The 143397-nt window shown below is 48.4% G+C and overlaps 1 protein-coding gene across 3 annotated transcripts; it reads left to right on the top strand.

Annotated features, from left to right (window-relative positions):
• The first annotated feature begins 25807 nt into the window (after nt 1-25807).
• ETS1 (ETS proto-oncogene 1, transcription factor) lies at nt 25808-138681 on the top strand. Of its 3 annotated transcripts, none has more exons than XM_035138940.2 (10): nt 25808-25886; nt 33691-33773; nt 42839-42983; nt 109889-110008; nt 111101-111301; nt 114711-114788; nt 115533-115784; nt 117545-117805; nt 131071-131189; nt 131871-138681. In XM_035138940.2, the coding sequence occupies exons 2-10, from the start codon at nt 33702-33704 to the stop codon at nt 132084-132086; spliced, it is 1464 nt and encodes a 487-aa protein (XP_034994831.1). In that variant the 5' UTR covers nt 25808-25886; nt 33691-33701; the 3' UTR covers nt 132087-138681. The 3 variants fall into 3 exon arrangements, with proteins under 3 accessions (XP_034994831.1, XP_060124386.1, XP_034994833.1); XM_060268403.1 differs by having other exon boundaries at nt 25808-25926; XM_035138942.2 differs by lacking the exons at nt 25808-25886; nt 33691-33773; nt 42839-42983 and adding an exon at nt 72190-72752 and having other exon boundaries at nt 131871-138680.
• Nucleotides 138682-143397: the final 4716 nt, after the last annotated feature.

Raw genomic sequence — 143397 nt, 5'->3', positions numbered from 1 at the left:
ACCACGTCTACGCTGGCTTAGTCATGTGCAGGGGTAGGCAACCTAAGGCCCGTGGGCCGGTTGCGGCCCAATTGCCTTCTCAATCCGGCCCGTGGACGGTCCAGGAATTAGCGTGATTTTACATGAGTAGAATGTGTCCTTTTATTTAAAATGCATCTCTGGGTTATTTGTGGGGCATAGGAATTTCGTTCTTTTTTTCACCAAAATATAGTCCGCCCCCCCCACATGTTCTGTGGGACGGTGGACCGGCCCACGGCTGGAAAAGGTTGTTGACCCCTGGTCATGTCCATGGAATGGAAGATGGCAGGATCCCCAAGGATATGCCCTAAGGGGGAACTGGCATGCAAATGTGACACGAAGGCTGGCAACATCAACCCCGCTGTGTGGGAATCCTTTGCAGATGACTGCCATGCCTGGAAACAGGCAGTTAAGTCATGTTTCCCTAGCAGTGACCAGAAGAGGAATGACTGCTGGGTGGAATGCAGAGCGATTAAACGCCATGGTGCATCTGCAGCAGCAAGACTGGACGCCTTCATCTGCCCCAGCTGCAACAAAGTATGTCCCTCATGTATTGGTCTCTACAGCCATATCAGGTACAGTACTGTAACCTTTCGACAGTCTGAAATGAATTCGACTTCACCCGCAAAGGTGCAGTCCTCCATTGTCTCCCGAGACAAATGGATACCAACCGATCAATTTCCCCTCCTCCTCACCCTGTTAATTCCTCTGGGTAGCAACTGGGGAGCACAAAGGAGGCTGGCAGGGAGGGCGCAGAGGAGGGGAGAAAGCTTGGGTGGGTGGTTTGGGGGGGGCGGGGGCTTACAGCTAGGCTTAAAACAAACACCACCCCCAGACCAGTGTTATTTCAGCTTTGCTGGGTAACTCCAGGGCTGCATCCGCTGGAGAGGGCGGGGGGGGGGGGGCTGGCAGCGAACAGCACCTTCGCTAACAACAATTAATGGCATCTAATTGCTCTTTCCTTTGTCTTTTATTTAGTGAGCAGGCTCTGCCCAGGAAACCTTGGCTTCCAGGCCTCCAGTGTTTTGACTCTGGAACTGTAAACTCTCTGATTTCTTGGACAAACACAGTCCACTCAGGGACCCCCTCCCTGCTCTTGTCTGTGAGCACAATGGATTCTGCTGCTTTTATGTTGGAGAGGCTGCCAGGCGGGTGAGAGAGACCCGCAAGGTCTCGCCCTCCAGATCAGCCTCATGCCACACACTGCAGAACAAGAGACTCAGATGTGGACTTGTGGGCGGCTTCTGATGAGAGGACCTTTCCAAGACAGCTTTCTAAGAGAGTTGCGCAGCTTCACCTAGTCGTTTTATATTTATTGCATGTATATCTCACATTTCTCTCTCTCCGTGGAGCTCCAGGTGGTGTAACATGGCTCTCCCACTTCCCATTTAACCACCACAACAACCCTGTGAGGTAGGTTAGGCTGAGAGTCAGGGCCAGCCCTAGGTCACCCAGTGAGCTTCATGGATGTGTGGAGATTTGGACCTGGTATTCCCCGGATCCTGACAGTCCAACAATCTAGCCCCTATGCAAGCCCAAATTTTGTCGGCGTTGAGATGGCAGCATTGCCACTTTTCAAGGGCCAGCTCTGTTTGAGTGTATCCAAGATTTAAAGACAGAGCGGTGTAGTGGTTAGAGCAGGGGTGTGAAATCTTTTCCAGTCATTCCTTGTTGGGCAAATATCTGAGGGCCACATCCTAGTGCCAGGAAGGGCCAGAGACAAATGTAGGCAGAGCAATAGATGTATTTTTTTTAACCTTTGTAGGCTACATTTTAAACACACCCTTCTCTACCCTCCCTCCAGATATCCATACAGATGAGATGCAGGGTGGTCAAGAGTCCATCTTGGCTGGGGACACCCTCTTCATCCCTCCAGAAGGGGAAGCTTCCGGGGTAATTAACTTAGAAAGCAGCAGCTCAGAGGTGGGGATGGGGAATGAGGAAGCTTGGGGGCAGAGGGGCCTGGAAGGTACGACTCCAGGAGAGGAGCTCCAATATAAAGCTCCCCCCCCCCAAGTCTGGCTGTGGGCTGATAAGGGGCATTCGCAAGCTGCAATGGAGACTCCTCTGCCTGCTTCCTCTTCGGAGATAAAGTTGCTCACATCTTCAGAATGGCCAGGCTGCTAAAAATACAGCTGGGGCTAGGAGAGAGGGGGGTGGGAGGCGGAAAGAGGAATTGATCCCAAACCCATGTTTCCTTGGGCCACTGAATTATGCCTTTGCAGCAGAAACGGGAGAGCAGCTCATTTCAGTCACATTTAAGGACAAACTTCCCCAGTCCATCCTTCCCAAAACAATATGCAAAGCAAAGTACAATAGTCACACTTCTCCAGTCAAGTTCTCCAGTCAAGTAATGTGCACAAGAATGCGTCTGCTCAGGTAAAGGGCGCATGTGAATGCATAGATCAGGGGTCCCCAGACTTACCCGGCTTTGGGCCGGAGGGCGCCCGTGCACTGGTGCGGTGGTGCGCTTCCAGGTCAGAAAAAGTGCTGGAAATTGTTTGTGCGCATGCGTATGGGCCTCCCCCAACCCGGAAGTGCCCATACACATGCGCACAAACGATTTTCAGCGCTTTTTTCTGACCTGGAAGAGTGCCGCTGCGCTGCGCGCCGTAAGAGCAGTGGGCGGCAGGGGTCGTCGCGGGCCGGATTGGGAGGCCAATTGGGCCGCATCTGGCCCGCGGGCTGTAGTCTGGGGTCCCCTGGCATAGATTAATGAAAAGTCCAGAACAAAAGTGCATTGTACTAGGGGGAAATGCTTTGCAAAATGTGGTTACAAGTCAAGTTGTTCTTGCCTTCTGGTGCTCTAATGCAGGCACCCCCAAACTTCGGCCCTCCAGATGTTTTGGACTACAATTCCCATCATCCCTGACCACTGGTCCTGTTAGCTAGGGATCATGGGAGTTGTAGGCCAAAACATCTGGAGGGCTGCAGTTTGGGGATGCCTGCTCTAATGTGTGTGAAGGCAACGGGACAATTGTCAAACGGGAGGCCCTCATGTGGCATTAAATTCAACACACACACACCCCATTTGGAATCCGGGTTAACTCTCTTGCACATATATCAGCTGCTAGAATCTCTTTACCTAGGAGCAAGCCCATTCACAGCCAATGACCTACGGGTGGGGGGGTGTCAATGACCTACGGGGGGGGGGGTCTCATCACACCCCAAAGCATAGCTGCCAAGTTTTCCCTTTTCTCATGAGGAAGCCTATTCAGCATAAGGGAAAATCCCTTAAAAAGGGGGATAACTTGGCAGCTATGCCCCAAAGGTATGACCCAAGGGCGTGACTGCTAGGCCCCGCCAATAGAAGAATCCCAGCAACACACCTGCTGTGGCAACAGGAAATGTCATTCCCTCTTGAAATGACCATACTGTAAGATCTAGACTCCCTCCAGACTGGAGATGTAAATAGGTGAGTAAACCATATACAGTATCTTAAAGCTACAGCAGTCTCCGCTGTGTCTCAATTCTCCAAAGGAGCACAGACCCTGGGTGAGTGACTGGTACCCCTTGGGATCTTGCTCTCACTCTGCACAGTGGGGGAGGCACCCAACTTTTGTAACAATGTATATACCATAAAACCCTCCAGACTTTGGTCAGTGGTGTACAGTATTGCTGATGCTTTCAGTCCTTCAAGACTCTTTTCTCCCCATCACCTCCACTTGTTTGCTATCCACTGCCTCTTTGCCAGGAAAGCCAGGCTGGTGCTTTAGCATATAAACTGGTGGGTCCTGGACTTTGTGGGGTCAGCGGGAATGGGCCAAATGCAACCCGCTTGATGACGAACAGGAAGCGAGATTAAATCAGTCTCCTCCGTCACAAATCCAGAACCTGAATGCCCCTGACAACGGCCCCAGGGGAGCAGGCGGGCGTCCATCCAAGGAGCCATTTTTAGCCCTCTGCTCGGCAGACAACCTTTGATTGTGTTTGCTGGTTTGAAGTCTTCCCAGCCGCACCGTCACGGCATCCTGTGACTTGGCAGGAAACAGCCACAGGGAGGTACTGGGTTCCAAGAAGCCAAAGAGGTGTGACCGCAGCACCGTCCCCGGGAGAGGGCAGAGCCATGCGAAATGAAAGCTGCCCTCCGCCACCGCCGGCACGGGCTGGAGTGGAGGAAAGGGCCCTGCCAAAATCCGAGTGAAGGGCTCGATTGTTTCCCTGCAGATGCTGGCAGGGAGCCTCCAAATTATAATAATCTACGTGGCTCTCGAACGATGGTGCCTGAAATTGAATAGGGGAACGGGGGCCAGATGTGCTCTGGCTGCCCCTGGCGCTGTGCAGATGTGGGTCAGGCCAGCTGGGCTCAAGCCAGCCACAGAGCCTTGCTGACAGTAGGCATTCCAGGGGTGACATGAGTACGCAAGGGACTCGCCACATAGCAGGGTTAAACAGAATAAGTCCCGCCCATAGCAGGCAGTTTTGGCCACCCATGTGGATGGCTTGAAAAGAGGATTGGACCAATTCATGGAAGAGGAGAGGGCTATCAATGGCTACTAGCCATGCTGGCTATATGCAGTGTCCTCCACAGTTGGAGGCAGCAATGCTTTTGAATCCCAGTTGCTGGAAACCACAGGAGAAAGAAGGGTTCTTGTGCTCGAGTCCTGCTTGCAGGTTTCCCACAGACATCTGGTTGGCCACTGTGAGGGCAGGATGCTAAACTAGGAGGGCCACTGGCCTGATCCAGCAGGCTCTTGTTGTTGTTGTTTAGTCGTTTAGTCGTGTCCGACTGTTTGTGACCCCATGGACCAGAGCACGCCAGGCACTCCTGTCTTGCACTGCCTCCCGCAGTTTGGTCAAACTCATGTTCGTAGCTTCGAGAACACTGTCCAACCATCTCGTCCTCTGACGTCCCCTTCTCCTAGTGCCCTCAATCTTTCCCAACATCAGGGTCTTTTCCAAGGATTCTTCTCTTCTCATGAGGTGGCCAAAGTATTGGAGCCTCAGCTTCACGACCTGTCCTTCCAGTGAGCACTCAGGGCTGATTTCCTTCAGAATGGATAGGTTTGATCTTCTTGCAGTCCATGGGACTCTCAAGAGTCTCCTCCAGCACCATAATTCAAAAGCATCAATTCTTCGGCGATCAGCCTTCTTTATGGTCCAGCTCTCACTTCCATACATCACTACTGGGAAAACCATAGCTTTAACTATACGGACCTTTGTCGGCAAGGTGATGTCTCTGCTTTTTAAGATGCTGTCTAGGTTTGTCATTGCTTTTCTCCCAAGAAGCAGGCGTCTTTTAATTTCATGACTGCTGTCACCATCTGCAGTGATCAAGGCTCTTATTATGTTCTTATGAGCTTATCTTGGAACCGCCAGCCTGGCTCCCGCAATGGTTTCATGGCTGTAGCTACACAGGTGAGTTGCGTGTGAGGATCTGCCATCATGGTGGGAACAGGATTTTCACATTGCCCAAAGTGTGACGCTTGTAGGTGGAATATGAAGCCACACTCAGCCATGAGGGATCAAGCGTAACCAAAGGGCCATTTCACACATGAACATCAGAATATATTCCTCTTGCAGGAACGAGTTCCACAGTTCAACTATGCTCTACGCCAAGGACTTTCCTCCCTCTGCCCTGAATCTCGCAACATTCAGCTTCGTTCCCCAAAGTGGACATCTCAGCAGAGGAAATGCCCAGGTGAAGCAGAACTACCTGGACTTGCCTTCACACTCCTCTGTACTCAAGATGATGCCACGTATCTCCTTTGCTATTTCCATTCCTATTGTCCTTCTACTCTCAGAGGAAGGCACATTTATCCTCCCCCTACACTTAAAAAAAAACGGGGCATTGTTTTGCCTCTCTTTGATTTAAGGTCCAAAAACAGTTATAGGAAACTGTTCAGCAGATGTTTTACAGCATGAAATTCGGTGTGCGGAGTGGGGGGGGGGAGGAGAGCGTCTGGATTTTTGTTGGAGCATCTATATTTAGACCAAATGCTTCCTCTGATTGAAGGTTTGTTCTGGCAAAGGAGTGACAGGGGAATTCAACATTCTGATTGTAATATTTGTTTTCTGACACACACACACACACACACACACACACACACCCTTCCTCAGTTGGCCAATACATTAAACAGTCTCTGACTGTGTGAGTTAATAAGGCCAATTCCTGAGGGAGGGATTGGGAATTACCGGGTCGCAAAACATTGTTGCACAATTTTGCAGATGCCAAGTAAAAGGGGAAGGGGAAACAATCCCTTTCCCCATTGTTTTCAAGATGCTGGGCAGAGAGAACATTTGCCCATAGACACAGGACAGCCAATGCATTTAAAATAATAATAATAACAACAACAACCAAAAGAAACATCCACTGTGTCACCATTTTCTATAGCTCACTGGATATAAGAGTACACTGATGCTAAGGAAGTTTGACCTAGGATGGTGCAGGATTTGATGTTTAGGGCTGGGTTTAACCATGGCTCATCTCCATGACAGGCCTTGGGCAACTATCCTGGCAATCTTTCAAATGCCAGGCTGATAATGGAGATGCTTCCTGGTGGAGTTGAGGAGAACCACAGCTGGGGGAAGCATCAGTCACTGAGATATGTGTTTCATGATGCTCTTCCGGTCTCCTCTTAATCACCGGTTCCTGGAAGGGGACCTGCTCAGTGTCTTGAACCTGCCTAGAAGTCTAAGTTTGGAACTGGTATTTCCATGGCCTGCTGGGATTCCCCTCCTGCACACACACTTTTTTTTTTTAAAAAAAAATGGTGCTGCAGATGTAGCCACGCCAGCCATGGAAGAAGTTGTGCACTGGCCCGGAAGGAAGGCCCTGTTAACTTTACCAGGTTGACTTATCATTTCCCCATCAGCTGATCCCAAGGATGTGTGAAGGGTAGCTTTCGAATCACAGAATCCTGGAGTTGGGAAGGGACCCAAAGAGTAATCTAGTTCTGTCCACTGCAACGAAGGAATCACAGCTCAGGAATTCATGACAGATGGCCACCCAACTTCTGCTTAAAAACCTCCAGTGAAGGAGAGTCCACCACTTTCCCAGGTGGTCCATTCCACTGCTGAACAGCTCTTATCATCAGGAAGCTCTTCCTAACCTTTAGTCAGAACCTGCTCCTTTGTTATTTGTCAGGCCCTGCCCTCTGGAGCAGCAGAAAACAAGCTTGGTCCATCTTCCATGGGACAGCCCTTCAGATACTCAAAGATGGCTCTCATGTCACCTCTCAGCAACGCTGGCATAATGGTGAGGCTCAGAGGCGCAGAGAGGCAGCTTCCTCAGGCAGCAGAAATCCCTGAGATGGTGCTCTTGTGGTTGCCCCACCTGCCTCACTGCCTCTGCCACCACCAGAAAAGCAGCACCAGAACTGGCACCGATTTCCATCGAGATCTCATGATCCCTACGTATTTCTCCTCTGATGTCTCATCCCTGTTGATCTCCAGCATCTCAGATAATTTTACTGTAGGCCGCTGTGAGGTCGTCATTTTTGAGGGAGTCAGTAGTTTAGCAACACCCTTATGAATGATGATTTTTAAAATTACATTTCCCTCTTAACCATATTAGGTGCTAACTCAATGAAGACTACATGGATGGTTACTATGATGAATTGCACTTCTGGGCCTCTGTGCATAGTTCATGGGTCCTCTCACTTGTCCATTCCTCTGGGATGCATCCTGATAACTTCCAGGCCTGGTTTACACCCGCAGTCAGTGCCTATGGCATCCTGGGATTACCTGGATGCTGGTGAAGGGGTCACCAGGGGCAGAGATACAGCACAACAGGCTAGTGGTGGAGAATTTCTAGCCTAAGGGCCAAATGCAGCTCCCAGGCCTTTCTTCCTGCCCCCAGGGAGTCTCTGTGCACCCTGAGCCTTGCTTATGCACCAGCTTGATATGTGCACTGAAGCCATTGGCAAAAACTGACATTCCATTTCTTTGTCCAGCAAGGAAAGTCAGGATAATCATAGAATCATAGAACTATAGAGCTGGAAGGGACCCCCGGGTCATCTAGTCCAACCCCTTGCAGACCCTCCATGTCCCTATTTTCCAGGGACAGTCCTGGATTTTCAGATTACTGATTTGATCACAGAATGTCCCACTTTGCCTTAGGGAATCCCTATTTTCATCAGAGAAATGTTGGTGTGTATGGAGTTATCCGACCTCTGAGCCATCTGAAGACAACCCTGCATGGGGAAGTTTTATTATGTTTAATTTTTTATTTTGTTTTCATATATGTTGGAAGCTGCCCAGAGTGGCTAAGGCAACTCAGTGAGTTGGGTGGAGTATAAATAGTAAAATTATTATTATTATTATTATTATTATTATTATTATTATTATTATGGAATAGGATGTACCTATTTCCATCAGAGAAATGTTGGAGGGTATGCCTTTGCAAGCAGGAGTCACAACTAAAGCATCCATGACAGATGGCCATCCAAGCTCTGCTTGAAAACCTTCAGCGAAGCACAACCCACCACCTTCTGAGAGAGTCCATTCCACTGTCAAAGCTAGAAATGTATCACTTTGGCACCATTAGGATAATTATCTGCTCCGGTCCCTCGGTTGCAGTCAAAGCCTCGCCCCCCCCCCTCTTTCCAGGCACCAACAGCTTGCTTATTGTCCAAGGGCCAGGCTGGAGATGACAAGGGAAAAAAAATCCTGAGTTGAGGGACTTGTTTCCTTCCTAAGAGATGATTGTTCTCAAGCAGACAGCTTTTTAAATAGCCAGCTTTAAAGTGACAGTTTTAAAAAGGAGGGGAAACCCCTCGGATTCCATCTGGGATGGCTGCAGAATGAAGCATCTGATTCACAGGCATCTCTGTGACCCCTTTATAGGGGAGTCCTTCATCCCAGTAGTGCAAGGCTTTCCGGGCACAGTGGCTTTGCACGCCATTCCTTCACCCAAGCCTGACCCCGTCTTTGATGGGCTCCTCATCTCCAGCCATTGCCGGACAACCTGTTCATGCAGGATTCCTTCTGACTGCTTTGTGCAAAATTTGCACACGGGTTCTGCAAGGCCTGCTAACAGCTGAGCACTGGCTTCGGTGTATTTGATAGGAGGTTATATAATGTCACTCAAAACAATTGTTACCCCACCCTTTCTCACTCATTTCCCTATCCCTTTTCAGAACACCACATGTCCAGTTTCTCTCTCTCTCTCTCTCTCTGTGTCAACTTGAATTGTGCAACCTGTGGTGGGACTTGAACCTCCCTGAATTGCATGTTGCAGTTTTCCCACCACATCATGTGCATTTAAATGTGAAACTAAGGGGAAAGTGCCCATAAAAATGCATGCATACCCCCAAAAAAAGTGTGCAGGTTGAGAGAAAGGCACCCTAAAAAGTGTGGGGGGGATTGTCAGGAGGGCTGAAAAGAGATTCTCAAATGGATGAGTACGTTATGAGAACTTGATAGAAGATTGGTTAAAAGAGAGGAATTGAAATGAACAGATTCCTGTGCCCTCTATATGAGAGGCTCTAACCTACTACCGTGTTTTTCCAAAAATAAGACACCGTCTTATATTTATTTTTCCTCAAAAAAAAAAAAACGCGGCGGCTTATTTTCGGGGTATGGCTTATTTTTGGAGAAACACAGTAGCTAATGGGCCATTGGTGGAATGATTAAGAAAGTACTTACTGTTTGCTGGGACTGGATCTTAATGTAGTAACTCTCATATGCAACTTCACAGAGTTTCCTGTGAAGAGGCATCGGTGGTTTAGCCACTCTGTGAATTGGAGCCCTGGGAGTGGAAATAGAGGTCTTCTATGTGGGATGTAATCCACTGGAGCAGTCAAGTACAACATTCCTCGTTTGCCTAGAGTGGACACAGACAGGGAGATGTTGATCCAGCCAGTTGAACTTCCTGTTACACCTGGTTTGGAGCATCCTCCCTTTGTATTTGACCAGGTAGGTGGGCGTGACCCTTGCAGACCCCTCAAAAGGTCCAGTCATGCAGCCATTTCCCTTTTCCTTCCTCTTGATGCCATGCTCTCTTGATACTGATGTATTTTGCTGTCTGCTGGCTCTCAGCCAGCAGGACATGGGCTCATTCCCATATGGGATGAACTCAAACCCTTTTCTGTAACTCTAAGCTAAAGCCAGCCTCCAAGGATCCAACTGTGAACTGAATGTGAGTAAACTCCTTACTACTTTTAAAAGAAGCTTCTTGTGTCTTTATTCTTTTTAGGAGGGATAAAAGGGGACTTGCCAGGAACAGAACCCAACCTGAACAAAGGCAGATTGGATTGCTTAAGTAAAGAGAGTCAAACGAATCTACCAACTAGCTTCCTGCTGTATATTGGGGAATGCACTCTGCTGCTGACTCACAAGTGTGAGTTAGGAATGATACAATTTAATCAATATATCCTCTCCTAGTATCTACAACATTCCCACCTTTTAGCCACTCAGCACCGTTAACAAACTACAGCTCCCAGAATTCTTAGGGGAAACCATGGCCGTCAATGTGGTATCATAGCACTTTAAATGTGTGGTGTGAATCTGGGGGGTGGGTGCTGGGATGTGTCATGGTCCGGTCGGCTGAAGCCCTGGCTGAGGACGTCAGGACCAGAGGCAAGATGGTGGTGTAGAAGCAGGAACAGGTGCAGAGCTGAGGGTCCAGCAGCAGGCAGTCGCAGGGTCAAGGAGCAAGGCGGAGGCGAAGGTCTGGGAGTCAAGGAGCAAGGCGTCGGCAAGGCAAGGGTCCAAGGAGCAAGGCGTCGGCAAGGCAAGGGTCTAGGGAGCAAGGCGTCGGCAAGGCAAGGGTCCAAGGAGCAAGGCATCGGCAAGGCAAGGGTCCAAGGAGCAAGGCAAGGGTCCAAGGAGCAAGAGGCCAGATGCAACAAGGCAGGGATAGCGTTGCTGTGGCAAAGAGCTGAAGAGAAATGCTGAGCTTTTATCCCTCCCCGCTCCTGCCACCAGGTGCAGTGAGTTATCAAGTGGCCTCACCTGAGTGGCCACTCCTTGCTTCTCCAGCACAAGCTGAGGCAGGCCCCAGTCCTGCAAAGCACTACAGGCCCCAGAGCCTGACTCCTGCCCATACTCCTGACAGGATGAGGGGTGGGGTGGGGCTTCAATGAGAAAAAGGACTGCCTTCTCCTCTGTCCTACTACACCCGAGGATTCCTTGGTGGCAGGGGCATCTTGGGGAAGGCGGGTGGGGGAGTGGGCAGTATAATATATGTAAGAAAAAATGAGTTAAGGATTGAAAAATTATGATAAAGGATATTGCTTAAAAGGTTATAAATTGAAGATCAGAAAGGGGGAAAAGGGGAAGTCTACAAGATAATGATTTGAAAATTGGATGTTTTAAAGTTTGTTTTTTCTTTTTTTCTTTTTTCTCTCTTTTTCGGTTCTCTTTTTGATTTTTTTTCTATGTATGTGTTTGTTGGTGTATTTGCTTAATTATGTTTTAAAAATCCAACAAAATTAGTACAGTATTAAAAAAAATATAGGTGGTGTGAATCTGGCCCAAGTCCAGCTGTCTTTCACTGAAGGTCTCTCCTGTGAGAGGTCCACCCACACAAAGAACGAACCAAAAGCGCTTATGGCGTTTCCCCGATCCGATGAATTTCCTTGTAACGGATCCCACAGCAAGGAGAGGCAACTGGGGGGTTGTTTATGTGTTCCACCATCTCGCTTTCTCTCACAGTGTTTAGCACCATGAGGAGGCAATTTTCAACAGATCCTCTGTGTCTGAGTGTGCGCATAGCATAGAGTGCCCTTTGCTGAATAATGCATGGTGTTCCGGCGCGCACAGATGAAGCCTAAGTGGCCACAGGGAGAAACCGTCTCCAGGGAGGTGGTGTGATCAATGCCCGCCTGGCTTTAATGCAGACCTTCCCTGGGCAGGACCCTGATGGCTGGATATGCGCACATTCCCCCAGTTGTGATGAGTACCGGCCGCCGTCAGTTCCCCACACTTCATCCCCCACGTCTCCATTTCCCACTCAAGGCTCAGTTCTTCGGATTAATAATGCAAGCCATAATTAAGCCACCTCCCTTATCATCGGCGGGCCTGGCAAGAGACTGGCTTCCCAGCAAAATCCCCACTCCACCCACGGCTTCAAACTGGGTTGCCTGTCACTCTTCATATGGCATCTTCCTGTGGTGGCCTAAGTCGTCCCCCTTTCCCTAATGATACGTGAGTTTGGGTTTCCTCACCTTGGCATCACAACAGACCTGAACAGTAGATGTAGGAAGAGTGCAAGGTTGCAGACAGGTTGAGAAGAGAGCGATTGGCCTTCTGCAGGAAGGTGATTTGCGCAGAAGGAACGAATGGTGGTGGGTGCTTCACTGAGTTTTCGTCCTGATTTCCCCCTCCCACACACAAAGCCTGTGGGGAATCAGCATTTGTTCTGATTTGTGTGTGCAGATTTTATAAGACCTTGCATGGTTACGCTACACTTCCTGATGCATTTTCCCGGCGTTTTCCTTATTGCAAAAAAGTCTGGCTTTGTTGCACCAGAACACCAAACCCATTTCAACTGTGCAATCGGCATTTGCTGGTATGTGATCAAATTGTGCCCCCAAATAGCCCCCAGTCAGACAGCTGATGCAGCAGAGTTATCTGCCCAGAGCAAAAGCTAGAGGCAAGCCCAGAACAGGAACTCTTGCAGAGATGCAGTGAGCTGCCTCCTCCTTTGCGTATGGTGCCTCAGGGGTCACAGGAGTCTTTAATAGTTCAATATACTTCCTTCCACATAGTAGGCTAGCCAGCCTCTCCCTGGCCAGGGCACTCCAGCAAACTGAACGACTCCTTTGCATCTCTGACAAAACTTCAGAGCTCAGTACAGATTGCTTTATTACTGTGAGGGACAGGGGATACCGGGAGGTCCCTCCCATCTTAAGCTCCAGCCCATCCCCAAGCGCTGGGGAAAGCAGGGAGAGTTCCGCCTCAAGCGGAGAATCAGGAAGTGGTGTCCGAGGCTCAGGCTAGGTAGCGGAGCCCCGGCCCAAGGGGGGACAGGAAGGGGGAGCAAAGGGGGAAGGCCGACCCCGCCGACCCCGGAATTGCGCAAGAAACGTCGTGGGAAGAGGTTGGGTCTCCCCAAGCTTCTTTGCTGGAGGAAAACGCGCCAACCTCCATTCGGAGGTACTGACACCTAACTGACAACATGTATATAGATCGCTCTGAGCACTGTAAATAATCAGCACTTAATAAAAGCCTAAAAGGACTATGCTGTGAGGAGTCGTTACTCTAGAGTAGCCGCATCAGCATCTCTGACAGCTACCTCCGAATCTTTCTGGCTACTTTGGAGTTGCCGCGATGAGCGCGCAAGACACGGAGCTTTGGAGGCTGGAGGCCGAAGCAGCGAAGCAGGAGATACGGAACCTGACAGCGCAGGCCCAGCAGCAATTGCTTGCCGCTCAAGAGGAAGCGCGCGGAACGCGGGAGGAGCTGAACAAGCTGGTGGAGCAGGTGAGAACGAAAGATGAGACCGAGAAGCAGCTCAGGGTGATGGTGTTGGAGCTACAGAAAAAATTGGATGAGGAGAAAGCTGCGAGAGGTGGGGGTGCGCCCCAACAGCAGCTGGTCCAAATGAGGAGGGGGCAGACCCTTGTCACCAAATTTAGCGGAGACCCCAGAGAGTACCTAGGATTTGAGACGGAAATAAACTATGCGCTGGAATTGCATGATGCAGAATTCCCAGATGACGCGCACAGAGTCTCCTTTATCGTGGAGCATTTGACCGGTGCCGCACGCGAATGGGTCAGACCGCTAATCGCGCAAAAAATGAGTGCATGAAGAACGTAAAATTATTTCTAGAAGCTTTAAAAGTAATGTACGCAAGCGACAGTGAGATGGAAGCGACCAAAGAGGAGCTTCATCATTTGACACAAGGGAAATTAACGGTCCGAGAATACTGGGCAAAATTCACCATGCTGGTGCACAAACTGGGGTGGGATCTGCACAGTGACCCAGTGAAATCAGCTTTCTATCTGGGCTTGCACGCAGACGTTAAGGATGAGCTCTTGAGAGGTCCGAAACCACGGAATATGGATGAGTTGAGTAAAGCAGCGCTGGCGGTGGGGGTGAGACAGGAATCCAGATGGAACGACAAATAAGCGACGCGCGCAGTCCGACCTTGGTTCCCACGCTCCCAGGACAGACCACATCACCAAACCCCACCCCAGGGCCCGCCCCAAGCCCCGCCCAGACCCGTCCCAGATCCGGAACCGATGGAGATCGGAAGAAAGTGCGCGCGGACGGGCTTTTCAAACCCCGGCGGCGCAGAAACGCAAGGAGGGAAGGGGAGGGAACTGCTTTTTGTGCCACTCCCCCAGCCACCTCGTCAAGAATTGCCCGCATCGCAGGGAATGGCAGGGAAGGGCGGGAACTGTTATGCCCGCCCCCACAGACTCAACGCAGCCGCAGGGAAACGAGACAGCCTGGCTGCAGGAGACAAGGGGCAGCAGCCAGGCGCAATCGACGCAAACCAGCCCCCTCCCACCCGCCCTTCCACAGAGGGGCAGCGCCAGCCCACACCCCCCAGAGCAGGAGTGGTTCTAGAAGTGACTCTGACACTCCCTAATGGGTACCCACTGACGGTTTTAGCGCTAATCGACTCGGGCGCCTATGCCAACTTTTTTTCGAGGGATTTTGCAGAAGCACACCAGATCCAACTTCTGCAGCTGGACTTTCCCCTGCACGTCTCCACCATTGACGGCAGGGAGTTGCTGGGAGGGGCCATCACCCATCAGACCCCCCCCCCCATGAGAATGACGGTGGGACGGCACTCAGAGACACTGGCATTCAACGTCACCACCATCTCAGACCCCCCCCATCGTCTTGGGCATGAGCTGGCTGGCGCGCCATGACCCCTCCATCAGTTGGCACCAGAGATGCATCACGTTTGGGTCTGACTTTTGCCTGGAACATTGCATGCAGCGCCAAACAGGGGAGGGGCCACCGATAGCCACGGTGGCCACCATGCACGTCAAGGGGGGTGAGGCGATTCCCAAACCATATTGGGACCTACAGGAGGTCTTCAGCAAAGCGGAATCCGACCACCTACCCCCCCACAGGTCGTTTGACTGCCAGATCAACCTGGTGCCAGGGGCCACGCTACTCCCAGCCAAGCTGTACTCCATGTCAGATCAGGAACTGGAGGATCTGAGGGCGTTCATTGACAAGAACCTCAAGAGGGGGTTCATCAGAGAAAGCAAGGCAGCAGGGGGCAGCCCGGTCTTCTGGGTGGACAAGAAAGACATGCAACAGCGCCACCTGGTGGTGGACTTTAGACGCCTGAACAGCATGACGGAACCGGTGGCCTTCCCAATGCCCAGAGTGGATGATCTGCTGACAGCGGCACGCAGGGGCAAGATCTTCACCAAGCTCGACCTGAGGGGGGCGTACAACTTGATCAGGATCCGGGAAGGCGATGAGTGGAAAACCACGATGTTCACGCCTCTGGGCTCTTTTGAATATCGGGTGATGCCCTTTGGTTTGCAAGGGGGCTCAGCATGCTTCCAGGCCTTCATGCACCACGTCCTGGGGTCCCTCCTCTTCAAGAACTGTCTGGTCTTTTTAGATGACATCCTTATCTACTCCAATGACCCAGTGCAGCATGTGAAGGATGTCAGGGAGGTTTTGCAGCGCCTGAAGGAGCACCACCTGTATGTGAAGCTGGAGAAGTGCAGGTTCCACGCCAAGGAGGTGGACTTCCTGGGCTACAAGCTGTCAGACAAGGGGCTAGCGATGGACAAGGACAAGGTGCAGGCCATCCTGGATTGGCACAGCCCCTGGACGCGCAAAGATGCCCAACGCCTACTAGGCTTCGCCAACTTCTACAGGAAGTTCATCAAGAATTTCTCTCGTGTTACGGCTCCCATCACTGACTGCCTGAGAGGCAAGCAGAAGTTCAGGTGGACACCAGAGGCGCAAGCAGCGTTCGAAGGCCTCAAGAGGGTGTTCGCCTCAGACCAGAACCTGTTCCACGTGGTACAGCACGCGCCCCTACGCGTCGAGACCGACACTTCAGATCGCGCGGTGGGTGCGGTCTTACTGCAACTGGATGCCAACAGAGAGTGGAGACCCTGTGCCTTTTTCTCCAGGAAGCTGACCCAGCCAGAGCGCAACTACACGGTGTTTGATAAGGAACTTTTGGCGATCCATTCTGCGTTTAAACACTGGAGACACTTCCTGGTGGGCGCCAAGCACCCCATTCAGGTGTGCACGGACCACAAGAACCTGGAGTTCTGGAGAACGGCCAGGGTGCTCAACCAGTGGCAGATACGGTGGGCAGAGTTCTTCTCGCACTTCAACTTCTCCATCCACTACATACCGGGGGAGCAGAATGTCAGGGCGGATGCCCTCTCCCGCAAGCCGGAGTACATGGAGGAGGAGTTGCCACCAGCACCCCGACACGTGTTTCCCCCGTCGGCATGGTCCTGCGGAGCGGCGGTGGTGAGCAAGGCGGAACTCACAGCACTGACGGCAGCAGATGAGTTCGCCTCCTGCATCTTCAGAGATCTGCGAGGGGGAAGGGAGCGAGCCAAAGACTTTGCAGAACGAAGGGGGTTGCTTTTTTACAGGGGAGCCCTGTACCTGCCCACCACCCAGCTCAGAGGTAAGGTCCTCAAGCAGATGCACGACAACCCAACGGCGGGTCATTTTGGAAGGGACAAGACCACTCACTTAGTCATGAGACACTTCTGGTTGCCAGGGGTGAGGGAGGATGTTCGGGACTATGTAAGGGGCTGTGACACCTGCCAGCGAGCAAAGGTAGTCAGAGCAGCACCAGCAGGGTTGCTGGAGCCATTGGACACACCGCACAGGCCATGGGAAGTGGTGTCCATGGACTTCATCACCGACCTGCCTTCTTCCAGGGGCAAAACAGCAGTGTTGGTAGTGGTGGACCTCATGTCCAAAATGTGCCATTTTATCCCATGTGCCAGGGCGGTCTCGGCAGAAGAGACGGCCAAACTGTTTGTTGACCACATATTCAGACTGCATGGATTACCCTTAAGTGTTATTTCGGACCGAGGCCGCCAATTTGTTTCCAGGTTCTGGCGGCGGCTCATGAACCTCCTGCAGGTGGAGGTCAGCTTGTCAACGGCTAGGCACCCGCAGACCAATGGACAGGCGGAGAGGGTCAACGCCATTTTGCAGCAGTACCTGAGATGCTACGTCAGCCAGAGGCAAACGGACTGGGTGGATCGCCTGCCACTGGCAGAATTTGCCTACAACAATGCAGTGCACGTCTCCACAGGGGTGTCGCCCTTTAAGGCCAACTACGGGCGCGACCTCAGATCTTTCCCAGAGAGGGAGTGGGAGGAGGAGGAGGAGGGCCCACAGGCAGAGGATTGGGCAGAGGAACTGGAGACGGTGCACCAGCAGCTCAGAGAGCACTTGGAGAGGGCCAAGGAAGCGTACAAGAAGGGGGCAGATCGCCACAGGCGACCGGGGGAGGTCATCAGGGTGGGGGACAAGGTTTGGTTGTCCTCTGAGGGCCTTCCGACCAGAGAGCGGTGCAAAAAGTTGGCACCCAGAAGGTTGGGACCCTTCACGGTCACGCAACAGGTTAATCCGGTAGCCTTCAGGCTGGAACTGCCGGAAGACATGAGGGTGCACCCAGTGTTCCACAGGTCATTGCTGTCGCCCTATAAGGAAAGCACCAGGTTCCGAGGCAGCGAACAGCCCCCCGAGGGAGGGGGGGAGAGGGGAGGCACCCAGCAACTCAACGTGGCCACTGAGATTCTGGATTCCAGGAGAGGTGTGAGAGGGCTGGAGTATCTCATAGCATGGGAAGACACTCCGCCATCCCACAATGAGTGGGTACCGGCCACGGAAATACAGGAGGAATTCTTAGTGGAAGAATTCCACGCCCTCTTCCCCCACAGGCCAAAGCCCTGGCACATGGAAAGGGATGGAGAGGGGGAGGGGCCTGAGGAAGGGGTCGCAGAGAGCAGCTCTCCATGGAGGTGGGAAGCGGAGTTTGAGGATCCTGAGGAAGAAGTGTAGGTTTCTCCGAGGTCGACTACGTCAGAGGCAGGGGAGGACTGGCAGCATATTTTTACTCCCACCAGCTCTGACGCCACGGACTTTTTGGGCTTTCCGTCTTCTCAGGGGGAAGGAGAACGCTCGCTGGATTGGGGGGAGATTTTCACACCAACGGGCTCCGACAACACGGATTTTTAAGGCTTTCAGTCGTCCCCAGCACCCTCGGAGCCCCTAGGGAGGGGGGGAGGGGGGCCTGGGAGGGGGTGGATGTGAGGGACAGGGGATACCGGGAGGTCCCTCCCATCTTAAGCTCCAGCCCATCCCCAAGCGCTGGGGAAAGCAGGGAGAGTTCCGCCTCAAGCGGAGAATCAGGAAGTGGTGTCCGAGGCTCGGGCAAGGTAGCGGAGCCCCGGCCCAAGGGGGGACAGGAAGGGGGGGAGCAAGGGGGGAAGGCCGACCCCGCCGACCCCGGAATTGCGCAAGAAACGTCGTGGGAAGAGGTTGGGTCTCCCCAAGCTTCTTTGCTGGAGGAAAACGCGCCAACCTCCATTCGGAGGTACTGACACCTGACTGACAACATGTATATAGATCGCTCTGAGCACTGTAAATAATCAGCACTTAATAAAAGCCTAAAAGGACTATGCTGTGAGGAGTCGTTAGTCTAGAGTAGCCACATCAGCATCTCTGACAATTACTGAACAAAAAAAAAACACTTCTTCACACAGCATATGATCAGTGGATGGTCTACTGGCAAAATATGTGACCTAGACCATTTTAAATCGGATTATGAGACACATGTACAGAAGATGATGAGCTCTTTGAACCTTCTGCTCAAGAAGCACTACAAATGGGACCTGCAATGAAATGTTGCTGTAATGGAGTCCTTCTATTCTGGGTGCCAGCCAATTGCCAGCCATGGCCCCTTTCAATATGTATTCCATTCCTTTCCCCTCCTCCCAGTTTTCCATTCTCCCCACCCCACTAAAACAGAGATAGCCTTCCATGTCCACTCAGCATGCCCAGTCCTCCCTGGGTTTGTTTTTTGCAGGGGGTGGCACTCTCCTGCCCAGACACCCCCCAATTTTTTTTCCTGCTTATGTAAACCTGGGTGTTCCCCTGAGCCTGCTGGTGCTTCCCCCACCCCCTTGTGTTTGGATCACGACAAACTGGCAGCCTAAGGATCCCGCTGGAAGATTCAGAACAGAGAAAAGAAAGTCCTCCATCATGCAGCGCATAGTTAAACTATGGAACTCACTGCCACAGGAGTCGGTGACGGCCACCAACTTGGATGGCTTTAAAAGAGGGCTAGACAAATTCAGGGAGGGGAGGGCTATTGATGGCTACCAGCCAAGATGGCTATGCTCTGCCCTCCACAGCTGAAGTCTTCTGAATAATAATAATAATAATAATAATAATAATAATAATAATAATAATTTATTTATACCCCGCCCATCTGGCTGGGTTTCCCCAGCCACTCTGGGCGGTTTCCAACCGAATATTAAAAACAGTACAGCATCAAACATTTCGCCTTCAGTTGTCTTCTGAAAGTAAAATAATTGCTTATTGCTTTGACATCTGCTGGGAGGGCGTTCCACAGGGTGGGTGCCACTACCGAGAAGGCCCTCTGTCTGGTTCCCTGTAACTTCACTTCTCGCAATGAGGGAACCGACAGAAGACCCTCGGTGCTGGATCTCAGTGTCCGGGCAGAAGGATGGGGGTGGAGACGCTCCTTCAGGTATACAGGACCGAGGCCACTTTGAATTGTGCTCGGAAACGTACTGGGAGCCAGTGTAGATCTCTCAGGACCGGTGTTATGTGGTCCCGGCGGCCACTCCCAGTCACTAGTCTAGCTGCTGCATTCTGCATTAATTGCAGTTTCTGGGTCACCTTCAAAGGTAGCCCCACGTAGAGCGCATTGCAGTAATCTAAGCGGGAGATAACCAGAGCATGCACCACTCTGGCAAGACAGTCTGCGGGCAGGTAGGGTCTCAGCCTGCATACCAGATGGAGCTGGTAGACAGCCGCCCTGGACACAGAATTAACCTGTGCCTCCATGGACAGCTGTGAGTCCAAAATGACTCCCAGGCTGCGCACCTGGTCCTTCAGGGGCACAGTTACCCCATTCAGGACCAGGGAGTCCTCCACACCTGCCCGCCTCTTGTCCCCCAGAAATAGTACTTCTGTCTTATCAGGATTAACCTCAATCTGTTAGCCGCCATCCATCCTCCAACCGCCTCCAGGGACTCACACAAGACCTTCACCGCCTTCACTGGTTCTGATTTAAAAGAGAGGTAGAGCTGGGTGTCATCCGCATACTGATGAACACCCAGCCCAAACCCCCTGATGATCTCTCCCCTCGGCTTCATATAGATATTAAAAAGCATGGGGGAGAGAATGGAACCCTGAGGCACCCCACAAGTGAGTGCCCAGGGGTCTGAACACTCATCCCCCAACACCACTTTCTGAACACGGCCCAGGAGGAAGGAACGGAACCACTGTATAACAGTGCCCCCAGCTCCCAGCCCCTCTAGACGGCCCAGAAGGATGTTATAGTCAATGGTGTCAAAGGCCGCTGAGAGATCCAGCAGAACTAGGAAACAGCTCTCACCTTTGTCCCTAGCCCGCCGGAGATCATCGACCAGCGAATACCAGTTTGGAACAGCAGGATGGGAGAGGGCTCTTGTGAACAGATCCTGCTTGTGGGTTTCCCACAGTTTGGCTGCTGTGAGAACAGGATGCTGGAGTAGATGGGCCTGATCCAAGAGACTTTGGGTTCCTATGCCCCCTTGAAGAAGGGAGTTAGCTTTGGGGCTACTGCCGCCTTCCCCAACCTGGGTTCCTCAAATAATCTTTGAACTACAATTCCTATTATCATTGACCATTGGTCCTGTTGGGTTGCTTGGGAGTTGTAGTCTAAAGCATATGGCAGGGAAGACAACAGCAGGGGAAAGCTGTTGCCTTTGTACTCTGCGTCCCAGAAGTGTTCAGTTGGTCACTTTTGGAGGAAAGACTGTGTGGATCTTTGGGCTGATCCAAATGGACTCATCTTCTGTTCTTAGCACGTGACTTCTTTTGACCTGGATGGGTAAGAATCGGCCCCTGGGGGGGAAGGGGGGGGACAACAGCACACCTTCCAGGGAAACAGTCATCATGACAGTTGCTAGAGATTTTTTAAAAAAAACACATATGTTCCAAATGGCTTTTAAACTGGTCTGAAATGTGTGTTTATTTAGCTGGGTTTTGAAATTGCTCTTAAATATGGTTTTTGTTTTTATTTTAAATGGCCTTGTTTTAACTTCCTGATGATTGCCGCTCTGGGCTCCTTTAGGAGGAAGAGTGGGATAGAAATTTAATAAATAAAAAAAGCAAACGCCCTGCTCTTTGATATTTCAGGGCGGGAGGAGGAAGAGAGGGAGGCTTCGCTGCCATCAACTTCCTTGGATCTGCTGGCAAACAGGGATGCAGAAACACCTGCCACCCAGATGTGGAGCCAGGCAGCACAGAGGACGAACATCTGTACCACATGCCAACACAGGATAGGGAGGAGGAGCCATTAACGTCCAGATAAGAGCACAGAAGAACCTGCTGCATTGATGTTTCCCCTGGCACCGACCTCTTTGATTCATTTCAGGGACAGCCCTACGATGAAATGGAACTGAGGGCTGGCTTCAACAGGAAGAACAACCTTCCTTCCTTGAGCCCTTCTGTCGCAGCAGGATTCAAATCTCTGGTGAACTTTGAAGTTCCACTAGCTTTGGGGAAGCGATGGACAACTGTTACTTGTTGCCTGGCCATCTCTCTGACCTCCCCACTTCCATAAGGCTGGATTTGTGTTTAACCAGGAAGAGGCTTTTGGGAGGAAAGTTTGGGGGGAATGTCTCCCACCCGTTAATAGGAGTCAGTGTTTTCATTGTAATAAGCTGTATGTTTTCAAAGAATCAGAGAGGGCCACCACTCCAACGCCCTGCAATGGAGGGATTTTTGGCCAATGTAGGACTCAAACCCATGACCCTGAGATTAAGAGTCTCACGCTCTACTGACTGAGCTATCCCAGAGGACCTGATCAAATAGATAGTTCAATTTATCTTTATATCTTTTAATTCTGTTAAGATTTAATTGTTGTTGTTTTTTAAAAAAATGATTGCTTCTGCCTTCATGTTTTTGGCTGGTTCTGTTTTAACTGTAAACTGCCTTGAGTCCCTGTCAGGGGAAAAGGTGGGATATAAATAGAATCACAGAACTGTAGAGTTGGAAGGGACCCTGAGGATCATCTAGTCCAACCCCCTGCAATGCAGGAATATGCAGCTGTCTCATACAGGGATCGATGCTGCAACCTTGGCGTTAATCAGCACCACACAAAATAAATTTATTTATCAAAATTCAGGGCTCCAGTGTGGAGCCTTGTAGGAGTGTTGAGTCCTTTTAGGCTATGTGTATGTGGAAAAGTTTCTAGGGGACAAAGGGTACCCCTACCCCCCAACAGACTTCCTCTAATAATAACAGCAATACTAATAGCAATAGTAGTAATCAACATTTGTGTAACACATTTCCAGATCATCCTTGGCCAGGTTACCCACACAAGAGGAGCCATCTCATGTAGCCTGATACTCCTCGTGATCCTGATTCAATATCCAGAGTCCCTAGCTCAGAGATGTTCAAATCCTTTTTCATTTCAAGGGCCAAGGCAGAGGCAGAGGCAGAGGCAGAGGCAGAGGCAGAGGCAGAGAGAGAGAGAGAGAGAGAGAGAGAGAGAGAGAGAGAGAGAGAGAGAGAGAGAGAGAGAGAGTGCACGCGCGCACACACACACAGGCTTAAGTGGGTGGAGCCAAAGCCTCATGCCCCACCCCATTGGCTGTGTTCTGGGCTTAATCACAGCCAATCACACACAAAAGACCCCTTCCTTCACAGTTCATTTAACTCTCCCTTTAATGTTAATAGAGTGATTTGCATGAGTAACAGCTGTAGTGCATTGGCATATAAATACGGTTTAAAAATTTTTTTTAAAAAAATGCAGTACTTAATACAAAGGACTTACTGAAAGTAATGAATCTGAATTCTCTGCAGACTCATTAAACGTGGCTCATTACTTCCAGTACAACCCTCGTAACTTGAACAATGCCGCTCATGATCCCACACACATTTCTCCAGAAGGAACCCTGTTCCTTTAATGATGATTGACTCTGGAGTAAACTGGGTGTAGGATTTGGGCTGTAATTTTTTTCAAAAAAAAAAAATCCTGCCCAAAAGGTTGCTAAGTCCTAAAGGCCTCCATCTCATAGAAGCTGCGGCAGGATACCTCAAAGGCATTTTGATCCCAGCTGCTGGCAGGGTTATCTCTCCCTGAAATGGAAAAGGAATGTCCAGATTTTCTACCCAGCATTGGATAAGTTCCATTCTTATGGTGTTCAGATCTGAAATATCCTTTGCATCAAAGGCCAGGCAGAATATAGAACCCTTTGAATAATTTCCTGAGTTAAAATAGCTGTAAGGAACGATGAGCTCTTTATATCCGCAGGGTCAGCTTAGAAGGTGTATGCACCATAGCTGCCAAGTTTTCCCTTTTCTCGCGAGGAAGCCTATTCAGCATAAGGGAAAATCCCTTTAAAAAAGGGATAACTTGGCAGCTATGGTATGCACACCCCCACCTGACGTGGGCATATTTCACCATATATGGGTAAATGTGGAAATCTGGAAGGAAAGGGGTGAGGTTTTGATACAAAATTCTGGAGCTTAATTGCTGCAGCCCTTAAAACTAAAACAAGCATTGAAATTTTAATCCTGCCCCTCTTCCAAGGCAGGTCGACACAGCGCTGGCTGTGGGTTTGAGGGGAGAGTTGTCAGGCTGGATCCTGCAAAGCTTTTTGCATCGACCATGGAGGTTGCTGCCTTTGAAAGGGCACTTGACCCACAGACATCCATCCCAGGTACCAGAGCCCATTACCGTCAGGGCCACCGGTGCTGCCTCTCCACCCGCCCAGTGATGGCAATGGCAGAATGCAAGTGTACCAGTGCAGAAGCCAATGGCGTTTCCCACAATGCAATGCCCCAAGGATAGCACCATTCTAGAATGTAATGGGGAATTAAAATGATTGGCTCCTCCCAGACCTCCCCAGGGCACAAGTTGGGGGCTAAGACTCTGCTTTCCTGCAATGACACACTTTGGGGATACTGAGGGACCTAGATGCCCAGCGCTTACCAGCTCAGAGGGCTGTTAAAGGAGGGCCTGCTAGGATTCTAGTCCCTGACACCTGCCTCAGGATGGCATGTGATGCTTGCAGGTCTGGGTTGATTGATATACAAATAATCATGCTTCACCAATATCTCTAGTCTGTCACTTAGCTTGAAATTGGGGTGGGGAGCATGCTATTCAAAAAAGGGGTGCTTAAGGTCACAATTTATTTACAATTTATTTAGCTGTGATTTCTGCATTGCAGGGGGGTTGGACTAGATGGCCACATGGGACGCTTCCAACTCCATGAATCTATGACAGGCATAGGCAAACTCATCCCTCCAGATGTTTTGGGACTACAACTCCCACCATCCCTGACCACTGGTCCTGTTAGGTAGGGATGATGGGAGTTGTAGTCCCAAAACATAAGGAGGGCTGAGTTTGCCTATGCCTGATCTATGCTTCTATTGTGAAGAAAAAGCAGCTGCGGGGTCCTGATCCAGAAAGTCAGTGGTTTTGTAGTGTGTATATTTTTCTTTATGGTCTGATCCATGTATTTTGCAAATACGTTTGTTTTTTCTTGTTTGATCTCTTTGATGGGCTTTTTTAGAAAATTCAAGCAAAGTATAAATTTTATGGAAAAAAATTAAAATAAAAAAAAGAGGCAACAAAAATGAAGACTTGCTGAGCCAAAATCAGCATGGCATCTGTGAAGGGGAAACACCCCCCCCCCAAAATCAAACTTTTAGAGCTCTTTGTGAGTGTCAACAGGATCATAGCCAAAAGTGATCTGGTAACCTTAACTCCCTGGTTTGTTTGTTTTTGTTTTTAAAGCGCATCTTAAGTACCTTGATAAAACTTAGTAGTGGAAGCAGGCCATAAGAGGACAAGTCATTTTATAAATGGGTAACCAGTTAAGGAACAGGAAGCTGAAGGCAGGGGGACATGAATGAACTATTCTCACAATGAACGGAAGTGAGCAGCAGGGAGGTCTCCCTTTATTCCCAAATAATCTTGGGTCAGGGTGTTTCCTGAGGTAGCCTGGATTATGAATGATACCAAACCGCTCAAGATGCCTGTGCATGGACCCCGCCCCCAAGCCAATTTGTGGCTTCAGTTTGTAAATCTAGATTAGACCCAATCTGGCCTGGCTGGACCAAACCATATCCACATCCACATTGTGATTGGGAAATGACAGATCTCTGTAAATAACACCCTTGGGACTTGAGATTTGGAGACACAGAAGCCTGTAAAAAAACAACCCAAAAAACCGTTCAGCAAAGCAGCAAAGGTTAGAATGAAGGAGGGGCCCTGCATTGCAGGGGGTTGGACTAGATGACCCCTGGGATCCTTTCCAACTCGACAATTCTGTGTTCCCACGACTCTGTCCACCTGGGCAAGGGGAAAGGGACAGGCGAATGAGCTATTTTGTTCTGCCCCCACCCCCCCATCGCCCAATATGGCTTCTATCGGAAAGACAGTTTCATTTGGATGGGCTCCTGGCTTGCCTAATTGCATTTGTCGGTGGCAACGCGCCCGGTTTCCCTAGCTGCGCTGCTGCTGGAGGAGGGCGGGGAGAGAGGAGAGATGGCTTTATCCAGCTGCCCCTTGCCTGCTGCGGCCCTGGCCACACCCCTCTTTCCATTTGAAGAGGCGCCTCTGCTAGGAGCATTGCGGTAGCTCCATCCTCTTTAGCCCCAGCCAAGAGGACTCTGCCAGGTAGTTGGATCAGAGTCCTGAGCCAGGCGTGGAAAGCAAGAAAACCTCCTCCAGCCGCGCGCAGCATTTTTCTCTACTCTCTGCCCAGGCAAGTTGCAAAGGAAGCCAGTAGAAAACTTTACTTCTTGGTAATTTCTTCCTATTTCTTGCTTCCCTACCCTTGGAGGTTGGGAGCACTGATAGCCCACGGTGCTTTGTGACCTATGACTCGCTTTTTCTTCCAGCACTAGTCCGTGGGGAAGGGGTTGCAGGGAAGGGAGGGAACGTTGCAATCTGGAGTCAGGCATCCATTCCAACTCCCGCAGTGGAGAGGTGCTTTGTACAGGTGACAAATAAAGCAGGGAGGGAAGAAGTTTGTTTCTGGGCTCAGCGGCTGAATCTAATTTTTCAAGCTTTGGCATTGCTCGGTAGGTGGATATGCCGCAGGGTGTCCAGAGTTGGGGTGCTAGTTGCTATGGTTTGTGTCCAGTGTTGCCCCTACTCAGAGTAGACCCGTTGAAGTTAATGGATATGATGAATTAGTTTCAATGAGTCTCCCCAGGGATGAACTTTCGATACAACCCTATTTATTAGTAGTAGTGAGATAATAAAAAATATTACCTTTTTAATATTAATTTTTATTAGATCTTTCAAAGGTTTTAACAAATTTACTTCACATGCAATATATCATTCAGTGATATTTTTCTTTTTGACTTCCTGTCCTTCCAGCCCTGGTGTTTTTTATTCTTTTCCTTAATTGCTGCATTATACAATATTAACATTAATCTTATCAATCATCAACATGGGATGGCATGCTTTAGGATTCTTACGCAGATATAGTTGGTGTCTGTTTTGAAGCATCCTCATTCTCTCCATGCCCTCCCCCCCTTACTTCCCATTTCCACTCCTTCTCTTACAATTGACAGGAGTAGTAGCTGGAAAATGGAACTTGAATGAAGAAGAGCAAAGTTGTCGGTCTGAAAATAGTGTATTACGAAGAAGGGTCTCTCAGCATAACCAGTATTTCTGAGAAGCATTGTGGGAATTTTTAAGCTGCAGTTTTCCATTTTGTTTTCTAACCTGGTGCATTGTACGCAACTAGCCCTCCAACTCTTCGAGGCTAAATTCCCAGTTTACTTATGTATTTATTGCATTTATAGCCTGCCTTTCCCCCCAACGAGCTCCTGTAGTGTGCGTGGTTCTCCCCCCTCCCCATTTTGCCTTCCCAACAACCCTGTGGGGTGGGCTAACCTGAGAGCGAGCAACGTATACTTCAGCATGACTGCTTGAAGAATCAAGCTGTCATTTGTTTTTAAAAGTACCTACTGGAGAGTTAATAACAAGAACAGCTTCGTCCTACAATGTGGAAGCATGAGATAATGTGATTCGTCCAAAAAGAGAGAGAGAGAAAATTACACCTAGGCAAATAGTTCTTACCTTTCCCACCACAAGGTTGTGATTGAGACATAATATGTGCGATTCTACCACGCTTTTAAAATACTGTCAAGGGCAGCAATTCCTTGGAGGCTTTGAATATCATGCTGGGATCCTTCTCCCCTTGCTTAATGGCTCTTAGAAGCAATGCTTCTGCAGGCCTGCCACTTTCATCTTATAGGTGTCTGCAGACAGATGACTTGTGCGGGTAATTAAAGGTAGGAAACTGATGAGGATCATAGCCATAACTGGGTCTAACCTTTCCATCGACTCTGCGCCTGGCTGGCCCCTTTGACCTGACTGAAGATATGCATTGCCCCTGGTCTGCAAATGATGTTATATAGACCACAATTATTTTCAATTCAAGAAGTTCAGAAATGAATACCAAAGAATGGAGGCCTTTCGTGGACTATTTTTTTAAACAACAACAACAACAACATTACAGTCAAATGAAATTGCAGGCAGGATTTGAGATAAAAGCAGAGGAAGAGAAATGATAAAATAATTGTAATAGAGAAACATTTTGTAATAGATGAATATATAATGCAGGATTCTGTGATTCTGAGTAAAAACACCGTTGAGGTAAGGGTGGGAAGGCAACGTATGAAACAATGTGTTTGGTTGGAAGGTTATTGTGAAAATGTTTGGGAAAATTAATCTAAAATTTAATAAGTTTTAAATTTAGATATATAAAATTCACCAAAGGTGAAGACTGGAAACAGATATCACGCTGGTCACAGGGGCTGTCATTGAAAACAGCAAGTCATTTTTTTAAAAAAACGCTGCCTTTCCTACTGGGATCTCTCCCCCCCCCTTCCAATTTATCCTCAGAACAACCCTGCAAGGTAGGTTAGGCAGAAAGATGGTGACTGGCTGAAAGTTAGCCCAGGAGCAACAATGTGAATCTGAGTTATGTCCAGCACACCAACTGCACTACCCCACAAAAGCTCTTCTCTTTTCTCTCCCCAGTCATGTCATACAACTGCATAGTAAATGATGTAATCACTAGTAAATGATGTAATCACTAGGGGTGTTTCCTTCCTCGTGGCAGCCAGCTGTGTGGAGGTGGGGAAGGGAAGGGCATCAGGACATCATCATGGGATGTGCTTGCGTGGAAAACTGGAGAGTTTGAGCTGGCATTACCTTTTGGTTGCCCTCCTTCCTTAGCATCATATTTATTTCTGCCTGTAGCCTAACAGGTCTCCCCCTTCCCACTCCAATTAATTGGTAGAATCATCAGCTAAACCCTTAATCAATTAATTGCCGAGGGTTCAAGATGTGCACTTGTCTAATTCTATGAGTCTGTATTTGGTTCTGGTGTGTTACTGTAAGAAGGTGTGGAACACAAAATATTGAAGTTGGACTTCCTTTGCCTAATGATGAGAGGTGGGGTTTTAGAGCAGGCATCCCCCAAACTTCGGCCCTCCAGATGTTTTGGACTACAATTCCCATCTTCCCCGACCACTGGTCCTGTTAGCTAGGGATCATGGGAGTTGTAGGCCAAAACATCTGGAGAGCTGCAGTTTGGGGGTGCCTGTTTTAGACCATATGTTAAAGGTAAAAGTAAAGGGACCCCTGACCATTAGGTCCAGTTGTGACCGACTCTGGGGTCATAGCTGCCAAGTACCCCGTTTTCCCCGGGAAACCCCCGTTTTTACTTACCTTTTCCCGGTGGTCCCCCGTATCACTTCGTCTTTTGTTTTTCTCCGTCATTTTCTCCTGCCGGCGGCCATTTTTTTTTTCGATTTGCCCTTCTATGGGCACAAAAAATGGCCGCCGCCGGCTTCAAAAGTCGCATCTACGCATGTCCGGAAGTGCATAGACGCGACTTCTGGTGGCGGCGGCGGCCATTTTTTGGAAGTTGCGTTGACGCACTTCCTGACATGCGTACAAGCGACTTTCAAAGCCGGCGGCGGCCATTTTTGGTGCCCATAGAAGGGCAAAGCGACACCGGAAGTTACGTTGACGCAACTTCCGGTGTCACACGGCTGCCAGTCCCGGATTCTGCAGTCCGGGACTTGGAAGGTAAGTCTGGGGTTGCGGCGTTCATCTTGCTTTATTGGCCGAGGGAGCTTGCGTACAGCTTCCAGGTCATGTGGCCAGTATGACTAAGCCGCTTCTGGCGAACCAGAGCAGCGCATGGAAATGCCGTTTACCTTCCCGCCAGAGCGGTACCTATTTATCTACTTGCATTTTGACATGCTTTCGAACTGCTAGGTTGGCAGGAGCAGGAACTGAGCAATGGGAGCTCATCCCGTCGTGGGGATTTGAACCGCCGACCTTCTGATCGGCAAGCCCTAGGCTCTGTGGTTTAACCCACAGCACCACCCACGAGGCACCTATCTGAGTGAAATGCATTCACATTTCCTGCATTGTAGGGTGTTGGACTAGATGACCCTGGGTGTCCCTTCCAACTCTACAATTCTGTGATTCATTTCAGCTGAGTTAATTAGTTGGTTAAATGGCAAGCAGTTAACAAACAAAAAGCCAAGAAGGTTTAATTGCTTGAGAGCCCTGCTATCCATTGCACCTTTTCAGCCATCCACATCTTCCTTTAATTATCAACAGCTTGTGCACTCTGGGACTGAGACCTAAAGTGGAGCAGCCCTCTGCGGCTTTAATGGTCACCCACAACCTGCAATCTGTTGGGTTCCTCGCAAGTGCCCTTGCCTTGACCTCCTGCCTTGTCAGTTTTACCAACCGCCTCTTCCTTGCTGTTGATTGTGATGTTTGCCAAAACTAATTACACCTTCATAGCCCCTGCCTCTCATGTTCTCAGAGGCTAATGGTGAACAGAGGAAGGCAGGATATGGGATTTTATAAGCAGAAGTCAGCCCCCCCCCCCACACCCGGATCAAATTGAAGAAAGCCAGAACTCGTTAGTGTGTGTATAGCTCGAGTGGAGTCTGTACCTGTAGTAGCTCCCCAAATTCATTGGCCAGGATGGATGGCTTGCTTGTTGGAGATGCAGAGTGGAAACGGGCCACTGTGGGCTTATATGGAATGATGCCAATTTGGGGTTGTGTATTCCAAAGGGCAGGAGCCTGTCAGCTGAGAGGCTGATGTGATAATTGGGAAGTCCCAGATTCAAATCCTGCAACTTCTAAGGGCTCATTTAAGGCCACCCCAATGAGCTCATGACAAGCCATGTTCCAGCCTGCAACATAGAGTGATATGTGGGGATAATAATATTGAACTACCTTACTTGGAGGTTTAAAAGGTAATGTGCTTGAGAATAGCAGGTTGTAGCCAATGGTAATCCTGCTCAAAGAAGGTCCATTGAAGTTAATGGATCAGACTAACTTAAGTTCATTAGTTTTGAGTAGAACATCATTCTATACTACCTGTTGTTATTAGGATTACTGTATTACTACCACCATATCTGATTAGCTTGTCTAAATCCCAGGGGTGTGGGTGATCGTGCTAGGACATTTATAAAGATTTTGCTTTACATGCTCCACTTCACTTTTTGCACAGTCGCCAGCTCAGCTATCTGTTTGTAACTGTGTTGTTGTTCAGTCATGCCCGACTCTTCGTGACCCCATGGACCATAGCACGCCAGGCACTCCTGTCTTCCACTGCCTCCCACAGTTTGGTCAAACTCATGTTCGTAGCTTCGAGAACACTGTCCAACCATCTCGTCCTCTGTCGTCCCCTTCTCCTTGTGCCCTCCATCTTTCCCAACATCAGGGTCTTTTCCAGGGAGTCTTCTCTTCTCATGAGGTGGCAAAAGTATTGGAGCCTCAGCTTCACGATCTGTCCTTCCAGTGAGCACTCAGGGCTGATTTGCTTCAGAATGGATAGGTTTGATCTTCTTGCAGTCTATGGGAATCTCAAGAGTCTCCTCCAGCACCATAATTCAAAAGCATCAATTCTTCGGCGATCAGCCTTCTTTATGGTCCAGCTCTCACTTCCATACATCACTACTGGGAAAACCATAGCTTTAACTATACGGACCTTTGTCGGCATGGTGATGTCTCTGCTTTTTAAGATAGGTTTGTCATTGCTTTTCTCCCAAGAAGCAGGCTTGTTTTAATTTCGTGACTGCTGTCACCATCTGCAGTGATCATGGAACCCAAGAAAGTAAAATCTCTCACTGCCTCCATTTCTTCCCCTTCTATTTGCCAGGAGGTGATGGGACCAGTGGCCATGCTCTTGGTTTTTTTTGACGTTGAGCTTCAGACCATATTTTGCGCTCTCCTCTTTCACCCTCATTAAAAGGTTCTTTAATTCCTCCTCACTTTCTGCCATCAGTTTGTAACTGTACAGTACAGTATTTGTTTACTTGCACCAAGACACCAAAAGGCCAAAAAGTTTTGACAAAGGTCAGCTGCAGAGCAATCCCCATTCTTTGCTAAAGCTGGCTTGTTGTTCTAGTAGTTCGAATCATAGAATGGTAGAAAGCCTACTAGTTATGGTCAGTGTCAGCAAAAGGTTTAGAGATCAAGAAGGTCTTGGTGGAGTTGCCCACATTTAGCCCACCATGCAAATATGAGAACTCTGCTGGTATACAGGATTCAGTATTAAAGCTTCAGACCATCCAAATGTTTTCTATAAGAATTGCACTCAACAAACTTACTCAGAGTAGACCTATTTAAATTAATAGACTGGAGTTAGTCATGACCATTAATTTCAGGTGGGTCTACCCTGAATAAAAGTTAGTTGAATACAGTCCAGCATCTACAGTTCAGATGTAAATCCAAAAACCTATCTGGGCTGCAATCTCATTGAACTCAACTGTTCCCTGTGTTCCAGGGGTGGGCAAAGATGTTAAATCCGGGATGGAGAACATGTAGCCTTCCAGATGTTGTTGGACTTCAACTCCCATCAGCCCTAGCCCATGTGGCCACTGGTCAGGGATCATGGGAGTTGTAGTCCAGACGCATCACCACTCTCCCTGTCAGCCTATCATAGCCTGGAATTCACTGGAATCCTTCCCTGGTGGTTGGATTGACCTCAGCGCTGGATCTTCCTCCTGCTGGTTCCTCCAAGCAGCCAACTTCAGCCTTCCCTATAACTGAGGAGCTAGTTAAAGTGGCTTTCAATGACCATGGCTTAGCAGTGGGATATTTTGTTTGTGTGTTCTTCTTTTGTAGTTGAAATATTTGTTACTTACATAGATGGTGCACATTTTGCCAGAGCTCTGCATGCTTTCATACTATTGCATGTCTCACTGCTTTCTTTATTGTTTGTATAATCTCAGGAATATCCATCCATCCATCCATCCATCCATCAGTGAGAGGAGTTCAAGATGCTTAAATTGAGATATTTCTAACCCTTCAGAGAAAGAAATGAAACTACCAGTTTCTGCCTTTCTTGCCAGCTGTTTCATGTCACAATCAACCATAAGGATTTGTTTTCTTTTTTTGAATTGCCCCCATCATCCTAATAAATTGAAATCTGCTTTCCCTTTGAGCTTTAATGAACTCCCCAGTTTCCTTCAGAGCTGAGAGTCTCAAATATTGCTGGGGATGGGGCTTTGAAATGATGAAAAATGACCGTGTTTTGTTTGTTCACAAAAATATCAAGTTGACACTGCACTCAAACTTCTGCCATTGAGAGACGGAGGGGAATATACTAGCAGACTCATTCCCTGCATTGTTTAGTATTCTAAGAAACCAGGGAAGTTTTTTAAGGTTCAGTCCGCCATCTTGATTCTTTAGCTTGGGGGCCCCAAACCACTTTCCTTACAAACTTACCTGAACCCTACATGTGTCACCAGAAGCCATTGTCTGTGTGTCTCTGGTGAGGGAGTTATGAAGGGTGGCATTGGCAATGAAAGAAAGAGTCTTTTCAGTGGTAGCTCCCCAATTACAGAACACTCTTTCCAGGGAAACTCACCTGGGGTCAACATCGGCAACATTATCTCCCAGGCCAAAACATTCAGGTGTTTGGATATTCATTTAATCATAATGTAGTATAATCCTGGCCTGGTTTGGAGTTCAGCTCTTGGTAGAATCAGATTCATTTTATTATGGTTGATGTACACTTTAATGTTTTTATATTTTACTCCATGTTATGAATTTTAAATGTTTCAGTTGCTATGCATTTTAATATTTTGTAAGTTGATTTGAGGCGATCTGTAAAAAGCAATTTAATAATAATAATAATAATACCAGCAACCTCATCTTTTTGGAAGCCTGTGTCCAATGAACAGAAGGTTATCTCTAATTTAGTACTAAGTTAAAGTCATGTTCACCTTGTTCTGCTGGTGAAAGGTTTTGCACTAATGGGATGTTGTTGCGCAAGACAATGCATAAACAGGTTGCTGGTAATTTTGTTGCACAACAGACTGATGTGTTAAGTTCCTCTGTTGCACAACATTACAACCCAACCTCCCACTCTACATAAGGTTCTTTGGACCAGCAGACAGAGAACACTGGCTGCAGCCTAAAGGCAACGCAGACAAGATAATCCACCTTCTGCATCATGTCCATCTCTTGGGAATTTGTTTAACAGGCCCTTTCCCATTTCTGCAGGTGCCTCAAAGATGATGAGTTACTATATGGATACGACTATTGGAAGCCCAGCCCCCTATCCTCTGGCCCGCCCTGCTGTGATGGTAAGGAAGGGTCTGCTGGGCACAGTATTTGGGTGGGGAGGCAACACAAGGCAGGGAATGAACCGATCTCAGCCAGGGTTCAAATCAACTGAGTTTAAACATTCAGAATAAACAGCGGATTCAATTCTGTGAGCACTAGCTTGGGTGGTTGGAGCATGGTGCTGATAACGTCAAGGTTGCAGGTTCAATCCCTGCATGGTATAGCTGCATATTCCTGCATTGCAGGGGGTTGGACTAGATGATCCTCAAGATCACATCCAACTCTGCAAGTCTGTGATTCTATGAATAAGTTCCAGACTTCAGAGTAAGGAGACTTCTGCACTTGGCTGGAGATGCGAGAGAAATTTGATTCAGTGTGTATTTGAAGGCAATCCTACATAATCTGTACTTTCCAAATCTGCATTGCAAGGGGTTAGACTGGATGACCCTTTGGATCCCTTTCAACCCTACAATTCTATGAAACAAGATACAAGCTTGAACACAAGCATCCTTTGATAATTCCTTCAGTAGCACCTTAAAGACCAACTAAGTTTTTATTTTGGTATGAGCTTCCGTGTGCATGCACACTTCTTCAGGTATCTGAAGAAGTGTGCATGCACACGAAAGCTCATACCAAAATAAAAACTTAGTTGGTCTTTAAGGTGCTACTGAAGGAATTTTTTTATTTTGCTTTGACTCAGACCAACACGGCTACCTACCTGTAACTAATCCTTTGATAACTCAAACTTCCTGGTTTTCTAAGTGAACTTAAAGAAATGGACTTGGACGTTGGGCTTGGCTCATGCGTGGATTTCACCCCTTGATATCTCAGCACCTGATAGCTCACTTCACACATGCCTTGGTGTGGGGATAGGCATTCAGGGTAACCTCCTCCTTTTTATTGGTGCTCATGCAAGAAGGATCTCGGGGTGTCGGTCTTGAGTCATGTGAAAGGCAAGGGATGCTGTGAGTTTCACATTGCCTTCCATTGCAAGCATAGACCGCTCAGACCGGTGACTCACGTCTGAAGATGTGAGCAGCCTCCGTCAAGGAGCAATTCTGAGGAACATGAGATCTCTGCAGGGTGTGACCCTCACACTGGGAGCTGCCAGTCAACCAGGGTGGGGGGTGGTTTTCTGATTCCTTTGCTTTGGGGGCAGCTGCCAGTAAAGGGAAAGCCTTTCTGCCTCCTCTCAGAAAAGGGTGTCTTCAATGTACAGAGTGCTTTTGTGCTGGGGTCTGTACCCAGACATGTGCAACAACATTGGGCTTCACTTCTAATCTGCCCCCAGCCACTGGGCATCACCTCCAGGCTCTGCCATGTACCCTGAAGATCCACCCCCTGATGTGCCCACAGACCTGGTGTTGGCTATTTCCACAAACCCCATCTTTGCAGTTTCAAGAGTTAGCAATCGAGTGGCCATTGCCAAGGAAGAGGAAATGGGTTATGAAACAAAGAGTGCAAGAGAGGAGACAAATTTGTACAAATGTTGCCTCTGCCAATTTACATGGGGTTGTACCCAAGGCATACTGGTAGGCAAACTCGGCTCTCCAGATGTTTTTTGGCCTACAACTCCCATGATCCCTAGCTAGCAGGACCAGTGGTCAGGGGATGATGCGAATTGTAGTCCCAAAACATCTGGAGGGCCAAGTTTGCCTATGCCTGTTAAAGGCCCTTAGTGGGATCCTCCTTCCCCCGGTGAAATGTCTTGCACCAGTTGTGCAAGAGGATGGACGAGCAGTTTGCTGGTAACCTTGTCGCACGATAGATTGCACAATTTGTAGCACAATTTCATGCTAGCACAATGGTCACATCAGATTTCTACATGGCATAACGTATTAAAACCTCCCTTGCCTGCTGGCTCAACAGCCCCTGAGCAAGTGGACGGAAAACACTAGACACAGCCCTGAGTCTAAATACACACTTCAAAAGAAGGGTCCTGGTAAACTAGTTGGAACCTGGTAGATTTCTGAATGCCCAGGGGGACTTTGCAGAGCCCAGAGCTGAGGACTCCCTGTGGGATGGCACTCAAAGAAAATAAGGTCCTGGTTGTGTTGAGGTGTTTCTCGCGTGAGGCAGAAGAGCCTCAGAAGCCAGGAGAGAATGCAGAACACGTCATTGGCAGAAGGTCTGCTGAGCCCGCTATTATTTTGGGATAACAGGAAAGAGAGTTTCCTTCCCCTGAACTCAGCTGTCCCAAGGTCTGGCCCCATCTAGGCAACTGTGGTGCTCTGGCCTCCCCCATTATCACCCCCCACAAGCTGTTTCCTTGTTACACCTTTTATTTCCATAGATGACAAACAAGAGTTGTAGCCAGGATTTTTGGTTTGGGGGGGGCAGGCCTTTTGTTAGAGGGGGCATAACCTCAGTTTGCTATGTATCTTTAATTTTATTGATTTAGGGGGGCAGCTGTCCCCCACTTGGCTACGCCCATGCGTGCCATATTATTTCTGAAAGACCTGCTTGTTTAAGCCCGATCTTGGTGGCCAGTGGTGACATTGTCCTGCTTGCTCTTGGGGTTAGCAGTGGGGTGGGGTGGGGTGGGGGAAACACATTGTGGTGGTTTTTACAGGCTGTGTTTGATGGTTTTTGCACACACGCCATAGGGTGACTCATTCTCGTTTTCTGACACAATTCACGCGTCGAAACCCAGCCCTCCTTTAAGATTTGCACTTCTCTGAATTATGCAGTGCGTTTCTGTAGCCAGGCAACGGGTACAAACAAACAAACAAACAAACAAACAAACAAACAAACACCTTTCTGCAACATGGGAGTAGACCAGGCATCCCCAAACTGTGGCCCTCCAGATGTTTTGGCCTACAACTCCCATGATCCCTAGCTAACAGGACCAGTGGTCAGGGATGATGGGAATTGTAGTCCAAAACATCTGGAGGGCTGAAGTTTGGGGATGCCTGGAGTAGACCCATGGGTTGGTTGTTGTTGTTTAGTCGTTTAGTCGTGTCCGACTCTTCGTAACCCCATGGACCATAGCACGCCAGGCACTCCTGTCTTGCACTGCCTCCCGCAGTTTGGTCAAACTCATGTTTGTAGCTTCGAGAACACTGTCCAACCATCTTGTCCTCTGTCGTCCCCTTCTCCTTGTGCCCTCAATCTTTCCCAACATCAGGGTCTTTTCCTGGTATCCATCCAATTAAGTTCCTGGTATCCATCCAATTAAGTTGGGTTGGTATCCATCCAATTAAGTCCAATTAAGTTCTACTTAGAGTAGACCCATTGAAATAAATGAACCTAAGTTAGGCATGCCCACTACCTTATTTATTAATTAAATTTATATACTGCCCTTCAACCGAGGATCACAGGTCACTTTACAATATAAAAATACAAAAACACATAGCGTAGTAACAAGCAAAACAATAATCACCCCCCACCCCACCCCAGGGAGTTATCTGTCAGGGATTCTTAAGCAGTGATTCCTGCATTACAAGGCTGTTGGGCTAAATGATGCCCCATATAGCCAATGCTTTTTTAAGGGGGTGCTCAAGGGTACGCAGTACTGGCACCTCTTTTTGTTGTTAAAAAATGTAACAACTTCATGGTGAGTACCGACGCCTGTTTTTCTAGGAGGAAAAAGCATTGCAGCTCATACAGCATCATATAGCTCAGTTGGTTAGAGCTGATAATGCCAAGGTTGCAGGTTCGATCCCCATATGGGGCAGCTGCACTTTCCTGCATTGCAGGAGGTTAAACTACTACAGGGGTCCCCAGACTACGGCCCGGGGGCCGGATGCGGCCCAATTGGCCTGCCAATCCGGCCCGCGAGGACCCCCGCCGCCCGCCGCCCGCTCTTACGGCGCGCGGCGCGGCAGCGCTCTTCCGGATCGGGAAAAAAGCGCCGAAAATCCTTTGTGCGCATGCGTATGGGCCTCTCCCGACCCGGAAGAGGTCATTTCTGGTGCACTTCCGGGTTGGGGGAGGCCCATACGCATGCGCACAACGGATTTTCAGCGCTTTTTCCACCCTGGAAGCGCGCCGCCGCGCCAGTAAGCGCCCGCGCGCATGCGCACAGGCGCACACTCCCCCGCCCGCTGGCCCGCACAGGCGCGCGCTCCCCCGCCCGCTGGCCCGCACAGGCGCGCGCTCCCCCGCCCGCCGGCCCGCACAGGCGCGCGCTCCCCCGCCCTCCGGCCCGCCGCGCGATCGGCGCGGTGGGAACCGGCCCAAACGCCGGTAAGTCTGGGGACCCCTGAACTACTAGAATGATCCTCAGGGTCCCTTCCAGCCCTACACTTCTATGATTCTACTCTGAGTAGGGCGAGTGCTGGAGGCAACTCTGCAGTGCCCATCTCCCTCCCCTCTCAAAGTTGCCTGTTGTGCACTTGGGGCTACTAAGGGCAACTGGGCCAAAGGGTTCCCAGCAACGCACACGTCCGTCAATCTTCCCGGTTTGCTTGCGTTGACCCTTCTGGATCATCTTGACATTTGTGATGACATCCAGTTACCGGTAGCCATGCTCCACGGTGGGATTCTTCCAAGGCCAGCATTGGCAGTTTTGTTGCTTGAGGATTCTGACTCCGTGGTGAGCTGTAGACAGTCAGTGCGATTTCCCCGCCTGGGGAATGTTGTGGTTGCCAGACTTTCGCATGTCGCACTTGCAGGGCTTGATCCTAATAACTTCTGATATCGGTGGAAGCTGAGCCTGCGTGGGAATCCTCTCCTGAAGCATTAGTCAGTTTCTGGATTAATCCTGCTTGGCATTCCGGGCCCCAAAAAGTGCTCAGAGACATGGCTTGAATGCACTCTTTCCTGAAATATATAGCCATGAATATACATATGGAGCCAAAGAAATATCAGAAGATTTTGGAGCAATGGAAATGTGGGAAAGCAATGCATGGCAGTGGGGGAGTGTGGTGGTAGGATTGCACCCCGCCGTCTCTGCCGCAGCCCTGGCTGCCTCCCCGCACTTGATCTAAGATCTACCCCAGGCATAGGCAAACTCCTGCCCTCCAGATGTTTGGGATTACAATTCCCATCATCCCTAGCTAACAGGCCCAGTAGTCAGGGATAAAAACTGACAACTGGGAAACACTGGCGTGCGAGTGCTGTAGTTGGAGAACAGCCTTTACCAAAGGTGTGATGGGCTTTGAAGACACTTGAACTCAGGACGCAAGGGAGAAACGTGCTAAGAGGAAGGCACTCTTGGCAAATCCACACTGTGATCAACTGCCACCCAGAAACCAATGTCCCCACTGTGGAAGGACGTGTGGATCCAGAATTGGCCTCCACAGTCACTTACGGACTCATGGTTAAAACCATGTTTATGGAAGATAATCTTACTTGGCTACGAGTGATCGCCAAAGAAGAAGAAGAGGAGTCAGGGATGATGGGAATTGTAGTCCCAAACATCTGGAGGGCCGGAGTTTGCCTATGCCTGATCTGCCCTGAGGTCAGAAGACAGGGAAGGAGCCAGACTTGGCAGCAGACGACAGCATCCTTGGGCAGCTCCCAAGATCCCAATACCCTGGCAGCCCAGACCACCACGCTGATCATACGTATTATCATTGCATCTATATCCCACCTTGCCTCCATGGAGGTCTCCCTCTCTCCATTTCTTCCCCACAACAGCCCAGTGAGGTAGGCTAGGCTGAGAAACACTGGCTGGCTTCATGGCTGACTGGGGTTTTGAACCCTAGTCTCCAAGGTCCTAGTCCAACACCCTAAACCAGGCATCCCCAAACTGTGGCCCTCCAGATGTTTTGGCCTACAAGTCCCATGATCCCTAGCTAACAGGACCAGTGGTTGGGGAAGATGGGAATTGTAGTCCAAAGCATTTGGAGGGCCAAAGTTTGGGGATGCCTGGTTTAAACCACCAAACCCTCCAACATTTATCTGATAAAAATAGGAACGTCCCATTCCATAAAGATACTTTTACTATTTCAACCCCACACATGTTATTGGGTTGCCCCAGCCACTCTGGGCAGCTTCCAACATATATAAAAACATAATAAAACATTAAACACTTTTTTTAAAAAAAAACCACTTCCCTATACAGGATTGCCTTCAGGCGGCTCGGGGGTCGGATAACTCCAGTGCTTTTTTTCTGGGGGTACGCAGGGGTACGCATACCCCTAAACATTTTGTGAATCTAAGTTTGGCCTCATTGAGGGGCAGTATTTTAATATGAGTAGGAAAATGAGAGTATCCCTAAACATTTATTTAGAAGGGGGGGAAAGCACTGGATAACCCCATACCCTCAAACGTTTCTAATGAAAATAGGAACGGCCTAAGGAAAAGCAGGACATTCCTGGATCAAATCGGGATGGCTTCTCAAAATTAGGGACACCTCTGGAAAATAGGGACACTTGGAGGGTCTGAATCACTACACCACCCTGGCCCTCCTGTAGACATCTATGGCTGTAGACATAGACAAATTGTTCCCTCCACCTCAGTCTTTTCCACACTGACTGGCAGTGGTTTTCCAGGGTTTCAAGCAAATTTCTCTGCCTGCCCTACCTGGAGATACCAGGGATTGAACCTGGAACCTTCTGTATGCAAGGCAAGTTTTCCACCACTGAGCTACGGCCCTACTCATGGTAGGTGCAGCAAATGGCCAATTCTAAGCCGGCTCAAAGGTTTCTCCTTCACCAGTTAAGCCACTCCCCCCCCCCCAAAAAAAGCAGCTTCTCTTTGTGACCTAAGATCTGTTCTAAAGGGTGGTCTTGCGTCTCGTGTGGCAGCAACTTCCAGGGAGTTTTCTTGTGCATTTTCTTTTTTTTTCTTTTACCGTACTTTAAAAAAGAAACAGAGTTCCTGGCGTTGTTTGTCTAAAATTATTCCTGCCTTCCTGTCGCTTCCTATTGCTGAGCCTCCCCCAGCTCCCTGGGGGACAGGGACGTGTGACAGTGCCGCCGCTGTGCTGGTGGAAGGATATGGGTGGGGCAGCAAGGGCTGCAGAAAGCCGCCCTCCGCTTTGAAACAGGCTGCAAGAGTCGGGCCAGAGCATTAACATTGGGTCGCTTCCAGAGTATTGGAAGGCAGAGATGCCCAAACAGAGATGCGCGCAATGGGGCAGTTCCAGATGCTGGATTTAGGGGAAAGGCCATAGCTTTGCATGCAGAAGAGTGCAGGTTCGATCCCTGGTAATGTCTCCCTTGCTGAAAATCCGGGAGCGATGCTGCCGGTCAGTGTAGACAGTAGTGAGCTAGATGGACCAATAGTTTGATAAGGCTATAATAGTTCTTACATGGCCCCATCTTTTCAAGTCAGGGGTGTGGAATATGTGACACTCCAGATGTTGCTGGACTGCACCACCCATTGGTTATACTGGGAGTTCTGCAACATCTGGACATCTGCAGGCACACACACCCCCAAAAAAATCCCTTCTTTATAAAATCATAGCATTGCAAGGGACCCCCAAGTGACAGCTAGTCCAATCCCCTGGAAGGCAAGAATCTCAGCTAAAGCATCCCTGACAAAGGGCCATCCAACCTCTGCTTTAAAACCTCCAAGGAAGGACAATGGTGACAATGGAGTTGTGTCCATTGATTTTGCAGGGTTTATTCTGTGTAGGACTAACATTGAATAAAACCCCATGTGTATCACTTCCCTTTCTTCAACCTGTAGAAAGCCGGACCTCTCCCCACTGTACTTTGGGGGCTCCTCCAGCTCATTCTGCTGCGTGGGCCCCTGGACATCTGCCCTAAAGTCCTGCCCCAATCATACCACTGGAGTCAGAGCATGTTTCTAATGCCTTCTAAAGACATCTCTTTTTGCCCAGGCGTTCTCTGACCCATGAGACTTGACCTTGTTATTACTGAGTATATGTTTTTATCTGCTCATAGAACAACGTTCGACTGTTTTTATGCATTGAATTTATATTCCTCCCTTCCTCCCAAAGGAGCCCCGGACGGCAAACACACACACAATTTCAAAACAAAAGCACGGGAAAGCATTCTATAAAAAAAATTCGTTAAAAACATCTACATACAGTTTCAGTTTTAAAACATTCTAAAAGCAATTCCGATTAAAAATATTCTTCCGTCCAGTGATCTCAAGGTTACCGGGAACGGTCTTTCCTCAGCCACCAAATGTAAACAGGGACATATTCAAATTAATCCTGAAAGCTAATAAGGATGGAGACAGGCGCACCTCAGTGGGGAGGTGATTCTGCAATCAGGGAGCCACCACTGAAAAGGCCCTGTGGCAGCATCACCAACATTTATGTTGAAACTGTTTTCTTTTCAGAATCTAATGATGCACAGCATGTTCAGTCCTTTCTGTCTCTCTTGACTTGTGTGGGAAAGAGGGAGCATCACACAAACACCGCAAAGAGCTGATGGGTGTGTGTTGTCCTTTCTTGGTGTGGAACCTCCTGGGAGCCACATTCAGTAGTGGGTTTTCCCATTGTACAGTCCAGATAGGAGGTTTGTGCACCACCGCTTCTCCCCATCTCCAGATGGAGTATCTTTCCAGTTCAGGGGCCCAGTCCAGCCGGACAAGAGCACTCAAGGGGGACCTGGGGCAGGATTGGCCTGGGGAAGGGATAGCTAAGGGAGAATCACAAAGGCTGGAGGACCACATGTGCCCTATTCAGTCCTGGGGTTCCCCATCCCTGTTCTGCAGTTTGATGCACTGAGTGGAAGGTACCCAACGGTCATCTAGTCCAACCCCAATCACAGCTAAAGCATCCATGACAGATAGCCACCCAACCTCTGCTTAAAAACCTCCTAGGAAGGTGAGTCCACCACCTTTTGAGGGAGTCCGTTCCACTGTCAAACAACCCCGACTGCCAGAAAGTTCTTCCTAATGTCTAGTCAGGATCTCTTTTCCTGCAATTTGAGTCCCTTGGTTCGGATCCTACCTTCTGGAGCAGCAGAAAACAAGCTTGCTCCATGCTCCATGTGGCAGCCCTTCAGATATTTGAAAAGATGGCTCTCTTATCTCCTCTTGGACTCCACTTTTCCAGGCTAAACACCCCCAATTTCCTCAACCGGTCCTCATAAAACTTGGACCCTTGATCATCGTGGTCCTCTGCACACTTTCCAGCTTGCCCACTTTGTGATGACTGCCTTTGGTGTCATTCCTCTGGAAACCTTTGCTCAGCCAGGTGTGCTTCTCTTTCCCACAGAGGCAGGGAGATGTCAACCCTTATGAAGACCCATGGGCAACCTGTGGGTTCCAGTCCACCTGTTACCAGCAGAGGGCATTCTACCCAGTCTGGGACGAAGCGGCCATCCAGGAAGTGCCCACGGGGCTTGAATATCAGAGCACAGGTAGGTCTCCTCTTGGTTCTGGCAAAGGCATTTTCCTATTTCCCCACCGCAGGATCTGTTTTTTCCCCTGCCATTATGTCACACTGTGTAGAGGGAATGTTGATTCTGGAAGCCCGGCTTCGGTTCTTGACCCCGTCACGTGGTCTCTCTCGTTCAGCCTCAGTTATCTACCCTAACTGTCTGCAAAATGGGAATATTCATTTATTCATTTCATGTAATTGACACATTGCTTGTTTGTTTGTTTTTTAAAAAAGAATGGTTTACCAAAAAAAGGTGAAACAGTAAAAATAATCAATAGGGGGAAATTGATAAGACTTTCAAAAAGTTTATAGATTGAACCAGATGAAACACACACACCAACTTTCTAAGCACCGGGGCAGGCTTGGCGAAACAAGAGCGTGTTTTTCGGCAGGTGCCGAAAAGGGTATAGCGAAGGTTCCTGCCTGGTTTCAAGAGGCAGGGAGTTCCAAGGTGCAGGTTGTGCCACTAACGAAATCTTGCAGGTGTTATGTGGCACATGTACTATAATAGTTCCGGTTCCGCCAATGCGGTCAAGTGGGTACATATGGGGAAAGGTGAACTCATGGAGGAGGAGAGGGCTATTGATGGCCAGCGGCAGAGCTTCATGCTCTGCCACCGGGGATGGAGAGCAGGCGCGCTGCCCCCAGTGACGTGATGTGTGTTCTGGGGGTTGGGCGCGGCGTGCGCAGTGACGTGGTGCACGTTTTGGGGGTGGGGCAGTGACGTGGCGCACGTTTTAGGGGCGGAGCATGCCGTGCGCAGTGGCGAGGTGCGCGTTTTGGGGCGGGGCGCGCTGAGCGCAGTGACGTGGCACGCGTTTTGGGGGCGAGGCGGGGTGTGCACAGTGACGTGGCACACATTTTGGGGTGGGGCACGCGTTTTGGGGGTGGGGCGGGCCGTGGCGATGGTGCCCCTGGGATCGCGTCGCTCGGGGTGCACCGCCCCTATCTTCCTCCGCCCCTGTTGATGGCTACTAGCCAGGATGGCTGTGCTCTGCCTCTAAGGTCAGAGGCAGTGGTGATGCTTCTGAATTCCAGCTTCTGGAAACCACAGGAGGGGAGAGGGCTCTTGTGTTCAAATCCTGACTGTGCGTTTCCTATTGGGGCATCTGGTTAGCCACTGCGAGAACAGGATGCTGGACTAAGTGGGCTCCCCTTTGGCCTGATCCAGATTGCTTATCTTATGTTCTTATGACCCAGCAGATGCTCTTCTTCCAAGGCCCTTCTGTTTTTTAAGGTAAAATGTTGTAACAAGTGCAGGGGTTTCTTCCACGGCTTCCTCTGTGCAACGACTGTTGTTGACTGTCAAAAGCCTCCCCTCGTCATCACTGTGCCGCCACCACTTCCTCTGCATCCATCCACACGCCCTTTTCATGCTGCAAAGCTTTTGCAGGTTGCAACTTTTCTTGTTGGGGGTCCGTTTGTTCTTAAATATTTGTTCCTTTCTTTTTGAAAATGCAACTTCAGAAACTCAATGGGATGTACAAACCAATCAAAGGGGGGGGGGACCATGACTGTGACTGAGTGAAGTACAGAGATTGTTTACATCATCTTCTTCAACTTCAGTATTAAAGGTTTAAGAGGATGCTAGTTATATCAAAACATATAGTGCTTTTAATATTCTGTTGGGAGCTACCTGGAGTGGCTGGGGAAACCCAGCCAGATGGGTGGGGTATAAATAATAAATTGTTATTGTTATATTGCTGGGCACAACTGTTTTCTTCTTCAGCCTTATCATGAAGCAGGACAAAGATTTCTCTGGACCAGGAGTAGGGGATCTCAGGGCACCTGTTCCTAGCCCTCAGCAGTCTCTTCAGGTCATGCCTCTCCAAGGCCACACCTCCTCTTCCAGGCCCCACCCCTCACTGCTCTGGCCCCACCCCCTCCTTACATGCTTTCGCCTTGCTGCAGGGTGTCCTTGTATTAGCTACCCCCTCCCAGTTTGGTGTCATCTGAAGATTTGATGAGCACCCCCTCAGGACCTCCATTCAAGTCATCTATAAAGATGTTGAACAACAACGGACCCAGGACAGAACCCTGCGGCACCCCACTTGTCACTTTCCCCCCACGGGGATCTGGTTGGCCACTGTGAGAACAGGATGCTGGACTAGAAGGGCCATTGGCCTGATCCAGCTGGCCTTATGGCTTTATATCCCTGTATCCTGCCATATCTCCGTCCAGAGAGCATGGAAGGGCCCTTTTGCTCCCTATTCGGATTTCCTGTGGTGGGGAATAAAGCAGCCCAAGATAAGTGCAATGCAGGACAAAAATCACTCGGGGGGGGGGAACCTTCCTGAATGAACAAGATGGCTGACTGCACAGTTTAGGGCCCACCTGGAAGCACCTACTGCTCCTCACAGAGTCTAGTTTCAATGGTTTTTTTAATTTAAAAAATGCCATCCTGGAACAAAAATTGAACATATTTGGTGTGGGGAGTAGTTTTACCTTCCTCAGAAGAATTTTGGCCTTTGGTGCCCAAAGCAAGATTATTCACATGCTTGATTCTCTATTTGTGTTCCCCTTTTCCAACAACAGACGTCGAGCTCAAAGCAGCTCTCTGTAAATTAAAAACAGTGCCATTAAAAACACAAGCATTGCAATGTCTATGACATCAAAAGCATAGTAGCGTATACATAAAGCAGACAATAGCAACAAATTCCTTCGGAACCATCAGTGCCATTCAATAAAGTAATAGTCATTCAAAGTATTGGAAACATAGCTGTCAACCCTCCTTTTTTTTGCTGGAAATTCCCTTATTCCAGTGCCCTTTCCCACTACTATCCTGGATTGTTAGATATACAGTAATAGACTGTCCCCAGGACAGGTGAGGCTGCTGCTGATCCCTTATTTTCAAATCCAAAAGTTGACAGCTATGATTGGAAAGAGCTGCTGAGTGCCAGTTCTTCTGTTAGATGAGACCCTCTCTTGGGGAAGAGGCTGCTTCTTTGCTCAGAGAAGCAGGCAGCACAACTCCCAGAAAGGAAAATCTTCCATAGATTTTTTTTTAGATAGATGAGATAAGATTATACGGTGCTATGGAAGGAGGAAAGCATGACTTCGACTGTCGTTGGGCCATAAATCCCAGGCTTCCGGACTTTTGAAAGAGAGATGGTTTTGATGCAAGAATGTTATCACTCTCCTAGAGTTCCAAAGATGTTTCTAGGGAGCTATCATTTCTTTTGCTGCTGATGCTGGGAGAGAATCTTTGGTACAAATGGCATAAGGGGAGCAGGGGATGAGCCACGGTTGCAAAACTTGGAGGAAGAGTCCCATTCCGGAAGCCTTTGGAGCCACAACTGATAGTGGCAGGGCAGTCCATCACCAAATGCTTTGATCCTTTCAGGAGAGGCAAAATTAAGAACAGCTGAGGCTGCCAGGTTGCTACATGCATCTGGTGGAACAAGGCACTACCAAAGGAACCCATATCCCGAATCAACTATGCAAATCAAATGTATTTCCACATTATTTTTCCTTGTTTGCTAATTTTTTTCTAATTTTCATAGGCCTGGGGATTATAAACCCACTTGGTAGTGGCACCCGCCCTGTGGAATGCCCTTCCATCAGATGTCAAGGAAATAAGCAGCTATCCTATTTTTAAAAGACATCTGAAGGCAGCCCTGTTTAGGGAAGTTTTTAATATTTAATGCTGTATTGTTTTAATACTCAATTGGGAGCCGCCCAGAGTGGCTGGGGAGACTCAGCCAGATGGGCAGGGTACAAATATATTGTTGTTGTTGTTGTTATCATTATCTGACACAAGTCCTCCTCTGGCTTCCAGGTTTTTGTGCGGACATGTCCTTTCCTTCATCATAAGGACTAGAAACCTGCATGAAATAAATAAATGGAAGGCAGATGTCACATGAGCCCACTGTAAACTCCCAAGTTTTATGTGAGCCTGGCTTCCTCCTGCCCACCCACTCCCGCCCCACTTTTAGGCAGACTTCCCAATTTTTAAAAATGTTTTAAAGTGCTGCATAAACATTCACACATTGATCGGCCAATTCACTGTATTATTGAAATTTTACTTCAAGAGGAAAGCTGCTGCAATGAATATGGAGGTAGAGAGGTTTCTTAGTAACATTATGGTCACTAGCCAGTCAGTACTGTGTACAGCAGGGGTGGGGAACCTTTGTCAGCTCAAGGGCCACATTACCTTGTATGGAGCCTTCCAAGGGCCACCTGTCAGCAGTCACCTGGATGAAACAAAAAAATGAGTGGGTCCACGACAAAAGCTGGAGCCACTGAAGAGTCTTATGAACTGCCCTGAGATCTTCAGATGAAGGGGGGTATATAAATTTATATGCTGATGGTGCTGATGTTGTTGCTGCAGCTGCTGCTGGTGGTGGTGTAGGGAGAGGTTGGCTTGGGTAGTTCTCATTTCCCCAAAAGCTCTTCTGAACGTGCATTACATTTGTCCCTGGATTTCAGATTGCTAAATGCATTCAGATTTCAGAGACAACCACATGCTTGTCTGCTCTTTCTGCTCCTCAGACTCGACTCTGGGGTGATTCTGCAGTCTGACCCCCTCTGAGTTCGTTTTGCAGAAAGGTAGGCCTCAGGTAGGCTTGCCATATCGTCCTGGTTTTCGGGTGTAAAAAAATGGCATGGGGGAGGATTTGGGTGAATTGGCAAAATGTCAGGGAATACACGGGTGTATGGCAATGCGATGGTAAAAGCAGCAAAAAAACAGCTCCAAAAGCAAATTTGGGGGGAGGTTCCCCCAAAAAAACCTCAACCATTTTGGGGGTATCAAGATTTTTACTTCTTGAAATATGGCAACCCTAGTCTCAGGTTCTCAGCTTGACGGTTTTGTATATGCAGTGCTTAGGAGCATTTTGCCTCTCTGCATGAGGCCTGAAGCAATAAAAAAAGGCTTCCTTTCGATACTCGTGTGCCCTGGAGGCAACAAGGCAGGGAGGGCATGTTGCAAAGCGATCAGCATCTGACAACACACCTCACGTTTTTGCAACCTGAGGCCGAAAGCCACAACTTACCAAAAATAGGTTCTTCTTTCCACATAGTCCTGCTCAGCTGCATTTTTGGTGGGGGTGAGCCCCACTTTGAAGTTGTCAGGAGGTTGTACGTTGGGGAGTTGTTGTCAAATGTCTTCTGAGACTTACAGCTCTTCTGTTTATTGCTCCTCCCTTCTGATTTGTCTGTGGGGAAGTTATATGTCAATGACCTTGCCGTCCCACTTTGCTTGAGGGAGGTTTCTGGGTCTTCCTGCCCATCATTCCTTCATCCTACACTGTTCAGGACATTTCCCCTTCACCTTTCCTAGCTGCAAAATGTTGTTTTCTTTTTGTTGTTGTTGCGTTGGGGCAGCAGAGCATTTTATTCCACTTCATTCACATCCACACCGTGGCATTCAAAGCTTGCTTCCCCAAACCTTTATTCGGCATTACAAATATAGGTAAAGGTAAAGGGACCCCGGACCATTAGGTCCAGTCGCGGACGACTCTGGGGTTGCGGTGCTCATCTCGCTTTATTGGCCGAGGGAGCCGGCGTACAGCTTCCAGGTCATGTGGCCAGCATGACTAAGCCGCTTTTGGCGAACCAGAGCAGCACATGGAAACTCCGTTTACCTTCCCGCCAGAGCAGTACCTATTTTCTACTTGCACTTTGACGTGCTTTTGAACTGCTAGGTTGGCAGGAGCTGGGACTGAACAACAGGAGCTCACTCTGTCGTGGGAATTGAAACCACTGACCTTTGGATCAGCAAGCCCTAGGCTCAGTGGTTTAGACCACAGCGCCACCCACGTCCCTAGGCCATCATAAAACATCCATATATAAAATTTTAAAATATATACAGATAAACAGCCATGTAAAAATATGTAATAACTAAGATTTTCATTGGAGTTTCTTCCCACCAAATACAGTAGTGCCATTCACTACTCTGAGAAATACAATTGATTAAAAACTCAGCCACCCTTGCAGTTACTTCCGGGTTAATGTCAGACAGACAGCATCTGATATTTTCATTGTGCTGCGATGTTAGACTACCCAGAAAAGGGGATAGCATGCATTTGCATAGCTGGTTGTACAATGGACAGTAGAAAAGAATATGTTCTACTGTGTCCGGCACATTCAAAAAACATCTGCAATGTCTATAATTTCTGAAGATGTTTAAATATCTGCCCTTGACAAAAGCTGAGGGGGGAAACATTCAGCCAGGCTAATATAAAGGCCCTGCGTTGGACTGGAATTACTAATTTTGAAATATAAGTGGCCCTGTTATCTGTTGGATTTAAACCATAAAACTTGGGGGAGCAAATATTATTTACAGCTGACTCAATGCTTTGTTTTTCAATGTCCCTTAATCTGAATTGAATATTACAATAAATACCGTATATTGCTCACTTGAATTGTACAAGAGTTCAAGTCAATACCAATAGATCTGACTTTGCTATGTAAGAGTTGGAACCATCTGCATTCAAAGCCACTTCAGCAGCTGTTGATTTCCCCAAGGAATTCTGGGAACTGTAGTTTGTGAAGGGTGATGAGGCCTCCTAACAACTCTCAGCGCCCCTAGCAAGCTGTAGTTCCCAAGGTTCTGTGGGGGAGGCTGCAACTGTTAGTGTGGTATAACAGTGCTTTCATTGTGCCGAAAATACTGACGTGTCTGGATGCAACCATACTGAAATGAGCTTCAGTACTGTACATAGCTGCCAAGTCACCCGTTTTTCATGGGAAAAACCCCTGTATTTTAAACCGTTTTCCGCTGGCAGCCCGGATTGGGAAAATCCCGTAAATCCCCTGGATTTCCTACCTGCCAGGGAGGCTCCATTTTGGGTCCTGGCGCCGCCCGATTTCCAGCGCCCAAACATGGATAGTGCGGCACCGGAAGTCGCTTCTACGCATGTCCGGACAGAGCAGCACCGGAAGTTGCTTCTACGCATGTCCGGACATGTGTAGAAGCGACTTCCGGTGCTGGCGCCGGCCGATTTCCGGTGCCCATACATGGGTAGCGCGGCACCGGAAGTCGCTTCTACGCATGCATAGAAGCGACTTCCGGTGCCACGCCGCTGCTGATCCCACATTTTTCAGCAGGAGACTTGGCAGCTATGGTACTGTACCTGCAAAGCAAACTTTGGATGGGGCGGGTAGCAGACAGAGAAAGGGCAGTCGTTCAGTTGAGGAACAAGCACCCTGCACGCAGAAGGGACATTTGACAGAGCGGGCTGGGAAGGGCCTAGATCAAATGTGGGCAACCTCTGGCCCTTGTGGGTGCCCTGCATGGACCCCTGGGCACCCCTCACCTTGCACCCTGGATTGTCTGATGCCAAGCTTTTGCATTGCCGGCCCAGCAAAAGGTTTGCCTGCCTCGATGTTGCTTCTGCCGCCTTTGCTGCAGCGCGGTGAGCGCCACTTCCTGTTTCCAACCACAGATTGCACCTGGCAGAGCATCTACGCTGCAGGCGAGAGTGGGGTGTTTGTTCCTTTCAGCTGGAGGGCTGCTTTCCTTTCTGTGGCCATGGTGGGCGGGGCCAAAGGCAAGAGTGGGTGGAGCAAGGGTTACCAGTTTTGCCTTTGAGCTTGCAGGCTGCTTCTTGCACACACACTCACATTCGCAAGAGGCATCAAAAGAGCTCCTCCAGGACCCAGGCGAAAGCCCTCCAGGAGGGCCTAAAATTGGGATGGTGAGGGGTGTGTGGTCTGGGGAGAATACCAAGGGCCACATTTGGCCCCCAGATTCCCTACCTTTGTTGTAACCGGACGGATCATTTGCTTGGGCGATAGCATCATAGAATAGGTAAAGGGACCCTTGACCGTAAGGTCCAGTCACGGAGAACTCTGGGGTTGCGCGCTCATCTCGCTCTATAGGCCAAGGGAGCCGGCATTTGTCTGCAAACAGCTTCCAGGTCATGTGGCCAGCATGACTAAGCCGCATCTGGCGAAACCAGAGCAGCACACGGAAATGCCGTTTACCTTCCCGCCAGAGCGGTACCTATTTATCTACTTGCACTTTTGACGTGCTTTTGAACTGCTAGGTGGGCAAGAGCAGGGACCGAGCAATGGGAGCTCACCCTGTTGCGGGGATTCGAACTGCCGACCTTCTGATCGGCAAGCCCTAGGCTCTGTGGTTTAGACCACAGCGCCACCCGCGTCCCATAGAATGGTAGAGTTTATTGCCTCGCTAAAGTTTCACCTCCACCTTAAAAGTCACACAAGGGATTGCAGTATGGAGACACCCTGGGATGAGCACAGAGAAGAATGAGCAGTCCTCCCCTGTCATTACATAGAAGCATAGAATTGGAAGGAACCCTGAGGGTCATCTAGTCCAACCCCCTGCAATGCTGGAACATCAGCTAAAACACCCATGGCAGATGGCCACCCAACCTCTGCTTGAAATCCTCTCATTGTGTGGTTTTCAGAGGCATGCCGCCCCTGGATTATCACAGATGCTTGCCCTCAATAGACCTGTGCTCCATGAAATGGTCTAATCCTTTTTAAGCACACAGAGAGAGAGAGAGAGACACCAAGAATATCATCTGGCAGGGAATGTAGAAGTCATTGACATCTGCTTGCTTCCCCTCAGAGCCAAACCTCTTTTCCCATTGAGAGCTAGAGGAAGGTTGACTAGCTCAGAGGGGCATGGACCGCATTTCAGAGATGCTCTCTTCCACAAGCCTCTCAAGAAATATTGGATACGTAAAATCCAATGGGTTGGACGTCTTTCTGGACGTCTTTCTATTCTTGGTACTCCTTGTGCCTTTGATGGTTTCAGTCATAGGTTTTTGTTTCTGTATATTGTGCAAGTTGTGTGGCCGCACCTACAGTGGTGCCTCGCTAGACGAATGCCCTGTAAGACGAATTTTTCGCTTAACGAAGAGATTTTTTGAGCGGAGGTTGCCTCGCTAGACGAATTTGTTTTGTGAAAAATTCATCTAGCGCATCGCGGTTTCCCATAGGAATGCATTGAAATTCAATTAATGCGTTCCTATGGGCAGAAAAAAACCCCCCCAAAATTTCAATGCATTCCTATGGGATTCGCTAGACGAATTTTTCGCAAAACGAATTGACTCACATAGCGAATTAAATTCATCTTGCGAGGCACCACTGTATTTGATCGTACAGCAGTACTTTCATAAAATCATAACATTGTAGAGTCGGGACTCTTGAGGGTCCTCTAATCCAAGCCCCTGCAATGCAGGAATCCTAGCTAATCACTTTCCTCTTACCTGTCTATATCTCATCGCAAATATCTGGAAAGCCAGCTTTGTCATTTCTCCTTGTGAATGTAACATCCTATGCCAACCTGGGTTTGGTTCTGTTTAGGTTTTCTGTGCATGCCTCGTGAAGTTCTGTTTTGTTATTTGAGCTGTGTAGATACAATTCAATAAAACCACTTTCAGAGAGAGAGAGAGAGAGAGAGAGAGAGAGAGAGAGAGAGATGCTTTCAGCGGTGGGTGGCTTGACTTGAGGGGCAAGAAGACCCTTTTTTTCTCTCTCCCACCCCCCACCCCACCCCGCTCTTTTTTCCCCTGGAATTGGTCTTTAACCCCCCCCCCATTCATGCTTCTTCCTCCCTCGTGGAGTTCCCTGGAGGAAAGTTCTCTTTGTGTGCAGCTTCTGGGCCCAATTCCAGACCCTTTCTGGGAGGGGAATGTTTGTGTATGTGTTGTGCTGTTGTGTGTGTGAAGGCCAAGACAGGGCTAAGCAGCCGATGGCTTCTCCAGCTGCAGCGCATTTTCAGAGCCACGCTTAAAAGAGAAGGCGCTGCATTTTTTTTGGCATTCTTTTATCCTATTTTTAACTGCAGCCTCCCCCCTCCTTTCTCAGCCCCTTCTGACATCCCACTCACACTCCCCCCCCCCAATTCACTGACGTCCTCTTGACTGCCGCCTCCCCCACACTGCCTCTCCGGACGAGGAGGAGGAGGAGGAGATGAATGGGCTCCTTTTCTCAAAGAAGGCACATCTGCTTGAGACGGGCTGGGAGGGAGACCCCAAGAGATTTGGGTAGGGACGGAGGGGGGTGCTGGCAAGGGGTCTGCGGGCACACTGGATGCCCTCTTCCCCCCCAGCCCGATCCACACACACACACACACACCCTGTTATATTTCCACAAAGTTGCGGTAGATGGGGAGACACAGTTGGCAGGGTGATGTAGCAGGACAACAGAGGAAGATAAGAAACATGAGAGAAGAGGGAAAGAAAAGAGGCCAGATTCATAGAATCCTAGAATTGTAGAGTTGGGAGGGGTCCCCGAGGGTCATCTAGTCCAACCCCCCCCAATGCAGGAATCACAGCTCAAGAACTTCAACAAGGCGGCCGTCCAACCTCTGCTGAAAAACCCACAGTGAAGGAAAGCCCATCAACTTCCATGGTGGTTCATTCCGCTATCAAACCTTTAGGGATCCTCCTGATATTGAGGAACCACAATTCCCAACATCTCTGACCACTGGCCCTGCTGGCTGGGGCTGATGGGAGTAAGAGTCCAACAATATCTGGAAGGCCACAAGTTGGCCTGTTTATTTATTCAGAGCGAAGGAAGGGGTTCTTTGTGCTTTGGTGCGTCAATACAGGCCTTTACGATTCAGCCACTATTCAGGTCCATTTCACATTGATGGGCAAACTGGTCTAATTTGCCCTTTCCAAAGCAATAATAAATGAAGCAAAGCACAGCGCCAGCCATGGAAATTTGCATTTCTCTGAATTTTGCAATGCAGTTCTCCCACCGAGTTACATGTACAAAAATGCGCACAAATGCACCATGTTTGGGGAAAGGGCTTTGCAGATATGCGTACGTGAGGAGAGAGTCGCACTAAAAACACTGAGGTGGGCGTTTTGCTTTCTTTTGAATTTGCAAACTGATGTGGGAACGTGGAGAGATGAGCTTAGTGGTTGGAAAAATGAGGGAAATGGAAATAGTCAGAGCCATTAGATAGTGGAACACACTACCTCAGAAGGTGGTGGACTCTCCATCATTTGCGGGGGGGGGGGCATTGAATGGCCACCTGTCAGTGATTTTTGAGCTGTGATTTCTGTGTTGCAGAGGGTTGGACTAGATGGCCCTCGGGGGTCCCTTCCAACTCTACACTTCTAGGATTCTGTGGCAGATTCGCCCATTCCCTATTCAGGACTCTGCTTCTGTGTGAAAGCTCGCCAGTGTTGTGTCTTGCCCCACTTCTGCTGCCTGGATGCAGTCTTGGTGTTGCTTTGCACACACACACAAACATGCCTCCAGGTCTAGAGGCAGTTGGGTGCAGACAACTGGGACCTGCATCTTTTGATGTGCCTTGATTTGAGGCCTGCTGCCTTCCATGAGGTTTGCCTGCTGCTCACAAGATGTAACCTAAGCAGCGACATGCATCATAGAATCGTAGAATTGTAGTGTTGGAAGGGATCTTGAGGGTCATCTAGCCCAACCCCTGCAATGCAGGAATCGCACACAGACCCCTTGATTGAACACAGCTGCCGCCGACTGGGGCATGGGGTGGGGGGGAGCCAGTTGCAGTTGCCCTCAGCCCAATGCTCAGCAGCACACCCCACAGGCAACCCAGGAAAACTCAACTTTGGCTGGAGGTGGGAGCTGCTGCAGGAGGGAAAAGTTCCTCCACCCCCTGCCTTATCCCATCTTTATTTTTCTTTCCCAACAATCGCTTTGTAAGCTGAAGTGACTTCCTCTCTGGGGTTTATCTATGAATGGGAATGGCTGGGAGGGGGGCAGTGCTGTGTGCCAATCCCAGCCAAGAAGAAGAAAAAGGAGGGGAGCGGGTGGGAACAGAGGGGGGTGGGTCTGAGACCCTGAAAATAGCTTGGGCTTTCTCTCCACCCACCCACCCACCCCCCTGTGCTGCTTGGCAGAAGGGAAGCCTTTTCTTGCCAGATGTTCGTTGTGTTTATAGCTGCTGGAGCAGGAGACGAAACTCTCCCATTAATATATATCTCTCTCTTAACCTGGTGCTGGAGATGTCAGAACTCAGAGGCTGCAGCTGGAAAAGGCCTTTGGGGCGGAGGGGGAGGGAGCAAGACTGGGGGGGGCAGGAGGAGGAGAGGTGTCTGTCCTATTCAGCCAGTCTCATCACCACACCCACTCCTGCCCCCCTGGCATGCGAAGACACCCCCTCAATCATGTGCCACATACACAAATGCAAAAATAGGCGGTGGGGGGGGGGAGGACAAGAAAGGAGAAAGAAAAACAGCAGCAGATTTTTTCATTTCAAAAAGTAAACACTGGGGCCACGGGGGTCTGGAGGTTATGGGAAAAGAGGAAGCCATCGGCCTAATCGGGCAGCCACACACTTCCCTTCTTGAAATAAACCAGAAATGTGGCCTTCACAGCCGCCTTCCTCCTCCTCCTCCTCTGTGCTTAACCCTGCGCTTGCCAACAGTGCTGAGCCACGACAAGACTGCGATGCAGCGGAGGAAGTTCTTTGGTTCTTTGTCTACATGCATCCTCTGACTCCCACCCCACACTCATCCCAATGCCACTTTTTATGGATGGGGGCTCTGCACTTTGAGGGTCTTCGTGACAGGCAGAAAGGTGTGGCGATGGGAGATGCTTTAGCAGCTGCTGGTTTTCTGCTGGGATTGCAGAGATTTTGGGGAGGGGTGGGCGTGGGGAGAGAAACTGCCACCTTACAGTCCTTGCCTGTATCCCTAGGGAACGCTGAATCAGTGGCTAATTTATTACCCATTAATTTGCTGCACCTTTCCCACCAAAGAGCTCCAAGTGTTGTACATGGTTCTCCCCATCCATATTTAATCCTCACAACAACCCTGCGAGGTAGGTTAGGTTGAGCAGCAATGATTGGCCCCCAAGGTCACCTGGCCAGCTTCATGACCAAACGGAGATTTGAGCTCTGGTCTCTCCTGGGTCCCAGTCCAAAAGTCTCTAACCACTGGTGGGGAGGGCGGTTGTTGCATTGAGGTCCTGCTTGCGGGCTTCTCAACCTTTGCAACATCTGGTTGGCCATTGTGGAGAGAGGAGGCTGGACCAGATGGGGGCCCTTGGTCCTGATCCAGCAGGCTGTTCTTACGTTCTCTTCTTTGACCAAGGTAGCCAGAGAAGGTCTCTAGAAAGAGGCTGCTCTTTCAGTGGTGGACCTCTGCTTGTGGCGCTTAAAGAGATCAGCAGCAGTATTGCAGACCTCCTTAGATGTCTCAAGACTGCGGCTCAGATCAGCTCTGCTGACCGAAAGATTTTGAAACTTAAATGAGGATTGCATGGTGAGCCGAAGTGCATCAGTGGGCAATTTGGGAACAGTTTGAAGTTGCTTTTTGACTCAGATAGCAGATCAGCCCTTTTATCTGGAACTTATCTGAACTATGTGAATTATTTGTGCCTGTGAAACTAGGCTCGCTATGGTACTAAGAGGAGACAGCTTAAGACCCCAAGCGCGAGATCAGAGCACCACTGATCCTAATGCTTAGCAGCGCTTTTTATTATATTTTAAAATATTTCTATGCCACTTTTCCCGGCAAAGCTTGTCCAAAGCAACTTCCAGCAATTATATACTGTACAGGCAGCCCCCCATTTACGTGGTGGTTATGTTCCAAGGCACTGTGTCTGTTGGTGCAATCACATATAATTGAAACCCATTGGAAAATCCTGCAAACACCTTGCTCCACTCCATCCCACCCATTTCGTAGGGTTGCAATATGTCTGCTAGAAACATTGTCTGGGTGGCAATTGCTGACATTTCCAGGAAAATCTGGATGTATGGCAACCCAAGCTCAACAAATTTGGATAAAACTAAAAAGTTCAACAACTTTGCCAAAGAAAGATCAACAACTTTTGTGTCCGGATTTTCAGTTTTTGAAATATGGCAAATCTACATTTAGTGACATTTCAGTAAAGTCTTTATAACATTTCCAAATCACTTCCAATGCACATATACATGGTTGCACACATATTGAATGCACGTAAACGAGGGTCTTTAAAGCAGGTCCTTAAAGCTTTCCAAACCCTCAGAAGTGTAGTTGCCTACATACATCTAGTGGAAGGGAGTCCCAGAACTGTGGGGCCATCCCAGCAAAGACCCTGCCTTGAATGGCCATCCACCTCACTGCTCTAGGGATCAGGTACACCCAGAGGGCTTCCAATTGAGATTGCGGTATGCAAGCAGGCAGGTCTAGGCAAGTAGTTTGAGCCTAAACCATTTAATATTTTAAAGGTTAAAACCAACAGTTTAAGCTTGGCCTGCAAGTGCTCTTGAAGGCGACACAGCTGAGGGGTGTTATTGAAGCTGATCACTGCTGCAGCATTTTGAATGCTTCCCATACGTTATGTCAATAAGTCTTTATGGCCTATAAGGAAGGCCAGTATTATTATCCACACATTGCAGAGGTTGAGTGATAATGGCTTGCATAAGGCTGCTGTTGCAGTGGCAAGGATCTGAACCCAGGGCTTCCGAACTGTCACCCACAGTGGCTTGTGCATGGACAGCATGCATTAAAGCTGTTGCACACACCCCATTTGTTTTAACGGGGCTCACACAGGAAAAACCTTTAATCCGGGAGAGAGAGAGAGAGATTACCTCCCAGTGCCTCTTCCACGTGGGAACTGTGTTGGCTGCTTTGGTGGCACCCCGGCCACCACACCAGTCCCCACCTTTGTCTCCTACCTGTTTGCCTGCCTGGCAAGGAGGGATGTAAGAAGGCGTCGATTTCTGGTCCAGCCTTTCATTGCTACCTGCAGTGCTGTTGTCGTTCTGCTGCAGTTTAGCTTCTGGCCAAAAGCGATGCCATTCATCTCAGTGTCTGCAGTAGCGGAATTTTGCACAATTAATTAAGTAGTTATCTATGTGGTGATTATGCTATTCCACCCCATTCATTTCCATGTAAAGGAAACACAATGTGAATGGGGAGAGGAATCATAATGTACATTCCATTTGTGGACTGAAAACAAAGGCAGTGAGTACCACTCGTATTCATTGGGTGGATTTCCATTCCAGATGCGGGATGAGTAAGTAAACCCCTGCAATTTCTACTCCTGTATCTGCTGGAATTTTCTGACATCCCTCCTAACAAAAGAGGCACCTTGCTATGAAGGAAAGCAGCAAAAATGTCCAGTCTTAACAGACTTGGAAATGAGTGGCCAGTAAAGAATGTGGGTTGGATGTGTAATGGTGGAAAACAGCAAAGAGTCAACTCAGCTAAAGACCTTTGAAGGCCCCACTTCCATATACGCAAGCCCACAATTATGTGTCTTGTTAGCATCCATCAACCTTCACCTTTCTGGTGCTGTCCAGATGTTCTCGATCTAGACACATCAAAGAAGCGTTTCAGTTAAACATGTTGTAAACATTGTATGAGAAATCGGGTTGGCAAAAACGGAACTCCACAGCGCCATCTCGTGTCACAGTGTTAGAATGCATAAACAACACATATACAGTGGTACCTCGACTTATGAAGACGATCCGTTCCGCGGTCGTCTTCGTAAGTCGAGGTTTTCGGTTGTCAAAACGCTGCTATGCACATGCGCGAAGCGCGATTTCGCGCTTCTGCGCATGCGCCGACCGCACGCGCCAGGAGGACTTCCAGAGGCTTTTACTTCAGAAGTCTAAATCTTCAGAATTCAAAGCCTTCGGATGTCGAGGTATGACTGTACAGTGGTACCTTGGTTGTCAAACTTAATCCCATTCCAGGAATCCGTTTGACTCCCTGAACTGTTCGAAAACCAAGGCGCGGCTTCCAATTGGCTGCATAAGCTTCCTGCACTCAGTCAGAAGCCATGGAAGCCACGTTGGACGTTTGGCTTCCAAAAAACATTCGCAAACCAGAACACTTACTTCCGGGTTTGCGGCATTTAAGCTGTTCAACAACCAAGGTAGCACTGTAAAGCGCTTTTTCTTTGCCAATGTAGCTGAGTCCTGGGTCGTCATCTCCGAATGAATTTCTGAAAGACGAGATGCTCTCCGGGCCAAGCTCAACACATCATCCACCAAAACACGTGCAAACATTTCCAGTGCAACCGAACAGGGAAGCTCGTTGCCTTTCGCCGTTACAGGACAACTTCTTTCTTGTGTGCTTTAGAAAGCTTTTGCTGCCTGGCGCAATTGTGGTGCATTTCTCAGTGAATTAAAGATTTTCCCAAAGCAGGCAGCTGTGCCAGACGAGCGTGGAGGGCACCCCTCTCCAGCGGCCGAGCTGAGAGAGTGGGATTGTGCCTCTACCTTTCGTAAAGAGCGTTTCTTTATTGGAAAGTGAATGGGACACGTCTTGGCTGCTCTGCCATCGGGGAGCCACAGAAGAGGCTTTATTTGTTTCTGGGACCATCCTTGGGCGGCAGGAGGCGGGGGCGGGGGCGGGGGGGGCAGAGTGAATGCTCATGCTTTGCCAAATGCAGCACCAGAAAGGAAGATGTTGCCAAGTTTCATGTATAGATGCAAATCTAGGAAGGACGAGTATAATGGCAGTAGGAATGCCCTTCCTCTCCCCAGGGTGGCAAATGGGACTGGGCCCAGGTGCTCAGTCTGGTGCCTGTGTGCTGTGAATGGGCAGTTTCAAGGCCCCCATTGCTCCCCTTTCTTGTTACTCCTTATCTTTGAAGTGTACTTGGACCACAGATCTGTAGAGGCCATCCCATTAAGACAAATGGCACACACTGCCCCACCAAGCTCAGCCTTCCCAATGCCTCCCTTCTTCTTAGCATTGCTGCACGCCTCCCCAATCTCAGAGTCGTGCAAGATCCCAGGGGTTCCAGGTGCACTTACTCAGGGTCCATGCTTCCTTTTGTAAACGAGGCACAGCGGAGACTCTGGTGTCTTTATGATAAAGGGTTTGTTTACGCACATATACAACCTGAGCATACAATGGAGGGGCTCAAAGCATCATCACCCCAAAAGGGTCTTGCTTTTCTCATAGCTGCAGCCCTGGATTCAGGCATCAAATATGGTGCTGTGCCTGCTGCTCTGTATCCTACTCTAAGCTCTGGCTTTCCCTCTTGAAGGAGAGGCCCCAAACTGAATTGCTTGGATGTTTTGTTCTCTTAATGGCCCATTACTTCAAGTCCACCCAAAGACAGTTGTGGGCAGGATTTCTGCATTTCAAGGAGCTGGACTAGATGGCCATCGGGTCCCTTCCGACTGTACATTTCTATGATTCTATGATACCCGAGCTATCACCTCAACACAGGAAGCTTACACTAGCTTAATCAACATTTAACACACGCTGATTCCAGGGGATTAGAAGTATCCAGCACACAACTTAATACACGTGGGTCTGGCACCCAATTTTAACACCCCAAGACTTAATTAAATTCTAATACCTATGGGACCAAGGAATTAAGGGCAGTGTGGCATCCACAAACTCATAGCATGATCATCGAATTGTAGAGTTGGAAGTAATCCAAAGAGTCTTCAAGTAGTGCAGGAATAACATACAACCTTACAACCAACCAGTCTGGGGGTGCCACTGCCCATCGGTTTTGCTCTTGTGGAGCTCAGAAGGGAGTGGGGGATGGGGACACAATGAGGCTGAGTTGACTCCGCCTCTTTGGCTTTGGCTCCGCCTCCTGTTGGCCTCCCTGCCTTCCGCCCTACCCATCCCAGTGGGCACCAGGACACTCTTAAATAGACTCTTAAATTGTCAATGAGAGGAGCAGACTGCAGGTCAGTTAGCCAGAAATGCAAGGCGCTTAAACAGGGAGGGACTAGAAAAGACTGGCAGGCGCTAGTCAATCTTCCATTTCCCCTTCTCAAAGTGGAAACAAACCAGGGACACAGGGAAGGAAGAGCTAGAGAAATTATGCTTGGGTTCTGCAGTAGTTCAGGTGAGGGCCACAAAGACCTGCCCGGTGCTCTACGCTAACTGAAGGCACACCCAGAATCCTCCGCAGCATGTAAATAATTCTGCAGTAGATGCTTTGAGGTTCTTGAGCGAAGGAGCTGAGACAGAAAGAGTTTCTTTTGGAAACCGCCTAACTTGCATTTCTCAAACCAATGCGTGAACCGAAACGTTGATATTTTTCAAAATCTCTCTGAAGTTTGCGATGCAGTTCTCCAACCAAAAAAATATCTAGAGAAAAGTATATATTATGGGCAAATAGAAGACAGCACCTTCCGCCCCTATTTGGAGGTAGAACATCTGACAGCCGCCCTTGTCTACAGAGGCATAGAGAGCAGTTTCTGATAGCCCAGTCCTTCACGGGAGGAAGTCCGTCTTCCCCTCTCCAGTTTCCCTGCCTCTCACTTCATTAATGTTTCAGATGTTTATAAATGAGAGTGATGATCTGCTTAGTTTCTAGTTTGGGTCTCCAGGGGAGACACTCTCTAAAGCACTTAGGAAGTTTGGGAAAAAGTAGCCCTATATAAACGATGCTCTTTCCTCCCCTCTCCTGTGCTTCTGCTGAACAGTTGGCTGTGGAATTTGTTCCCATAACTGTATCAGGGTAAAGTATCTCAGCTTGGCAGAGAGGAACCCTATGGGGGAGGATGCTGTCTCCCAATTCTCATCATTTCCCAATAAATTTGGGGCAGATCCCCCAAGCAAGCCGAACAAAGCTATCACGGCTCTTTAAAAGCAAAACATTTCAGTTTTGCCTACTTCAACCCCAGGTGGGCGGGGTAGAAATAAATTATTATTATTATTATTATTATTATTATTATTATTATTATTATTAGACATGCAGCCTGGCTCAGAGCAGCCTTGGACTGGCAAGTTCCTGGCAAGCAGCACCCCCTGGCCAGCCCCAGAGGCACCATTCGCCTGCGGAGCTTGTAGCCAGGGCTGCTGCAACAAACAGCCACAGGAGCCTTTGGGCGACAGAGATGTAAGGGGGAATCAGAGGGGGGGAGGAAAGGAAGGAGGGACAGAGGCCCACAGCACCCATGACCATCATTCAAGGCATCCCAGGGTGCCACGACACACTGGTTGAAAACCACTGGCCTAGGTACTGATGTGTCCGGACAAAGATAATCCCATTAAGGGTTTATGGAAAGAAATCCTGTTATCTGCGCTGTTTTGGCACCATAGCCCTTTAAGGTCTGAGAGTCATCTCATTCCCTCAACACGCACACGCACATTTCTGGGCAATCCCAAACTATTTTGGAATAAGAGCAATATTTCCACCAAGTCTGGCATGATGTTAAGCAAGCTTATGAGATTTATTCTGTTTGTTTGTTTGTTTCAGGTAGGTAGCCGTGTTGGTCTGACATAGTCAAAACAAAATAAAAAAATCCTTCCAGTAGCACCTTAGAGACCAACTAAGTTTGTCATAGGTATGAGCTTTCGTGTGCATGCACACTTCTTCAGATACACTGAAACAGAAGTCACCAGACCCTATGTTTGTTTGTTTGATATTCCAAGGTGGTGTACATGGCTCTCCCCCTCCTCAATTAATCACCACAACAACCCTGTGAGGTAGATGAGGCTGAGAGGCAGCGATTGCCCCCCTCCCCAAGGTCACCCAGTAAGCATCATGGCTGAGTACCCTGGTCTTTCCAGTGCTCTAACTACTACACCATGCTGTTGAATTCATGCAGCAAAGCAGGCTACCTAGCCAAGCTCTTCTGGCTCATGGTATATTTTCGACGTGTCGGTCACAGTAGCGAATGCCCTACCAGTCCCTACTAATGGACAAGCTAGACAGCTGGCTTCTTCTGTACTTACGTAATGCAACGAGTGCTTGGCCAAGATAATGGCTTAGATAAGAATGAGGGTACTCAGACCTGGGGAGCAACAGTGCCCCACCAGAACTCTCCTCAAGCCAAGCTCCTTTCCTTACTTCCCCTTCACTCCAGGTCACTCCATGCCTGCCCACCCTTTCCCATGCCCTCCTTGAGAGCTTGCTTGGAATTGTCCTTGAACTGTGGCAATGCCTCTTTGCTTGTCTGGATGGAGACATGGGCTTGTACATGCAGGAAACCTTGACTTTTGCATGGAGACTATTATATTGGAGGGGTAAGAATCATGTCTGTTGCTCTGCCAGATTTTGCATCTGACCATGTCCACCACTGTGTGGCTCCTAGTAGGTCACCCAAGAGGTAATGTGGTCCTCAGGCTAAATAAATTTCTGCCTCTTTGGCTTAGATGATGATGATGGGGAGAGAGAGAGCAGTGGGGAGGGGAGGGGACCGTAAAATGTGTTGGGGTCATAGGTCATCACTGGAGAGAAAAGGCAGATTAAACTGTCAACATGGCCAGCAACTGATGCACTCTGACCCAGGGTCAGACCTTCCACCCCACACATTTACCACATTCGTCTCTGGAAGCCAAGATGTTGAGATGAAAAGGTGTATTCTAACACATTCGCTTAGGATTTCGTTTCTGAAAGAGGCTGCTGCTGTTACCAGTACCCGTTTGCTGCTGGCGGATGCTCCCTCTCCCCCATGCAAAGGCATCTCAGCAATGGCTGTCTGTTGGCTGAGGAATTCCTCGCTCTTCCAAAATCCAGTACTATTAAAAATCTTTCACTGACATCAGTGCAAGATTTCTGCCAGTGGGACCTTAAAGATGACCAGGGTCTTCCAGTCAAGGGAGTTTAGATTGGGTGCAGTTTTGCAGCTTAGAGAACGCAGGAGACTGATGCTCTATAACAGGCTTCCTCAACCTCAGCCCTCCAGATGTTTTTGGCCTACAACTCCCATGATCCCTAGCTAGCAGGACCACTGGTCAGGGATGATGGGAATTGTAGTCTCGAAACATCTGGAGGGCCGAGTTTGAGGAAGCCTGCTCTATGATGACCAGATTCTGAGGATGCATTGTGGGTGACAGATTCCCCTTTCACGTGTGGCTTTCTGGCTGCCCAGGATCACCTGAATGGAGGCTGGTCTGCTCCAGAAAAATTCTGCATCACCACTGGTTCTTTTAGGATGTGCCCTGGTTATATTTATCAGTAGTCACTACATTTTCAAGAGGTGAATGGCAGATAGCATTGCCTGGAAAATTCTGACATACTGTATACCATTAAACCTTGATAAGTAACTAAATTTCATCCTGATATCTATCACTTTTTCTATCAAAAGTAGCATTCCTTCACCCTGCCTATTCTTCTGAATATGCTTTTATTTTTAAGCCAGAATTTGACTGGATAGACTTTGTGTGAAGGATCTAGGAGTCTTAACATGAGTCAACATTGTGATGCAGCAGCTAAAAAAAAAGCTAATGCTATTCTAGGCTTCATCAACAGAAGTCTAGTGTCCAGGTCAAGGGAATTAATAATACCCTCAATTCTGCCTTGGTCAGACCTGGAGACCTGTGTCCAGTTCTGAGCACCGCAATTTAAGAAGAATATTGACAAGCTGGAATGTGTGCAGAGGAGAGCAACCAAGATGATCAAGGGTCTGGAGACCAAGCCTTATGAGGATTGGTTGAGGCAGCTGGGTATGTATAGCCTGGAGAAGAGAAGACTGAGAGGTGAGATGAGAACCATCACCAAATATCTGAAGGGCTGCCACATGGAAGATGGAGCAAGCTTGTTTTCTGCTGCTCCAGAGGCCCTAACCAATGGACTGAAATGACAAGAAAGGAGAAAGGAGATTCCAACTAAACCAGGCATCCCCAAACTGTGGCCCTTCAGATGTTTTGGCCTACAACTCCCATGATCCCTAGCTAACAGGACCAGTGGTCAGGGATGATGGGAATTGTAGTCCAAAACATCTGCAGGGCCGAAGTTTGGGGATGCCTGAACTAAACCTTAGAAAGAACTTTCTGGAAGTAAGAGCTGTTCAACAGCGGAACAAACTCCCTCCAAAGGTGGTGACCTCTCCTTCCTTGAATGTTTTCAAGCAGAGGTTGGCTGGTCTCTCTCAGGGATTCTTGAGCTGTGATTCCTGCATCGCTGGTAGTTGGACTAGAGTCTAGACCCTTGGGGTCCCTTCCAACTGTACAATTCTGTGATTCTATATGCTTCTGTGATAATACATCCACAAGACCCCAGGTTCAATACCCAATGGCATCTCCAGGTAGGACTGAGAGAGAACCACTATCTGTGTGAACAGTGCTCAGCTAGATGGGTCAATGGCCTCATTCAATATAAGGCAGTATCCTGGGTTGCTCTGGGATTGAAGACTGGGAGAGCTAACCTCTTCTCTACTGATGCTCACTGGATGCCAGGAATGAATGAATGGATTTATCAGAGGCTGTGAATGAGCTGAGTCCTGATGGGGAAATTTAAATTCCCTTGTAGCAATAAAAGCACACACCAAAGTATCGGAGATCATCACTCAGCAGATGTCCAACAATGAGTTTCGAAATACGAAAATAACTTTCGACACAAGCAGAGCATCACCAATACTGCTGCTTCCACTGAGCCTGGCGTGGCTGTGTCTGGCTGACCAAGGAAAGCTAATCAGGAGACTGGCATGGGGAGAGAGGCATGTTATTTAATTAGCCGCACAATGCAATGACTTGGAGGCACGTGGTGGCCCTAATGGAAGGAGATAGATGTCCTTTTAGCCGGGCTAATTGTTCGGAAAGAGCGGGGTCTTTGTTCAGGCCCTGCATGCGGTCTGTGATCTTTCAGAGCCTCAGGGGGCTGCCCCTGCTTATAATTTTTGATGGATCTATTCAGGGCCGCTTTGCAGCGTAACAAGAGGAAAAACAAGAGCCGCATTGTTGGGCAGCCAGGATCTCCATCCAAGAAAACCACCCCAACAAACCCAAACACGTGTAGAGGGAGGAGGGCCGCTTCGCTTCGCCAGGAGAGCAGATGGGCCAGGAGGCAGGCTTCCCAAGTCAGAAGGCAGCACTCTTAATGGTCCTTAATGGATGGATGCAGGAAGATGCCTTGCACCCAGTCACATCATGGGTCCATCTGCCTACACTGACAGCTCTCGAGGATTTCATAGTCACTTATCTATTTAAAAAAAATACTTACATGCCACTATAGCATACAAGATATCAAAGTACTTTAGAAAAAGTATATCTACGTACGGGGGGGGGGAACCACACAACATTTTAAATTCAGAGGCGATTAACTATTACGAAAAGACTTTTCTGCAAGCAAACCAAGGTGGAAACTCAATAACTGGGTCCCTTGGAGGAATCCTTCACGTCTCTGTTCCGCTCAGGTGTGCAGGCTCTCAGCCAATGGATGGAGAGGTGTCATTTTGCCAAAACAAAGCCAAGCAAGAGTTCGAGGCAGCTTTCCCAACCGAGAAAAATGTGGGATTTGGCCTTCTCCGTGCTGATCTTTGCTCCTTCCTGCCACTCCGCCTTCTCGCGCTCTCCCTTCAGGCTTGGCGTCTGGGATTTACTGGCCATCACTTCCGTGGGAACTTCTCCCCCTTTTTTTTTGGTGGGGAGGGAGTGATGCTGACGAATGCTGCGGAAAGGAAACCGAGGAACAGTCAGACCCGCTTTCACACTCTGGGGACCACAGATGCATTTGAACGGCCTTGTCCTCCCAGCATCGAGGCTGCAGGTGCTATGTGAACCAGGCCCTGCCTCTTTTCCTCATCCATAGCCATCCTGCGAGGCCTCTTCCCCCCCCCCCCACTTGTGAATTACCCTGCGGGGTGGGGGTATGTGCTTTTGCTCCTCCGTGCCTCTGGAAGTTACAACATTCCAATGCAATGCAGAAAAAAGAAGAGATTATGGGCTTGTGAAAATTGCATCATCTCTCTCTCTCTCCATCTGAGCCTGCAATGAGTCGTTTCCAAAGCCAGCTGCTTCTTTTATGCTTGATTTCAAACTCTTTCTTGCATGGCTAGGGTTGCCAACTGACTTGGGGGGGTGCGTCTGTGCTTGTGATGACGCTGCCCTGCCGTTCTCTGGAGCACCTCAGCCATCAAGTTCAGTCTACAGGAAACAGGAGGTGATGTTTGTCACGGCAAGGAGGCAGGCCTGCAGTTTGAGCTGCCATTAGAATCATGGGAGCAGGGCCTGGTTAAGGCAGTTGGCAACCTTGCCCAAATTCCCTCCCTTTGCAATGATTCATCTCAAGATGGACTTGCAGCGAATCTTCTCCTGTCGTGATGTTCCACTCATTCATGAGTTCCTCTGCTTACTTTCTTCCCCTGATGTTTTATTACTGCATATATAAAAATATATGGCAAAAGAGACGTGGAAAAACTGAAACCTTTCAGCTGGGGGCAGCCCCCTAAATGTCCCTATAGAGCAGAATAGGACTGCTTTCTCCTGCCACAGGGAACTGCCAGAGCCTTTGTATCATTAACCAATATTAGACCAATCCCCACCCACATGTCAGACCTATTTGCATGCCTAGCAACCAATGTACCACATAGTAAGGCAAATACAGCCACACTTAGTAGTTCTGGAAGCAAATGATTGAGAAGGTATAGGGACTTCCAGGAGAAAGGAGCAGTCCCCAAGGGAAATCCATGTACCTTTTGCTGGAAGATTTGATAGTAATGATCGACATAACAGGACACAGCACTTCTCATTCCAGAAGCATGAGCCCCAGCAGGCTGACCCACAAGAAACTGCAGCCCCAGGCTGGGTAAGGTCCCCACCTCCCTTTGCAGCAAGCATTCTTGAAAGATAGTGCTCACTCATTCCCCACATGACCCATGATGAAAACATGGGGAGGTTCTGTGACATTTGGGGGTTTCTGTCCCCTTATATACATTTGATACCTTCTGGGCTGTAGGATTTCACACAACGATGGTGGATGATCATGAAATTTGGATTGGGGTCTGGAGAAGACGTAACACCTTTCCTGCACATCACACATATGCACCGCAGTGCTTCCCAACCTTAGTTCTCCACCTGGTGTTTTTGGACTACAACTCCCATCACCCCTTACTACTGGTCTTGCTAGCTAGGGATGATGGGAGTTGTAGTCCAAAAAAACCCCCAAAATGGATGGAGACCCAGGTTTGGTAAACCCCACTATTTCTCTGCAAACCAACGTTATGCATTTGATCCCTGCAGCTGAGCATATAAACCGATCCATCGAAAAGCCCAGCATTTTAGCTGGCAACGGGCAATACAAAAAGGCTGCCTGCTATATCTGGGTTGACTTGTTCACATGAGTGACTCACCACTTGATGCAGCAAGTCAGTATGGATGTGTCTGTGTGTGAACCAAGCACATCTCAAGAAATACATTGCAGTCACTCAGCACGCAACTAAGACTGTTGGGTTTTCTCACAGAAAGAACCACAAGAAGCAGGTTGCTAATGACGTTTGTATTCTTCTTTTTGTAATAAAAAAACCTTATAGATATATATATGTATATGTATATACCGGTAAATGGACTTTTGTGAGTCATACACGCCTATCTGTGCTCTGCCGTTTGTGGTCGGGTGTTTTTGCTACAGAAGTTGCAATAAAATACTTTATGTGCAAACCAAGACGCCCTTCCCCCCCAGACCTTCATTTAGGTTCGAGAGCTCCTGGAGTGATAGAGATCTCAGCATATTTTGTGGCAGGAGAGGTTCCAACCCCGCCTTGCAAAGGAAGGATCCTTGGTTTCAGGTGAAATTGGTGGGGGAAATAAGCAGTCAGCACTTTTGGGTCTTAGTCCCCCCCCCTTTTTTTTTTACTTCTCACTGATTGCAACTTCACACATGCTTAATTTTCTGAAAGGTGGACCCACTGTGGATTCCTCCAGGCTGTGTCTCATCAATGTCACCTTGTTTTCAGAAAACACATTTGTTGTTACTAAAAGCCCTCCTCTGTTCTTTCTTCTTCTTCTTCTTTTTAAAAAACCAACCCTGTGAATATAAAACAAAGAGGTTGTACAAACAGAAAATAGCGGTGTCCGCCTTTTCATGTACAAAACAAAACCTCTTCCACCTTCAACATTTTAACTACATTTTAACTAAACTGAAAGTATTACAGGCAGGGGGGTTGCGGCCTTGTATGTGTAAAATGCCACCAATGTACAGTTTTGATCGTCACATGTCCAAAAAAAAAAAAAGGTATCGAAGAGCTGGAAAGCTCCTTTACAAGGAAAGGTGACAGTGTTTGAGGCTTTTTAGCTGGGGAGGGAAAGGTGAAGAGGAATGGTCAAGGTTTACAGAATGATGGAGATGGAGAAAAAGTGTTAGCACTTCATCTGGTGATGCTGAGGGGTAGGCAGTTACCGCTAATTCCTTCGCACAGGGCAGAGTTGAACTATGGAATTCAGGTTTGGATGCCCACCAAACTTGTTGTTGTTGTTTAGTCGTTTAGTCGTGTCCGACTCTTCGTGACCCCATGGACCAGAGCACGCCAGGCACTCCTGTCTTCCACTGCCTCCCGCAGTTTGGTCAAACTCATGTTCGTAGCTTCCAGAACACTGTCCAACCATCTCGTCCTCTGTCGTCCCCTTCTCCTAGTGCCCTCAATCTTTCCCAACATCAGGGTCTTTCCCAAGGATTCTTCTCTTCTCATGAGGTGGCCAAAGTATTGGAGCCTCAGCTTCACGATCTGTCCTTCCAGTGAGCACTCAGGGCTGATTTCCTTCAGAATGGAGAGGTTTGATCTTCTTGCAGTCCATGGGACTCTCAAGAGTCTCCTCCAGCACCATAATTCAAAGGCATCAATTCTTCGGCGATCAGCCTTCTTTATGGTCCAGCTCTCACTTCCATACATCACTACTGGGAAAACCCACCAAACTTAGAAGGCTCTAAATTGTTAGACAAATTGTTGGAGGATAAAGCTATCCATGGCTGCTTGCTACCTCCAGGATCAAGGGCAATCTGGCTCTGGGTATACTACAACAACAACAACAACAACAACAACAACAACAACAACAACAACAACAACAACAACAACAACATTTTTATTATTTGTACCCCATCCACTCTGGTTCATCCAGAGTGGGCTGTTTCCTTCAAGCCCTGCTTGGGGAGGGGGATGTCTCCCAGCGGCATCTGGTTGGCCACTGAAGGAAAGATGCAGGAATGGATGGACCTTTGGTTTGATCCAGCAGGACTCTTTTCATGTTCCTGCACCCAGGAGCTAATTTGGTAGTATACACCCCGAGATGTTTGCCCCGTGGAACTGGACTTCTCCATGGCAACCCATCTTCTGTAAGCAAGATTCTCCATATTGCCCATATTCAAAATGTCTTTCATCCTCTGTTACAAGTGTGGGAGAGTTTGGGCTTTTTCTTGGGAGAGTTTGGGAGCTTTTTCAAGGTTGTGACTCAGAATAAGATGGTCACAAAAGAAGGGCAGCATCAGACACCAAACCATATTAACTTGCTCAGCAGCATCCTTCCAATCCACACCCACTCCGGAGAACTAATTTGAACCTGGGTCCAGTTCTGGGCACCCTAGTCTATTAAGCTGGATATTGATAAGCAGAGCATGTGCAAAGGTCTCCCACCCCTGCATTGCGCCACTTGCTCTCTCAGCCAGTCAAATTTCCTTTCACATTCTGTAATGCGGGACTGTGGAGCCTGTGTCCACTCATGTATGGCTGGGCTCCAACTCCTCCCATCAGCCTTGACCATTGGCTATGCTGGCTGGGAGTGATGGGAGTTGTAGTCCAGCAACATCTGGAGGGGGCCTCCCAGGTTCCCTCATCCCTCCTCCAGTTATTGCAGCAGCTAAAAAAGCCAATGCAATTCTGGGTTGCATCAATAGGAGTATAGCATCTAGATCAAGGGAAGTAATAGTACCACTGTATTCTGCTCTGGTCAGACCTCACCTGGAGTACAGTGTCCAGTTCAGGATACTGACAAGCTGGAACGTGTCCAGAGGAGGGCAACCAAAATGGTCAGAGGCCTGGAAACGATGCCTTATGAGGTACGGCTTAGGGAGCTGGGTATGTTAAGCCTGGAGAAGAGAAGGTTAAGGGGTGATATGATAGCCATGCTAAAATATATAAAAGGATGTCATATAGAAGAGGGAGAAATGTTCTTTTCTGCTGCTCCAGAGAAGCAGACACGGAGCAATGGATTCAAACTACAAGAAAGAAGATTCCACCTAAACATTAGGAAGAACTTCCTGACAGTAAGAGCTGTTCGGCAGTGGAATTTGCTGCCAAGGAGTGTGGCGGAGTCTCCTTCTTTGGAGGTTTTTAAGCGGAGGCTTGACGGCCATATGTCAGAAATGCTGTGATGGTGTTTCCTGCTTGTCAGGGGTTTGGACTGGATGGCCCTTGTGGTCTCTTCCAACTCTATGATTCTATGATTCTAGGTAGCATCCCCCTCCCATCCCTAGGAAAGTAGATGTGTAAGATCTGTAATACCTGACCTCTTGCTCTGTCCTCACAATCAAATGCATGCCCTCTCAAGTCACACTCAGTCCATAAAAATGTATCAAACTGTACAGCTATAATGGATGGGAAGAGCTTTGGACACTCTGTAAATGTGAGTTATTGTGATTCATCATGATTAATGGATAGAGAGGGAGAATCGTCCTTCCGTAGCATTGCTGGTCACCCTAGTGGCAAAGGAAATCATGAAAAGGGGGCATTAAGGGGGCCTGCCTTAAACCCCCAAGGACTGAAAACACTCTTTTCCCCTCCAGACAATCCTAGGGAACTGTAGTTTCCCCCTAACAGAGATACAGTTCCCAGCAACCTGCCCCAAATTCCTACTTCGATGGCACCACTGTATGTATGTGTCTCTCTGTGTTGTATTAAACTAGTAAGACTTTTTTATTTAAAAAAATCAGTTATGTGTGTGCAAGAGAGAGAGAGGAAACTCATCCCCTGCAGAAACACCACCTCCCACTTTATGAAGAGGCTGAGGCTGAGTTCTTTTCCTCTTTATAGACCGTGTGGTATTCATAAAAAAACAGGGGCTCATGTGCTGTTCAAGCTGCATGAAGGGCTTCCTAAAGACCCCTCTACTTAAGCAAGCAGTCCTGGGTTCATGAGATCCATCACACTGCTTTATTGTTATTGATATTTAACTTAATATTTTATTGATGGCGCCTCTGCTTTTACTGATGTATTTCTTTGTGTTTTTGGTTCTAAATGTCACATAGAGCTTTTCCTTTCCCTTATCTTACTGTGTGTTATATAAACTGCTTAGGGATTTGGCATATTAAGTGGTTTGGCGATGCCAATGATGATGAATTTCCTCGGAATGTGGTGGACTCTCCTTTACGGGAAGGTTTTAAGCAGAGGCAGGATGGCCACCTGTCGGGGATCCTTTAGCTGTGATTTCTGCATTGCAGGAGTTGGACTAGATGACCCTTGAGCCCCCCCCAATCTACAATCCCATGACTCTTTGATGATGAAGAAGAAAGCAAGACCCTTTTCTTTTGCTCCCAAGGGACTAAGTAAAGCGTGAAGTCCCATCCGCCTTCCCGCCTTCCTCTTTCAGTGCCTGATTACAGCTCTGGTCCTGAGGGGAGCCTTACTCCGGATTAACTAATGCGGAGTAAAGGGGAGAGGGGGGGAGCCCCTTTCCAGAGCGCGGTCCAGAGGCAAAGGCGCTTCGCGGAGGGTCTGGGCGGCGGCGAAGGGGCGGAGGCAGGCGGGTCCCACCCCGGCCGCTGTCACGGAGCGGAGCCCGGCCCCTGCTCCCTCCTCCCGTCGGCGGCAGCCCAGAGAGCTCCGCGCCTACAGCCGCTCCTGGGCTGGGAGAGAAACCCACGGGCAGGCAGGAGGCAGCGGCGGGGCTGGCCGGAGCAGGAACGCCCCGGAGACGAGGCACGGGAAGGCGGAAGGCAGCGCCAGAGCGAGCAAGCGAGCGCGCTACGGTCGGAGCCCGTCGGGCTGCCCCGCAGGCGGAGAAGCGGGCGCGGAGCGCACGGCGGCAAACTCGGAGGGCGCAGCTCGGAGTCTCCAACTTCGGGGGCGCGGGCCGCTTTCCCGGCCAGAGGGGCCGAAGGATCCGACCCAGAAGGTCCCCCTCCCCCTCGTGGACCATGAAGGCGGCCGTGGACCTCAAGCCCACCCTGACCATCATCAAGACCGAGAAGGTCGACGCCGAGATGTTCCCTTCGCCGGGTAAGTGGGCCGCTGCGCCGCGTTCTCGGTCCTTCGCGTGCCCCGACGACGCGCGGGGCTACTGGCCGGGACGCGCCTGGCCGGCCCCGCTGTCCCCAGGTCAGGGACGAAGGGTCCCCGGGCGGGCGACGGCTGCGCTCAGTTTCGCTCCTCGGTAACTGCGCCTTCCTGGGGTGGGCTATCCTGTTTCCACGGTCTTTGGCGACGCCTCTTCTGGGACACCCCCACCCCTTCCTCTCCGATCCCACCGGCTTTCTTCCACCCCTAGACCGTCTGGTTTATGCCCGGGGTCCCATCTCCCGGTGTTTCTTTTTCTCCCCCTGAATTGGAGTCCGGTAGTTGTGTGGATTCGTGGGGACGCTGTATGGTGTAAGCGAGTGGTTTGGCATCCCATCTCAAGCCGAGAGAGAGGTCTGGCCGACTTTCCGGCTGTTTATAGGGGTATGGCAGGAGCATCTTCCTGACAGTTGGACCACAGTCCGGGAGCCCTTGCCTGGAAGCTCCAGGGAAGCGTTTTTTCCTCCCTTTGGGTGTAATTGACTCTTCTCCTATCTCTCCCTCCTCCCTCTGTCTTTTTCTCTCTCTTCCGCCTTTCCCTCCCTCTCTCTCTGTATGTGTTTTGAGCGCGGCTGTACTGTACTCCAGGAGAGCTAATAGGTCTGGCTCGGAGCGCCTGTGTGGGCTGAAATGTCCCTTCCCTTCCCACCAGCGCACGAATCACACACCATTTTTACAAGTGAGATTTGCTGAAAGTAGCACATTCTCCTACCTCCCTTGTATGATCAGCTGGAGATGGCAAGGGGGGGGGTGGACGTTAGGGGAAAGTGGGCAAAAATAAGGCATTCTAATCCCATATCAGAGGGAAGGCTTTCTTTCATTCTCCTAGCTCTTTAAATTAAGAATCCAGGTTTTGGAGAGGGTTGATTTTTCTTCTTCTTCTTATTTTTAAAATGCTGCTTTCTTTTAACTCATCCTTCTGGGGGTTCTGCTGGAGGAAAAGGGCAGTGCAAATTGACAGGGCGTAAAACTCAGATGGGGCTAACCTAGGTTCAAACCCCTCTTTACACAGGAATCGCACTGACAGTGCAAGCCTGTGCAAGCCTGCTCAAACATAAGTCCCACTGAGTTCCATAGGACTTACCAGTACTCCCAGGTAAAGTGCACTTAGGACCGTGGCCTGAAGCAGGGTTGGAATGTAATCCATAAATATATGGACGCCAAAGACAAAAACAACCCATAATCTCTTGATGAGAGAAAATAAAATGGTGGTCCCTTTTGTGACTTCTTTTTTTTAAAAAATACTCTTTTTAAAAAATAATACCCTTAAACACACACAAACACATTTTCCCCCATCTAGAAATTTAGAGTTTCGTTCCTTTGGTTTTATAAATTCATCAGTTGTAGATTACCAAAAAACAGACGAAAACCACCTTGATTTGGATGGTTTTGCCTTTTGATAATCTGCTAACATCAGTTCTGCATCCTCCAAACCCATTTTTTAAACAAAATGCTGTATTTTAAATTCTAGTGACATCTCAGTGACTTATATATCACTATGTTAAACCATCCTCTGCCAACCTGGAGCCCTGCAGTTGCTGCTGGACTACAAATCCCGTCATCAGCCCCAGGGGTCAGCACAACCAACATCCTATCAGCTCTTGTGTCCTACAGCCATGGTGAGAATTGTAGTTCAGCAGCACCTGGAGGACAGCAGGTTGATGCGATCTGTGCTACAAGAGATGCTGGGGAAATTGTCTGATGGAAGGACAGGGGAAGGAGCGTCCGATGTTATCTGGAGAGATGGTTTCAGCCCTAGTTGCTAAGTTACTGTGTGACCATCAATAATTTTAGCTCTTCTTGTTTGCGGTTAACACTTAGGCCCAGTCTTGGATGCAAAATGCAAAGGCTTGCTAAGTAACCTGGTATGACTCGACAGCCTGCTCTAGAGTCTAACAATGCAGCCGCTGGGTTCTTATATGTGGCCGAGATGCTCTTTTGCGCGGGTAGCAAAACTGTATCTGCAACGTGGGGAAAGGGTTAAGCTCAGTCTGATGATCACCCACAGCTGGACCCTCCTCTTGGCTAACCCTCCACATCTGTACACTCCTGGCATCTGTATTTACGGATGTTAAACTTCTTGCTTTCCCCCAACCATTTCTGAGCCTTGTTCCTGAGTTTCTGGGAAAAGCAGGCCCAGGTTTCGGCTGGTGGAAACACCTGGTGAACGGGAAGGTGACAGCTGGCAACCAAAATCCAGCCCAGCCTGCTGAATCCTAAACTTATGTATAGAAATTCATCCTATCAGTTTGCAAAAAGGTCACACTGCCTAAAAGAAAGAAAGGAAAAAGTATCATCTTTCATTGTAAGAGGGTGTTTTCGTTTTGTTTGTTGGTTTGTTGGTTTGTTTTTGCTTCATTTCTGAATGGGGAATAGCAGAATTTTCCATTCATGAAGAAGGATCAGTGACTCCAGATTTTGTCAAAGCAGAATCCTCACTACCCAAATTTCTGAATGCTTTTCATCCACACTATAATGCCTTGGGTGAGTTACCAGGGTATTGGGTGTGTTGAGCTGAACAACTGAATGACGACATGAAGACCTCCGTTCAAATCCTGCCTTAAACTTACTAGGCGCTCTCTCCTCTCAGTCCCAGCCCTACCTTTCAGGGTTGTCGTAAGGATAACTGAGATAATGTATCATCCTTGGGGAGGATAACTGAGACAATGTGTGTGAAGGGCTTTGAGAACGCTAAAGCACCGCATCAGTGCTAAGCAACTATTAAACCAAATCTTCTAAACAAAAGCTGCTAGTCCACAATAATTGTGGCTAGCTTGCTTTCCCACTACTTTGCTTCCCTGTACTTATCTGTGTTCGTCATTTATGGCACAGCAGCCTCCTGAGAAAGATGTAGCAGGGGAGAGAGAACCCTCCCCACAACATTATTTCAGTTTCAAAAGCTTCCTGTTCACCTGGAGAGGAGTCCTACTCACCATAGGTGATCAAGCAAGAGGCTGTTCAAAGGCCTGAATTACATCAAGCTGGTGATGGCTCCTGGTTAAAAGAGGATTTGCCAGATTCACAGAGGACAAGTCTACCAGCGGCTATTAGTGATGATAGTTGTGTGTTCAGATGCACCTATTTCAATTGAAACGGTAGTGAAGCAACAGCAGGGGTGGCCCACTGCCCTCAGCTGCTGCTTGTGGGCTTCCCCATGGGCACCTGGCTGGTGGAAGTGGGGATGGCAGTCTAGGTGGACCTTTGCTCTGACCAAGCAGGACCTTGCTTGTGTTCTCGTCACACCAGAGGTCCATTTTGGTCTAAAACCGTGGAGCAGAATGCAACTAAATCCTCAATGTGGTCTTGCTCAGTTTAAAATCGGGCTCTTGCATTGCAGGGGGTTGGACTAGATGGTGTTCCATCCACCTTTACAATTTTATGAGAGTTTGGTACTTATTCATATGGAAATGTATGAATCTGTGTCAATAGCCGCTCGCATTGCCTGAACGTTTAAGAAAGTTTCCTGTGTTCCTTATGATTTTGTACAGCATATTTCAGGGAATGGCAGCTCTCTCCAGGCAAGTACTCTCAGGAAAGTACCTTTTAGGTGTGGTTAAATCTGTTACTGGGACCCAGGTGGCGCTGTGGGTTAAACCACAGAGTCTAGAGCTTGCTGATCAGAAGGTCGGCGGTTTGAATCCCTGCAACGGGGTGAGCTCCTGTTGCTCGGTCCCAGCTCCTGCCCACCTAGCAGTTCGAAAGCACATCAAAGTGCAAGTAGATAAATAGGGACCACTCCGGCGGGAAGGTAAATGGCGTTTCCGTGCACTGCTCTGGTTCGCCAGAAGCAGCTTTGTCATGCTGGCCACATGACCCGGAAGCTGTCTGCGGACAAACGCCGGCTCCCTCGGCCTATAGAGCAAGATGAGCGCCGCAACCCCAGAGTCGGACACGACTGGACCTGATGGTCAGGGGCCCTTTACCTTTACCTTTAAATCTGTTACTATGGTCACCGGTCAGGGGCATAGCAGGGTCTTCTTAGTTGTGGCTCTGGTACAATGGAAATCCATGTCTAAGCAAGCTCATCTGCATATGGTAGCCCCACCCACAAAGCTGAAGGCAAACCATCTGTGTGTATGTTGGCACAGCCAAGGCTCAATAAACCTCTTATTTTTTTCTACCCACCTGTGAATACAAAAATGGGGAGAGATTTCCGAGCACCAGTCCACCCTGATATGTGATTTAGAAACTGCATTTCTCTCGAGGGGTCATGAGTTGTGCTGAGCTGGTATGCAAACTTCTTTCTTTCAATAAAAGCATTTCTTTTTATTTCTACACCTTTGAGACTGACTCTTTTACTCTTGTTTTCAAGGGGCCATTTGCTGATCTGAATCACTCTTGACTTTATGACTGGCTCCCTCTCCATGGTTCAATCCTCGCTGTTTGCAATAAGCCTTGGTTGAAAGGGTGAGGCACAAACTTAATAAGAAGCAGTGTGGTGCAGTGGTTAGAGCATTGGACCTGAGAGACCAGGATTCAAATCCCCATTCAGCCATGAAGCTCAAATCCCCATTCAGCCAAAAAGCCCTACTTTGCAGGGTTTCTGTGAGGATAAAATGGGAAGGAACAGGACTCTATAAGCCACCCTGAGCTTCTTGAAGGAAAGGTGAGATACAAATGTTAATAATAATACAATAGAAAAGAACAAAATGCAAATAACGTATTGTGGACAGCCTACACAGGGGCTGCCCTGCAGTTCAACTGTGTTCATGCTCCCAGTCCCCATGCTACTCCTGTATCCCAGGCTTCAGACTCTGCTTAGCTTCTACACATCCAGGGATGAGATCCCATACTGGGAACAATCCATATTGTAGGCAGTCCTTATGGTGCACATGGAAGCATCCATCCTTTCCTAGGGATTCTTCAAGCAACATCATGAGACCAGGAGCCACGCCAGGTGAGCATGGCTTTAGGGCTTACAATTTGATTAATGAGTTCAGGGATAGCGCACTAGCACAGACTAGTGCGTATGGAGCACGAATCTCTCTCGGCAGGAGTTGTCTCTTTGCATCAGGGTTGAGCAACCTGTAGCCCTCCAAGGTTGCTGGACTACAGCTCTCACCTTCCCTTGGCCTCTGGCCCTGTGGGTCAGGGCTGATGAGAACCAGAGCCCAACATCCTCTGGAGGAGGGCTCCTAGTGCCCCGTCCCACAGATGTGGGAGTCATTTTGGAGCATCCTGGGACTTTGGTCCTTCTCCAGATACAACTCACATCAACAAGTGTGCCGGCAAAGTTACTAGTCCTCTTCAGAATGCTGGTTCCTTGGAGGAGACACTGACTCAGGTATGGGGAGCCTGTGGCTCCCAAGATGTTACTGGACCCCAACTCCCACCAACCTCAACAAGTATGGCCAGTGGCCAGGAATGTAGGGAGCTGAAACCCAATAACCTCTGGAAGGCCACCAGAATGGCTCAGAATGGTCTCGGGGAGTGTGGCCTCCTGTTTGCACCCCTCCCACCCCACTCCATACCAGTGTTCAAAATTAGCCAGGTGCCAGGTGTCTTTTGTGACTGGCGTGGGTCCAATTGCAACCACATGGAGATCTCTGGAAGTCAGGTTGGTGTCTGGGGAAAGCAAAATGTCACTTAGAGAAGGATCTGAAATATTTCCCTTGAAGTTTGAATTAGATTTATTCTGGCTTGTTTTGTTTGGTGTTTTAACATGTTGTAAACCACTTTGAGATTTGGTCTTTAAACTATGAAGCTGTATTGAAATGGAAATAATAATAATAATAATAATAATAATAATAATAATAATAATAATAATATCCCATGGGGGGACAATGCCTAGACATTCCATTGTGGCAACTGCAGCCTATGTTCAAGGTGCCATTTGCAAATTAGATTATCTGAGTTTCTAACACTGCTCAGTATGTAGAAATCTTCTGGTAAGGTCCTATTCCAGGCACCATCTTTTGCCAGCCTTTCTGTCCTGTGGAATGAACTCTTCCAGGAGGCTTGTTTGGCACAGACACTGGCCTGCTTTGGGGGACAAGTGGGAGCCCAGCAGCTTGGTACCATTTCTGTTCTGCCAGGCTTTAGGAAACAAGCCCCCTGCTTAGTAATGGGCAGTCAGGATCGCTCTTGTTGGCACTGGGTCAGTTTAGAACTTACAGGCTTAGTTCAAGGGTGGGGGTGGTTATTTTTTAACTCAAGGGCCACATTCTCTTCTTGGCAACCTTCCAAGGGCCACATGTCAGCAGTGGGCGGGGTCACAGACAAAAGTGGGTGGAGCAACTGATGTAGATGCTGCCTTTATATGCAGGAGGCTAGTTTCTACACATGCAATCACACATCTCTCTCTCTATCCTGCATCAGGACAGGCAAGAGGCATGGGCAGAGTTCAAGGACACATTCTAGGCAGGCCAAAAAAAAACCTCAAGGGTATGAAGCAGGGCCTGTGAGGGGGTGGCCCCACTGGAGAGATCCAATGACCAGAGAAAGAGGTTCTGGGGGCCACATTCCCCACCTGTGGTTCTGTTGTTCTTAAAGGATTGCTCCTTATTTGTAATGATCCAGACCACGTTCTAAACTAGAGGACCGGAAAACCATTAGGTAGCAATGAAATGGCAAACTCCCCACTGGTGCCAGAGGAGCAGCTGTATAGAGATCTGGGAATCAAGGCTTTTTCAAACTGGCAACGCCTTCCTTTGTAGAATTGCTCCCAGCAAAGAGACGTTTTAACAGGGATTCCTGGGCCTAGATTGCTCCAGGTGATGCTAGCTCTCCCAGATGCACTCAAATGAGCCGACACAGAAGACGGGTTCCTTGAAAGGGGCGGCTGAGCCTGAGGGAGCTTGTTTTGTCTTTCAGACCAAGCCAGGCCTCTCCGTTTAAACTTTAACTTCTCGCGGCAGTCATGAGCTGCCTAACCTATTTGTAGATGGCGGAGCTGCAGTAAACCGGTTGCATGTGCAGCTACGGCTGGGAATTGAGGACTTTGTGAATTGGAAGAGAGAATTTCCTCCCCCCACCCCCATTCATGCAGAAGGGACCCCTCTTCTCTCCAGCATGTTAACAAGCCCATTAAAGCCTAAATCTGATTCTTCCTGTGCCTTTGGAAGACTGTGGGCATTTTAAAGTTGAGGCAAAGTTCAAACTTTGGCAGCAAAAAATGACAGAAACCAAAAAACGATCTCCTAGTGAGGACACTCATTCGAGCGGCTTCTGTCTTGGTAGATGAAGCCATGTTAGAAGCCAAGGAGGAGGACCAGACTGTTAAATCATCCAGTTTATTCCCTCCCCACCATTCACTTCTGAAAGAATCCCATAATGGGTTTCAGGACTGATGATGTTCTGCAGGCAACAGCCAAGCTGGGGAAACATAGTGACAGGTCTTTGCCTCCAAAAGGCTCCTGATGAAATCCCCGTCATCCAGGCAAGGCATGGAAAGGTAGAAGTCCTGATGGACCAAGGCTTTAGGCTTGGTATTCCTCAAGCATCCTGGGTTGCCCACCTCTACAAACTTCATCCATCTCCAGGCATCAGTGCAGGTTCAAACCATGCAGCCCAAAAGAGGTCCTTTCCAAAGGCAAACAGTTGGCCTCTATTAAATATGAACAGGACTTAGGACAGGCATCCCCAAACTTCGGCCCTCCAGAGGTTTTGGACTACAATTCCCATCATCCCTGACCACTGGTCCTCTTAGCTTAGGGATCTTGGGAGTTGTAGGCCAAAACATCTGGAGGGCCGCAGTTTGAGGATGCTTGACGTAGGATATATTCCTAAAACAGACCCTCCAAGTGTTCCTATTTCTCAGTGACAGCCCCAGATTTACAGAAGCTGTCCAGGTTTCTGATTTGATCCCAGAATGTCCCACTTTTCCTTAGGATGTCCTTATTTTCATCAGAGAAATGTTGGAGGCTTTGGTAGGACGACTCCCGAGCCAAGGAGATACAACCTTTAGAAGACATCTGAAGGCAGCCTTATAAAGGAAAGTTGTTTAATGTGTAATGTTTTATTATGTTTTTATATATCTTGGAAGCAGCCCAGGATGGCTGGGGCAACCCAGTCAAATGGGTGGGGCATAAATAATAAAATTATTATTATTATTATTATTATTATTATGGAACAGGACTCCCCTATTTTCATCAGAGAAATGTTGGAGGGTATGCTAAGAAGTAGAACTGAGTCCTACCTGGCTCCCCACCCCCTGCAGTACCAGAGAAAGATGTTTGCTGGCAAAAAGGTTAGGCCATGGGTGGGGAACTTACCTCCCCCATGCTGTAGGCAGAACATTAGGAATCTGCCTTCTCCTGAATCAGGCTGCTGCTCCATCTGGCTCTGTATTGCCTACACTGAATGGCGGCAACTCTCCAGGGTTCCAGCCTTACCTGGAGATGCCAGGGATTGAACCCAGGACCTTCTGCATTCCAAGCAGATGCTCTGCAATCTGTTTGCATTTCTCTGTAAGCACTTGACAATGGATTGTTGGGGCTTGATGTGAAGTCCACCCAACCCTCAAATTTTTTTGTTCTGACATTTATTCATTCCCACCTTGCAAATAGCTGTGCAGGTAAATCACTTGGAACATATTCTGGTGATCCATACACACACACACACACACACACACACACAGAGAGAGAGAGAGGGGGGGGGAGATAGAGATAGAGATAGAGAGAGATGATTAAAATTATGCTATAAACCTTAGTAAAATAAGTAGAGGAAAGGCAGGCAGCGAAGGAACTTAGCGGGTTTCCCTGCATGGGCTGTTGTGCAAAAGAGGGAGCAGTGTGAAAAAGAATACCGGGGGGGGGGGGGACATCATCAGGTTAATTCGCAAACAGGGTCTGAAGCATGAGAAGCAGAAGAAAAATGATAATATTTGAATTAGAAGAATGTGTCTTTGGTGGAATGCTTATTAGAATGCAGTATGTAGATGGCATGAGATGAAGAACAGCATGGAAGGAAAGGTGGGGAGTTTAAAGAGAAATGTATAACAAGCTTAAAAGCTGGAATTTACCTGTAAAGATTTTAAAGTTTAATTTAAAAAAATTCACCCAGAAAAAAAGAGACTAGAATCTACACAAAAGCTTATCTTTCTTCAGGTGTGGAAGGAGCATTGGTGGGTGGGTGGGGGGCATTGACTGTTTTGTTGCTCTGTTTATCTCAGGCCGCAACCAGGTGTGACATGCAGTCATGAACATCTTCCCCCAGAGAGTTTTCTTCCCCCAGAGAGTTTTGCTTTCGACCAAAAGCTGCTAACTTGAGCAGAGGAGTTGCAGAGAGCAGGGAGCTGTTTAACCCTTTCCCCTGTCTTAAGGGAGAGGCCGTGCAGCGTTTGAAACTCCCATTGTTCTAGGTGTGTTTTGCGACAAGGAATTTCATTGGCGGGAGGCGGGAGCAGTTTCTAAGCTCTGGGCTCAGTACTGCACCTGATTGCAATTTAAAACTGCAGAGTGGAAGGAAAGGAGGACCTTTTTCTGCCTCCTCACTTCCAGCCACTCTCTGAAGACTGGAGAAGAGACCCTCTTAAGGATATTAGGGGGGGCGGGCAGGCGAAGCATGGCTTTGTTTTTTGCAGCCTTCAGATGAGGACTAGACCATGTGAAAAACGTATATAAGATTTTAGCTGAAGTTCATTCATTCTCAGCTTTGTATTCTTGTTATTAAAAAAATGTGTCTAAACATTCCGTTCCATTCTCTACATAAGCACCTGGGGACTCCTATTTCAGTGTATCTGAAGAAGTGTGCATGCACACGAAAGCTCATACCAAAATAAAAACTTAGTTGGTCTTTAAGGTGCTACTGAAGGATTTTTTTATTAAACATTCCGTTGTTACGCCCACGTTTAAGGTGCCATTTAGTTCCTAGCTTTCATATCTCAGTTTCTAGGGCTGTGTCTCAGTGGTAGAGCATCTCTTCTGTATGCAAAAGGGCCCTCCCTCGCCCCATGGAAAAAATATTAGGTAGCAGAAGAAATACCTTTGCGGAGCACTGCTGTTTGTCATGGTGGGTTAAAGGAGGACACAGCAATCTTTCCCAATCTGGGCCCTACCTGTCCCTAAAATGTTTTAAATTATAATCCCCATAATGCCTGACCATTGGCCAAAACACCTGGAGGGAACCAGGTTGGGGAAGGCTGACACCTAAAATGACCTGGAAAAGGCAGATTATTGCACCCCTCCTGACAATTCTCAGCTAAAAATTGCCCCCACTCTAAGCTTATTTTTCCCAAGTGAGGAAAAGATACCCGGATTAAAAGGCAGCTGCAGGAGGTGATTTCAAGTGGGAAATGTTGGAGAGGGAGAGGAATCAGCAGAAAGGACTCAAAAGCTTTCCCTTACTTCTTTGGTTCAAACTCGAGCATCCTGGTTGAGTTTAAAAGCAGCAGGAGTTGGGGAGGGGTATTACACTGAGAGAGAGAGAGAGAGAGAGAGAGAGAGAGAGAGAGAGAGAGAGAGAGAGAGAGGTGTCACCCCACCTTAGATTGATGTTTATGGTAGAGGTGTGCCAAAGTTTTCTTCTTCTGAGTTTCCTTTCTAATTCCTCCTAACGGGAGACCCAGTATAAACTATCCCCTTATCTGTGTTTTGTTTGAAATTGGAATCTCAAAGCATTTCTGCAGCCCAGCATTAAGGGAATAATTTCACGCTTGGAGATAGGCAGCTTAGAGTTACAATATTGGTGGCTTTGTGTGTGTAATATATCAATAGATTTCCTGTATTTGATCGATGCAGATAGATTTTCAACCTCAGCTGCTGCACTCTGCTTCCCTTTGTTACCAGGAGGCCTAGAAAATAAACTAATTGGGGGGAAACTAATAGGAGATTTGATAAATTGAGTGCCTCAAAGCCAACTCCTCTGTTTATTTCAGCTCCACCAAGGCTTTTTATTAGTGGTGCCTCGACTTACGGATTTAATCCGTTCCGAAGGCACCTTTGTAGGTCGAAAAATTCGTAAGTCGAAAAAGCGCCATTGGAAACACGATTTCCCATAGGAATGCATTGGAAATGGAAAAATTTGTAAGTTGAAAAAACCCTATCTAAAACTGCCGTGGTTTCCGTTCGGATGTCGAGAAATTTGTAAGCGCGCGGCCATTTGCCCCACTCATAAGTCGAAAAATTCGGTTGTCAAGTCGTTCGTAAGTCGAGGTACCACTGTAGTATCTGGCACTAGGGATGGGGGAAAATTTGATTCATCCCATGTTTAGTTTGCACTTTTCAAGTGTGAATAGGAGAACCAAAATGGGCATCCTTAAGAAATCCCACTTCCCCCAATTCTCCAGTACAGTTCTCCAGGCAAGTAATGTGTACAAAAGTGCAAATATTGTGGGAAAGTTGTGCCCCAAAAGACACACATTTGTGAAAATAGCATACAAAATGCATTATATAAAAGAAAATTGCTCTACAAAGATGTCCATATGTATTAGACAAAAAATGTGCAAAACAATGTGTACACCAGAAGAGATTCGTGATAAAATGCTGGTGAATTTTCATGAGAACTTTTAAAGAAAAGTGGTCTGTTTCAGAAATGTGGGGAAAGATAAAACGATAAAACCAGGAAGAATTTGCAACCATACTTTAAAACATATGAAATGTTAAAATACTACAACAGGTTAAAATTCGCATCAACTTTCTGAGCATTTCGGCAGGGTTGTCTAAACAAGAAGGTTCTTAGCAGGCGCAGAAAAGAGTACAGTTTAAGGTGCCTGCTGGGTATCAATAGGCAGGGAGTTCCATGGTGTTTGGTCTCCCAACCCAGGCAGGCACAGACAGCAAAGCTGTGTCTTACCTGCTGGAATGGCCACACACACCCCCGCAGCATCTGCCCATGTGGGATGGACCACACAGGATCTGCCACTTGCATCCAGCCCATCATTTGTGCCTGGGGCCCCTGAATTCCATAGAACTGGAATGGGCATTCCTGTGACTAAACCAAAACTTTGTAGCCAGGCGTTGTGGTGTACGACGTGGTTATCCACCCACCCACCCCCCACAACAACCCTGTGGGGTAGGCTAGGCTTAGAGAAGGCAGTGACCAGCCCAAGATTCTTGCTCGAGTGGGGATTCGAACCCGTGTCTTTCCCTGGTCCTAGTCCAACCGCTACACCATAGTGGCTCTCAAATCCCACCGTGCCTCAACTGCAGAGTGCATGGGGAGGGTTGTGTTAACACTAGAAAAGTGCAATAGAAGTGCAAGCATGGACTTCACCCGCTAGTTTTATGCATTCAGAGTTCTCATCTTTATTGATGGAGTTTTGAGCGTCCTGTTGGTTCCCGCCCTTGATAAAATCACTGCCCCTCTTAATGCCAATAATGTTGGGGCATGTTGCTGGTGTCTGTCTGCACATGTACCCTGGAGCAGCGTTGGGGGGGGGGAGGTGTGGTATGAGAGTCCCAAGGAACAGATAGAAAGGCTTGAGCGGCCACATTTGACTCCCAGGCCTGAGGTTCCCCATGGCTACCCTACATGGAGCTGGGCGTTTTCGACCCAGGCCTTGCTGCAATCTTGAGATTGTCTGCTTTGATCTCTCCCCCCACCCCTTTTCTTTAGAAAAAACCAGCAGGCTTCTTGACTTTGTAACTGAACTCTTGGAACTGCGTGGGCAGCCATCTGCTCTCGACTCGACAAACAAAATCAACCAAGTGCAGTTTAAAGAGCAGTTTCACATGAAAAGCAGGTAGACTTCAGAAGATGTGGTTTCGTTTGCCGCACGTTGCTTTCGGGGCTTTGACTAAAGCAGCTCAGATGCACAGAAGCTTCTGTATTTGCTTTGCTCCACATCAGGCCTGCAGCGCTCGAGATCCGAGCTGGGTGGCCAGCTCCACTCTTTCGGCTGGCCTCTGCTCCTCTGCAGCCTTAGTTAACAGCAGCCCACTCTGCAGATGTGATCAGGGCGGCAGCGGCGGCTTGATCCTGACTTTCTTGTGGAACTTTTTTCTTCTTGATCCCTGCTGACCACCTTGCTTTTAAAGACGTACATTGGCCACACTGTTTTCATCCTGATCAGTTCATAGAATCATAGAATTGTTGGAAGGGACCACGAGGGTCATCTAGTCCAACCCCGTGCATTGCAAGAATCTTTTGCGTAACATGGGGCTCGAACCCACAACCCTGAGATTAAGACCTTCATGGTCTAGTTGGCAGCTACCGTTTTGTTTAGTCGCCCTACGGTCTTGATTCATGGCTGTAAAGTGCTGCTGAGTTAGTTCCATTGCATTGCACGGTTTACGTTAAAATTTGTAAAGTCTTTTTTGGTGAAAGAACGATTGATCAATAATAATAATAAATCAATAAATAAGATTTGGGAAAAAATGGTTTCATTGCATTTTCATGTTAGCTGTTTCCATTGGTGTTAACAGCTCCATCTTTGAGCCTGATTAGCAAACCCTGTATTATTCCTTTGAATCAATAATAAATCTCATTCATCAGGCAAACAACGTGCCGTTTTCAAATGGAATTGCCCACTGGCAAAGTCTTGGGGGTGGCCCTTCACTTCCAAAGTACGGACACAGAGCCAGTTCCTGCCGCTGCTTCTGTCCTTCGTCTTGGCAACAAGGCTGCTTCTCGCCGGCTACTCCTTCCCTGCCTTGCTTCACTTCTCCTTTTCCAAGCAGATATCAAATTAAACAGGCCTGCCGTGCCGGCCAAGAGCTCTCTCCCGCCGCTGGCCTTTAGCCATGCTTACATTCTCCGTCCAAATATTGTGGACTCAGTAATAAATATTTATTGATTCCATCATTTCCCACATTTTTCCCAGGTGTGCTGGATGTTTCTCCAGGGTGGGGGCAAACCACGTCATCTCCCAGTTAGGTTGAGTTGCAGATGACCCATCTGGCTGGAATCTGTTGTTTGGCTTCCAGTTTTTTGGCTCCTTCGGTGACTCAGCGCTCGACCCCAAGGCTCGCAGCTTTTGCATGAGTCGAAGATGCTGCGTTTCCCAGCCAGAGAGGGGCCAGCTGTTTCCATTTGCTCCCAAAAGAGCAGCTTCACCTGCTGGGAGGAAGAAGAGGACTTTTTCAGCCAAGGCTCCATGTTCCCAACTGGGTTAGCTCAGGTGGTAGAGCATGAGACTCTTGATCTCAGGGTCGTGGGTTTCAGCCCCACGTTGGGCAAAAGGTTCCTGCATTGCAGAGGGTTGGGCTAGATGGCCCTCGCGTACCCACCAACAGTGTGGTGTAGTGGTTAAGAGCGCTAGACTCCTAATCTGTGGAACCGGGTTCGCGTCTCCGCTCCTCCACATGCAGCTGCTGGGTGACCTTGGGCTAGTCACACTTCTTTGAGGTCTCTCAGCCTCACTCACCTCACAGGGTGTCTGTTGTGGGGGAGGAGGGGAAAGGAGATTGTTAGCCGCTTTGAGACTCCTTCGGGTAGTGATAAAGCAGGATATCAAATCCAAACTCTTCTCTTCTTCTTCTCTGATGAAAATAGGGACATTCTATTCCAGTGATGGAGAACCTATGACACGCGTGTCAGACGTGACATGCAGAGCCCTCACTGCTGCCCCATCAGCCCATATTCGCACTGTTCTTGTTGTCCCCCCCCCCCCCGCTCCTCCTCGCTCCTCCTCATGCTACAGCTTGTTAAACCCGGATCTTTTGTTGTTGTTGTTGCTGGTAGCCAGAGATTGGTTTGTAACCCTTTCTGTGCTGTTTTTTCTGGCGCTTTGGCAGACTATGTCGGTGCTGCGTGTTAGTTCCAGTGAAGGTATTATTCGTCATTTATTTCTGTTCTCTCCCCCCCCCCAAAGCAAAGCAACTTTTGCACACACACCCAAAATAAAACCTCCAAAACTTTGGTCAGCAGCTCCCCCCCAAAAAAAGCTCAACAACTCTGGGCACTTTGTGATAAATAAGGGTTTTTTGGTTTGGTTAGGTTCAATAATTAGTTTTTGGTTTATTAAATACAGTTATATATTACAATTATACATTTTTGTTATTTAAACTATAAATATCGCTATAAAATTATGGTTTTTTCTCTCGAAGTGACACACCACCCAAGTTCTGCTGTGTTTTTTGGGCGAATTTTGACACACCAAGCTCAAAAGGTTGCCCATCACTGTTCTATTCAGTAGTAATAGTAATATTTTTATTATTTATTCCCCCCCCCCCATCCATCTGACTGGGTTGCCCCAGCCACTCCACTCTGGGCAGCTTCCAACATATATAAAAACAAGAAAGCATTAAACATTTTAAAAATATATACAGGGCTGCCTTCAGATGTCTTCTCAAGTTTGTTTTACAGTCTTAAAAGGTGCTGGAGCCCTGTCCTCTTTTGCCTCGGGTCACCCTGGTGGAGAAGAGGAACCACTCCCTCTGTTTGGCTACCCTGGGAGCTGTTTGGGCCTCTTTTTAAACTTGCGGTCAAGGCAGCTGCCTTATCAGCACAAGCTTGGAGGGAGGGGACCCAGAGAGGAGCAGATCTGATCGCACAGTTTTAGGGGTTTTTTTGGTTTCCCCCCCAGGGTTATTTTTACCCTCCAGCAAAGAGCGATTGCTAAATGCATTTGCTTCTCTGCAGAGGGTGTAGCTCCCTGGAGGTCACAGCCCAGGGACTGCTAATGAAGGCAACCTAAAATTGCCCTCTCTTTACCTGCTGGATTGCAGACTTTTCAGCCATTCGCCTCATTGGTAGGGTAAACAGTGTGTTCGCTGTCAGAGGGTTATAAGGAGACCGTGGCATCTGGATGCATTGTTTCAGTTATTCAAGTGTGGAGTTGCAAAACAGGTCACTACCGGTAATAGTAAATGCTTTTTTAAAAAAATTACCCAAACTTCTGGGCTGTGCGCATATCAATTCTCCTGTGTTTTCCAGCATACTCTGACCTAGTTTGAGTAAATGGCATTGTTGTGCCATTGTTGTGCCATTTATATTGGTACGCTTCTTTTTATCATTTTCTCATTGGAATGTTTTAGATAGTATCGCTGCAATTGTTTTTCGGCAGAAATGTGAACGGATAAAAATGATCACCGCCCCTTAGTCTCCTCTTTTGGTTTTCAGAGTGGAGAAGTCAAAACCAAGTATTATGTACTGCAGCTAAAGTGTTGCAGTGTGGAGTGCTTGTATTCAGCATTCCTGCCAGCTGCGCCCCTTTCCAGGATATGCCATTCCATTCACCTCTCCTTGGTCTTCTCTCTCCGCCCCCACCTTCCCAACAGCCAATCAGCTTTTCATGGCCACTGGGCATGCTCAAGTAAGGTGGGGGAGGGGGCAGGGATGGGGAGAGAAATTCAGTTGAGTTTTACATTTAAAGGCAGACCTCCCTAATCCACACTTTCTGAAAGAATATGCAAACTGAAGCACAGAATTCGAAGCTCTCCAAATTTTGCAATGCAACTCTTCATCCAATTAACTTGTACACAAACGAATATACTAGGATAAGGTGTGCATAGAAATGTATATATCAATGAAAGGAACATAGGAAAGGCATTATATTATGGGCAATTGGTTTGTAATGTATATATTTAGTTCATAAAATTTAGACACTGCTTGATTGTAAAAACAAAAACAAAAAAACCTCTCTATTAGGCAAAATTTGCACTCAAATACTGACAAATTTTCACCAGGGTTCGTTTTTATTAAAAACAAATCACAAACTGATATGAAAATCTGGAGACGTTTATTTAAGGTTGGGAAAAATGAGAAATTGAGAGAGAGTGAAGTTGTCAGATGCGCCCTCTCTTTTCTCAAATTGTCCCTGGTCTGGTTTGTATGGTTTCCTTACTAGCTTTAAGGCAGGGGGAGCCAACATGTTGTCCTCCAGATGTTGAACTACATCTCCCATCATCCCTCAGACAATTGGCTATGCTGACTGGGGCTGATGGGACTTGTAGTCCAACATCATCACTATGTTGGTTTCTCCCACCTGGCCCATCCTTAAGGCTTGTTTGCGTCCCTCAGAAGCCACCCCTCCCTCCTTCAGATATGCAATTTTGTAACTGAAAGGAAGTGTCTCAAGTTAATTTTGAGTGGTAGTAAGTTCTCACTGAACTCAAGTGTCTTCAGGGTTCTCACACTTGTTATTGCACTCACCTGATCAAACGAAAGAACCCTTTTTTCACTGGTTTAAACATTTATAACACTGCAGCCCTGTCTTCTACAGATTTTGTGAAATAGGAACGATCCGCCAAACGTTGGGTGAAAGTGCTTGTGTAGTGTAGAATGTGGATTGTCTGCTGAGCCTAGTCTACCTCGCAGGGTGTGGATAAAATGGGGCGCCACTCCAATTTATGCCACTTGGCCTCTCAGAGACTACAACTCCCATCAGCCCCAGTCAGCACTGGCCGGCTCTCGGGGATGATGGGAGTTGTAGTTTGACATCGCCTGGAGGAGACCACGCTGGCATCCCTTCTCATACAGAACCCTGTATCTACAGTTCTTGCCACAATTACCCCGTGGGGAATGAGAGCCAGGAAGAGGTTCTCTTGCCAAGGAACAACCATTGTGCTTTGAGGGGAAATGAAGTGGCTGTCAAGGGCTTCAGGGGAAAGGGCAAGCGATGTTTCCAACCATCACTTGCTTCAGCTTTTTGGTTTTGCAACTTTTGTACTGTGTCTGTGTTGCAGCTATTAAGGAGCCAGCCACATTTTGTTATTGTTTAGTCGTTTAATCGTGTCTGACTCTTCGTGACCCCATGGACCAGAGCATGCCAGGCACTCCTGTCTTCCACTGCCTCCTGCAGTTTGGTCAAACTCATGTTAGTAGCTGCACCTCCTTGGCCAAAGCTACTAGGAAACCTGGTGGTCACTGAGCTTTTGTAACAGAAGACAGGAATCGGGGATTAAATCTGCTGTATGGATCCTCCATGCCAGGTCCACATTTATCCTGATTTGCTCACACAAGGTGTATGCGGTGGTTTGACTATGCCCGGTCTCCATTGAGCATTTGCTCTGATTCGTTTGCGATGAGGTTATACTGTATGACAATCCTGCGTTCATCCTGATTTGCTCATGGGGCAGGCTCAAAATGAGCCAGGGATAAACAGGAAAATCATTTGCCCACCCCACACTTTTCAAGGCATTTCCCCATCACTTTCCAAACTGCAAAAAGACATCTTTTTTATTTTAAGTATCATTGTTGCACTGGGCCTACAGCATGCTTGAAGCCACTTTAAATATGCAGCTCTGAAGTTCTGGAATGTGTTTGCATCCTTCCCACAAAATGGTCACAATCCTGAAGCCATTTTTCTCCTTGAATTGCCTTTGACATGTGCATATCCAACTAACCTGTATGGTTACAAATGCGGGTGAATTAAAAGTTCTGTGAAGTACAGGTGAAACTTGGCAAATTAGAATATCGTCGAAAAGTGCATTTATTTCAGTAATGCAACTTATTATTTTTAATTTTTCTTTTAATTTTTACAAATGCTTTCTTTTGGAAATTCCACAGTAATAAAACAAATCCTATATAATAATGTCCAAGATGTCCCTGCGTCCAAGCTGTCCCGTGTGTCCCTGGGTCACTGCGCATGTGCCCCAGGGATACAGGGATTGGACAGCAGAGACTGCGCGCAGCGCGCACTCTCCCCCCACTCTGCCTCCTCCAACCGCCGCTCCCGCCGGACACCGCCTCACTGCAGGGCACGTCAGGAAAGCGAGGGTGGAGGCCGGCGAAGGCCTCCTCACAACCCTCCCTGGCCGTGAGGAGCGGCGGTTGGAGGAGGCGGGGGGGGGAGAGTGCGCGCGTCCTTCCTGTCGGCGGCTGCGGGAGAGAAACGGAGGAGGAGAAAGCAGCGCTTTCTCCTCCTCCGTTCCTGTCCCCCTGCCGCCGACAGCAAGGACAGGTCCCAGGGTTCGGAGAAGCGCTGCGCAAGCGCTTCTCCGAACCCTGGGATGTCTGCTTCCTGTCGGCGGCTGCGGGAGAGGAACGGAGGAGGAGAAAGCAGCGCTTTCTCCTCCTCCGTTCCTGTCCCCTGCCGCCGACAGCAAGGACAGGTCCCAGGGTTCGGAGAAGCGCTGCGCAAGCGCTTCTCCGAACCCTGGGATGTCTGCTTCCTGTCGGCGGCTGCGGGAGAGAAACGGAGGAGGAGAAAGCAGCGCTTTCTCCTCCTCCGTTCCTGTCCCCCTGCCGCCGACAGCAAGGACAGGTCCCAGGGTTCGGAGAAGCGCTGCGCAAGCGCTTCTCCGAACCCTGGGATGTCTGCTTCCTGTCGGCGGCTGCGGGAGAGGAACGGAGGAGGAGAAAGCAGCGCTTTCTCCTCCTCCGTTCCTGTCCCCTGCCGCCGACAGCAAGGACAGGTCCCAGGGTTCGGAGAAGCGCTGCGCAAGCGCTTCTCCGAACCCTGGGATGTCTGCTTCCTGTCGGCGGCTGCGGGAGAGAAACGGAGGAGGAGAAAGCAGCGCTTTCTCCTCCTCCGTTCCTGTCCCCCTGCCGCCGACAGCAAGGACAGGTCCCAGGGTTCGGAGAAGCGCTGCGCAAGCGCTTCTCCGAACCCTGGGATGTCTGCTTCCTGTCGGCGGCTGCGGGAGAGGAACGGAGGAGGAGAAAGCAGCGCTTTCTCCTCCTCCGTTCCTGTCCCCTGCCGCCGACAGCAAGGACAGGTCCCAGGGTTCGGAGAAGCGCTGCGCAAGCGCTTCTCCGAACCCTGGGATGTCTGCTTCCTGTCGGCGGCTGCGGGAGAGAAACGGAGGAGGAGAAAGCAGCGCTTTCTCCTCCTCCGTTCCTGTCCCCCTGCCGCCGACAGCAAGGACAGGTCCCAGGGTTCGGAGAAGCGCTGCGCAAGCGCTTCTCTGAACCCTGGGATGTCTGCTTCCTGTCGGCGGCTGCGGGAGAGGAACGGAGCAGGAGAAAGCAGCGCTTTCTCCTCCTCCGTTCCTGTCCCCCTGCCATCGACAGCAAGGACAGGTCCCAGGGTTCGGAGAAGCGCTGCGCAAGCGCTTCTCCGAACCCTGGGATGTCTGCTTCCTGTCGGCGGCTGCGGGAGAGGAACGGAGGAGGAGAAAGCAGCGCTTTCTCCTCCTCCGTTCCTGTCCCCCTGCCGCCGACAGCAAGGACAGGTCCCAGGGTTCGGAGAAGCGCTGCGCAAGCGCTTCTCCGAACCCTGGGATGTCTGCTTCCTGTCGGCGGCTGCGGGAGAGAAACGGAGGAGGAGAAAGCAGCGCTTTCTCCTCCTCCGTTCCTGTCCCCCTGCCGTCGACAGCAAGGACAGGTCCCAGGGTTCGGAGAAGCGCTGCGCAAGCGCTTCTCTGAACCCTGGGATGTCTGCTTCCTGTCGGCGGCTGCGGGAGAGGAACGGAGCAGGAGAAAGCAGCGCTTTCTCCTCCTCCGTTCCTGTCCCCCTGCCATCGACAGCAAGGACAGGTCCCAGGGTTCGGAGAAGCGCTGCGCAAGCGCTTCTCTGAACCCTGGGATGTCTGCTTCCTGTCGGCGGCTGCGGGAGAGGAACGGAGCAGGAGAAAGCAGCGCTTTCTCCTCCTCCGTTCCTGTCCCCCTGCCATCGACAGCAAGGACAGGTCCCAGGGTTCGGAGAAGCGCTGCGCAAGCGCTTCTCTGAACCCTGGGATGTCTGCTTCCTGTCGGCGGCTGCGGGAGAGGAACGGAGGAGGAGAAAGCAGCGCTTTCTCCTCCTCCGTTCCTGTCCCCCTGCCACCGACAGCAAGGACAGGTCCCAGGGTTCGGAGACGCGCTGCGCAAGCGCTTCTCCGAACCCCAGGATTCTAGCGCCCGTTATTGAACGGGCTGAAAACCACTAGTAGTTACAATAATAAACAAAAAATAAACATCTCTATTACTGTACATTTCATTAATTACATTCCATTTATAATTGACCCGCCTAACGACAAATAATTACAATTACAACAAATCAAGGCTTGACATATCTTGCTTTGCATGTCATGCATCTATCTCATATATTGGTTTCACCTTTTAAGCTGTGTTACTGAAATAAATGCACTTTTTGACGATATTCTAATTTGCCAAGTTTCACCTGTATATTTTCTCTCTCGGCTCCAATGCAGTATATATTCAGGCCACATATGCACGCCATATACTGTACTTAAAGTGCCATGGTACTTTCTTTAAATAGTGATGGTTTTCCCCAAAGAATCCTCGGAGCTGTAGTTTGTTAAGGGGTGGGGGGTGGGAGTTCTCCTCTGAGATCTACAGTTCCCAGAGTTTTCTGGGAAGAGAGGGATTCACTGCTAAGCCATTCTGGGAATTGCAGCTCTGGGAAGGGAACAAAGGGGTCTCCTAAGAACTCTTTTGCATTAGCAAAACGGAAGTATAATAAAGTGTGGTGTGGTAAAGATTATTGCATGGATGGTGTCATGGAAAATTTATCTCGAATCCCTGCTCATTTTGTGCCTGCCCGTATCTCACAGCCTTAATGTACCTCGCAAGGTTTTTGGGAGGATAAAGGAGGGAGAAGCTCTGTCTTAAACTCTCCCGAGATCCTCAAAGAAAGGCTGGGATCCAACTGTGAGTAAATAAAAACATAGGAGGACAGAGACAACACCTAGGGAGGAATTGGGGGAGGACGAGGACCCAGGAGTTCATTGATGTATTTCAGTGAAATCTTCTCTAGTTACATCCCTGGGAGAGTCCCAAGAGATGCAGCCTTTGATGCTTTGATGCTCATCGCGTCATTTCTGCTTCTAGTCTGGTGTCCCTCAGCGTGCCCAGAACTGTTGGGGGGATTTCGTTTTGGCACACAGTAATCTTCTCACTAAAATGGGGGCAAGGAGGGAAATGTATAGGACAGGCAGGCATTGGTGGTTGGCATTGCTGGGTGTCTGGCTGCCTTTGCCTTGGGAGGGGGCCCACTGCAGTGAGGTTGAGATGGGTTAATGCAGGGTGATCATAACTCTCCATGCGGCCATCTTGCCCGAGAACCCCACAAAGCCTAGAGCTAACACTGTAGACATTTCTGTGCCTCTTTGACAGCTTCAGAGGTTAAGTACTTGAGAAGGTGCCTTTCGCCACGTCAGGTCGGACTTAGTGCTATCTATACCAGAGGAACGTTCGCCATGCTGGCCAATCTTGGCCTGCCAGTGGTCCGTTTCTCCAAAACCATGGCCACCCGTCAATCAGCTGAGGTCACTCTGATGGGGGGGCTGACATCAGCTGGTGGGTGGGGTTCGGTTCTGTGTTGGCTGCATGTGTGAAGCCAAAGCAGCAGGATTGAAGCATGTAAAATGAGAAGTTCCTGGGTCAAATCTCACCCCAACCTCCAATTTACTAGCTAGTCTTGGGCAAGCCACTGATCAGTATTATTCTTATGACACTACTCTGCCCCAGGCCTCCATCCACTCGCTTAGGAAATGAATGCAGGGTTACTGTACAGACAGCCTGAAATGCCTTGAATTCTTCATATGTCATGTACCGATGCTAAGTAATATGATTATGGATTGAATACATTATTACTTCCAGCCTACGAATGAAGGACACTAAAACAACCCCATGTATATGATGGAGATGATTTCTCAGGATGGTGATTTATATTTTGGCAGTGTACACGTTCTACATCTAAAGCTCCCCCCCCCAAAAAAATAGAAGCCTAGGATCTGTAGTTTGTTATGGGTGCTGAGAATTGTAGCTTTGTGAGTGGTAAACTGCAGTTCCCAGGAGTTTTGGGAATGTGTGTGTGTGTGTGCTTTCAATGCACTTTAAATATGCAGCATTCATCTCACGGTCTTCCTCTGAGGAGCTGTGGGCATTGTATGAAGTTCTCTTTCTTCTGTTACCCTCCCAACAACCCTCTGAGGCAGGCCAGTTTAAGACTTCATAGCTGAAATAGGATTTGAACCCGAGCCATCTCTCCCCACCCCCACCCGTTTTACTTGGTTATCATTCCTGGGCCGCGTTGCCTGCAGCTGCCTGTCTCTAGCCCTGCTTCAAACAGGGACTCTTGTTGAAGAGGGAAGAGGCCAGGCTGCTTTTGCACTGGTGTGGCTGCATGCCAGCGTGTGTAAATGTGTGCCTGCTAATCTGGCGGCCAATTAAGAGGCAGCAGCCGGGAGGGTCTGGCCCAGTCCTGGCTCTCCCCTCCTCTCTGACTAGGCAGCAGCGGAGGAGGAGGAGGCAGGCAGGCAGGCAGGCAGGCAGGAGTCACTCGGCTGGGCTTTCATCTCCTCCTGCTCAGGCTCCACTCCCCGTGTCAGTTGCCTTACTCATCTGGGCTGGCTCTGGAGTCAGCCCAGCCAGCCAGCCAGCCAGCAGGAGCCAGGCTGGAGAGATGGAAAGGGAGGAAGGGAACAGGAGGAGGAGGAGGAGGAGGAGGAGGGAGGGAGGGAGGGAATCTCATGACATATCTTGGGAAAAGTCTGTGCTTCGAGGAGATGTTTTCTTTGTGGTCATGAAGGGCCCCCTCCCTCACTTCCACCTCCTCCACTACTTTGCCTTCGTCAGAGCCATCTTTTATGAGGCTCTCTCTCTCTCTCTCTCTCTCTCTCCCTTTCTCAACCACGAGGGAATGAAGCCAGCACAGGCTGCTAGGAGGCCTCTTGGACCAGCCGCCTGCAGCTTGGCAGGGCCTCCGGAGGGCAAGTCGGATGTCCAAGGGGTGGGCAATCATCCAAGTTCCAAGTGGCAACACAGAGTTGGGCTTTGCGGTCTCTCTCTCTCTCTGCCTCTTGGAAAGGGGATAGGAACCAAAGAGCACAAGAGGAGCTCTAGTGGATCTGGTCAGTAGCTCTTTTAGCCCAGCATCCTCACCTCATGGTGGCCATGCAGATGCCACAAACAGGAATCAAGCACAGGAGCCCTCTCGCCTCCTGTGGTTTCCAGCAACTGGCGTTCAGAAGCATTGTGGCTGGTAGCCATTGATAGCCTTTAATCTCCACAAATTTGTCTAATCCTATTTTAGAGCCAACTAGAGATGCTGGTTTTCCTGGTGAAAAGAAATCTGCCGTTATTGCCATTATCCTGTGGTCTGAAATGCATCCTTCATACTTGTGGGGTGTTTTTTTTTTTGGTTTTGCACTCTTTGGACACCTTTTCAAACTGTAGTTTTAGCCTCCACTTCTTTTCTTACTCTCCCCTTCTCACTTGTAGGTAGAGACCACTTTGCCCCTCTTTGAACCCTCCCTCTCACCCCTTCCACCCACCAAACAATTTTCTTCCGTTCTTGGTGGACTTGCTAATAATTAAGCATAGATAATTGAGGCACGCAATTGCCTCTTGCATTGCAGAGTCTTGCCTGGGTGACCTGAGGTCTCCAGATAAGCAAATCCGCCTAGCTGTCTACCACAATATTCCAATGCGGCGAGTCTAAAATAGGGATTCATAATCCCAGACCAAACTCCAGTTTTGCAGAGCTCATGTGGTGTCCTGATGGTCAGAGTATTGGGCTAAGAATCCACATCATCTCTCAGTCAAGACCTTTCTCACAGGGATGTTGTGAGGACCAAACTGAGCAGGAAGGCTGGATAAAAATGCCACAAATAGATATATAAATATCTCTTTTCTCCACCCTCTGCCAGCCCTCACATGGGGAGTGAGTGGTGGTTATGACTCTCCTTCCTTGGAGGTTTTTAAGCAGAGGTTGGATGACTATCTGTCCTGGATGCTTTAGTTGAGATTTCTGCAATGAAGGAAGTTGGACTAGATGACCCTTGGTTTTCCTTCCATCTATGATTCTATGACCACAGTACTTGCTGACCGCCCACTTTGGGATACAGAGCCCAGGCCTGAAAACCTCCCCAAAGAGCCCCCCCTACCACTAGTTGCTGACCAGAATCTAAAGTGGACTACAACTCCCATCATTCATGGCCATTGGTGCAGTAGACTGGCGTGGATGGGAGTCTGAGTCCAGTGACATCCGCAGCGTCACAGGTTCCCCGCCCCTGATCAATACATGGGGATTCAGATGCAGTGTGCATCTGAACCAACCTTTGTGGCGGGCATCACCTACTTGCTTTTGGGCCTTAGTCACAGGCCTCTGGTTTCTAGCTAGGGAACAGTCAGCGATTGTGCCAACTGGAATCTTTCCATAGGAGGGAAAAGCCCGCCTGAAATTTGGAAGAGGGAAAGGGCAGGGAAGATGCCAGAGAGTGACCGGGATCAGTGTCATCTTTGTCCTTCGCCATGCTGTTTCCATGTGTCTTGCATTACACGGTGATTTGCATAAATGAGGGGGCAAGAACTTGATGGAGAGAACTTGACTTGTAGTCAAGCCAGTAGTGGGAATTTCCACCCTAGGATGGATGGGTGGATGAATGGATGAATGGCTTTGTAAATGCTTATTGTTCGATGCATGCATGTGGGTGTGTAGGGGAGGCCCAGGAATAACATAATAAGAGTCCTGCTCAATCAGGACAGTGGCCCACTTAGTCCAGCATCCTGCTCTCAAAGTGACCAACCAGATGCCCATTATGGGTGATCCTCAAGCAGGACACGAGCACAAGAACCCTTTCCCATCCTGGTATTCAGAGTCGTAGCACCTTCAGTATAGGCCATCATGACTACTAGCCATTAATACCCTTGCTCTCCATGAATTTATCAAGCAATCTGGTTAGCTTTTTTCGTGGAGGGGGTACCTTAGGCTCCCATTGCTTGTTGCCAATCTCATGGAAGCCTTGACCACTTTGGGGCATCGCTTATGGACTCCATGTTTACGTTTGTCAGTGGCTGAGTAGGTGTTACTACTTTGTGGCTCTCCCAGTAACATCTGGTTCCATTAAGGATGGCAGAATCGCTTCCTATTTTATTGTCATCCAGCTTGGTGAGCAACATCCAGGAAATGAGGAGCCCCTGGAAACAAGTGGCTTGGCGCTCGTTGGTTTTTGCCGGTGTGGTAAAATCTGGCGACCACATTTTGTGATGGCAGCGTTTATATGGGGAGCTGGTTGTGTCTCGTGACTGCTGGTGCATCGGATTCATCCATATCGTTGCCTCAAGGCCACAGCACCGTGCTGTGCCGTTTGGGAGTCCTTCCACCCCTGCAATTTGAACAGTGGCGCTTTTAAGGCTTGTGGTTTAGCCACCCATTGGCATCCATAAATGCTGGCACTGCGGCAGAAATGGAGATGGTTTGCAATTGCAGACATCTCAGGTGCACTGCACCACCCTCCTTGTTCAGCCGGCCATATGGATGAAGCCTTTGTTTGTGAAACGCCAGAGCCCCGCATGGGGCGGAGGAAGGGGTGTGTGGTGGGTCTGGGCCACCCCAGGTGTCACCACTGACAAAGGGGGGGTGACAGAATGCTGGCAGCACTCACTGCGGGGCCTGCAGTGTGCCCGAGCCACGCATCTCTCCTGGGAGAGACATGGTGGCTTGGGCAGGCGCCGCGCTGCCCAAACGGTCTGCCCGCTGCCTCCCCCCCCCCAGCTGTAGGGTGGCTGAGTGGGAGGAGGCAGGCAGGCTCCGGAGGCCCCGCAGTGTGCCCCGCCCCTGTGGGCGGCTTGCCCTGCCCCTGGGCACGCTGCCCCAGGGACCTGAGCAGCTTTCTCCACCGTTGTCTGTGCAACTTGTGAACCAGCCCATTATCTCTACCACTAGCATCTTATAAGAGAGATCAGTATTGTTGTTACTATTGTGAGAAATGTGAATGAGAAGGCAATTAAGTGTGTATGATTATGCGGGTTGAGGAAATATGGGAAGTTTGGGCAGCAACCCAGAATGTGAGTGTATCTCATTGCCTGTTGGGCACTCATGTCTGCAACCCTTTGGCCAGCTCTGCCTTGGCTTTGGTCTTGCACAGGTTGGCTCCTTGCTTTTCCCTCAACCACAAGTGCCTGGAGGCCAGAGAAGCTGGCGTTCTGGCACCCCAAAGCATCTCTTCCTGGAGAGGTCTCTGGCCACTGTGGGAGACGTTTGAGAGCTCCAAGCTGCTAGCAGCCTTCCTGTGAGTCCGTCCAACTGGAAGGCTCCATTCCTGTAGTGGTTTCTCTCTAGCTCCTGGTGAAACAAATCCAGCCTTTTTTCATTTTTTTAAAAAGGCATCCTAGCAATTAAATCGCTTCTGGGCTTTGGCTGTGGGTAAATGGCCATCAAATGAATGAGTGATTCTCCCACTTGCAAGCATTGTGTGGGTCACCCTGCCACCCGCTTGCCTTCTTTTCCGACCCAGCCTCTCTCATTCATTCCTAGCCTTGGCTTCTATTACAAGTTGAGCTGACCCTTTCCCCCCTTGTCCTCTTCACTTGATCCTTTGGGGAAGGATTAGAGCTATTTAGCAAAGTGGTTAGTGGGATTAGAGGCGATTATCTCAGGGGAGGCTGGCTGCTTTAAAGGGGGGGTAGAGGGTCTGGCATTGGTATGGAGGGGAATTACAGGTACTTGATGTAGAACTGCAAGGGTTTCTAAGAAAACCTGCCCAAATTCTGAGAAGTCTTGAAATTTAGCACACTCTTTCTTTCTTTCTTTCTTTCTTTCTTTCTTTCTTTCTTTCTTTCTTTCTTTCTTTCTTTCTCTCTGCAATATTCATACACACTTGACAGGTGTTTTCTCTCCCCTTGCACCAACCAACAGTCTTATTGCAGAAGAAAATGTGGGAATGTTGCTTCCATTAGGCAGAACAGGGGTAGTTACAGAGTGTGTCTGGTTTAGAGTACTACAAAATGCTGACAATTTGGCCTGTTTCTGAATTGATTATTATTTGGGGGAGGGGGTTTGCCTGGGATGTGTGTTTGCCCACATGCGTCTTGGCAAGCCTGAAGGGGGCATGAATGGCTCCAGGAAGCAGCAGAGACTTCCTGTGCACCCAGATTTGCTTTGCACTTCTCAATGCAACAGGTTATTGGGGCGCAAAGAAGCAAAACTCAAAAGTGGGGGCAGGACTCACGCATTTAGCTATCAGAATGGGGTTGCAGTGGAGGAGTTTCCCAGGGTCAGGTCTAGTAAGACTTTGGCTTCCTGCACGTGGAAAACTAGTTTGGTAATGGGAAGTCTGGTAGAGAAGGGAATTAATCTCAGAGTTGTGGATTTGAGCCTCATGTTGGGCAAAAGATGCCTGCATTGCAGGGGGCTGGACTAGATGACTCTCGTGCCCCCTTCCAACTCTTCAAGTCTATGATACTATGACTTCTTTTCTGCTGGGAGGCTTTTGTTTTTGGTGTACTCTTTTAAACCTGTGATCTCCCCCCCTGGAAACAAAAAACACTGCTGTGTATAATGGTAGTTATTTGACATTTGATCACCTCTTCGTGGGAAATGGTGTCTGGAAAATACAACGGCCCAAAATTATGTAAATTGTGCACGTGCAATGTAATTTATTGGTCTTGTGTTTGTGGTGGGATTTCTGTGTGGAGACTCTTACTGTATACATAATTTTTTTTATCTCTGGAAATGCAGTGGGATATTTCCATAACATGTGGTCCTTTATGTTGGTCTCCCCAACGGAGGTCAGGCCACAAGAGATGGATTTGCTCAAAGGCTTGGCCAAGGTCTTTGGGTCCTGGGCTTATCATTCCTTGTAGATGGATTGCTGAACAAAGTAGATTTTGAAGTAGAAAGTGCCCATGGAAGTCTCTAGCGTCTCCGTGTGTGTGTGTGTGTGTGTGTGTGTGTGTGTGTGTGTGTGTGTGAATACATACATTGTGTTAATTACAAACTCCCAAAACTGGCATCTCCTGTAAATTTATAACCAAACTAGCACAATATTTCAGCATAGGCTTTGAGGGGACATGACCATGCTGTTTGAAGGTGTGTGTGTATGAGAGAGAGATTGTATGTCAATACACACTGAGAAGTGGTGGCACAAAACTCAGGGTTTGTGGTACAAAACCAGCACATAAACCAGGCATCCCCAAACTGTGGCCCTCCAGATGTTTTGGCCTACAACTCCCATGATCCCTAGCTAACAGGACCAGTGGTCAGGGCAGATGGGAATTGTAGTCCAAAACATCTGGAGGGCCGAAGTTTGGGGGTGCCTGACCAGGACAGTCTCGAGCAGGTCGGGCGCCCTGGTGCTGAGGCGCGGAGATCGCTCCGGCGCCCTCGCAGCACAGCTTCCGCGCGGCTTTGCTGTGCAGCGCCCCGCCTGCCGGCCCAGCGCCCTAGCACCCCGCCCCACCGGGACTATACCTAGAGTCAGGCCCTGTGCCTGACTTAAACCTTTACACCAATTTCAAGGGGATACCAGGTTTGGAGGTTTGTAGTTATGTAAGTTATGCATAATGTGGATGAAGGTCCTCAGTGAGAGGCGCCACCCTGTTTCTTTATGGTGCCCTCCAGGTGTTCTTGGGCTGCAACTCTCATCAGACCCAGACAGCATTGCCCAGTGGTCATGGGAGGGGAGAGCCATATGCTGCTATCACATAGCACTTCCTTCTGTTTCCCCTGATGATTCCCAAACTCTTAACCTCTTCATTATATTCAAGCTTTCACATGACGTAAAAACCACTTCCTGAAATACAGCAGAATATAGCACAAATTTAGCGCTCACTTCGTTGTTATTCACTTCCATTAAAAATCTAATGCAGATTTAGAAATTATTACTTTACTTTAAATAGAAATTTTTAAAAATGAAGAGGCAGCTTCCTAATAGTCAGCAGAACCTTCTAGAGCTACGTAAACAACACATGGTTGTTTATATGTATTTGGTGTTTATGAATGAACGTCAGACACCTCTAAGTTGAATAAGGGCAGTTATTTTTAAATTCTGGGTGTTTTACGTACCTTCCATGAATACTGAAATACCTTATATAGACAGGATGAGTTATCTCTCTGTGTGTTGGTGGTAAGGGATGAAGGTTATACGTGTAGCTGGGTGGGCGGAGTAGGTTGCCCCATGTGCTTGTGTTTGAGTTGTCACTCTTTGCAACTCTTGAGTAATCCTGGAAGGAAAGTCCCCCTTTGGCAGTGCAGTCCTACATCCCAGATGGGTGTGTATGGGATTGCAATCTCAGCCGTGGTGAATGTGAGGAGGAGCAGCTAGTGCTATTTTTCTAGAAAAAGAGGTGCTGGATCACACCATGAATGCCTCCCTCCTTGTCTTAGAATGGCAATGGCGCCCACCTGAGAGGTGCCGGAACTGAATTCCAGTGAGTTCCGGATGAAAAAAGTCCTGGGACCAGGCATTGAAAAGAGGGAAGGAGTACCTTAGTGGACATCTTTCTAAGTGGCTTTAAATAATTCCTTTAAGCAGAAGCATCTTGCTGTTACTGTTTATTAGGGGTGGCAGAGGAGCCGAGAGTCCAGTGCGGTGCAAACACACCAACAGAGCCTGCCTGGCATACCTGCTGAGGGTGAGGGTCCCTATCCCACCTTACCAGCCACTTCTGCCTCTAAGAATCTTACCTTGTTCCCAGTCATAGGTTGCACCAGGGCAGGGTTTCTATTGATTTATGGTGGGACAGGAACTCCTCGCACATGCTGTTTCTTCCCAGCATCTAAACAATGCCATTGGCACTATGATTCACCTATTCCTGGCGGGGAAAAATACGGCCCTTCCTTATTAAATCTCCAGCTGGCAGCTGGTAGGATGGAAGCAGAGCAGTGAAATAGATGGATCCAGCAAGGCAATATTTGTTGTTCTATCACCTGCACCCTCCTGCCCACCTAGCAGTTCGAAAGCACGTCAAAGTGCAAGTAGATAAATAGGTACCGCTACGGCGGGAAGGTAAACACCGTTTCCGTGCGCTGCTCTGGTTCGCCAGAAGCGGCTTAGTCATGCTGGCCACATGACTCGGAAGCTGTACGCCAGCTCCCATGGCCAATAAAGCGAGATGAGCGCCGCAACCCCAGAGTCGGCTGCGACTGGACCTAATGATCAGGGGTCCCTTTACCTTTACCACCTGAACCAGAACCCTTGCATGGTGATCTTCTCAAGGCCAAGCTGGGCTTTCTGCTTCTCGTTCTTCTCTGCTGCCCAGTGTTGGCTGGGTCCTGTTGTGAACTGGGAGGCTAACAGTAGGTGGCACCAGAGCCAATGACGGGCAGAGCCAACTCATTCCAGTTTGGTCCTCCTCCCTGCTGAGTTCTACAAGGGGCAACTCTGAGAGTCAGGAGGAGGAAGCTGTTAAGCAGCACTGCCTCCCTGATCTGTTGGGTGGGGTGGCTGGGGGCAGATTGAGGTTGGTGGAGCAGTGTGCCTTTCACTCTAATGGGCCAGCCTCTGCTACTGCCGCCTCCTTCAGTTTCGGGGTCTGCAGAACAGCCGGAGTTGCTCTTTGCCCTTGTGACAATCCCTGACTAGTTTGAGTAAGAAGACGAGGATGGGGAGTGGCGGGGAAGAAAGATGTTTTGCTCCTGCAGAAGACAGCAGTGAGCTTGGTCCCTGACCTCTGGCTCCATCCATCAGATCCTGAGACAGGAGGGACAGCAGAAGGGCTGACCAGGTCAGGCTACTCCTGCTGTGACCAACCGGACATTGATTTCAGCTTGGCTACTGTGTGAGTTAGGGACGCGGGTGGCGCTGTGGTCTAAACCACAGAGCCTAGGGCTTGCTGATCAGAAGGTCGGCAGTTCAAATCCCTGCAACGGGGTGAGCTCCCGTTGCTCGGTCCCAGCTCCTGCCAACCTAGGAGTTCGAAAGCACGTCAAAGTGCAAGTAGATAAATAGGTATCGCTCCGGCGGGAAGGTAAGCAGTGTTTCCGTGCGCTGCTCTGGTTTGCCAGAAGTGCCTTAGTCATGCTGGCCACATGACCCAGAAGCTCCCTCGGCCAGTAAAGCGAGATAAACGCCGCAACCCCAGAGGCATCCACGACTGGACCTAACAGTCAGGGGTCCCTTTACCCCTGTAAAGTCACACCTTTACTGTGTGACTTAGAGGAGCAAGGAGGCCTCTGATGGAGAACCACACAGATTGGGAGACCCATAGTAGAACGATAGGAGCAGGTGACACCCTTTATCTTATAGACGCCGGGGAGGAACATGGGTGCTCTTTCTTGCCATTCCAGCCTCTCTCTCTCCCTGCGTGGCCTGGGATTTAAATATAATTAGATTTGTGGCAAAAAAAAAAAGACCTACCCTATTGGATCCCAACAGAGCCAATACAGTGGTACCTTGCAAGACGAATGCCCTGCAAGACGAATTTTTCGCAAGACGAATGCACCTTGCGATCTGATGGTGACTTGCAGGACGAATTCATTTTGCGAAAAATTCATCTTGCGAATCGTGGTTTCCCATAGGAATGCATTGAAATTTAATTAATGCGTTCCTATGGGCAAAAAAAAGAAATTTCAATGCATTCCTATGGGAAACCGCGATTCGCAAGATGAATTTTTCGCAAAACGAATTGACTCGCGGAATGAATTACATTTGTCTTGCGAGGCACCACTGTATCATTTTTAAAGTCCAATTCCTGGATGGTGACAATGTTCTTTCTTTTCTTTGCTGCTTCACACATGCAAACCCAACGAGGAGTTGTTTTTACTAGCTGCAAGTGGGATGGCAAACCTGCCGGATTACATTTTGGAATTCTTGCCCATAAGGAAATTGGGGAGGAGATGCATTTACATTGATAACTTCTCATCCCCTATGCTTATTGAAAGGTTTTGGGACCACTTCACACACAATAATTTTAGGTGTGCAGCTAAGGCTATTAAACACACACTTAAGATACAGCATGTGGATGTGACAAAAATGGTTGTGAATGCAGGAACGCCGTGAGCTGTCTTATGCTGAGAATGACTATTGGCCCATCTAACTCAGCACTGCCTGCACTGACGGGCAGCAGCTGTCCAAGGGCAGGTGTCTCTCCCAGCCTTACCTGGAGATGCTGCTGGGGACTCATCTTGCAACCTTCTGCATGCAAAGCAGATGCTCCACCCCTGAGTCCAGCACAACCACATCCTACAGATATGTCTGAGTGCCACAGGGAGTGGCTGGGAAGTCATCCTGCCCAGGGGGATGACACAGAATGGCCTACCACATCACATGTGCAGCGGCCCTCCTGGTTAGCAAACCCGGCCCCTTGATTTCACAAGGGGTGCTTGACCTTTGCTTGCACTCTCATGGCCGGTATCTCAACTTCTTCAGCTTGTCCTGGAGCTTTGCTTTATCTCAAGTTAGTTACCCTCCGTTATCTGCTGCAAGGGTAATGTTGCAATAGCAACTCTGCATTTTGCTGATGGTTGTGGGTGAAAATGCCATTGTGAAATCCGAACGCTTTGCGGGGCGGAGTCGAGTTTCGGTATCTGCTCCTCGAGATCTAGCACTGCGCTCTTGTAAAACTCAAGATTATCCATGTATAACTGGAACTTGGATGCAACCAGGAGGAGCTGGATACTGTTTGCTCTCCTTGTGCCCCTGTGATATTAGCAGAGATGTTTTAACAGGCCTTCCGTCCTGTTCAGTTTCCTCAAATGCCTGACTGAAGCAACAGTATTGCTCCCCACACTTCTTAAAGGCTGCAGGCCCAAACAGACCTACTTGGAAGTACGGTACATGTCTTTGAAATCAGTAAGGTTTACTTTTGAGCATTCATAGGTTTTGGGTGTAAGGCAATGCACACTGCTACATGTTGAGGCTGAAAAACTTCATCCTGTGCATATTTACTTGAAAGTAACTCCCATGAAACAAACGTAGGGTTGAGTTACCTGGTTTTTTATCCAGCTCAATAAGGCTGGCATTGAAATTGGCTGTTCAGTGACCCAATGCGTATAGTGTTATGTCTCTGAAGGCTCTGATCCCATGTGATCACACTAGAGAGCCTCACTGAACTTTATTTATTCATTAAATTTCTATACCGCCCTTCATCTGAAGATCACAGGATAGTTCACAGCATAAAGCTTAGCAGGGCTTCCTTTTGAGTAAACGTGCATGGCCTCCGGCTGCACACCTATTTCTGGTCCATCTGCTTTTCTCTCTGCTTGAAGAGGGTTAGTCTCCTCCTCCCTCTCCTCCCCCCCCCAGCCTTCCCCTTGCCCCAGGTTGCCTCTGAATCATTCTCCCATAGCCGGGAGAGCAACACAGCTGCCCTCCAAACCAGGCTGCAAAGGTGATGGAGCAGTTTCTGGGTGGTCCCTTGTAACCTCAGAGCTCTCTCAAACCCATCATTAAAAACAAGCGGCTCGCGGGTCAGGGAAAAGTGTCCTGGACACTTTCTCTCGGTGTTATCTCAGAGCGGAAGACGGATGGCAGAGAGCGCTGGGGTGTGTGTTTATTTCTCCAGAGCCTTGGCTAATAAAACCTTCTAAATATCCAAACGACATTATTTAAACAATGCATGGAATCTGTTACTTATTATCCAATGGCCTGATTATCTTTTCCCACACCAAACTCTTTAACTGGTGGATGTCTGCCGACCGGTTGCATCTGAAAATGTTAGCTCTTCTGACCATTGCAGCAAAACCTTTTGTTTATGTCTTTGGTTTCGCTTAGAGAGTGGCCAACCTTGACTGTTCTGAACATCGGTGAGAGAGGAGGAACAGAAAAAAGAAACGACAAGATCCTCCCTCATCACTATATCTTAACTTTCATCATCTACAGATGGGATGTTGTTCTCTGCCAGCTCTCACCTGGGCTCATCCTTCTCTTCTCACAGCCTCTCAACCTGTGACATCTTCCCTTGCCCACCTCTCACCTGAGGTCCAAACTGTCCTTCCCCTTCATCTGTAGACAGTTCTTTCCAAAGTACAATGAGAGATTAATAATATGCCTAGAAATCGTAGAGGAAAGAGGGCCTTCTCGGTAGTGGCACCCACCCTGTGGAATGCCCTCCCGTCAGATGTCAAGGAAATAAACAACTATCTGACTTTTAAAAGACATCTGAAGGTAGTCGTCTTTAGGGAAGCTTTTAAAGTTTGATGTTTAAAGTTTGATGTTTTATTGTATTTTTAATATTTTGTTGGAAGCCGCCCAGAGTGGCTAGGGAAACCCAGCCAGATGGGCGGGGTATAAATATATTATTATTATTATTATTATTATTATTATTATTATTATTATTGATATGCCCTTAGACACTTCCAGTCAATCCCTTTGGAGGCCATTCTAGTGGTCCCATTGCAGCCTGGTGTAGATGGTTTCTCTACTACATCAGCAAGGGAGTTCTTTTTTGGGGAGGGGGGCTGAAAAAAGGAGAAATAAATCACTATGCCTGATGTGGGTTCATGGCAAGTAAAGTGTGATGTTTCCATCAAGAGAAAAACTGACCCATTTGCCCATCAACCTCTGTAAGATACAAAGTGATGGTGCTGGGCTTGCCCATTCTTGAAACAGGAAGTTTTGGTACCTGGGCAGGACTCTCTGGGTGAAAGATGGATCCCAGAGTACTTGTCACTGGGGAGGGGGGGTAAGAGTGCAGGGATTTTAGCAGGCGGAGCTTATCATAAAAGCACCTGGGGAAAAACAGCTGAGCTGAGCACCCACCCACTTGCTTTTCAGCTGCTGAACCCCAGCCTAGGTGAGGTGTGTAACAGAAAAGATTGTTTTGCTGGGCAGGTTGGGTCACCAAGTTTTTTCTTTTCCTTTTCCCCTGCCAGCAAGTGGTTAACAAACGGCAGTCTCTGATTGGCCAGGGTTCCAGGAGAAGGAGTTGAAAAGGAGTTGGGAGACAGGTGGGGAGATAGGGAGTGAGAGAGTTACAGTTCTGGGTAGAAACATCCACTCTGAGGAATATAATCAAAAGCTACAGAAAGGAGTCTCTGTGCTTAGTGTGAAGGACAGTGTGTGGTGTCCTGTGAGAGTAATAGGCCAGGAATTAACTGGGAGGCTGAGGTTGAGCCAGGAGAAGTAGAAGCTGGAAAGATACAGTCTACTTCGGTCTCATTCCAGTCAGGAGGGGAGATTCTTCTACAAAAAGAGAAGCAGTTAAGAGGGGTGTGGTGATCCCTTTGGGTCTGTCACTTGGAGTACCTCAGGAGTAGGGTTGCCAAAGGGGTGTGTAACTGACAGGAAGTACCACCTTGTTTAAGAACCAAAGTATTAAGCGTCAACGGCTATGCAACAACTGAGAAAGAACTGAAGGGAAATAACTGGAAATAAGCTGAGCATTTACCCTTTAATCTAAAAAACCTGTGACATCTACCTGAAGTGAAGTAACTGAACATAAGAAACTGAAGTTTATTTTCTTTTATTAAATATTTTTATTGATTTTACAGACTTGATTACAAAAACAAACACAACAATACCCAACACAACAATACAAAATAACACGAAACAAACAATCAAAAATACCAATCTAATATAAATTCAATTTTTATCATTGTCATGTGGACTTCCCCGTATCCCCCCTATCTGATTTCCATTTCCAATCCTCTTTAGCAATTTATTCTGTCATATTTATATACATTTTATTATCTCTTAACCCTATTTATGAATTCTTCACTTTTCTGCCCCCCCGGGACCTCCCCCTGCCACCAGAAGACCCCAGAGTGAGGAAAAGAGAAGGGCAGTCCTTTATATCTAGCCTCTTCCCCCCTCCCCTCCACCCTAAAGTCCTCTCTGCCACCAGAAACTCCAGGGTGAGAAACAAGGGCCAGAGGTATAAGCAACTGAAGTTTAAAGGAAGCTGTGCTTGATTAGAAGTCCATAACATTAGTTAGGTTTAGTATAAATATTATTAGGTGAACGGCTACCTGAAATAAAATTATAACCTGAAGTATCCTTTGTTTTACCCACTTTGTGTCATAAACTTCCTTTGTCTAATAAAACATTTCTTGTTTATTTGATCAAATCCTGTCTGAGACTCCAAATCATTAATTTTCCCTCACACAAGTCTCCCACTAGATAATCTGGGGTAATATATAGAAATTTGTGTAATTGGTGTACTGTGAGGTGGGTGCACTATATTTAAGTGAGGGCGGCCCAACAGCGCCAAAGGAAAAAGTGCTGTTGTGCTGTCCCAAGGAGCTTGTCTAGAATCACAATTCAACAGCAACCTCAGGATTGATTTCCTAAGCAGTCGCACAAAATCACAGATGGATCTGCTAGACTGCATTGGTGGAGTAGGAAATGTCCTGCAAAAAATCAGCCCACAAAAAGCATCCCATTGAACCCCACCTTTCTTTCCAGAACCAAAGAACAGCACAGCAATAGTGGAGTTTGGGGAATCTTATTCAACCTCCTCCTGTTGTCTCTTTACTAGACGGAAACCTTTGCCTCCTCTTTTAGGATGTATTGACTCAATTAAATGTGCAGCAAATATAAAACTGCCCATTGATGAACATTCAGGCTGAGAGAAAAAGGTCACGCCGAAGCAGGTGACTTGCGATGACCACCCAGGACTCAGCACCTGGGTCGCGATTGCTGCCTCTCCCACCATCCTGAGTTTTGCGGCTGAACCATCCTCATTTCCCCCCTTTCTCTCTCTTCCAGATATGGAATGTGCTGACGTGCCTTTGTTAACTCCAAGCAGCAAAGAAATGATGTCGCAGGCGCTGAAGGCCACCTTCAGTGGTTTCACGAAAGAGCAGCAGCGGCTGGGAATCCCCAAAGGTACAATGAGCTCAGCATGAATCTAGCTCTGAACGAACATCGGCTGTTTCACTGCATCCGCTTCTCGGTCATTTGGTTGTGCGGATCAGGGTCAAAACTTCTTTGCAGCAGTGACTTCCCCTAACGTGGCTGCTGAACATCTCCTCCATCCCTGGGGAGCAAAAAGGTGTAAATGTCACATGCACGTTGGACTGGCACTTGATGAAGGAAATCTTAGAAAAATTAATCGTATGAGCTTTAGTCCATTAATGGGAGGTGTAAGGTGGTCCATGAATCAGTCCATTCAAGTTGCACATGAGGAAAGTAAGAGTTTCCCCAGTGTGGTGATCATTTGCCTAAGATTCCTTTGAGCTCCCCCTGTAGCTCAGAATAAATGGTGCTGGCTGCTCTATGGGTTCATGGACCACTTTTCGGGAAATGTGCCTGAACAAAATGAAATCACTCTAAACCAGGCATCCCCAAACTTCAGCCCTCCAGATGTTTTGGACTACAATTCCCATCATCCCTGACCATTGGTCCTGTTAGCTAGGGATCATGGGAGTTGTAGGCCAAAACATCTGGAGGGCCGCAGTTTGGGGGGGTGCCTGCTCTAAACAGTTAAAGTCCACTTGAAAAAATCCACAGCACCCAGTAGAAGCAGAAATGCAGACCGCACGAGAGAGAAAATTCAGCTAAAGGGGAGAAAGATAAAAGGCTCCAAAGTTTAATATCAGGCATCCCCAAACTTCGGTCCTCCAGATGTTTTGGACTACAATTCCCATCTTCCTCGACCACTGGTCCTGTTAGCTAGGGATCATGGGAGTTGTAGGCCAAAACATCTGGAGGGCCGCAGTTTGGAGATGTCTGTTTAATATGGTCCCTTCATGGCCTTTAATCTCTCCTTTCCCAGTGTGATGATGTTTCCATCATATATTAGATTAGGTGTGACGACCCTGAGCTACAACTCCCATCATCATCCCATGCTTGCTGGGGCTGATGGGAATTGTGGTTCAGCAACATCTGGAAGGCCAAAGGTTCCCCACACCTGCCTTATGAGATGGTGCACAGAGCTGCTGCCTTTCAACTCCTCTCTCCTGTGGCTTCTTTGTGCAGACCCTCAGCAATGGACGGAAACCCATGTTCGGGACTGGGTGATGTGGGCGGTGAATGAGTTCAGCCTGAAGGGCGTGGACTTCCAGAAGTTTTGTATGAATGGAGCTGCTCTCTGTGCTCTGGGCAAGGACTGCTTCCTGGAGCTGGCACCGGATTTTGTAGGAGACATCCTCTGGGAACATCTGGAGATCCTGCAGAAAGGTAACACTGCGATAGGCTTCAGCAAGAGCGTGGCCTTTACGGTTGTGGCTCACCACTGCGGGGAATGCTCTTCCCAGGAAGGTCTGCCAGGTGCCACCATTCACCCCCTTTTGGTGGCAGGTAAAAACCTCCCTCCTCTCCCAGGCATCTGACAGATTGTGATCAGCCTCCTGCTGTTTATTGCTAACAATTTTCTGCTGTTGACATTTGCTGTGGGCTGTCGTAATGGTTTTATTGTCATGTATTGTTTTCATTTTTATGCCATGTATTAGGCTCTTAATTTTTTTGGAAGTTGGCTAGAGACTTTTTATGTTGTCATGAGCAACTAATAAATCAAATGAGCAATAACAATTGCAAACTAGCTCAGGAACAAGGTGCCACCGTGTGAGATTCCCGAGATTCCCAAACTCTATCCTCTGCACTCCATCACTTTTGCCTGGCTGTGTCCCTGTCTGCTCTCAGCTCCAGCCTTTCAGACTGGGATCTCCCCCAGATCTCCCTGGAGATCTTCTGAGCTTCGCCACTGTTCACGTGCCTTCCCCGCTGCCTAGCTGAGTGATGCTGCACACAGTCTGTTGAGAGAGCTCTTCCGAAGCTTTTCAATCAATGGGCTGAGAGGATCTCTTAAGAAGAGTAGAAGCTGAATGAGAATAAAGCCACAGCACTAGAAGAGTTTTTACACCTTTTAGCAATGCCTTAATGGCTTGTCTGTTCCCTGTGGGATGGGGATGGCCCTACCATTAGGCAGAAGGAGGCAAGCGCCTCAGGTAGCAGATGCTGAGGGACAGCAGTGGTTGCTCCCTGGTGGAAGCATCCATTGGGGTTTGCCACACAGCGCTGACTGGGAGCCCTAAATTAGTCTGCTGCTTCCGATGCATGGAGGACCTGTCCCACTCCCCCAGTGCTGAAAGCACATTCAACCACCCAGCCAGCCAGCTTCTAGATGAATAGTGGGAGGGGGCTGCATTTATGTCCTCCACCTCAGACAGCAAAATACCAAAGGTCAGTTCTACTGTGAGATCCCCCACAGACAGCCAGATTCTTGCCATTCACCTCTTTGCCAAAAGCAGGAAAGTTTCATGTTAAATACAGTCCAAGGGAGCCCGTGTGTCCCATACAAAGTCCTGAAGTTTATTGCTGCCAACCTGTGAGTGTTTAGGTGTGTGGGGCTGTAGGATTCATTCCTCATTTACCCAAAGGGATGGGAGGACCTTCAGCTAGTCCTGGGTTGTGCTGGACCAGCTTTGAGAAACAGACCCGCATTCATGCCTGAACAATGCAAACAGGCGAGACGAAACCAATTGTAAACAGAGTGTTGCCCACGGAGATGTTTGCAGATCATTTGGGGACCTTCTGCGATAGGTGGAGACAGGTGCTCATTGTGCTGTTTTGGGTGTCAGGAGAGGGAGGAGGCGTTTTTTCCCCTTCCACAAAAGCCACCGAGGAACATGGGTTCTGGTACACCCACACATGCGCACCCCAGACACACATACCTGTGGCTTTCTGAAAGTAAACATGCTCAGTTGTAGGATCTCATGGGCGGCAGCTGACATTCCCAATTATTTCCATATTTTGCCTCATTGGTTCTGGTAAATGGTTTTGAACAAGAAGAAGTTAAAACCAGGGCACTGAGAATGGGATTTGCATGAGCACCACAGTTTAATTAAGTGTGATGAAGTGCCATTAAGTCCAGAGTCTACATGTCATAATGTCCAACTGGCATGGACATTTTTGCAAGAAGGTGGTGACCCTGCTTCCTGACTTTTGAAGGAAAGGCCTCTTTTCTTCTGCTGTGGCCTTTCACATCTGCATTCATAGTACTGCTCTGGTCTGCTCACCTGAAGTTCTGGGCATCACAATTTAAGAAGGACATTAGTAAGCTGACCAAGATGATCAAGGGTCTGGAAACTAAGCCTTATGAGGAACGGTTGAGGGAGCTGGGTATGGAGAAGAGAAGTCTGAGAGGTGACAGGATAGCCATCTTCAAACATCTGAAGGACTGTCACACAGAAGGTGGAGCAAGCTTGTTTTCTCCTGCTCCAGAAGGTAGGACCCAAAACAACGGGTTCAGATGACAAGATAGGAGATTCTTACTAAGCCGTAGGAAGAACTTTCCAGCAGTAAGAGCCATTTGACAATGGAATGGACTCTCTCGGAAAGTGGTGGACTCTCATTTGTTGGTGGTTTTTTTTAGCAGAGTTTGGATGGCCGTTTTTCATTGATTCTTTAGTTGTGATTCCTGCATTGCAAAGGGTTGGACTAGATGACCCTTTGCATCCCTTCCAATGCTACAATTCTGTGATCCCATGACCTCACGTATTGGCCAGCAAGGAGGAGAACAAGCCAAATAGGACCTGACTGCAACTCTGGATTGTTTCTGCTGAGCCCAGACAGAGACTCGCCAGAGATAATGTGCCTTCATTCAAAAGGGCCTAATTTTGGCCTCTCTCCTGGGGACGGCAGCGATTGGGGGGGTGCCTGAACAAACCGAGGCCTGTGTGAACTACTTCTCCGCAGCCTTTGTGCCCCCTCCCCTCCTGGCAAGGCTTGCCAAGCCATGGGGAGGGTGTGACCACAGGGGAAGGCGGGGCCAGGTTGCCGTGGTCAACTTTGCATGGGGGTTGCAGTCAGACAGAGGGCACTGCTGACTGCGGGGAAGTGGAGGCTATTTTGGAAGGGGGAGACAAAATAAAAGTGGAATGTGCCCAAATAGATGAAGCAATCCCAGCCAGCATACTGCTGTTTTTATTCCAGTTATATGGCCTGCGGTAGGTGAGTCACCTCTTGACTGCAAGGTTTTGTAATTGCTGGTGGGGTTAGAGGCCCCTCCCCTCACTTCTGAGTGTGTGTGGGGGGGTCATTTATCCTGGCATGACCCAGTCCACCAAACAGATCAAGAACATCTCAGATGATGGACATTGTCAGACTCGTTATGATGGAAGGAGAACGTGGTTGCGCAGTTCTGAGTAAAAACCTTGAGACTTTCCGTGTTTGATGTGTGGAGCTACCTAGATAATATAAAAGATTTTGCTACAAGTCCATGGAATGTCATGTTGGGTTTGGGTGCGAGAAACTGGTGGTGCCAGCCTGTGCATGTTTACCTAGGAGCATACCCGCCGACATTCCTCAGATGAAAATAGGGACACTTCTCATCCTCCCCCCAACTGACTCTCATTGACCCTCTATTTTCGTTCCTGCCCCCCGTGCAGAGCATTTCCTATCAGAAGAAAGGTGAGTGCCACCACACCACTGGGACATGGCACATGCGCCCTCCACCGTCATGAGAAAACCCTTTAATACAATACAAATATTTTTTATGAATGAATGAATGAATGAATGAATGAAAGCTACTGTTACTACTGCTACTTACTGGGCTTCTTCCCTTTCATTCCTCCCACCCTCGGTGCAGAAGAGATAAAGCCATATCCAGCAAACGGAGTAAACACAGCCTACCCAGAATCCCGCTATACATCAGACTACTTCATTAGTAAGTCTAACTTGTTTTTCCCCCTGTTGAGTACAAGAAGAAGATTTTAGCACCAGGAATCATTTCAACGTTTAAGCAGTATACGAGGAGCAAAAGCACTGAGGGCCTTATTGGCAGTTCCCTCATTGTGAAAAGTGAGGTTACAGAGAACCAGGCAGAGAGTGCCTTCTTGGTAGTGGCGCCCTCCCATCAGATGTCAAGGAAATAAACATCTATTTGGCTTTTAGAAGACATCTGGAGGCAGCCCTGTATAGGGAAGTTTTACATGTTTGAATGTTTTATTATGTTTTTATATCTGTTGGTGGCCACCCAAAGCGGCTGGGGAAACCCAGTCAGATGGGCGGGGTATTATTATTATTATTATTATTATTATTATTGAAGAAATGTGACTCCTATGGCTTCTTTCTCTTAATTAACTTAATGGTGATGGTATTGTTACTATTATCATTATGGATAATAGCAAGAACTGCAATGGTTGTTGAACCGCCCTGAGACCTCCGAGTATAGGGCGGTATATAAATTCAGTTAACAACAACAACAACAACAACAGTGCTATTTTTCTAGAAAAAGAGGTGCCGGAACTCCCCATAAATGCCTCCCTTGTTCTCTTAGAAGGTGCCGGAACAGAGTTCCGGAGAGTTCCAGCTAAATAATAATAATAATAATAATAATAATAATAATAATAATAATGCCCTGGGTGATAATATTCAGTTATTCAGTTTGTGGCCTTCTTTCCGCTCGCAGGTTATGGCATTGAGCACGCTCAGTGTGTTCCTCCCTCGGAATTCTCTGAGCCCAGCTTCATCACAGAGTCCTACCAGACCCTCCATCCCATCAGCTCCGAGGAGCTCCTGTCTCTCAAGTACGAGAACGAGTACCCCTCCTCCGTCATCCTTCGGGACCCCGTACAGATGGAGTCCCTGCCTACCGACTACTTCACAATCAAGCAGGAGGTCGTAACGCCAGATAATATGTGCATGGGGCGCACCAGCCGAGGTAATGGAACACTTTAAAAAATCGCGAGTCGGCAACCCTACCCCACATATAAGAAGGAATGAGATTTTTCCCAAGGGAAAGGGCCTTCCACCAAAGGTTGGCATCTTTCTTTTTTAGAAATTAAACCAATGGCCTTGTTTGCTGGGGCTGATGGGAGTTGTAGTCCACAAGCTTGTAGAGAATGCAAAACCTGGGCTCTCTGGTTGAGTTATAGGCCCCTTAAGCTTCCCAATGTTACATTGTCTAGTTATTGTTGTTGTTTAGTCGTTTAGTCATGTCTGACTCTTCATGACCCCATGGACCAGAGCACGCCAGGCACTCCTGTCTTCCACTGCCTCTCACAGTTTGGTCAAACTCATGTTCGTAGCTTCGAGAACACTGTCCAACCATCTCATCCTCTGTCGTCCCCTTCTCCTAGTGCCCTCAATCTTTCCCAACATCAGGGTCTTTTCCAAGGATTCTTCTCTTCTCATGAGGTGGCCAAAGTATTGGAGCCTCAGCTTCACGATCTGTCCTTCCAGTGAGCACTCAGGGCTGATTTCCTTCAGAATGGATAGGTTTGATCTTCTTGCAGTCCATGGGACTCTCATTGTCTAGAAAGACACCTAAAACCTGGCCTTCAAGCTACCTTGAGCAGGTGATCCCTACCACACCTGAATTAGAGAGAGATGTTGAAATAGGACACAGCAAATATGTGGGCAGGCTTGCCAGCTGTTCAGCCTCCTCGCCTCTGTCCTTGAGATTTAGTAGCTGGGTCTTCACTGCTAGCATCTCTGCCAGCAGAATTTGCTCTTAAGAGATCTTACACAATCCCAGCAGCTGCTTTCAGTCCGGCTTGGGAAATTAATGAACTTAAGCGATCCTCTTTTGCTCCGAGGTTGTCAGTAGAGAAGAAATGATTGAGCAACAGTCAAGCTGAGGAATTCTGGAGAATTCTCTGCGTCTCTCCCTTTTTTAAAAAACAAACAAACAAAAAACAAAACCCTTTTGAATGCGGTATGCGTCTGGTTAAATAGGGGCTCACGTCTTTGACTGGTATAAAAAGTCATGAATCTGCACAGGGAGGCCACAGCTGGCAGGTTTGGCGTCTGATCAAGTGATCCTTTGGAAGACAAGACTAAATAATTACTGTATTATGCTTCCTTGGGAAACACAGAACAGTCGTTAGCAGGAAGAAAAGGTAGAGGTGCTTTGTGCTTCCTGTCCACATTCTGGTGAAACGAAAGGCTTTGGGCATATACTTGAAATTTGAAAACATGCTAGAGTAAACCTGACCAGCAAATCGTGAAGACAGAGTTTAAAAGCCACTGGAGATGGTGAGTGGGCGTCAGGTTCTGAGAAGTTAGGTTTAGTTGTTTCCCAGTGCGTTTAAACTGACGTGCTATTTTTATTTCTTTTTTTAAAATTTGTCATATTTGCCTGCTGCGTTTTTTTTATTTTGAACGGATCTACTTTTTACTGCTCTGTAGTCACAAAACATCCCATTGGAGAACATAAAATCTGTTCTGAAGATGCGGGATATAAATTATATAAGCAATTATATAAGCAATTAAACAAAATGCCCGTTGTTGCAATGGAAACACAACAACCCTGCAAGGTAGGCTAGGCTGAGAGGCTGCATCCAGCCTAGGGTCATCCAAGTGAGAGCTTCGTGGCCAAGTGGGGACCTGAACCCTGTCCTCCCCGAGGCCCTAGTCCAGCACTCTGACCACTAGGCCCCACTGCCTCTCTGCCAACCTCGTTTCCTTCTCACCTCGCAGGGAAACTCGGGGGCCAGGATTCCTTTGAGAGCATCGAGAGCTACGACAGCTGCGACCGCCTGACCCAATCATGGAGCAGCCAATCTTCCTTCCAGAGTCTCCAGCGTGTCCCTTCCTATGACAGCTTTGACTCTGAGGACTACCCAGCGGCCCTGCCCAGCCACAAGCCCAAAGGCACCTTCAAGGACTATGTTCGAGACCGGGCGGACATGAACAAGGACAAGCCTGTCATTCCTGCGGCCGCCTTGGCTGGCTACACAGGTGAGGCCCTGGGGGTAGCTGGGCAGACAGAATGCAGGTTGTTTCTCAAACTACAAATGTTGATCTCTGCTTAGTGCCCTTAGTTATGCTTAGCATGTCTGTACAGTATGTGCAAAGTGCTTTGCCTACATCATATCTATACTCCTCAGTACATTTTTTCTGGGGGGGGGGGAGGTGCGGGAACTCACTGTGAAGTTTGTCTGTCTGTCTGTCTGTCTGTCTGTCTGTCTGTCTGTCTGTCTGTCTGTCTATTGCGGGCCCAGTCACAGTGCCAACCCCTAAACCCTATTCAGTGGCTAAATGTGATTAATGTGATTAATAAACTCAAGCAGACAATGATCTGAATTAGAAATGGCCACAACAGGATTAGAGATATAGGTGGATTTTTGGCTCCTCTAAGGGAACTGAGTTCCCCTGAGTTCCTGCTCCAAAAAAATCCCTGGTAATCCTGACAAATAGTCCTACAAGGCAGACTGCTGTTGTCGTCCCCCCCCCCCTATTCCAAGTGAAATGAGGGTGAAGGCTTGGAGAGAGCAGGTTGCCTTAGTTGCCTAGTGGCGCAAGCGAGATTTGAACCCGGGAAGCTGCAGTTCAGGGGCTGCCTTGTATGCAGAAGGTGCAGTCCACAGCATCTTCAGGCAGGGCTGGAATGGGCAGGTATCTGAAACCCAGGAGAGCTGCTGCCAGTCAGTGTAGGCAGTACTGAGCTATGTGGGTGGGCCAGTGGTCTGATTCCAAGATAAGGCAGGGATGGGGACCCTGTCAGGGCTCTCCAGGCACTGCAGGACTACAATTCCCACAACCCCCTGGCCATTGGGCATGCTGGCTGCAAGGGCTGCTGGGAGTTGGAGACCAGCCACATCGGGAGGTCACAAGTGAGCCAGCCATGAACTGAAGCCTTCCTGGCTTGTGCTCTTGAGTCCGTGAGTAGGCTATGCTGGAGGGAGGGTGGGAGATGTGGCATGCAGGGACGTGTATTTATGGACGTTTACACATAACTGAGTAACAAATGAAAATGAATCGAAACCCTGTGACTCAACCCTGGGGAACCAGCTTGAGATTACTGAAGTCTGAAACAGATCACTAGCTTAACTTGCCGCCTCTGACTCCCGATGCGAAAGTGATACTTCAGATCCAGATACGAACAGATATGTGGCTTTGAATCGGCCGTGTGGAAGCCCCCTTTCAGCTTGAAAGAAAATCTAACCGTTTACAAGCACCTATAAAGTGGCTAAAATCGGCCTGCAGATGGGATGAGAGGCCGCTTGTCTGTCTCTTGACTGATGGGGCATTGTGGCCCGAATCTCTCACACAGATATATGTTTGCGCACTAAATCAGAGGAGAGCAAATTTCAGGTTTTCAGAGTTGTCCTTCTTTGCTAGAACAACAACAACAACAACAACTGATTATTTATAACCCGCCCATCTGGCCAGGTTCTCCCAGCCACTCTGGGCGGCTTCCAACAAAATATTAAAATACAGAAATCCATCAAACATTAAAAGCTTCCCTAAACAGGGCTGCCTTAAGATGCCTTCTAAAGGTCTGGTAATTTTTGTTCTCTTTGACCTTTGGTGGGAGGGCATTCCACAGGGTGGGTGCCACTACTGAGAAGGCCCTCTGCCTGGTTCCCTGTAACTTGGCTTCTCGTAGCGAGGGAACCGCCAGAAGGCCCTCGGCGCTGGATCTCAGTGTCCGGGTAGAATGATGGGGGTGGAGATGCTCCTTCAGGTATACTGGACCGAGGCCGTTTAGGGCTTTAAAGGTCAGCACCCACACTTTGAATTGTGCTCGGAAACGTACTGGGAGCCAATGTAGGTCTTTCAGGACCGGTGTTATGTGGTCTTGGCGGCCGCTCCCAGTCACCAGTCTAGCTGCCGCATTCTGGATTAGTTGTAGTTTCTGGGTCACCTTCAAAGGTAGCCCCACATAGAGCGCATTGCAGTAGTCCAAGCGAGAGATAACTAGAGCATGCACCACTCTGGCGAGACAGTCCGCGGGCAGGCATCTGCGTACCAGATGCCTCAGTAGCAACCCTTGACTCCGTGAGTCAGGTGGGACAAGAGGAAAGATTTGCGCTTTTGACAGGCTCTCATGCGAGATCCTTCCTCCCCAAGTGCAGTGCCTCTACTGGGGCTGGGAATCGGTGTGTGTTTGTGGGGTTGGGAGATCATTTTTAGGAGCTGTGCACAGAAGGAAGTGGTTGGATGCTCCAGATTCAAGCTGTGATGAGTGCTTTCTGTTTTCAGGAATGGGTGCTGATAAGAAAACTGGGCTGGGAGTGGGGTTCTGGAGACCGGCTCCCTTCAGCAATGGGAGTACGGTGATCTGAGCCATGGGAGAGGAAATCTTGAATCGTTGCAAAGCTGCTGGAGACTTTGGGAGATAAGTCCACCCCCCACGTGGTGTGAGCGTCAAAACAATTACATTCTGTTATATTGCAGGGGCAGGAAAACATTTGGGGGCCAAGTGAATGTGAGACTCACCTTTGCACAGTGGGCTAGTTTCTCCACACACCCCTCTCTGTCCCCCATTAAGCCAAGCCAAAGGCATCCCAGCCAGGCAGAAACAGTCACAGAGGGTGCAGGGTCAGGCCAGGGAGCAGTATGGCCTGTGGAGAGCAGGGCCTTATTCAGATTCTGGGCCTGATCGAAATAAACTTGCTGGGTATGAATTGCCAGGAGCTGCTGGCCCCAAAGCTGGAAGCTGGCATAAGTGTAGTAGTTAAGAATGGGAGCTGGGAGCTGTGTTCACCTCCCCCATGAACCCACCAACTGAGTATAAACAAGGCACTGTAGTCTTGGCCAGAGTTCCTTCATGTCCCCTCCCTGTAAGGTGGGGAGATGGTTGCAACATTGCCTTGTCTTACAGGACTGTTGTGAAAACGACTAAGAGCATGAGATTCTTCATCTCAGGGTTGCGGGTTCAAGCCCCACCTTAGGCAAAAGATTCCTGCATTGCAGGGGGTTGGACTTGATGGCCCTTGTGGTCCCTTCCAACTCTTCTGTGATTCTATGAAGGTTCTGTGTGTGAATCACTCTGAAGACACAAAACATGGCAGGGAAAAGCGAAGTCAGTATGTGCGAATCCTCTGAGTGAACATGGATGAAAAGCACACAGCATTTATTTATCTCTGCGATAAGCTAAGAAATGGGGCCCTGGCTGTGCTGCCCCTGCTTGGCTGCTTGCTTGGCTGGCAGAGAGGAACTTTCCTTTTTATCACCAGAGGCCCCAGCCCCTCTGATGATATCTGCCTCCGAGCTGCAGAGGTGATGAGCGGAAGCCTGGCCCACTTGGCGTTTGTCTCCTGTTCGCTGGTGGCAAACAGTCAGCCTCCTTGAGCTCCCTTATCTGCCCTCCACATCTTGACCTTATTTCACAAGTTGCCTCCTTTCACAAGTTCACAACGATCCTGCCCTTGGCTTCCTTCTGAAATGAGATAATTCACAGAAAAGCTCGTCACTAGTTTGCCGCACTCGCTCGGATGGTCTTGTTAGATCGGGTGACTGGAAAGAGACACACACACACACACCCTCTGGTGACTGTGCTGGTTGGCTTGGGAAAACAGAGGCGAAAGAGAATGCCATCTTTCAGGCGGAGCTGCTTAATTCAGGGTGGCCCGACTCCATCAAAAGAGTCCAAGGTTGTTGGTAGAAAGGGGACGTGCCCATTTTACAGGCTCAACCATTAGACAGAATGACGCAGCAGGGACAGGGAGCTGCATGTGCCAGGCAGCTGCCTTGTGGCCATACCTGCCAAGTTGCTGTCCGAGAAATAAGGGACCGGGCCGGAAGTAGCAGACCAGAAGTAGCGCTGCCGCCATTTTGGAACTGGGCGGAGCATGCTCAGAAGTGACTTTTGATGCTGCTTTGCCCAGTTCCAAAATGGCCGCCGCGCCACAAGTCGCACTGCAGCCATTTTGGAACTGGGCAGAGCAGCATCAAAAGTCGCTTCTGAGCATGCTCCGGCCAGTTCCAAAATGGCCGCCGCGCCAGAATAAACAAGGAAAAAACAAAAAAATCCGTTTTTTTCAGCTAAGAACAGCTGGAAAAACGGGGATTTCCCGGAGAATACGGGAGACTTGGCAGCTATGCTTATGGCCCCCTAAGCTGGCCTGCTGCCTGCACATGCAACAGTGGGGGCTGCCCAGTTGCCAGTGTTAAAGGAAGGGGGCGCTCACATTAGCAGCTTAAAATGCAGCAAGGTCACACACACACACACACTGCATTTCAAGTCATGTTTGCATGGGGTTGTTCAGGTCAGAAGGGGGGTGGAGATGTCTTCACCCAACACCCATGGCCTTTGGGGTTTGCCCCTTTCCATAACCACCCAAACTTCTATTCGCGAAACCATCCTCTGCACATGCACACATTACCACTCACTCATCCAGTTTTCTACTTGGACTGAAGCGGGTTTGAGACAACAACACCTCCAACAGCAGTATTTCTCAAGGAAGTACAGGATCGCTATGGATTATAGCTAACGCAGTGTGAACCTAACAAAACCTAACAGTGGGAGAGGACTGGATGCAGAGTAAGCGGTCGTGCGAACGCACCTTCAAAGCCGGAAGTCTGCTTCTGCTCATGGGATGGAGGAGGACTGCATAGGGTGCCTTTCTTTGATGGGTGCCTGGTTTAAAAGCTCTCCTTTGGAGGATCCTCACAGATGCGGGGCCACCACCAAAAGGCCCTACTGGTTTTGTTCCCCCAGCATGGTGCCCAGATTTAGGAACAGAGACATGGCAAGATCCAAACTCGCCACCACCTGGGTCAACTCAAGCTGCATTGAATTTCCCAGGAGGTTGTGAGCACCACCTATTCCTTTGGCCTTAAAGACAGAATTGTCATTGCTCACATACTGCAAAGAACGAGGTGTGTCATAAGGCTCGCAGTTCCTAGCATGAGGTTGCCTTTGAGCCGACAGAGAAACCCAGAAGGCGAGTCCTTGCCCTGCTTCAGTAACTCGGCTTCCACCTGCCTGAAGTTTGCAAATGAGAACAAAATTAGCTCTTTGCATTCATGGTTGGCCAGTGTTGCAATTTTGTTTTACAGGCTGTCATTTTACAGTCTTGTCCCTTAGGTGATGGAAATTGCAACAAGAATAGTCCTGCTGACTGCACAATTCCCGCACGGGTCTGTTTGTCTGATGATAAAAATACTAATAATTATAACAATAATAATTTTATTATTTATACCCCACCCATCTGACTCGGTTGCCCCAGCCACTCTGGGTGGCTTCCAACATATAAGAATAATAATAAAACATTAAACATAAAAATGCTTCTGGTGTAAGCACGGCTCCCGTAAGCTTGGTAACAGCTGCCGCAATAACATATAGGTGAGATCCTCCTCCTCAAAAATCAACAGAATCTCAAGAAAAGGGAAGAAAAGAAAACCCATCTACATGGGACCCTCTTGCGCTCCCTTTAAACTTTAAAGTGGATGCTTTTCATCTTTGAAAGAAAAAGTTTCATCACCTTGGCTCTGATCTTGCCCAAATCCTGAACTGTTGCAGATGCAGCCAAGAGCTGTCTCTGCTGAGGCTCATGCACACGGGGACCTTTTGGGCTTGAGTTGCACCGGTCCTCCGAGCAGAGAGGGGATAGGCTAGGACTGGCCATGTAGTTCCCACACCAGGCTTCTCCATTACAAAGCAGATGAAAATCTAAGAGTTGAGGGACTCCTCCTGGCATTTCCAAGCTCCTGGCTAGGTGTGCTAAAACGGAGGCCTAGAAATCTGCCATGCAAATGTGTCCTGAGGGGAAATGAAGCTCTTTCCAAAATGGGCAAAGCCTCCCATTGTTGTTGTTGTTGTTGTTATAATACTAAATTTTTATTTATACCCCGCCCTCCCCAGTCAAAACCAGGCTCAGGGCGGCTAACACCAATAAAATTACAATAAGACATAAAAGAAAAGAAAACAATTAAAATACAGATTAAAATACAATATTAAAATTTAAAATGCAGCCTCATTTTAAGTAGTCCATAAATCCAAACCATGAGGGAGGAAAACACAGGGGTCAGACTGAATCCAACCCAAAGGCCAGGCAGAACAGCTCTGTCTTGCAGAGCTGTGTGTGTGTGAGACCTTGCTTCTTCTTCTTCTTGTTGTTGTTGTTGTTGTTGTTGTTGTTGTTGTTGTTGTAATATTTGCACCCCGTCCATCTGACTGGGTTGCCCCAGCCACTCTGGGTGGCTTCCAACACATATAAAACATAAAAAAGAAGCATTATGCATTACACACCTCAGCCTTGATTGTTGGTTGGGGGTAGGTGAGTGGGGCTGCAGATCATAGCCATGGCATGCTCTGCCACATCCTGTGGGTGCTGTCATTCAAAGTCCCTGGGCAGATGAGACCTTCAAATAGCACCCCCCAAAACACATTACTTTGTACCCCAAAGACTACCTGAACAGAGCTTTCAGAAGGGACAGGGGAAGTCATACCCAAAAGCAGGAATGGGAGAGAACAGATAAGCGATTATTTACTTGTTACTAACATGGTTGCTTCTCAGTTATAAAGGTTAATCCTTTTCCTCTTCTTTCAAGCCGCTGATGTGCAACAAATAAGTAGATATGTTTAGACAGGCAGGCGGCTAGTTTGCTTACTTATTTTCTGCCTCATAGCTTCACAACCTTTGCAAGCCCTACACTCTATTTCCTAGTATTTTGTCCCATTGAAATCAGAGCCCAATAAAATGTGGGCAGCTCTCATTTTTACAGCTGCTTTGCAAAGCGTCACTGGGAGAATGACAAAAAGCATGTTGAGGCCAGATAAAAACCGCAAGCAAGTAAACTTCCCCTAAACCCCAGATGTATAGAAAAGCTACATTTTAGATATGGTTGATATTCACTAGAGTTCAACGCTAACTGTATGGTTCGGTTGAGATGGTTGCATCCCAATGTGTCTTGCAATTATAGGGTGATAATCTTTTGAATGCGGTTGTTTTGAATGTTGTCTTCCAGGACAGAATGTGACAGGTTAGAGATATTGATTGCGGGAGTCTGGTAGGTCTTGGTTGAGGTTGGCAGAATCTAGAGCCAGCCCATTGCCTTTCCTTAAACCCCAGTATTGGTTACATGATGGAACATGGTTCTTCTGACCAGACTAGCTAATAGTTAGTAGAACCAAGGGGAGCCTCAGACCCATGTGATGTACCTGTGGAATGTCAGGCAAAGAAAATAGGGGCACAAGCGTAACACCCTTATTTTCATACCCAAAGCCCCTGCCCCACTCCCCATCCTGCCTCATGACACACACCCAAAGGCTTTACTCTGCCTGCTAGGCATTGCATAAATTGATTCTGCAGCATCCATTGAAGATACTGCTTCATAGCCGACTAACCTCTACTCAGAGTAGACCTATTGAAATTAACGGACTTAGGTTAGCCATGCCTATTAATTTCATTGGGTCTGCACTGAGTAGAATTGGCATCGAATACAGCCCTTTGTTTAACTATTAGAGATGCTAATAGAAAAGATTAACTGCCCCCCAAGAGGCTTCATGGTCTAAAATATTCAGCAGGAGCTGCAGCAGGTGTCCCTTTGGCATTCAGGTGTGCTCCCTCTCACCTGTGCATGCTGGAGTCGAGGTGCCCCACCCCGTCGCCACGAAATGTCACTTCTAGGAGACGCAGGAATGGGTCACTCAGGAATGACATAGTTACCAACTCCCAACACAACTTCAACAAGGCATTCCCAGAAGGCAAAAATAGAGCCAGTGTCTTGGCGAGGGGTGGGGGTGGGGAACAGCGCTAAACGGAGTCTGTGCATAGTAAACTGTGGCAATTGGGAGCATCTGGAAGTGGTGGCTGTAGATGTACATTTGCCACACACCCACGCCCAGAGGGACTTTCTCCTCAAACAGGGTTCCCACTGTAGTCCCCATTTCATAATCCGTTCGACGAGTCATATTTCCCCGGTGATGCCAGAGAATTCCTAGCGTGTGACTGTCTCTCGACGGTTGCTACTCAAGGGCTCCCTTCACTCCTCCGGGGGCGAGACAAGGCCCTCCTTTGTCAGTTGCATTTAGCATGTGAGCCCCCTCTGGCTGCCTCTATTCTTAGCACGTGGCGCTCCCTCGCCAGGACAGAGGTCAGCAGGCCGCTGTCAAGGGGCAGGCCGGAACTTTCTCCCTCTTCCTGGTGGGTGGGGAAGGGGGTGATGCCTTTTGTGGCAGGTGGGGGGGCAGGTCTTGCCTGTGCAACTGACTGGGCTTGGCAGATCCTGCAATGGGTTGAGCTTGCCAGCCTCCGGCTTCCTTCCAAAGTCTTTGAGGATCACGTCACAAAAGGCAGCTTGTCGTCTGCTCCCACAGCATCCGTGTCGGAGGGGTCCTCCCGTTTGTAGTGCGCATACTCTGTATCTCTCAATGGCATGGAGGAGAGCCCAAGGATCTTTGAGTTCCTGTAGAAATTTAAGTCTGAACCAGAAGGTGGTGGACTCTCCTTCATTGGAGGTGTTTAAGCAGAGGTTAGGTGGCCATCTGTCAGGAACTATTGAGCTATGATTCCTGCATTGCTTTTTTAAAAAAACAAGACTTTTTGAGCTCCACTCTCCCTTTCTTCCTGCCCAGAGCAGCCCTGACCTCTGCCTGCCTCTCCAAACCAACAGGGCCTCAGTGGTGGCAGCCTCTCCTCCACCTCCTTGCCTGCTGTCCAGCAGCCACTGCAAGCTGCCCAGGGGAGGAGGCCAGCAGTGATGATCATGGAGAGGCAACAAGATGCTCCTTTGCAGCTGCCACTGCTGCTGCTACTCAAGACAAGCGACAGCTCATCCTCCTCTCCAAGCTCAATGGCAGTGGTACTGGCGGGGGAAATAGGGACATTCCAGGATCAAATCAGAAGCCTGGATAGTTTTCGTAATTCTGGCACCATCCCTAGAAAATAGGGACACTCGAAGGGTATGTAAGCAGTGTATTATAACAAGGTGCAAGTGAACTGGGATCTCTACGCCAGGAAAGACTTCTTCTTCAAGCCCAGGGCTGAGTATGAAGGTGGTCAGAGGCACACAGTGATGGTTGCTGTCTTTTCCTTTCTCCTTTTCCTGGTGTTGTGTTTGCTGATCCTCCTTGTGTTTACTGTTAGCTTGCAGGAAGAGCAGGAGGCAGGTGTGGTCCTTATCCCTGAAATCTTGGCTCCTGCTCTAGCTTCGCTTGGCACAAGAGAGGGGCAAACACAGAGCAGGCAGCTCTCGCCAAACCTTGACTTGTTAGGAATGGAAATGCCCTGTCGCTTGAGACGCAGGACTGAACGCTTTTCCTCCTGGGCAGCCTTCTGAGGGCCACAGCGCAGTGGTAGGCAGCGCCAAGGAACAACAGGTGCAAATTTTACCATCTTAGAATAGGCTAGTTCCTACATACACAGCCAATTCAGTCAAGCCAATAAAGAGGCCTGATCAGAGTTCAAGGACATATTTCCACCCAGGTGAAAACAGGAGAGAATCAGGGCCTGCAATGAGTTTCGAGGGCCAGTTGGCGAGGCCTCAAGGGCCACATTCCACTCCTAGGCTTGGGGCTTCTTGCTTTTGTCCTAGGAAGTGATGGAAATTCGGGGGCAGCCAATGAGGGCTTTTGTTTTTAGTTTTGTTTTGCGCTTGCCTCAACATTTCGCACCAACTTTGTACCTTCGCTGTGGATTTGTAGGTGGTAAATAAGAAGCATCTGCTGTTACTGTGGTTGCTGGTGTTGTTGAGCAGGGCTGATTCCTGCCCTTTCTTGTTTCATTGTTTGCTTTGCAAAATAGCTTTTAAAATTATGAATTGAAGGTCATTGATTCATCATTCACCCACAAGAGGGGTGAGTGCTCTTGCACTCGGGTCCTGCTTGTGGGCTTCCCAAGGCCATCCGATCATCCACTATGAGAACAGGGTGCCTGGCCTGATCCAGCAGGCTCTTCTGATGTTCTTATTAGGAATAGATCCATGGCATGGAAGGGAAGCCAACATCTTCAGGAGGCCAACATGTTCCCCAGGACTGTGGAAAAAAACCAAGGCCGTTGTTTTTTTGGAGTTGCATATCCAAGCTAGCTGTGAATTTCTCAGCATCTTGGAAACCCAGCTCATGGGAACTTGGAAGGTTTTCCTGGCTGGTTTGCCAGGCTGGTTTAGATGTGGTCCACATGGCCACAAAGAACTTGGCAGGCTGAAACGGGTGTTGAAGGGCCATTGCAGAGGAAGGTCACATTAAGTTTAGGAAGCTGTTTCCTTATACTGAATCGGACCCAAGGTCCGTCTGGCTCAGCAGTGCTTTCACTGACTGGCAGCAATGGCTCTCCAGGGCTTCGAGCAAGGAATCTCTCCCAGCCCTTACCAATAGATTCCAGGGACTGAACCTTGAACTTTCTGCACTCCCAGCTGATGTTCTGCCCCTGAGCTATGGTGTCACTTAAGAGGTAGGAAAAAAGGAAGAAGGTAAAGTGTTTGAGGTGCCTGGATATTGAACATCAGGAAGAACTTTCTGGCAGTAAGAGCTGTTCAACAGTCGAGCAGACCCCCTTGGAAGGTGGGCTCTCCTTCATTGGAGTTTTTTAAGCAGAGGTTGGATCTGTCATCGATGCTTTAGCTGAGGTTCCTGCATTGCAGGGGGTTGGACTGGATGTCCCTCAAGATTCCTTCCAACTCTACAAGTCCATGATGCTGGAGGGGAATCCCTGACAACCCAGAAACCACAGCAGACCTCAGGAGAAGTTGCCCGTCTGCTCTTGAGTGCTGCTGAGTCAAAGAGATGAAAGGGAAGCTTTTTTTCCACTTGGGAACCACATTCCCCTCTGGGTAACTTTCCAAGGGCCACGTGCAGAAAGTAAGCAGAGCAACCAATGCTCTGCCTTCAGAAAGTAGTCTAATTTTGACACATGCTCCCCTCTCCCCTGCATCCTGGACTCATAAGAGGCATGATGGGTGCTGAAGGACACATTTCAGCTGGGGGGGGTCCTTGTGGGTGAGGGGTGTGACCTAGAGAGAGTTCTGAGGTCTGGACATAGAGACCTCATAGAGACCTCAACGCATTCAACTCCTCCCTGAACCTGAGGTTCCCCACCCATGATTCAATATATTTGTCCAACCCAGTCAACCAAAGTAGACAGGAGGTGACAGACTGTCAGCCCCTCGGTGTGTTTGTGTGTGGCTGGAGACTGGAAACTGGGGGTGCAGCTGACGCTGAGTGCCCGGAGGTGGGGGATATATAAAGCACAAGCCCTGTGAAAGAGAAGCGAGAAGAGCCAGCCATTCCTGGTGGCCTATTTCTGGGGTCTGCCTCCTCTCACCTGAATAGCCACGGCGCTGACTCACTGGCTCCGAGCATTCTTGCCCGGGGAGTTTTTGCAGCTTGCTCCTGCATCAACACGCCTTGGATGGAGGCCAAATAATTTCCATACCTGCCTCCTCTTATCACATCTTGGTAAACACTGCCAGGGAACAAAAAGTCAAGGTCAGGGGAGGCAGCTGGCAAGACACGGGGGCAGGAGCGTGCCGGAGGTCAGGTCTCGGCCAAGAACCCTTTTTTTGGCAGGTGGGAGGGGAGGAGGCCCGTGCATCAGGGAAATGGTGCCTCCTTGACCCAGATGCAAAAAATAATACTAATAATGTCACCTTGCTTAGGCAACTGGGGAACCAGGGCTGAATCTTTGCCCAGGAGTCACCCTGCAGATTTTTGCGTTCAGCAGGTTTGCCTCCTCCTCTACTGATGCCCTTGGGACCAGGCAAAGGCTTTTTGCAAGAGATGTGCCATGTGGCACCTCCCTGCTGCTGCCCCCCCACCCACAAGCTCATCCACATCATGGACTGGAGACCCCACAGCCCAGGGGCATCACGGCTTGCACTGTTTGGATTAGAGATGGCTCAAAAGACAGCTCAACCTTCTCGGTGGACGCCATTGCGTTGCCCTCTGCGATCTGACAGGGGAAGCCCCTTGGACTGTTTCCCGGGCAGCAAAGGGGGTCCTTGGATCAATCCTGCTGCCAGGGAAGCTGATCCTAACCACTCGTTGATTTGACGAATCTTGAGCGGGCATGTGGGCGGGCTGCTCTTGAGAGGCGGGTCCAGCCCACCCCTCTGGTGTATAATGAAGGCCCATAGCTTGCACCGGAGCTGCTTCTCCCTCCCTCCCCATATCGCTGTCACATGTAGCTCTGCTGGACCTTGCAGTAGCATAGTCGGCTGCCGTATTTGGCCCCAAGTTGGAATTTCCCCTAATTCCAGCATTCTGGTTTTCGCCATCCTCATGTTACTCATCACAACTTTGGCGGTTTAGGCTTTGAATAGGTATAGTCTTGGACAGAGGGGAGGTTATGGCCTCTGCCTGCCCCTCTGAGAATGGAGTATCCCGCTAAAGGGATCTGGAGGAGATGCTTCTGTCCAGATGCCCAGGTGGGGGAAAGGGGCCACAGCACACACACACCCTGATGCAATCCAGCAGGGGAGTTATTTCTTCATGTAGGTCAGGGACTCCCTCCTCACTTCTGGTTGACCCCAAATGCAAGTCCTTCCAGCTTACTTTTAGCCCACTTTTGGTGCCTTGCCATGCAAGGAGAACCAAAATGGCACCAGCTGGGTGTGCCTTTTGTAACATCTAGCTGAACCCTCCAATATTGCATAATACCCGTGTTTATTAATAGCCACAATATCCAGAGGTGGCTTAAACCCAGGGTGGGCGGAGGACCTTTGATCTGTAGGCCAAATTGAGCCAGCCAAGTCTCCCCATGGTGAGGGTCTTTCAAAAGTGGCAAGCAGAGTCCTTTGGGTCACTAGCCTGGCAGGTAGAAGACCACTCAGCCATGAAGGGTTGGAAACTTGGTTGGTCCTAGTGGACAAGGCACCTTGCTGTGGATCCTGTTCTTCTTCGTTTTTGGAAATTATTTGTATTAGTTTTCCAATAAGAACATCCAAGTAACAAATCCATCAAATCATAATCCAATTAAAAACACCAAATTACAATCCTAATTATTACTTTTTCAGGCTGCCCATACTCTGGACCTCTGAAGTATATCTCCAATATTATCATTTCTGCCTTCTTCTTGTTGTTCTCATATTTTCCACATTCCGATCTTAATGCTTTAAAGTTCCCCGTCCCTGGCTGTGTGATTCTCAATCATGTTAGCGATCATATATCCTTTCATCCATCGGGTACAGTTTTATTTGTGTATATATCTTTTTTTTTTCAACTGTCAATTTGCCACTGCAGCTTTTCCTGACTTCATTCCAATCATCCGATCCGGGCTGTTGTGTATGGATCCCATTCTTAATGCTGTTGGGGTCCTTTCCCTTTGCTGTCTTAGGTAGTGGACCGATCCAACTGTGGCAGTTCCTGCTGGAGCTCCTCACAGACAAGTCCTGCCAGTCCTTCATCAGCTGGACGGGCGACGGCTGGGAGTTCAAGCTCTCTGATCCAGATGAGGTACGTATGGGCCTGAATCAGGTCTGGAGAGACACTCGTGCAGTAAGGGAAGGAATAAATAGATAAGGACCTAGAGCAGTGGTTCTCAAAAGTGAGTGGTACTGCTCCTGGGGGGTGGCCCAAATCCCGGGGGGGCACTAAGAGATAAGGGGACAGCAGATGGATTTTGGAGATGGAAATGACTATGAAACTTTGAAAAGCTGGTTTCACTGAATCAAATTTATATTTTGTGTTGAATTAATTAAACTAAGGGCTTATCCACACTTACCTCTCTTCTGTTCTTATCCATGCTTGAGTAAGGGGGGGGAGTGTTGTTACCCCTTAAAAACCTGCTCTTTAAAGCTCAATTGGAGCAAATGGCAATCTAATACCCAAATTGACGTATTTAAAAAGTCCACCTCCGGTCTCTCTTCATCGCCTTTCCGTCCCTTCTGCATCCATACCAGATATTTACACCACTGCTAAAGGTCTAAGAATCATGGAGTATCCTGGGAACTCTACTCCGTGAAGGATGCTAGGAACTGTAGCTCTGCAAGGTCAGCACCCTTAGCAAACTACAGTTCCCAGGATTCTCCATGGCCGTTAAAGCTGCTCGAGAGTATTTTGCGCAATTTACTTCCCTTCCCTTCTGAGCTCGCCAAGGACTTTCAGTGATGTTTCTGGTGTGCTTGCCGTTCCCAGGTTGCAAGGAGGTGGGGCAAGAGGAAAAACAAGCCCAAAATGAACTACGAGAAGTTGAGTCGCGGGCTGCGTTACTACTATGACAAGAACATCATCCACAAGACGGCCGGGAAGCGCTATGTCTACCGTTTTGTGTGCGACCTGCAAAGCTTGCTGGGATACACGCCCGAAGAGCTGCATGCCATGTTGGATGTGAAGCCAGATGCAGATGAGTGAAGGGACCGAGCAGGCAAGAGCAGAAGTCCTTGTAGATGGATTCAGGGCATCCATCTAGGCGTTCAATTGAACTTCTGTCATTTTTTATTTTTTTTACTGTCATGGTTTTCCTTTTGAGAGAGAGAGAGAAAGAAAGAAACAAGAATTTCCACTGGTTTTAAAGGTGGGGGAGGGGACACATGCTTTTGGATGAAACTGTGACATATTTTGGCTGGGAGGAGAAAAAAAGATTTGAATGTCCTTGGAGAGTTTTATTGGGGGCTGATATTTTAAAAGTCAGTGGGGGAAAGAGCCTAAAAGTTAACCGCCCTGTTACAATCGCATGATAAATAAAGAACTCCTCGCCCTCCCCCTGAGGTGCCATAAACTGACAATCCATAAGCTCGTAAGGTTCCATTTTGATTTTAAGAGTGAGGAGTGGCCTTTTGGGGTGGGTGGGGGCAGAGCATCCTCTTCTGCAGGGAAGCCGCATTGGTGGTCCTAAATAATTTTGCATTTCAAAGAACAAGTTTGCTTCTTAAGAGGGACCAATACCTTTTTTTAAAAATTTGTAAAAAGAATGTTATTTTATTAAAATTTTGTGCCAGTATTTTTCTCTAAAATAGTCTTAAGCTCTAAGATGGTCTCGGTATTGCAATATTGTGTTGTCGTTGGTTTTTTGGGTTTTGGTTTTGTTATGCCAGCTGCGAATTCTATCAGCATTTTTTGGGTGGTGGTGGGGAAATACAGAGGCTATGTAAACCCCTCCAGAAACAGAAGCGTTTAACTGTTCAGTAGAAAAATCAAGATATACCCTAGGAGTGGTAGGTGGGGAGATATTTTTGGGTGAATGACTGTTTTGCTTTCACGCAATGGGTCTCCCACACCTTACTCTGTTTTGCTCTTCCATTACAATTGGTGAATCAGTTTTGTGTCTTTGGGAGGGGCTCTTCCGATCAATAATTTTATCTGGACTTCCCTCCACTTTCCCTATGCCAGGCATCCCCAAACTGCGGCCCTCCAGATGTTTTGGCCTACAACTCCCATGATCCCTAGCTAACAGGACCAGTGGTCAGAGATGATGGGAATTGTAGTACAAAACATCTGGAGGGCCGAAGTTTGGGGGTGCCTGCCCTATGCCTTTTCAAGATATATTGAAGAAAGGTTTTTCTTCCAGCGTTGAACTTTAGGATTGTTTCCAATCCCCTAATTGGTGGGAAGACCCAGCCCTTCATATCTCATGGGTTGTTGGTTCTTCAGCTTACAGGCCCCAGTTCCTCAAAATCTCAGGTTGTGCTTACAGTAGAATGGGGCACTTTGTAAACAGAATAGCTCTTACCGCGAGGGTCCCCTAACCGTTCTCAGGTTACCAGCATGCATGTAGGAGTATCGTGGAGGGATCTGCCTGCCGGACCCACTCCTGGTGTGTAGAACCTTTCCACAAAGTCAACTCCCTAAGCATCAAGTCAGGGCCAACAGCCATGACCTAATTCATAGACACCCGCACCTATTTGCAGTTTTCAAGTAATCTCTAAGCCAAACTATGGCCTAGGTAGGGGGGGGGATGTGGGCTCCTGGAAGTGGAATGGATGCCATTTTGTTTCTCCTCCAGTCCTGATGCTCTGCTGTGTGTGCAAAGCCTTGAGCTCCAAACTCAGGCAGTCCCAAAGAAGCAAATGGGAACACTTCCTTCCTAAAAGTGGCTTTTTAAGTTCCTTTTTTTTATTACAGAAGAAGGCAGTTGAGGTGGTGAAGCGAAATCTACTGATTTATTTGCCTTCCTTGCTACTTTTTAATGTTCATGATTTAGCTGATGGGATCCTGATGCAATTGAGGCATTGTGCGTGTCTGCACCCTCTCCACCATCCCTCCCCAACTGTGATTTACAGTGACGACGCCTTGGTTTACAGGCCTGAATGTATCCTTGGCAAAGGAGCCACACCGAGCCCACCTCCCTGAGTATAACTGCATGGCAGACCTGATTGTAACTACGTGTTTGTCAAATTCACACTCAATAATTTTTACATCAGCCCTTAATGGGTCCTAGATCCACATCACTGCGGAAATGTATTGTGTGAATTGGCCAGAGTTCCCTTTAGAACAAAACTGGATAACTTAAATCTGTGACCTTAAAGTGGCAAATAGTTGAATGTATTTTATTTTTTGCTTCCTGCTGAATCATTTCAATCATGCAGAGTTAAAAGAGGGGGGACTCCTGGGTCAATGACAGGCCAGCGGAATTTGAAGCAGATCAAGTCTTGAGATGATAACGTCTCAGGTTGGGCTATAAGAAAAAAGAGCAAACACCGTTGTTGCTGAGGTCCCTTTCTTACAAATGTCAGAGGAGGTGGTAAATCTGTGTCTATTTCAAGTTGCAGGCTGCAGCTGGCAAGATGGAAGTCAGTCCAAAACAGTTCCCTGCACACACAAAAAGGCAGACAGAAGGAAGGAGTATAACTGTAATTAATTGAAAAACCAAATTCAAGGTTGTGTCCAACTAGGTTCTACTCAGAGCACAGACCCATCGGAAGTAATGAACCTAAGTTAGTCATTTTTGTTTTATGTATTAAAATGTAATTTATGAATCGCTTCCTATGAGATATCCTGAATTGATAAAGAGTAGAAAGCACATCAACAACAAAAACATACCTAACTGCTCTGAGTAGAACATTGGATAGAACCACTGAAGTAGAGATGGGGAACCTTTGGTTCTCCAGGCGCTGCTGAACTACAGCTCCTCTCATCCCCAGAAAACATGGCCCAATGGCCAGGGGTGATAGGAATTGTAGTTCAGCAGGCAATGGTTCCCCACAGTTGCCCCAAACATTACATCCCTCTCCTTAGCATTCCAGTCTTTCATGTGCACTGGCTGGGATGGAGTTTATTGGAGGAAGAACACTTGATACTTCATGCCTCTGACCATTTGGCTGGGAAGAAGGAAGAGCTTCCATGTATTTAGCCATGGCTGATTGGAGATCTGGGCTTTGATTGGTGGGAGTTAAAGCTCAGCATTTCTCGGGACAACATAGGACATAGTTTCTGAGTCAAGGATATCAATGGTGGATATTCCTGGAATGGGTGTAATGATGACTGAATCTCCAGTTCAGCTAGATTTGATTCCAGTAGAGAGGAAGAAGAGCCTAAGATGAAAGGAAAGAGGGGGTAGTGGAGGTGGGGAAAGGCTGTATCTGTAAAGCTAAAAAAAGGGTGACTCCCTTTCTAGCATTTAGTGCTTTTCAGCCAGGCATTAGGGAGCCTTTGGCTGTCCAGATGTGGCTCAACTACAGTTCCCATCAACTCTGGGCACTGCCTGTTTGCTGGTGCTGAATGGGAGCCAGAGTTTGGCAACATCTGGAGGGCCAGAGGTTCCCCACCCAAGCTTTAGATCAGAGTTTCCCAAACTTGGGTCTCCAGCTGTTGTTGGAATTACTACTCCCATCATCCCTAACAAGCGGGACCAGCGGTCAGGGGTGATGGGAATTGTAGTCAGAAAACAGATGGAAACCCAAGTTTGGGAAACACTGCTTTAGATGTAGGCAAAGAGGGGAAAACACCTGTGGCCACACACCAGCCAACAGGGAGAGAGAAGAGGACATGAAGCTATAGGAAACAACCAGTATTGCAGGTGATGTTTCTGTGTCCCAGAACTACTGAAGCCTGCTCCTGTTTCTAGTTAAACATCCAACAGGGACAGTTCCACTGGTCTGAAAAGCATAGTCCCAAAATGACCAATTCACCTGGTTCACTCAGGTGTCAGCTGGAAGTTACACTACCCATGTGAAGCTACACCAGAACCTTTGGCGTGCTTGTCCGAGAGCTTTTGAGCACTGAGTTGTCCCATCTGTTGGGTGAACTTTGGAAACTTCTGTTTCTGTTTTCGATTAAGCACAGCTCACCATGTTGTCCAGACTTGACAAACTGTGGTTTAAGATTAACTGTGGTTTGTTGAAACAAGCCAATTACAAACCATATTTTAAGAAGCTGGATTGTTTCTACAAACCACAGTTTAGGTATCAGACTAAGCCCTTCACTGTGGTTGAACTGAAACCAAGTAGAGCCTTCTGAGCTCTTTGCAGCCACATTCGAAGGTTGGAAAGGGGGTGGGAGTGGCTCATCCTTGCAGTGTTCAACTGTGCCTTGCAAGTGATTAATTCAGTAATCCCAGGAAATTCAGTTCAGAAAAACAACAAATAGCCATTTTACAGCCCAATGGCATAAGTTGTTGGGTTTTCTTTGCAAAAGCAATTCCTTCACTGGAGAGGCAGATTAATAAAGAGTGGGAGAATTGCCCAGTCCAGAATCCTGCCACTGGCCTGGATGGAATCTGATGCAGCAGCTGGAGGGAAACGAATATGGCAAATCCAGGGCTGGGATATTGTCCTCCCTTGTTCGGGGAACAAGAGAACTTTGGGTCCTGTAGGTGCAAGGCCTCTCTCTAGATCCACCCCAACATGCCCGTTTTTCCTCCTTCCTGACAACAGAGCACTGATGGGGAACGATGACCGCAGAGGTTCCTGTGGCCACAGTGAAGAGGTCTCCATGGGTGGACCTCCTCAGTAGCCTCTAGCCCCCAGGGCACCCTCTCAGGGCCCACAGGATTGTCTCTTTAGACAGTATAGTATTATATTGCAGCCTGCTTCCTACTTACCGTTGAAAATTCTGATCTGATATTTAAACAACTTGCTCTAACAGATATGCATAGGGAACTTGGAAGACACCTTTGCCAAGGATAGCTTTTAATTAATATCTGAAATATAAGGACACCCAGTGCTTTTTTCTGGGGGGGGGGAGATGCAGGGCTATGCATACCCCTAAACATTTTGTAAATCTAAGTTTGGCCTCTTTGAGGGGCAGTATTTAAATATCAGTAGGAAAATGAGAGTACTGTACCCCTAAACATTTTTTAAGGGGGGGGAAGCGCCGAGGACACCTCTCTACATTTTGGGTGCCTTTTGAACCTCACTGTCTTTAGAGAATATATCTGTGGACCAATCCACACATGACAAGGTTTGGATCGTCGGACCAGGAACCGCCGTTCATTGTGGCTTCCTGCTGTGTGTGTCTGCATGTTGGTAGACATTGCTGTCTCATTCTCACGTGGCCTATTTCAGTGTACGTTGTTCAAAAGACCTACGCCTAAAAAGTGTTGAGTGTGGAAGCATCTCTCTGTGGCGCTGTGTTGATGCGCCAATGTGCCTCTTCCTGCAATCATGTGCCTGGAGATTCACCTCCTTCCTTCCTTCCTCCCTTGCTTCCTTCCTCCCTCTGTTCTGTTTCTGACGGGGTCTCCGTAGCGCCAGTGAACTGTGCACTCCATTCCAAAGAAGTTTGAATAGATGATAACTGATGTATACATATATGTTTATGACAGAAATATCTCCAGGAATTAACTGCCTCAGTGAAACAAGTTATTATTTGAGAAGAAGAAAATGTATGTTGTTTGTACAATTATTATTTTTTGGTCTTTGTTTTTATACCTGGTTTTTGTTTTGTTTGTTTGTTTAAGCTGATAATTTTAGAAGAAGAAAAAGATTGTTATATTATGCTGTTCAACTATTTTCCAACTTGTATTTTCATATAATTTATATTTTATAGAACTGAAAGGGGGGGGAAATAAAACCTTAAAAAGCAAGATTTTTTTTAATTAAAAAAAAGGAGAAAAAAAAGCAGGTGCTTTTTAGGAAAAAGAATACCAAACTCATCTGAGGTAGCTTAGAGATGTAGCGATGTCTGTATGTGTGTGTGGGTGTTTTTTAAAAAAGAATTCCAAAATGCAACTCCCTCCCACACTGAAGACTTAATAGGGAGTGGAGTTGGTTTTGTTTTAATTGCTGATGCTGGCACATCATTCTTCTGGAGAGTCTTTTATATACTGTAGCCTTATTTCATATTGTATTTTAAACCATTTGAAATTTTAAAAAAATAAATAAATCACAAAGCTATCCCCTGGCCTGGTCATGGTTGTCTGCTTGGCCTTGTCTTTCCCTGAAGACCACAGGTCACATCGGGGTGGGAAGAGAAACACGTACAGAGTGCCAAAAGGCACATAGACAACCTGCTTATGGAGCAGTCATCCCCACTTGCTTGCACGGAACTTACATAGATGTTTGATTATATCCAGTCTGTGTTCAACATTCATTCAGTAAGGTAAGTAAAAGCCATGTCGGATCAGGATCCTGTTCTTGCAAGAGCCAACCAGGTGCCCCAATGGGAAATCCACAAGCAGGAGCCGAGCCCAAGTGCCCCCTCTCTTCTGCAGCTTCCAGCAACTGGTATTTAGAAGCATTGCTGCCTCTGCGCACCATTGTCTCTCGAGACAGATGGATACCAAGGACAAAAATAGCTGCCTCCAGCTGCGGAAGCAGAGCACAGCCTCCATCATGACTGGTAGCCAAAGACAGCCCTCCATGAATTCGTCTAACCCTATTTTAAAACCAAATTGGCAACCATCACAACCTCCAGTGGGAGTGAGTTCCATAGTTTAACTATGCACCAGGTGAAGATGTTCTGTCTTGATCTGTCCCAAATGTTTCTTCTTAAACCACTTAAGAGGTTTAATTATTTTATTGTTGTTGCTGTTGTTTATTAAATTTTTGGGTCACTTTTTCTTGCCAAAGGCAACTCAAAAGCCAAAGGAACAAAAACCCAAATAGATACATTAGAACAATATTAAAATACATTAAACACACCCTACCCACTCTATAAGAGGACAAAGACCTGGTTAAAGGGGAAAGGTTTTGCCTGGCACCTAAAGATATATAACGATGGTGCCAGGTGGGCCTCCCTAAAGAGAGTATTCCACAAATGGGGAGCCAACACTGAAAAGGCCCTATTCTTGTGTTGCCACCCGCCAATCTTCCCATGGGTGGGGCACAAGATTGCGAGGTCCAAGTTGGTTCACATAATCAAGCGGTATGTAAATTTCCTACAATAAAACAAACTTTCCAGTATTGAGCTTCGTTGGCTGTCCCTGAGTTCTGCTGCTACGTGTGACACATTCTGCATCGCTAAATATTACACCAGCAGCACAGGAAGAAGATGTGGAGGACGGCAATTTTCCGCACAGTCTGGTTCCATACCCTCCCCAATTTTCATGCCCAATATCGGAACGTCAGGATGAGCACACCTGCCAGTCCAGTGATCGCCAGCAGGGTCGCATCAGGGTGCCGGATCAAAACCAGGACTTTCCAGGATCCAAACCAAAGTCACGATTGCCTTCTGTGATCCAAGATGTCCTGCTTAAACAAGGACACTTGGGGTGTGTGGGGGGGTATGTAGTTCTGGCTTTCCTTACAGCAAAACCCAGCAGATTCTCCCCTGTGTGCTCTTCCCCACATTTGATCTCAGAACTGGGATCAGAGGGGGTGGGAACGGGAATGCAGGAAAGACCCAGTTTGGGGGGGGGGATTCAGTTCTGAAGGATTTAGCAGGCACTTGCATTTTCCTTCAAAAGCCCCCCCCCTGACACTGCTGCAAAACAAATACAGTGGTACCTCGGGTTACAAACGCTTCAGGTTACAGACTCCGCTAACCCAGAAATAGTACCTCAGGTTAAGAACTTTGCTTCAGGATGAGAACAGAAATCGTGCTCCAGCGGCACGGCGGCAGCGGGAGGCCCCATTAGCTAAAGTGGTACTTCAGGTTAAGAACAGTTTCAAGTTAAGAACAGACCTCTGGAATGAATTAAGTTCTTAACCAGAGGTACCACTGTAGGTGGTTGGGAAAGCTGCCTCTTCTCACAATACATAGTAAGCACATACCGTACTTTTCCGTCTATAAGACGCCCCCATGTATATGACGCCCCCTGTTTGGGGGGGCTCAAATTTAAGAAAATGGGAGATGGCACAGAGTGGTTGAGCTTTTTTGCGGAGGATTGCCCAGAGTTGTTGAGCTTTTGGGGGGTGATTACCCAGGGTTGTTGAGCTTTTGGGTGGGGTTTGCCAAAAAACGCTCATCCACATGCGCCACTGAATCCGCCTCCCGTCTGTCTCATCGCCAGCAGAAGCTGCAAGTCGCCCGCCCAACTGCTGGAGCGTCAGCCAATCAACACCACCCGTTGACGCAGCAACCAATAGCACACACAGTAGCCACTGACAGCCTTGGCAGCAACCAATCAAACATCCACCCTATACACTACCCATGTATTAGATGACCTCCACTTCTTAGCATGATTTCAAAAGAAAAAAATGTAGTCTTATACATGGAAAAATACAGTATGTTGCAACCACTTCTTGAAAGTTCCAGGACTGTCCCTAATTGTGCAAACCAGACTACCACCTTTCTTCCTATTTTACAAAGTGTGGGGTGTGTTTGCTTGGTTGCGAGTGCCACGAAATTTGCAAAAGGGCTCACCTTCCCCCAAACGGTAAGTGGGTCTCATAAACAAAATTGGTTGCGACATGTTACAGTCCGGTGCCTGAAAATGGAGAATAAAAATGTTAAAAGGCTGACTTGTGCCTACAACACAAACTGTTTCTCCACACCTCCTGGATGCTGATCTTTGTTGCTCATCCAGGAATGAAAATGATTTAGCTGACTCAGCTGCGCTGCTCTGCCCAGCCTCTGTGGGGGCTTGGAAGTCCTGTTTGTGCAATGCCATGGACTTTGCTGGAAATGCAACACACAACACCCAGTAAACAGCCAAGACTCAGCTGCCGGGAGATCAGGCGAGCTCTGCCAGTTGGTACTGCAGTTGGAAAGTGCTGTGGCTCAATGGGCTCCTGGATCAGCCTAAGGCAGCAGCTTATAAAATTTATACGTTGCTTGATTGCAAAAGCAAACAAAACTCAAAGCAGTTTTCAAAAAGATAAAGCAATAAAGCTACTTCAAGCAGTAGCATAGCGTGGGTTGCCAGTACCCACAGCAAGGAAAGTATTGCATGGGAGATAAGGTGGGTAGGGAAGGGGGATTTTATTATTATTATTACTACTACTACTACTACTACTACTACTACTACTACTACTTCCTCTCTTTTTTCTTTTGAAATTTTGTGCCCCTAAGAATTTTGCTCCCAGGGCAACTGTCCCTGTGACCCCACCCAAGCTAGGCCCCCAGCTTCAAGGGTTCCAGTGTGGTATAGTGGTTAAGAGCAGTAGACTTGTAATCTGGAGAACCGGGTTCGCGTCTCTGCTCCTCCACATGCAGCTGCTGGGTGACCTTGGGCTAGTCACACTTCTTTGAAGTCTCTCAGCCCCACTCACCTCACAGAGTGTTTGTTGTGGGGGAGGAAGGGAAAGGAGAATGTTAGCCGCTTTGAGACTCCTTAGGTAGTGATAAAGCGGGGGGATATCAAATCCAAACTACTTCTTCTTCTTCTTCTTCTTCTTCTTCTTCTTCTTCTTCTTCTTCTTCTTCTTCTTCTTCTTCTTCTTCTTCTTCTTCTTCTCTTCCTGCTTTGCCAATTAAACTCTGGACAAGCAATCAGTGGCACCCTGTGCATTGGCAGTTAACAAAATACAGAGGTGGGATTGTCCACTCTGGGGACCCAGTCTCTGTTCATTTGCTTCTGAATACAAGTTGCTGGAAGCTATAGGAGGGCAGAGGGCTCTTATGCTCGACTGCTGCTTGTGGTCTTCCCACTGAAGGATTTGGGTGGTCACTGGGCGAGAACAGAATGCTGCACGAGATGTGCCAATCCCATTGACCGGATCCAGAAGGGCTCTTCTTATATTCTTGATTTGGGGAACATCTTAACTATTGTGTCCAGGTGGGCTACACGAAAGTCATCAAGTTGCAGCAAGTGTCCCACTGCTGCTGAAGAAAACACTGAGCTAGATGGGCCAGTGGTCTGACTCTGTATAAGACCGTTTCTTCTATTTAGACATGTTGGGAGCTTCCAGCTCATCAATCCTACCTGGCCAGAGAGAGATAGAGGGAAGGAGAAAATGGCCACGTTGATTGAAGGTATGCCAATTAGGAGTCCTTACCCTCTGTCTTCACCTGGATTCCAGCCCTGTCTTTATCTCTCTCTTGGCTTGTTAACAAGTTCTGGACACACAGCCTCAGCCCTCCAAAGAGCTCAAACATGGCAGCTTCATCTGATAAGGTCCTCCAGGGGAGCCTGCCTGTTAGCAGCTGCTTCTGAGCAAGGCCCACTAGATGGAGAGGCCTCAGGATCTGGTTAATGTTTAGGTCGTCCTACCTGCAACAGGGATGGTGTCAGGCCAAGTGTCGATTGAGTGTCATTGAGAGGAACAACAGGCGGTCTCCTTAAGCGGGTCTCTTGAGCCTGACATTTAACGGAGCTCGATGGAACACGGAGCACCATTTCTTCATTCAACCTCTCTGCTGAAGTTGCAGGCGTTGCGTTCAAGAGTAGGATCCTTGCTCAACAGACACTTGTTCCATTTCTTCTCTAGCCCCCTCCTACCCCTGAGGTTTTAAGGGTGGACAAAAATGTGTCAAATTATAAAACCACAATTACAAATAAATCCTCACTTGGCCCAGGGCTCAGCCTCAAGCTTTTAGCGAGTGTCCATGAAGATGATTAATTTATGTAAAAGCATTTCTTTCATTTATTTATCATTGCATTTGTCCTGTCTTTTTTTCCAAGGAACTCAAGTTTGTGTACATGGTTCTCCCCCCTTCTCACTCAGTCCACACAACAGCCCTGTGAGGTAGGTTGTGCTGAGAGGCAGTGGCTTGCCCAAGGTCACCCAGTGAGTTTCATGGCTGAGTGGGGGAGAATTGAACCCTGGTCTCTCCCAGGTCCTTGTCCGCTATGCCACACTGATTCTCCAGACTGCTTATTTTTTTAATATCCTAAAGCTTTATACAAAATCAACATAAAAGCACTGAAACAGTTTAATAAGGAACAGTAAGCCAGCATTAGGGATTCAACAGTGGCAGAACAATGCCAAGTGCCTGGATTCCTTTCCCAAGACACCAGTCCTCATGATTCTAAGCGAAGTTCTGTTTAAATAGAAAGAGACAAAAAGTCTCCATGGAACCAGAGGAGAAATAGCACAGAGTGCTGCTGCTGCTGCTTCCAGTGGAAACTCTTTCTTCCCAAGGCAGGAGTTGCAGTCCTTGGAGTGCGTCAGCTCGGGGGAGGGAGCGGCCTGCCCAGGGCCTGCCCTGTGGAAAACAGCCTGGCTCCTCTTCCAGCTGCAGGTGGCCTCAGTGACAGGCCAACTGGTTGGCTGGCGGCCGATGCCCAGGCTGGCTTTCAGAGTCAGCACTTTCCACGCCTCACACTGTTTTCTTTCCACGCTGGGTTTTCTCCTGCTGGGCGAAGGCTTCTGAACGGTGTCCAACAGAAACTTTCCAGTCCCTCTTTTTTTTTCTTTTTCTTTCTTTCTTTCTTTCTCTCTCTCTTTCTTTCTTTGCCTCC

Source organism: Zootoca vivipara, chromosome 15 (genome assembly GCF_963506605.1).
Source record: "Zootoca vivipara chromosome 15, rZooViv1.1, whole genome shotgun sequence".
In the NCBI taxonomy this organism is placed as follows: Eukaryota; Metazoa; Chordata; class Lepidosauria; order Squamata; family Lacertidae; genus Zootoca; species Zootoca vivipara.
This window is presented reverse-complemented; position numbering and strand designations above follow the sequence as displayed.

Bases quoted from the DNA above. Each gene is read 5' to 3' on its own strand.
- ETS1 (XM_035138940.2), top strand. From the start codon at position 33,702: ATGATGAGTTACTATATGGATACGACTATTGGAAGCCCAGCCCCCTAT. The intron at 42,984-109,888 runs GTAGGTCTCCTC...TCTCTCTTCCAG, and splicing joins GCTTGAATATCAGAGCACAG to ATATGGAATGTGCTGACGTG. The intron at 114,789-115,532 runs GTAAGTCTAACT...TTCCGCTCGCAG, and splicing joins TACATCAGACTACTTCATTA to GTTATGGCATTGAGCACGCT.